Consider the following 141856-nt stretch of genomic DNA (forward strand, 5'->3'; position numbering starts at 1 on the left):
TATTATAGGTCCACTGATTGTAACAAATGTTCCACTGTGGTATAGTATGTTGATAATGGAGAAGGTTGTGCATGAGTGAGGGCATAATATATGTGGGAACTCTGTACTTTCTGCAATTTTTCCTTTGAACTTAAAACTGCTCTAAAAAGGGAAGTATATGCATATTTTGTTTTGTTTTTGAGTTGGAGTCTCACTATATTGCATAGGTTGAACTTGAACTCATGGTCTCAAGTATAGCCTCCTGAGTTGCTGGGATTACATGCATATACCACTGTGTCTCTTACTGAAGTTTGTGTGTGTGTGTGTGTGTGTGTGTGTGTGTGTGTGTGTGTGTGCAATTACAGGTATGCACCACAGTGCTCAGAATATTATGTTTTAAAATAGAAACAAAAAGCTAATGATGTATTTAGAAAAGAATGGAAACAAAGTAGAGATAAAAATCTGATATTAATAGCCAGACCTGGCAATGTATGCCTGTAATACCAGCAACTCAGAAGTGGAGATAGAAGAACTGTAAGTTTGCTTTCAGCCTTGGCAATTTAGGGATACCTTGTCTCAAAACAAAACAAAACAAAAAAGGCTGAAAGAGAGTGTATGTAGTTTAGTGGTAAAGTGTCCCTGGGTTCAAACCTTAGTACACACACACACACAAAAGATATTAGTGAAGTTGTCAAAAATTTTATTTTTAGTATTGGGGATTGAACCCTGGGGCACTTTACCACCGAGTTACATCCTCAGCCCTTTTTATTTTTTATTTTTGAAACAGGGTCTCCCAGTTGTCGTGACTAGACTCAAACTTGCAACTCTCTTGCCTCAGCCTCCTGAGTTGCTAAGATTACCAGATATGCCACCACACCTGGCTTGAAGGTTTCAATTTTTCAATTCTGTGCACACTATTGGAAAGACAAGAACATGCCAGCAACTTGGAAGAACATTCTTGAGAAATGCTGGAGCTGGGTGTGATGGCACACACTTGTAATTCTAGTGACTCAGTAGGTTTATAAGTGTGAGGCCAATTTCAGCAAGTTGAGTTCAATCCTCAGTATTAAAAAAAAAATGGAGGAAGGGAAAAAGGAAGTAAAAAAAACAAACAGTAAAGAATCACTGGGCTGGAGGTATAGCACAGGTAGAATACTCTGGTTCAATCCCAGCATCAAACATACAAAAATGCTCTTTGGCCATTTCTTTCCTTCTTTTACTTTTTTTTTTTTATTTGAGATACTGGGGATTGAACCAGGGCTTCATGCATGCTAGGCCAGTGCTCTACCACTGAGCCACATCCACAGCCCCTGGCCAATGTTTTTTTTTTTTTTTTTTTTCAGAAGTAAGCAGGTTCTGGGGATTTAATTCAGGGGCATTTTACCACTAAGCTACATCCCCTAGACCTTTTTTATTCTTTATTTTGAGAAAGGGTCTCACTAAGTTGCTTAGAGCCTTGCTATGTGGCTGAGGCTGGATTTGAACTTGTGATCCTCCTGAGTCACTGGGACTATAGGCATGCACCTCTGCACCCAGCCCTGGTCAATGTTCTTGCAGGCACAGAGAACAATATTTGTGTGGAAAAACATTATATGCACCAGATTTTTTTTAATGGCCTGAAAGAGTTTTAATTGGCATAAGATTTAAAAATTTAAATATTAAGAAATAGGGCTGGGGTTGTGACTCAGTGGTAGAGTGCTCACCTAGCATGCACAAGGCATTGGGTTTGATCCTCAGCAACATATATATGTAAAATAAAGATAATATGTCCCCCTAAAACTAAAAAATAAATATATATATATAAAAGAAATAATTGTGTTGTAGTTTAACGGGCAGCATTTTTTTTTCCAGGAGTACATAGAATAATGGTGTGTTATAATTGAAGGCATCTTAGATACAGTAAAATTCAGTGTCAAGCACATTCTCTGTACAGGCCAAGTTCAGATACAGCACTTGTCTTGACATACTATAGTTTGGGGAGACAGACAATAAACTAGAAATGAGAGACTATGCTAAATTATATGAAGGAAGTAAATAGGGTGTTAAGATAAAGGGTGACTGGGGTATGGCTACTCTACTTAGTGATCAGAAAATCAGAACTACACTTGGACTTGAGCGAGAAGGGCCCCTACCTAATTGTTTAGTTCAAACTTTGACTTGATACACATCTCTGGGGGATTTTGTTGAAATGCAGATGATGCTGATTCAGTATATTTTTGTGGAACCAGACAGCCTGCATTGCTAACGCGTTCCCAGATGATGCTGATGCTGCTGTTCCAAGGACCACACTGTGGGTAGTAAGGATGTAGAAGGCTCTGCATATCAAAAATACTAAAACACAAAGACTCCCCCTCCAGTCCTGTTTTTGGCCCTGGGACAAAGGTTTTGAAAGTTCAGAAACCAAATGAATCCATAAAATTGTGGGAAAGAAATACATGCATTGAAGTAGACCTGAAGCTTAGTCTGCAGGTATGTATAGAGGTTGGTGGGTCCCTAGAGCCAGCTTCTGCCCACTTTGCCCCTGCATTTCTGGGTTACCCTGGACTTCTACTGGTACAGAAAAGAGTGTGGCTCCTTCAGCCTCTGGATTGTGAGGACGATTCCACATAAGCAGTGTGAAAATAGTTTGATGTATATCTACTTCTGATATGTGGGCCTCTATTTGTGCTGCTTTCCTGGGCTTTATAAACATTTTCAATGGACTTGCAGGATATAATAATAACTAACATGATAATGGTTGACCAGTAAGCCAGGCAGAGTCTGTCCTAATTATCTTACATGTATTAACTCCCATAATCTCATAAGAAACCTATGAGAGAAATTGGAGTTATTATCATTGTTCTCATTTTGTCGATAAAGAAATTGGGAAGGTCTGGAGTCTGAGCCAGGCAGCTTGGCTCCAGGGTTGATACCCTTCACCACAATGCTGTCACCTCCACTCAGGGAAGGGAACTTAGCAGGAAAGAACTCGCCATGCGGAACCAAAAGTGACTGAACTTTGAAAACATTAGAATCTTGTGATTCTAATCAAAAGAAGGAAGAAGGATCCAAGATGAAATCAGAGAGACAGGGCTGGGGATGTGGCTCAAGCGGTAGCGTGCTCGCCTGGCATGCGTGCGGCCCTGGTTCGATCCTTAGCACCACATACCAACAAAGATGTTGTGTCCGCCGAGAACTAAAAAATAAATATTAAAAATTCTCTCTCTCTCTCTCTCCTCTCTCTCACTTTAAAAAAAAAAAAAGAAATCAGAGAGACAGGCAGGGGCTGATTCCAATATACAGCCTTGTGAGAAGGCTAGAAGTCTTTGGAGGGTTTTAAATAGTTTTAAATAGTGTCAACCTGCCCTACCAGAATGTGGTAAATGCTTGGGCTGCTTTGGCCTTGAGAATCATACACACACCATCCACATCTGCAAAGTCTTTGGTGGGCAGAAAGCCTAAGTTGTGTTCGCAGAGCTGGCCTGTCGGGAGCCAGATGTCTTCATCTTGGACAAGCCAACCAATAACTTGGACATAGAGTCTTTTGGTGCTCTGAGGGAGGCCATCAATGAGTACAAGGGTGCTGCGATTGTCATCAGCCATGATACCTGACTCATCACACAAACCAACTGCCAACTGTGGGTGGTGGAGGAGCAAATTGTTAGCCAAATTGATGGGGGACTTTGAGGACTCTAAGTGAGAGGTATTGGAGGCCCTGGGTAAAGTCATGGTCAACTGACCCCCAGAATGAGCTTTCCCTCCTGGAAGTCTCCTGAGAGGCTTACATGGCCTACAAGTACCCTATTGTCTCCTGTCCTTGGAAGTCTCCACCAACCACTGACTCAGCAACCGCTTGGGCACATAAAGGTGGAGCTGTAACCCTGATATGCTTTGATGGCTTCCTTTGAAAGACTTGTGTGTTCCACTTTTGTTCAGACAACTCAGCTGGCTTACTCTCAACAGCCCTCTATACAAACAGAGGTGGCCATCATTATTGTGGGGCTCCATCCAGCCAAGCTTAGGTGGCCTCTTGTCTTGAGACTCATTACTCAGAAGCCTGCCTCTGGTCTACCTGATGAAAGCTTCAGGTCTAGCTGCCCCCCACCCCCGGTTTTGAGTGGTGCTTTTCTTTTTAATGCTGACTTACTGATACAAATATCCATTTGGACCTCAGACCTGGAGGCAAGTGTCTGAGGTCTGTGCTGTTATCCAGCCTTAGATTTGGTGTCTGTGGTCATTTGTTTGGTTAGAGACTTGAGGGCAGAAAAGGATAGCTGCAGAACTTGAATTTCCTTTCATAAGGGGAAGAAATAAAGGAAAAAAGTTGTTGCTGCCTAAAATGAATAAATAACTAGAGCTGTGAAATGATTTTATTTATTCACTCACTTATTTATTTATTGAAGCTGGGGGTTGTACCCAGGGCCTGTGTAAGCTAGGCATCCACTCTACCACTGAGTTACACTCTAGGCCTTATTTATTTATTTTTGGTACCAGAGATTGAGCCCAGGGGCACTCAATCACTGAACTGCATCCCCAGCCCTTTTTTTTTATATTTTATTTAGAGATAGGGTCTTGCTAAGTTGCTTAGGGCCTCACTAAGTTGCTGAGTCTGGCTTTTAATTTGTGATCCTCCTGCCTTAGCCTCCCCAGCTGCTGGGATTATAAGCATATGCCACTACACTTGGTCCTTTTTTTTTTTTTAAGACTATTTTGGTGGTATCTGGAGAACAGATTGTGAAAAGGAAGACCAGGTGTGATAGGAGGCTATTACATTGGTCTGGGGTTGTAGCTCAGTGATGGAGTGCTTGCCTAGCATGTGTGAGGCACTGGGTTTGATCTGCAGCACCACATAAAAGTATTATGTCCATCTACAACTAAAAAAAAAAAAAAACTATTACAGCTGTGTAGGTGAGAAGGATGTAGCTGTGGGCCAGGGAGATGCATAGGGAGAGCATGGATCACTGATGGGTTGAAGCTGGAGGTGGGAAGAGAAAAGGATGTCAAAGATGTCTCTAAACTTGGGACTTGAATAACCAAATGGATAGTGTTTTTGTTTCCTGAAGTTGGGGGAGTTAAAATCATGAAAGCGAAGGAAATGAAGGTAGACTCAAGAATCAAAGTGATACTATTCAGGGGATCTAAGGATTCCCATCTAGAATGTTTTGTAATGTGATTTGGCTGGGGATGGGAACTGAATGTTCTCTGAGCATGGCAAGACCTGGGTCACCAGTTCCTGAGACCTAACGTCCACTTGAGGATCAGATGGAGTCTTTAGAAGAGAGATAATTTACATTACAATGTTCAAAATGGTAAAGCGTTCAAATTCAGATTTTCAGTGGAAACCTCACATACAGCCCCTCAGTGTTTCTTTCTTCTTCCCTCTCACAACTGAGACTTTCAGAGACCAGGGAATCAGAGTTCACCATCCACTCTCTCCCTTCACTATTATTTCTAGTGAGCAGACTCTGAGATACCAGGAAAAAAAACACAACACCACATATTTGACTGTAATATTTGCAAGACCAAAGAGGGTGTCGGGAATAGATTCTAAAGGAAGGATGGCATTTTGAGAAAAGTCCTCAACTCAGCAGGGATTAGGATCAGTGGACAGAGGTGGAGCATTAGGGATCTGCTAGCTATGACTCATCTGCAAGTGGATCTTCATCTTAGCGGATCCCCATCTTGGGTGCAGTTCCAGGAACATGGTCACTAAAGTAGAACTCCATGCAGTGTCTTCTCCTTACTGGCAAGAGAAATCGTGGAAATGATGCAGTCAATTCTGCTTAAATCCTTAGACATAGTATATATTCATTTCAGGGAAGGCAATATTTACTTACAGGCATTGCAACATCTTCATTAGGAACCACTGAGCAACAAGGAAGAGCTGCTAGCAGATGGCAGCACAGATGGGAACACATTATGCTCTGTCCCCTCCCCCACTTTAGATTCCTCCCTAGCGGGTCATTGGGGGTATGCCCTGTGAGAAGACCACATAGGTCCCCCTTGTCTTTGGAAAGTTATTTTGGAAAGTGTTAATTTGAGAGGGCTGCTGTTACAAAGTACCATGGCCTGAGTGACGTAACAGAAATTTATTTTCTCACAGTTCTGGAGGCTGGAAGTCTGGGATCAAGGAGTCAGCAGGGTTGGCTTCCTTTGAGGCTCCCCGCCTTGATTTGTAGGTGGCTGATTTATTTGTCCCTTCACATGGTCTTCCCTCTGTATATATTTGTGTCCAGATGTCTTCTTTTAATAAGGATGACAGCCATATTGGATTAGGGTCAATAAAGTAGAAGATAAAAACATCAAGGAAAAATAAAAAGCAGAAAGCATAAAATAAGATGATAAATTATACCAAGGATATGGGCCAAATACTTTAAGTTCCTATACGAAAAAGTAAAAATTTTAAATTGATTGACATATGATATATTATTTGTACTAAGAAATAACTTGACCCAAAATAACTTTTGTTTGCTTAGGGATTTTTTTGTTTGAAAATTGAAGGTATTTTTGTCATAATTGTAAACAGAATAATCATGTTAAAACATATTCTTGAGTATTCTATTTGAATATCTTTTACATCCTTAAAATTTGAAGGTTAATCCAAAACTGGCATGTTTTAGAATATTCAAGAAAAGAAATAACTACTTTTAATATCAATGCTTTAAATTTCATTAAGATTTTGGTAGGAATAATAGTATATACTAAAAGCACTGACAATACTTTGAAATTTTCTTTCTGTAAAGTATAAAATGCTCAGTATCTAAATCCAAGTGTGGGGTATCAGTGTTAATTTTGGATGTTTTGTGTTTTATATTTATATTACAATGTTTAAATGCAAATATAACATCCAATATTGGTCATGCTTTAACAAAAGAAAATCCTAAATTACTAAAAAAAATTAAATGTTTTTAAATTGAGCTAATCAGCAAAATTCTATTGCAATGTTGTCTCATGGGAAGGGGAATTAGGTGATCAGAGAAGAGAGAAGAGGGAAGATTACTTTTCACTTTTGTACCTTTTGAATTTTATTATTATATATTGCTTATTCAAAATAATAAATGCATGATAATATTAAACCATATCTTTTTAAAATTTACATTTAGTTTTAGTTGTAGATGGACCCAATACCTTTATTTTATACATTTATTTATTTATATGTGGTGCCGAAGATAGAACCCAGTGCCTCACGTATGCTAGGCAAATGCTTTACCACTGAGCTACATCCCCAGCCCTAAACCATATCTTATAGATAGTGTTTTGTTAAGTAGACATTTTATACTGATATGGGATATATTTATTATCTGAGTGATTATATAATGATCATAAACCTTCATAAACTAAATCATATTGTATCAAACTATTTAAAGCCAAAATAAAAATAGACTGGGAAACTGTTAGAAATATAATGGTAGCAGGAAACTAACCTACGTCACCAGTCTTTGGCATGCAAAGTAAGAAAAATATACTATGGTACAAAGGTTTAGAGAATCCAAATGATAATAAAGTTGATTAGTTAACCACACATTCAACAAATATTTATTGAATACCTATGATGGACGTCAGGCCCTTTGCTTGATATCAGTAATACATCAGCAGTAAATACATTAGCAGTGAACATAAAGTTTGCATCCTCTCAGAGTTTTCACTCAAGCAATATTTATTGACTTTTTTATCTCATAAATGGAGAACATATCTTTTTCAATGCCAATAAAACATTTATAAATATTGGTCAAACATTAGGCTCTGATGGAAGTACAAAAGTCCCCAAACCCAAACTTGTACTAGCTGCATTCTCCAACCACAAAGTTAGAAGGAAGGGATTAATTAATTAATTTAGCTACTGGGAATTGAACCCAGGGCTTCAGCTATTCTAGGCAAGTAGTCTACCACTGAGTTATCCCCAGTTTCTGTATGTGTGTGTGTGTGTGTGTGTGTATGTGTGTGTGGGATGGGTTATAGATGGACATAATGCTTAATTTTGTTTTATTTTTATGTGGTACTAAGGATCAAACTCAGTGCCTCACATGTGCTGAGCAAGTGCTCTGCCACTCAGCTACAGTCCCAGTCCCATCCCCAGCTCCTTTTAAAAAAAAAAAGTATATCTATCTATATCTATATCTATATCTATTTATCTATATCTCCCTAAGATTTGGATCCAGTGATAGGATAAGTGACCACTTTAAACACAAGAAAGCAGGAGGTAGACAGGCAGACAGGCAGGGCATGGGTAGGGGAATGAACACACTCAGAGAGAAGAGCTTAGGGGACAGACACACTGGCAGAAGCCAGCAAGAGGACCCACTGGCCAGGTGGGAGGAAAACCAAGGGCATGTGAGGTCTTGGAAGATTTCAAGGAAGGACATAATTCTGTCAAGTGGTCCTAAGTACTGACCACTGGATTTGGCAAGATTGTTAACAAGGGGTTTTTCATTGAAGTGGTCAAGATGTAAATGGACTTAGCAAGGCCCTAAGCAACTTAGTGAGACCCTGTCTCAAAATTTAAAAAAAAAAAAATTAATGGACTCGGGATGTGACTCAGTGGTTAAGTGCCACTGGGTTCAATCCCCGGTACCAAAACAAAACAAAACAAAAAGATGTGAATGAAGAAGAAAGCATTATCTAACATTTGAAGATTGCATTCAACAGAGACTGAAAAAGAAAATCTACAGAGAAAAAACAGGAACATGCAGGCAAAAGACACAATAGAAAGCACTGGTGGAAATAGGAGGAAGTTCTGGTTGCTTCTCTTTTCTGTGTGCATTAAAAATTAAGTTCACCCGCTGAGGATGGGGACGTGTGGTCATTTGTGGAGAGATAGGGTATTCAGTCATTATTTCAGAGGGTAGAAGAGAGAACTGAGAAGGGAAACCAAGTACAATTGTTGGGCAGTGATGACAGCCTACCTATGATTTGTGATTATAAACTCGAAGTGAAATCAGTCACCACAGTTATTTCTCTCCAGTCATGTAGTTTAGAAAAAGTCTCATCATTGGTGGAATTTGGTTTAACCAAACTTGCAATTTTGCAAGCAAGTGACATGGGAATTAAGAATGTATGTAGAATCAGGTGCGGTGGCACTCACCTGTAATCCCAGCAGCTCAGAGGCTATGGCAGAAAGATTGTGAGTTTAAAGCCAGCCTCAACAGCTTAGCGAGCCCCTAAGTAATTCAGTGAGTCCCTGTCTCTAAGTAAAACACACACAAAAAAGGACTGGGGATGTAGCTCAGTGGTTGAACACCCCTGGGTTCAGTCCCAGAACCAAAACAGGAAAAAATAAAGAAAGAAAGAAGAAAAATGTATGCAGAGCCTGGTGCAGCAGTACATGCCTGTAACCACAGTGCCTTGGGAGGCTGAGGCAGGAGGATCACATGTTTGAGGTCAATCTCAGCAACTTAGTGAGATCTTATCTCAAAATAAAGTAAAAAGGGCTGGGAATGTAGCTCAATGGTAATTCTTGGTTAGCATGCATGAGACCATGGGTTCAATATCCAGCAGCAATTTTTTTTCAAAACAAAGAGTGTATGAAAAGGAATGATTGTAGCAATGGACAGCTGGATCTAAACTTGGTGAAGTGAGATGCAAAGACGTGAAGAAAGTGATAGATAGTGAAAACATGCCATGATTAATGGACTTTGAAGGACTGAGGGATTGCTGGTGTGAGGGTACCAGAGAAGGGGCTAGAAAGATGGATACTGGTAGAATACTTGTAATGGGGAGACTGGAAATGCTGCAGTTACTGATAATGACAGGGTCAGGGGTTTGACCATGGGAGGTGTGGCTGAGGTGGCAGGGAGGAAAAGTTGGTAATAGAATGCAAAGGGAAAGGAACCGCAAATTTAAAGTATCAGATTACCTAGGTGGATTTGAAACCCCATCAACGAGGACATGATTAATGGTGGAAAAGTTATGGTAAGCTAATTATCTTTGGAGAAGTTGATAGATGTGGGCAGATGACCACAACAGGGGAGGATCATGAACGGTATAGTCTTGTTTCCATGTGCTTCAAAGATGCTTTGGTTTTGGAAGGAGTAGAAAGGTTTTAGAGGCAAGAAGAAGAGGAAGCAAGAAAGATACCTGCCTCACCTCCAAGTATGTGGAGCATGACAGAAAAACAAAAGAGCTACTACTACTTTGGAGTGTTGAAGGGAGTAGCGTCTCTGAGGGAGCGTCAAGTGTCTATGAGAGCAAGACGGCAAAGGGAAAACGGGGATGATGACTTGGGGAATTTTGTTGATTTAGCTTAAGTTCCAGGTAGGGTCCAATGAAAGGATTTAAGGGTGGGGAGAAGGTAGGAAATTGTACTGAAGAGAGGACGAAGAGTTGTTTGGAGATCAATCTAGGTGATGGTAGATGCCCTGGCAAGTGTGGACTTCTGTACCTATAGTTAATAGGGATGTAAAGAAAGGTGTGTTCTTTGCCAAATGTGGGAAATTAGTTCTAGTTGTAGGCTCTGTCTTAGAATTGGTCTCTTAGTTTGCAATAAAAACAAATACAACAAAATATCATATGAGGGCTGGGGTTGTAGCTTAGTGGTAGAGCACTTGCCTAGTATGTGTGAAGCACATGGGTTCGATTCTCAGCACCACATACAAATAAAGGTATTGTGTGTCCATCTACAACTAAAAAAAAAAATGTATAAAAACAACATCATATGACACTTATTGATTGAATACCTACTATCTTGAGGGCTCTTCTAAGCATTTACATTTATTAATTTTGAAATTAATAAATGTTAATTCATTTATTAACTCTATGGAGTAGGTACTGTTGCTAGCCCTATTTTATGGTGAAGAGGTAAACACAGAGGAGCTGGTAATTTGCCCAAGGTCATTGTGATAATCAGCTTTCTGTCGCTATCACAAAACACCAAGATAATTAACTTAGAAAAAGAAAAGTTTTATATTGGTTCAGAGTTTGGATGTTTCAGACCAAGCTCAGGCAGATCCATTGTTTTTCAGGCTGAGGACAAGGTGACACATTATGGCAGGAGCATGTAGGGAGCAAAACTGCTCACCTCGTGGCCAGAAAACAAAAGAAAATGAGAAGGGGACTGGGGTCCCACAAACCCCTTCCTGGGTATGTTCTCATTGATCTCTAGACCTCTTACTAGCCCCCGCTTTCTCAGGATTCCACCACCTTGCAATAGCACCACCTGGAGACCAAGCCTTCAATACCCTGGATTTGGGGAGATATTCAAGATCCAAACTGTAGCAAATTGTGTCATTCTCCATGAAGTGGTATGACAAAGAGGTTAAAGGTCATATCTGGAGCCATATTGCCTAAGTTTGTTCCCAGGCTACCCTATTTGACTTGATTTCAAGTTACCAAACCTCCTTGTGCCTCAATTTCCTCATCTCTAAAATGAAGACAATACCATCTTATGTAGCTTTTCTGTGAAGATTAAATTGATGTATGAAAGTGCTTAGCACAGCCAGGTGTAGTGGCACATGCCTGTAATCCCAGTAACTAAAGAGGCTTAGGATCCCAAGTTTGAGGCCAGCCTCCGCAATTTAAAGAGTCCTTGTTTTAAAATAAAAAGGGCTGGCATGTGGCTCAGTGGTCAAGCATCCCTGGGGGAGGAGAGAATGCTTAGAACATAGTGTGGCACAGACTAGAATATTTGCTATTTGTATTTTCCAGGCTAGGCCAGCAGAGTTCAGATCTCAGAAGAGTTTCTCTAGGAAGTCTACTTCTGATCTCTCCATACCTGCCCAGCTAGTAACTATGGGAACCTGGGATCAAACAAGTTTTGCTTAAATTCATAATCCGTGGCATACCTGTCAGCCACTGATTGAGCAATGAGACCAAAACTGACAAGGAAACAGAGGAATTCAACAACGCCCTCAAACAACAGGATGCAATCAGTACTGAAAGATCACCCCACCCAATAAGAGAAGAATACACATTCTTTTCACGTACTCATGGAACATGTACAAAGATAGACCATCTATCGTGGGCCATAAACTCAACATTAACCAGTTTTAAAAAATGGAAATCATACAGAGAATGTTCTCTGATCAAAATGGACTCAAACTACAAATCAACATAATATCAGGAAAAACCTCCAAACATTTAGAAACTAAACAAAGTGCTCCCCCACCCCAGCATGTGGGTACCATCTGGGGCTATTCATGATAACCATCTATATAGCTTGCTGTTTCTTGTCTCACCAGTGCTTCCAGTGAGAAGGCCAAAGTTTCCAAACTTGTCAGTTGTCTGTGTGCCTGAGCCACTCTTTTGGATTCCTTAGACTTGTCAGTGCCTGTCGAAACCACACTGTGTTCTCCAAGAAGGAGAAGGGCCTTCCTGGCTTTACAGGAGTTTTTTAAAATACCTCCTCCGGCCTCTGCCCATGGTTCTTCCCTTGTAGGGCTCAGATCTAACTGAACCCAAGAGGCTGACCCCATCTCCGTCCCACACTTTTAACCTATAAACTTCCTTCTTTCATCCTTGACCAGAAACTCCATGTAAAGCATCTCAGGCAAATCAACTCCTCACCCATCAGGCAGGCCACACCATATATGGTCCCAGTTAAGTTGCAAACTGGGCCACTTTCTACTTCCTTTTTCACTTAATATTGAGACAAATTAGGAACTGTCTGAATCTCCAAAAGTAGGGCTGGTAGCGAGTATACAACTATCCAAGAGAATAGACTGCCTAATGACATTAAAAAAAATGTTCATAACGTATTGTTATGTCATAAAAGCAAGTTGGCAGCCAGTTGTGGTGGCATACTCTTTTAATTCCAGTGACTCAGGAGGCTAAGACAGGAGGATGTTAAGTTTGAGACCAGCCTCTACAATTTAGTGAGGCCACAATTTAGCAAAACACTGTCCCTCAAAATAAAAAGTTAAAAGGGCTGGGTTTTTTGTTGAGAGGTAAAGCATGCCTGGGTTCAATAATCCCCAGGACAAAAAAAAATAGCAATTTAGCATTATGTATATCATTATTAAAATTTTGTAGAAATTTCTGCATTCTGATTAAGAGTCTGTAAATTCACCAAGATGACAACAGTGATTATCTTTGGGTGTTAGAATCAAGTGTCATTTAAATGTTCTTTAGGGATGGTTAATGGGCACAGGAGTACACTGGATAAGAGGAATAATTTCTAATGTTCTGTAGCATACATAGTACAGTAACTGTAACTGACAACAACTGTATATTTTAAAATATCTGAGCTGGTTGCGGTGGCTCATGACTGTAATCCCAGCAACTCAGGAGGCTGAGGCAGAAGGATGGCAAGTTCAAAATCAGACTCAATAACTCAGCAAGGCCCTAAGCAACATATGAGACCCTGTCTCCAAATAAAAAATAAAAAGGGATAAGAATATGGCTGAGTGGTTAAGCATCCCTCAGTTCAATTCCTGGCACAAAAAAAGGTGTGTGGGGGGGTGGGTATGTAGCTCAGTGGTAGAACACCCCTGGGTTCAATCCCCAGTACCTCAGAACAAAACAAATCAGACTTCCAGAATCTTACCAAGATGTCCTACAAGCATTTCAGACTTTAAAAGTTCCACCCAAATTCATTATGTTTCTCTCTAAAATCCTTCCAATTACTCCAACTCTGTACCTCTTGTGTCCCTACTGTGAACAGATGGCACATTCTTCTATCCAGTTCCCCTAGCTAGGAACCAGTGAGCCATCCTTTATTACTTCCCCCTTCTCCCTGCCCTTTCCTTCTCTCTAATGTCTATCCATTGATCATGACCTGTTGTTTCTATCTCCTCATTAGCTTTAGGGTCTCTCTTCTTTTCTCCAACATCAAAGCACCATCATCTCTTGCCTGTGAAGGGCCTGTTAGTAGATATTTTAGACTTTTTGAGCCATAGGATTTCTGTTCCAATTAGCACCATTTGTATCCTGAAAGTGGCTACAGACAAAATGTAAAGGCACCGTTGCAGTTGTTTTAATATACCTTTGTTAACACTACAACTTGAATTTCATATAATTTTCACATCATGAAATATTATTCTTTTGATCTCTTCTCAAAGTCATACAAAAACATAGCTGGATGAGGTGGCACACCGCCAATAATCCCAGCACCTTGGGAGTCTGAGGCAGGAAAATTTTGCATTCAAAGCCAGCACTCAGGGAGGCCTTAGGGAGGCCCTAAGCAACTCAGTGAGACCTTGTCTCTAAAATCAGAAAAGGGTTGAGGATGTGGAACAATGGTTAAGTGCCCCTGGGTTTAATCTCCAGTACCAAAAAAAAAAAAAAAAAAGTCATACAAAAACAGAAGGTTGGCTGATTTTGGCTAGAGGCCACGATTTACTAACACAGATTATAATCTTCTTGGAAACAGGGATCATTATCTGTCTTTTTTCCCCATTAAATATCTAAGGTTCAACACAAAGCTTTCTGTACACTCAATCAATATTTGGTAAATTTGGGGTGCAATGGTGCATGCATTCTAAATCATAATCCCAGTGATTTAGGAGGCTGAGGCAGAAGAATCACAAGTTTGAGGTCAGTTTGGACAATTTAGTGAGACTCTTGTCTTAATGGCTAGTGATGTAGCTCAATTCCTGAGTTCCATCCCCAGTAGGGGAGTGTGGGTGTGTGTGTGTGTGAGGGGAATAAAGTTGGTAAATGAATTATTAAAGGAGTAATTTGTACATAAACATTTTTATTACAAAAGGACTTTGTGTTAATAGATTAAAAAAACAAACATATCCACACAAAATGAATACGCAAATCTTTAGCAATCCTACCACTCAGAGATAGCCATCTTTTTATACTTTTGTGCAGTATATGGTAAAAATTTAGAAAAAGTTTTATTTATTTTTTTCATGAATACAGAGTCTCACTAAATTGCTGAGGCTGGGCTTGAATTTGCAATCTTCCTGCCTCAGTCTCCTGGGTACTTGGAATTACAGGTGTATACCACCACGCCTGTCTGGCTAGGAAAAGATTGTTTTCTGGCCAAGGGAGTGGTGAAAAGTTGTTTCCCTTCAATCCACTAGGGAGCTAGGCTTCCCCTTTCTGTCTGTAGGGGCTGAAGCTGAAGAAGAAAGATAAGGAGGAAGGATAGAAATGGTGCATGCATCCTAAATCATAATCCCAGTGATTATGGGGGGAAAGTAATTAGACAAGCAATTAAGGATCTCCTACCACATGCCAAGCCAGACCCTGAGGGATAAATGTAGTACTCATGCTTTCTTTGTTTACAATTGAAAAGGTAGTCAAGGAATTATAAGAGTGAGAACGATGAAATACCAGGGGGGAAATTCACGGTGCTGTGAGAGTTTGAGGTAGGGGGTTTGTCTAATCTCAAGTGTGGGTTAGGCAATGCCTCCTTTCCTAAGGAAAGAAGACTGTCTAGTAATTAGTTGGACAAGACAATGGGAAGTTCCACAATGAGAGAGTGTGGCATCTTTATTTAGAGGTGTTTGGCTGGAGGGCAGAGAGGAGCAAGAAGTAGCATGAGATCAGGTTGGCAAGGACCACATCAAAAGAAGCTTGTCATCTAGATCTAACTACCATTTTGTGGAAACTAAAGAAGATTAATGAACAAATTAAAAAACACCTGGAGGAGAAAGTAATCAGCTCCAGAATGAAGAACAATTTATGGGACAAATGATCTGGGTTCCCAGTGGCATGAAAATGGGAAAGAAAGAAAAAGGAGGGGGATCTGTTACAGAATAAGAGGTTCTGCTGGCTCCGTGGTGCATGTTCTATAATCCCAGGGACTAGAGGGGCTGAAGCAAGAGGATTCTAAATTCAAGATCAGACTCAGCAATTTAACAAGCCTCTCAGCAACTTAGGGAGACCCATGTCAAAATAATAAATAAATAAATAAATAAATAAATAAATAAATAAAAAAGGACTGGGGATATGGATGTGACTCAGAAGTAAAGTGCTTCTCGTTTCAATCCCCAGTACTAAAAAACAAAATAAAACAAACAAAAACCAAAACAACAGCAACCAAAACAAACAACAACAACCTTAAAAACAAAAGGAAGAAGACCTAAGAAACATAACTACCAGAAGTCACGTGTGACTCTCATTTATTTCCTTATTGGAACAAACCAACTATGAAAGGCACCTTTGAGATAACTGAAGAAATTTTAATATGAACTGGGAATTATAAGATACTAGGGAATTACTGTACATGGTGGTTACATTTTTTAAAAAGCCATTATTAGTTATAGATGCAAATAAATGAGACGACTAGTGTCTGGTATATGCTTTAAAATATTCTAGAAAAAAAAGCTGGAGGTAGGAATAATAAAATGGGGAAAATGTTGATAATTCTTAAAGCTAGGTAATGGTTATAAAGATGTTTATTATTATCAGACTCTGGGCTTTGTGTATATAAGGAAACTTAGAGAATACTTCATAGGAAGAGAGCATCTTATATGCAATATTAAAGAACTTCACTTTTTAACTTTCTATTTTGAAATGATTTTAGGTAAATAGATGGATCGAAAAGAGAATGTTTCCATAAGCCCTTCACCACCTTCCTCTAATGTTACATCTTACACAACTATGGCATGTTAATCGAGACTAAGAAATCAGAATTGAGACAACACTATTAGCTGAACTACAGACTTTATTCAGATTTCTATGATTTTTCCACCAAGGTCCTTTTCTTCTGCTTCAGGATCCAATCAAATGTCACATCTTCTTAGTCTCTTCTAATCTAGGTAACAGTGTTTTGGCCTTCCTTGCCTTTCATGGCTTTAACATTTTTGAAGAACGGTGTCAAGTATTTTGTAGACTGTTTACAATTTGGATTTGTTGGATTGTGCCATGATGAGCCTAAAATTGTGGATTTGAGGAAGAATACTGCAGAGGTGTGGTGGCTTTCACATCACATCATGTCAGGAGGCACATAGTGTCAACAGGACTTATTAAAAATTTTTTCTTTCTTTTTTTATATTTATTTCTTACATACATGACAACAGTAGAGTGCATTACATTCATAATTATCCATTCACAGCACAATTTTTGTAACTCTGTAAAAAAATCTTAGTCGCTTGGTTAAGGTGGTGTCTGCCAGGTTTGTTATCTTTTGTTTTCTATATTCAGTAGCTTGAAAATCATTACTGCCTATAGTCAAGGAACTCCTTAGCTACAGAGTATTAAACTCAGGAGCACTCAACCACTGAGCCACATCCCCAGCCTTTTTTTGTATTTTATTTAGAGACAGGGTTTCACTGAGTTGCTTAGGGCCTTGGTAAATTGCTGAGGCTGTTTTTGAACTTGTGATCCTCGTGCCTCAGCCTCCCTGTCTGGGATTACAGGCAAGCACTACCATGCTGGGCCTCCATCTTGATTTTAAGAAAGAGGGAAGTCACTAAAGGGACTTAGGAGAGGACTAAATTCAAATGTGTTTTATTTTTGTGGTGCTGGGAATTGAACCCAGGGCCTCACACATGCTTGGCAAGTGCTCTATCATTATCATTTTTTTACACCTCCGGGCCCTCAAATATGTGTGTGTGTGTGTGTTTCCTTTTTTTTTTTTTTTTGGTACCAGGGCTTGAACCCAGGGACACTTAACCATTGAGCCCTTTTTATTTTGAGACAGAGTGCGGCTAAATTGCTTAGGGCCTCACTAAATTGCTGAGGTTGAACTAAATTGCTGGCTTTGAACTTGCGATTCACCTGCTTCTGCCTCCCAGGCAGAGGGGATTATAAGCATGCACCAGCCTCAAATGAGTTTTTCTTTATATATATTTAGTTGTAGATGGACACAATACTTTAATTTCATTTATTTATGTTTATATGATGCTGAGGACTGAACCCAGCGCTTTACATGTGCTAGGCAAAAGCTTTACCACTAAGCCACAACCACAGCCCCTCAATTTTTAATCTTTTTTTGTAGTTGTAAACAGACAGAATGCCTTTGTTTATTTTTATGTGGTGCTGAAGATCAAACCCAGTGTCTCACACATGCTAGGCAAGCGCTCTGCCACTGAGCTACAGCCCCAACCCTCAAATGTGTTTTAAAAGGATACTTTGGCAGTAATGTGGAAATGAGATATAATGAAGCTTGCAGTGGAACTGGTCGTAAGTAGATGGATTTGAGTGATTTTAGGAGATCAACCCAGCAAAAATTGATATTATTAGATGTACAGGAAATGAGGGATGAGAGAAGGTGGAGCTGGGTGGCTAGGGTCTTTCACTGAATCCAAACCAAAGGGTCTGTGTGTTCCTAACATGTTGTCTGCTTCCCTATCCACCAAAGAGAACCCAATTTCTGCTTCTTGGTCTTTCCTTGCTTTGAGGCAGATCTCTGAGGGTTATCCCGGCTGGAAAACGATTTACCTACATAAAAACTGGGAGAGGTTTGGGATTGTCAAGGAAGATCAGCATTCCCAAAGCTGAGTGTGAGATCAGACAAGTGAAAAGGTTTTGGATAAAATCAGTCATTCCCAAATCCTTCTCTCCTTTCCTAGTTTAATGGCCCAATTAAAAACATGTAATCAAAGGGTCTGTGACTCAGTGATTTCAAACAAGTAATTTTATTTACCTTTTCAGGTTCGACCAACCAATCCTCCCCTTTGTATTTTTGTTTTCTTCTAGGATGTGTGTTTGGGAAGCGGGGGGAGTTGACTGCTACCATCTTTGCACTCATCTCCGCCGGCGGACTCCGCGTCCAGCCTTCTTTTCTCCTCGACGCCTACGGGCGGGGGCAGGAGGAGCTACGGGAGTTGGGGCTGGGGGCGCGGGGCCGGGCGCCGAGCGAGCCCCGCCGCCTTGGGGTGGCTTGTAGATCAGGTGGAAGATGAAGGCGTTGCAGTACCTGCGGGAGGCGCGTGGGCGCGGTCAGGGGCGGGGCCTGGGCTCTTAGGGGCGGGACTTATGGGCCCCGCATTCGAGGAGCGGGGCTAAATAGGGCTCAGCTCGCTAAAGGGCGAATAGGGCCTTTTGCATCGTAGGAAAAGGAGTTGGGGGAGAGTTCGTGAACTGGATCCAAAGGGGTGTATTGGATATTATCTGGAACAGCGGGGATGGGGTGGTGGTGACTAGTGGGGACAGAAAAGGGGGGCTATAGGGCTGAGGCGAGTAAGGTCCCAGGAGAACGGAGACCTTTTAGATGCAGAGAGTAAGAGAGGTTATGGGTCCAGAGGGAAAGTGGGCCCTTACCAAGGCATGCAGTTATCGGCTGCTCTGAGACGAAAGGGGGAGCGGAAGGGGTTGGGCTGTGGAGGACTGGTGCCCCCTCCCGTGGCCACTGCCATGGTCTGGTCGTCCATCACACAGCCATACTCGCTGCTCTCAGTGAAGAAAGCAGGCACTCGGAGAGACTGAGGTGGGGGGCAGAGCCTTAGAGACTCCCTAAGAGGCTCCTCCCTCCAGATACATCCCAAGCCCCCAGGATGACAGTTGAAAACTGAGACCCTATGACACACCAGGATGCAACAGAGGCAGGAGGCAGTCACAGAGCTCAGAGGGTCCAGGACCCGTGGGTGCTCTCCACGTTTGGGGAGCAGTTGATGTGGGAGAGGAGAGTACAGAGGCTTTCAGAAAAGAAAGGAGGGGTTTGGGAAGAAAGTGAGATACCCCACCTGTAATCTGGGCAGAGAGCTCAGCCACGTGTCCTTGAGACCAAAGCCGGAATTAAATCCTGCCCAGGAAGAGCAGAGAGATGCTGGCTTCTGTGGTCTCCTTCTCTCTTCCCTTCCCCTTACTTCTCTCCCTTAGTCCCAGGATCTTACCAATAACAAGGTCAGGCTTGGGCCCCTGAAGCAGATGATAGGGTCTGGCTGACACCTTGATCTGCAGGTCCCTGCGACCCCCTTTCTCTTTAGTCCCAGAGTTGAGCCGTGCTGATACTCCAGAATTAGGACGGAGAGACACCTCAGGGCCATCCTGTGGAGCCAAGGATTGGGGGAAAAGCCACCAGAATTCAGGTGGATGCACCAGTTAAGACAGAAGAATGGGGAGAGGAAGACAAACATCAGGAGGCCAATAGAAGGATCAGGGCCTCCTTCAAGCCCTCACCCTTTGCAGGGTAAAATGTTGCTGGTCATTCTCGGGTGGCAAGGCATCACCCACAAACTGCAGCTCCAGGGCCACATGGGGAAGTAAGACCAAAAGCTCCTGAAGAACAAAGATAAGACAGGTCTAGCTCCCATCCTGTGTCCACCCCACAGCCAATGCCAGTCTCCAGGCCAGGAAAGACTTACCCAAAACACCATTACAAGGTCAAACTCTTTCCCTGCCTCTACCACATGGATCTTCAGCGACTGCTTGTTCTGTATATTGAGCTCAGGGACTAAGGAGAAGCCAGTTTTTAAGGAAATGGTCTTTCTCACTGACCCCTCCTGCCCCTACATCCCCCCATCCTACCCTGTTCTCCTTACAGGACTGGGGCACTAGGTGGGTGATGACGTAGTACACGGTCAGCGGGTAGGTGAGAAGCACAGCCATGGGGGAGTCGAGGCTGAGGCCCCGCCATGTGTAGTAATCCTGCCACGAGCCTGGGGGAGAGTGGATTACTGGAGGACCCAGCTCCAAGCTTGAAACCCCAACCTTTCTGGTCTGATAGCTCCCTTTTTCTCAGACACCCAGGCCTTTAGCCTTCCCTGTCCCCACCTCTGGCTTCTTCAGGGCCCTTCCTGCTCACCAAAGAGGGCCTTGGGTGGATCTGAGGGCACTGGAGGCATCAGGGCAGGACCATCCCCCTGGAGAAGCTGGTAGGGATCTCCTGAGAGGATGAAAAGAAGAGGGAACCTTCACCTGACCCACCTTCTATTGCTTCCAGAAGAGCCGCGTCCTCTGAGAGAGGGCCTAGAACTGTACTAGGAGGGATGAGGGCCTTTTAAGGGTCAAGGCTACTGGATGGGATAGGCAGGGTGACCCCTTTGAAGGCTTCAGAGAGGGTTGAAATGGCACTTTTGGTGTTGGTAGGGGTTTGGTGTGTATATGAAGGAATTATCTGGAACCTGGTCAACTTTTTCTTCCCAATCCTTCCCTCTAGGCTGAGGACAGTCCCCACACACCACTGAGAAGAAGGCCAAGGGATGGTGTGCTGCCCCGGGGGTGCCTGGGGGTGCCAGGTCCTGGAATCAGCATGCTGAGGTGAGTCCAGTAGCCGCGAGTGAGTCCCCGGGAGGCCAGGAAGGCTTCCTTGTTAAAGGTTTCGCTGGTCACCTCTGGAGAAGGAGAGGAAGTATTGAGGGCCTGGTGTTGAGGCCCCAAGACTTGAGTTCTGCTCAACTTCCCCCAAGGAATCTGGGTCTGAGTCTGTTTCTAGTCAGGAGGGAACTATCATTTCTGAGAGTCTACAGTATACCAGGCACAGAGCCTACACCATCCTTGTAATAATTCTGTGGGATTTTACATTTGTTAGGATTCCTCTTTTACAGCTTCCAAGAAGTAACATGATATGTTTAAGGTTGCACTGACAGTTGGTGGTGGAGCTGAGAAGCAAGCATTGGAAACCTACCCGAAAGTCCCCTGAGCTCTCACTGGGACCCAGGCACCTGGTTTTCCATTTCAGAGATCCTTTCTCTAGCCCCAAATACCCAGTACCCAAACTTTATTCCAGGGATCTAGATTTCAGCCAAAGGCACTTAGTTTTCTGTTCCAGAACCTTGTTTCCAGGTACTCAGGCCCTATCTCAAAGACCTGGTCCCAGTGTTCACCCAGCCCACTCTGAACTCCTTATGGTACCTGCAGTGTAGGTGAAAGGCAGAGTTGCCAGTTCCCCTGCTCGCTCCATGAAAGCTGCAAGTCTTGGGCACCAAAATCGGTGGCTCACATCATCTGGACATCGCCGCCAATCAGCCCGGAGACAAGTCTCTCCACAGTACAATACAGCACTGCACTGGGGACTGGGGGACATGGGGTGGTAGGCACCTAGTGTTAATCTCTCTATATCCTGTCTGCTGGCCGTCTGCCCCGCAGCTGCCCATGTGTCATTTGGCCTTTTTGTCTTATACCCTCTAACTTACCTGTAATTCCTGTTTGTTTTTTTTCCATCTCTGTCTTTGTATTTCCCTGACCCTCCCCATCTGTCAGCTGTCTCCAACTGACCTGACTTGCTTTTTTTTTTTTTCTTCCTGTTAAGAGTCTTTTTTTCAGACTCCATCTTTGTGGGCTACTCACCAGGGTGACAGCTTCACTTCAAAGCTATGCCTGTGACAAACATGGCAGGTTCGAGCCCGAAGGGAGGCAAAGGTGAAGCCTGGCCTAGGACCCCATGTCCGCATTGGAGTCTTTGCTAACTTCACACCCAGCCTTGGGACCAGGGTCTCCAGTTCTCTGAAGTGGAAATGGCATCAGGATGGGGTAAGGGGCCTCCAGTGTCCAGGCCCTAGACCTCCTCATCCTCTAATACCAGATTTCTGTACCTATGCAGCTGAGCATCTCCCACTGTAAGCTGTCGCGGCTTTCGGGGGTCCCCAGAGCCCATGGGGCAGGCCATGCTGTGACAGAGAAGAGCATAGGCCCGAGGAGCTAGGTTCTCAGTTCCTGAACCCCGGCCTGCATTCCCTTGGACTCCATCCACTAGCAGATCAATGCCCAAGATGGTGCCATGCTCATCCGTTACCAGTAAGAGGCAGGAAAGGTGCAGGGGGCCAGTCTCTGGGGAAAGAGAGAAAATTTGGGAGAGACAATAGGGAACAAAGATGTACAGGGACAGGAGTATCAAACTCAAATGCTGTGGGGGTTAGGCAAGTAAGTTCAGTGAGTAAAGGAGCCTAGGTAGAGAGGCCCTGCCTCATTTAAGGCAACTGTTACTACACAGTACCAGAATTTGCCACATGCAGAAATGTAGGCACACTGTCAGAATTTTAGATTTTTCTTAAGGAAGTATAAATCTAGACTTCTGGGGATTTGGGGTTTTCTTCTTTTTTGGTACTGGGGATCAAACATAGGGTGCTTTACTACTGAGATACATATTCAGCCCTTTTTATTTTTTATTTTGAGTCAGGACCTCATTAAGATGCTGACACCCTCAAACTTGCAGTCTTCCTGCCTCAGCCTCCCAAGTTGCTGGAATTATGGGCATGCACCCTGATGCCCAGATCATACTTTTAGATTTTCATCACTTTCAATGTTTAAATGTTGATTTGAAAAATAAAGAAAACACTGTGGTTGATGAAAACACTTTTTTTCAGGCCAGATGATCCAAAGGCCACCAGTTTGTGACCCCTAGCTGAGTCTGAGTGAGAGGGGATGGCCTCATAAGGGGAGGATGGCTGGGCAGGACATAGGGCAGGCTGGCCCTGGGTTCTTACCACTCCTGCGTTCCTTTCTCTTCTCAGGTCCCATTTCATCCTCCACCTTGTAATTTCGGCAGCCATCCTCACCACATGCCTCCTGTTCAGCCTCCTCTGGCTCCCCTGGAGGCTTGGCTTCCTGAGGGGATTCCCTACTGGTAGTGGCCGGTTCCCCATCCTCCTGTGGTTCCACCTTCTCTGTGCCTGCAACCTCCTCCTCTCCATTCTCTCGTTCTTCATCTTCTTCCCCCTCCTCTTCCCCTTCCTCCCCATCCTCTAGGCTGACAAAGCTGACATAGGGGCTCAGGTCTTGAAGGTGGAGTGGAGGCTCATCTCCCAGGAGCCGGGCAGCCCCCAGGCCTGGTCCAGGGCCTGGCTCTGCCCCTTGCCCCAGGCTGATGCCCACACTACGGTTGGGCAAGACATGGAGCACCCAAAGGGCGGGGTCCTGGGGCAGCCTTCTGATTTGAGCCTCCAGCTGTCGCCAGCGGCCCTCAAGGCTGGCCCCTACAGCCCCCCGTTCTGCCACAAACTTGCGGAACCAGCCAAAGAGGAGAGCAGCGAAATCAAGGAACTCATCGCGGTATCCAGACACAAACTCCATGTCTTCAGGGGCACAGGGCCTGGGCCCAGACTGAGCATAGGAAGTAATAGGGTAGTGTTGAGAAAGTTTGGGGCAGGGTCACTAAATGGGCGAGAATGGGGTTTTGAAGGTCACTTAGGGTGGATCTATGGATGAATATTAGGAGCTGAGAGTAGGGTTTCTGGGAATGAGGATGGGAGATTGGGGTGAGAATGGTGGAGGAGGGCCTGGATTGGAAAGTGAGCTATTAGCGTTGAAGATGAGTACTCAGGGATGAGATGGTATTCTGAGCTCAAAATTTGAGTACTCAAATTCTCTAAAGTAAGGTTTTAATTAGAGATAGAGATGAGGTAGGGTTAATCCTAAAGGGAAGGGCTTGTGAGGAAGGAAGACCCACTGATCTATGGGGTATGGGAAGAGGGAATAGGAGCTGAGGCATCCCTTGGACTTTGGCGTGAGCCCCAGTAGACCTAGCCCTACCCGGTCGCCCTACTCCTCCGGTACCTGCAGCCGCCACTACTTTTCGAAGGTAAATACCTCGGGTGCGGGGCGGTCGTGACGTCAGGGCTGCCCGAGCCCACGGCCAGTCCCTCGGGTGGCCACGCCCCCCCGAACTGGGTGTCTTGGCGGGTGGCTGCCCTAGCCAGTGCGTGCGCTGCTGAGCCCGAGTCCTATGACCGCTTCACCTCTGCGCACCGCAGAGTGGATCCCGCCGCGACGGAGCGGAGGAGCCAGGGAAGTGAAAGCATGCTGGAGCAGGTGGGAGTCTAGCCGTTCATCCATTTCACAGGTCCGCGGACTGGCCTGTGGCGGCCAGAGGGGCTGGCATCCCCGAACCGAACTCGATCATCCCGTATAGTAACTGCCCGCCTACCCAGACTCGTCTCACCCCGAAGTCTGAGTTTTCTTTCGGTTTCGTCGGACATTCCTGACCGCCCCCTCAGTCCACTCTGGGTTAGGCACGGGGCTAAGGAGCTCCGCTTTGGGGATTTCCCTGTCGCGGGTGGCAGACGCGGCACGGGCTCGGAAATACTGACCAAAGGTCGGTTCGGGACGGCGCGAGCGCTGGGCGGAAGGCCGCCTCCGCCTCGCGCCCTCTCCCCAGCCGAGACTTGGCACCTACGGCCCCCGCAATCTTCTCCAGAACCTGAGGTGGGCGGAGGAAGGAAGTGAAAGCCGTCGAGAAATTAGCTGGACGTCACACTCTCCGATCCCGAGTCAGGGAGAGGCGGCCCTATGAGCTAAACTCCCCTCGATCCCGGAGATGAGACCGAGCTCGGGACCCCTGCTCCCCGAGTTCCTATTTCTGCTAGTGCTGCTGATTCTGCCAGGTTAGTCTGGAGCGGGTTCGTAGTCCGGAGCCTGGAGTCCCGGGAAGAGAATGCGCTAGGGAAGGGGACACTAGGGCCGCGGTGTTGAGTGCAGAACTGGGGCGCTGCAGGGCTTCCAAGGCAATTGGGACAAGGGGAAGTTGCTTGGGTTTGGGTATGGAGGCTGGAGACAACGGGTTCCTGGTGGGATTATGGACGTTTTGGAGGGGTGCGGTGTGTGATGTGTGGGTTGAGGCCCAGGGGGAGAGGCTGCATGGGACAATGAGTTGGAGACCAAGTAGATTAAGTACCAGCGGTGGGAGATTCTTGGCCTGAGAACAGGTAGGATCGCCTCTATCCCATTCAGGAGATGGCAACGAAGGCAGCGTCACTGGAAGCTGTCCCTGTGATGAAAGAATTTCTAATAACCCACTATCCTGGCAAATCATGGATCATTACCGAAAATACCTGAGAGCCTATCGTGACTGTCCACCCTACATCAGGTAATCTTCCTCACCCAGCTGGCAGCGCCTAACTGTCCGTCCCTGCCAGTTGTCTCCAGGAATCCTCTCTGGTCAAACGCAAACCCCCTCGGAGTGAATCCTGCCCCATCTCCGAGTTCTGTTCCTTCTAACTCTCTGCACCATCTTTTTTCTGTTTCACTTCACTGGGGATTTCCAGTCTCCGCAGAAACAACTTTCTTTGGGTGACGTTAAGTCTTTGGAATGAGGAAAGGTGGGGAAGGTGCTGCTGCTGAGACCAGGTTCTGTTTCTTGCAGGTTTGAGCTAATTAGAAAGAGCGTATGTGGGAGCATCAAAAACCCATCGGTTCGTGAATTAATGAGCTGCTTTGATAGAGGAGGTGAGAGCTTTGCCTTTCCTCCTCAACTTTGGGCACCGCAGCTTTCCATCTTATAAATTCCTTCGCCTCCGCCCTTAAGCCGAGACACTACATCCTTGAAGCTTCTGATTCTGGCCAAAGTACTTTCGCTTAAGTCCATTCCTACCAAACATCATTTATCAGCTCCTTCATGATTTTTTTTTTTTGCCAATTCTACCTCATGTGATATTTTGTACTTAATTTTTTTCTTGAAATCACTATCATATAAAACGTTTTCATAATCACTGTTGTATTTTCCTTGAAATCACTTGAAGGCATTATTTTCATTTTCTAATATTTAATTATGAAAATTTAGACATATATAAAAGTTTAAAGAATTGTACAATGAACAATGATATGTCCATCACCTAGACTGCAATATTTTTATTTATATATACCTATATCTCACATATAAAGCAAATATTTACAATATATGATATTCACAATATTGAGATTACATCATTTTACTGTATTAGCTTATTGCATATCCTTCTCTATCATTAACCCATCTTATTTTTTTAAAAAAATTGTTCTACATTTTTATTGGTGCATTATAGTTGTACATAATGGTGGGGGATTTGTTGTTACATATTCATACATGTACACAATATAATAATATAATTTGGCCAGTTTCACTGCCCAGTGTTTCCCCTTGCCCTTCCCTTCTCCATCCCCCTGGTCCCTTTTTTCTGTTGTACTGATTTTCCTTTGATTTTCATGAGACACCCCCCCCTTTCATTCCCTTTTTCCTCTTCCACGTGTGACAGAAAACCTGGCCCTTGACCTTTTTAGTTTGTTTTGCTTAACTTAATGTTCTCACATCTTCCATCCATTTTCCTGCAATTTCATTTTTCTTTAGATCCATCATATTTTTTGATGCCTGCCTGCCTTTCTCTCTCTATTTCTTTCTTGAACCCAGGGGCACTTCCTCATTTTTCTTTAGATCCATCTTATTTTTTGATGGATTTTTTCTCTCTCACTCTCTCTTTTTCTGGAACTGGGGATTGAACCCAGGGCACTACCACAGAGCTACATCCCCAGTCCTTTTTATTTTTTTTATTTTGGGACAGGGTCTCCCTAAGTTGCTGAGGGTCTTGCTAAATTGCTGAGTTTGACTTGAACTTGTGATCCTGCCTCAATCTCCCGAGTAACTGGGAGTATGTATAGGTGTGTCTCACAGCGGCTGACTTTGTGATGCATTTCAACCTAAGTTGTAGGTATGGTTACATTTCATCGCAAAATGTTTAAGCATGTATATTATTAAATAGAGTTCAAAATTTCACTGCTCTTTTTTGGGGGTATATTTTGCATATAATGAAGTGAATAAATCATAAGTGTACACAAGTTGGTTTTGCAAAAAAAAAAGTTATTTAACAATTTGTCCTAAAAAATCTGTGAAGTCACTATATATTTTTATTTCATATATATATATATATTTGGTACCACAGATTGAACCTAGGGGTTCCTCATCCACTGAGCCACATCCCCAGCCCTTTTTAAAATATTTTATTTAGAGACAGGGTCTCAATGAGTTGCTAAATGCCTCCTAAATTGCTGAGGCTGGCTTTGAAATCATGATCCTCCTGCCTAAGCCTCCTGAATTGCTGGGATTATAGGTGTGCACCACTGCACCTGACTGAAGTCACATATTTGATGTGCTGATTGTATTTTGCTCTTGAAATAAATACACAACTATTAAAATACAAAATGTTCTTTGATGTCCTACCTAAAATTGTGAAGTATAATCCTTCAGGCTACATAGACCTGTTATTTCTTTAATCCTCCCAGCTACCTTGGCCCTTGGTACTACAATTATACTCATTTGACAGATGAAAGAAGTTAGTCCCAGAGAGTTTAGAGATGAGGGGCAAGGTCAAACAGCTATTTTGTGGCACAGCTCAGGGTACAATCCAAGCCTCCTGATACTCCAGTTCAGAATATTCACTTGTCTCAGTAGTTCTATCTTGGGGTTTGCTAACTTCCTTGTCCCCTGCCTTTCCCAGCTGTTGCTGTCTCCCTCCCTCTCTTGGCCTTCAGTTGTGCCCTTGATGTTGTCCTTGACCTACTATCCTTCCCTTTGTTGAGGCTTGGGACACCATACCCCAAACCATGGCCCCTTAGCAATTGAGAAACTGCCAAAGCAAGCTCACTTTGACCTTCCACCATCTTTCTGTGTTCCCTAAAGGAATTCTATGACCTACCTCATCTGAAAATAAGTCATAATATTCTCCTTCCATAGGGGTCCTGCCCTATACTGGGAGGCCAAGAAGAATTGGAATAGGCAAGCTTTGCTGGTCTCCTCCAACCCCATTTATCACACTAGATCATACCCTTTTTGTACATACTTCTACATAACTGTCCATTCTTCATTCAATCTAAGGACAAAAATATTTTTTCCTGAATCTGGGTCTTCTTTCTGAAGGCTCCCATGCTCTGTAAAACTGATTAAATACATTTGTTATGCTTTTCTCTTGTTAATATCTAATTTCTTTGGGGGATACATTGGGGTTAAACTCAGGAGTGCTCTCTCATTGAGATACATCCCCAGTTCTTTTAATTTTTTATGTTGAGACATGGTCTCCCTAAGTTACTGAGGGTTGCTAAATTGCTGATGCTGGTCTCAAATTTGTAATCATCCTTCCTCAGCCTCTTGTGTTGCTGGGATGGCAGGTGTATGCCATCACACCCAGCTTTAATCTTTTTTTTTTTTTTTGGTTTTTATAGGGTGTCAGCCATGATTTGGGGGATGAATGAGGAAATTTACCACTTTTTCTTTCCTGTACCTCTGTCTGCTTTTCACCTATTCCCTGATATCCCTGCTTCTCACTTCTTTCCTCTTCAGAGTGTGGCTATGAACGTGGGAAGAGTCGGGTCAACCAGGGGCACTTACTTTTTCCCAGCACTCCAATTCCTGAGCCCACAGAGTTGGCACCTCCAGATACGAGCACTCCTGCCCAGATGCACCTGCCACCTACTCAGCAGTCTACCCAGCAATTCAAGCTTCCATCAGGAGTGCTGCCTTTGGACAAAGAGCTCACTCACCTAAAGGAAACCACCACTTTCACTGTGGGTTATAACCTGGGAATTGGGTTTAAGGATGGAGAGAAACAGAGGCAAAAGGAAGAAATGGAAGGCACTGCAATTAACAAATCAGTCATGGTGGCAGTGCTGTCCCTCCTGGCCATTGTCTTCATTCTCATTGGAGTCCTCCTTTATGTGTTGTGCAAAAGGAGGAGGGAACAGTCTCTGCAGTGCTCTCCAGGTAAACTGGGCTTGTGAACCCCTCCCCCAGGGACCCAGGATTCCTTCCTGGCAGGACTCTTGCCCCTGGTAGTTCTCAGGTAGCTGGAAACCTGACCCTGGCACACAAATGTTAACATTTCCTGTGCTACAGAACAAGGAAGATTCAGCCAGAGAATATGGAGTAGAGAGGGAGGGAAGTCACCATGGGCCCAGGGACCAGTACTTGGACTTTAAAGTCAGGCAGTGCTTGGAGCAACATCAAGGAGATGGCAGCTGGACTAGGCTAGTGGGAAATGAACTTGTGGAAAAGGGTGAGGACCATTCAATAAATTCACAAATCCTCTATTGAGTACTTACTATATACCAGGCCCTAGATGTCTTAGAGTCTGACTCCCCAGTTCAAATTATTATCCACTTCTCCAACTCCCTTTGATCTCAGAGCTCATCTCTATTTCTTTATCCTTTTCAGGTTTGCATTATACACCTGTGGCAACAGTCTTCAATGCCTAAGCCAAGAATGAAGCTTGTGTGGTCTGGGGTTGTAGCTCAGTGGTAGAGTACCTCCCTAGACTGTGTGAGGCTCTGGGTTTGATCCTGAGCACATAAAAATAAATAAAATGAAAGTATGTGTCCACCTACAACTTGTGAGCCTAAAGTTGGTTTGTTTTTATATTTTATGTAATTAATACAACTTCTGACACATGTAAGGTACTATATTCAGTATTTAATGACTAACCAATCAATGAACTTTCTTAGCTTCCTATCCTCATACTGGGGACTGAACCCAGGGCTTCAAACATGCTAGGCAAGTGCTCTACCACTGAGCTACATCCCCAGCATCTTTTTATTTTTGAGTCAGGGACTCTGTAAATTGGCTGGCCTCGAACTTGGATCCTCCTGCCTCAGCCTCTGAGCAACTCAGACTAGAAGTATGTTGTTCCCTGCCCCCCTGTTTTGGGGGGGATTGAACCTAGGGGTGCTTAACCAATGAGCCACATTCCCCACCCTTTTAAACTTTACATACAGACAGGGTCTCACCAAGTTGCTTAGGGCCTTGCTAAGTTGCTGAAACTGGCTTTGAACTTGTGATCCTCCTGTCTCAGCCTTCTAAACTGCTGGGATTACAGGTGTACGCCACTGTATCAGGCAAACTTTGTCCTCCTTAAAAAAAAATCAATATTATAAAATCTGGGTGCTGAGGATGTACCTCAGTGGTAGAGTGCTTGCTTAGCATGTGTGAGACCCTGGTTTAAATCCCTATCTGTCAAAAAAAATCTAAAAGAAAATAAAATCTGCCTTTTATCCTACATAATGATAGCTTAGACCAAATCTATATGTGCTTCTTAACTATTAAAAATTATTTTTAGCATATTATAATGATGTGCCACATCAATGTTTATAGTAGCTCAATTCACAGTAGCTAAGCTCTGGAAACAACCTAGGTACCCTTCAACAGATAAATGGACAAAAAATAAAAGTATTGTGATACACACACACACACACACACACACACACACACACACAACGAATATTATTCAGCAATAAAGACTGAAATGTTTGCTGGCAAATGGATGAATCTAGAAATGATCATGCTAAATGAAATAAGCCAATTCTGAAAAACCAAAAGCTGAATGTTGTCTCTTATATATGGATGGTAATACACAATAAGGGGCATGGGGAGAGAAGAATAGAAATACTTTGGATTAGACAAAGACAGTAGAATGAATCAGATATTACTTCCCTATGTTTTATATGAATACACGACCAGTGTAACTCCATATCATGTACAACTGAAAGAATGCATGCATGTCAAAATAAATTCTATTGTCATATATAACTAAAAAGAATAAATTTAAAAAGAAATATAAAAAATAAATAAATAAAAATTATTTTTAGGATCTATAATCCCAGTGACTTGGGAAGGTGAGACAGGAGGATCTTAAGTTTGATGGCAGTCTGGGCAACTAAGCAAGACCCCGTCTCTAAATAAAGGACTGGGGAGATAGCTCAGTGGTAGAATATTCCTGGGTCAATCCCTAGCATTGAATTTTTTTTTTTTTTTTTTTTTTTTTAGAATTGTTGACTCTTTTCTCTATAGACATTTGCTTTAGGCCCTTGCCCCTTACCGTGACACCTGTCTTCAGTTTTGCTGCTGATGGTTCCTCCTAGTCACAAGTATCCTGCACACTATACCAGTGGTTCCTCTCCAACCCCACACCAAAGGTCTGGGCTCTCCCACTTTCCATCCTCAGTGGCTTTGTGCTGATGCAGTTCAGGCCAGGTTTACTTCTTCAATCCCTCATATCACTCAATATACCCCAATTAAGAATCTGATTTCCTTTAAAAAATTGTTATTGCTTTTATTAATAAAATCCTTAGTTCTTGTATAGTATCTTCCAATGAGGAAGAACATATCTTCATTAGGCTGTTTTTGGGAGCCTGGGGCAGGGGCATGATGGACATGAGGAAGTGGATTGGGCAACTGAATGTCCATCTCCTGAACTTGCTAAATCCAAAGCAGGAACACCCTGCTGGAGGAGTTCAGGCCACAGCTGTGGGTAAGATGGGGTTTTAGTTTCTCCATTTCCACCTTCTGGTCCTTGTCTTAAGTCTTCTTTGACCAGCAGGGCATGTATGTTTCAGTTCCTGCTTCCCATCCTGGATGCTTCTAAGTTTTGACCCAAAGTGCAGGTCATAGTCTCCCTCCACACTCTGGATCCACTCCTTGGCTTAGTTCTCCAGCATCTGCTCACAGGTTCGGGCCACATCACTGAGCTTGAGACGGGCATAGTCTACTCGCTTCAGAGCCATTTGACAGTCTTTCCTTGAAGAGTAGCTGGAGCCCTCATGGGGCTGCCCAGTGGCCACCTACACGACAGATAAGACTGATCAGTGTAGCCCTACCTCCCTTACCTAACCCCCAACCAAGCATCAGGTTTCTTGTCTCTCATTTCTTTCCTGAGTTTGGTCTGCTAAGCAGCCTGGTAGGTGGGTGACAAATCACTTAACTTCTGTTAAGTTCATCGGTGAAACGGTGGTGAAAATAACTACTTTTTAGAGTCGTCGTATTAAAGGATAATAATGAATGCCTGGCACACATAAACCGTAGGAAATGGTGATAGCTGTCATAAGGAACCCCCTTATTCTTTTCTCTTAGAGGAGGAAGCAAGTCCTGGAAAGACGGTGTCAACTCGCCAGTTTGGGAGGCCTGATTTTGCCCAGCTAATGCTCTACTAGAGGATCCCTACGGCTAAGGCTAAGGCGGACAAGAGGAAGGTGCACAACGCTTCGCAGACATACTTACCTGGGTGAGGTAGCGGATCTGAGCCGACAGCTCCGCCTCTACGTGCTGCACCGAAGCGGTGAAGGCTGCCGCCTGCCGGTCTAGAAGCCGCTCATTGGTTTTTTCCTTGGACAGTTCCAGGATCACCGTCCCTGTCGGGGCGGGGAGAGGGCGGGGCTCACTGGAATGAGTGCGGCTAATCGGAGACTGGCACTATAGCCCCGCCCTAAGGACCCACCCTATTTACCGCGCAGGCGCTTAGGATCCCACCCCACCACGCGCCGAGGCTCCGGTCGGCGCATGTGTGCGCAGGTCCGGTTCGCTTTCGGCTCTCTGCCTTTCGCTCGTCGCGTTCCGAACCTGCATTCTGGAGGATGGCGCCGATTTCCCGTTCGATGTCTTCCAGGGCGCGTAATCGCTCGTTCGCCAGGCTGTAGGTAGCCATCGTGCCTCTGGGAAACCTCCACGGGATTCCGTCCTTCTGCTTAGTGCAACGCTTAGGGCTCGGAAGTGGCTGTCGGCTTGCGCCTGCGTAGAGGAAACTCTCTAGCGAACACTACAATTCCCAGGATTCCCAGCGCGCACTCGGTCCACCTGGGAACTAGTGTCACTCCCAGGGCGTCCAGCGTCTGGTCGCGTCTGCGCCTTCCCCGCGGACCACCTGTGTAAGGGGTAATGTTGAAATAGGTCCTGATCTGAGAACATTCAGACCTGTCCACCTTCATGCCACTGTTTTGTGGAGCATACTTAATTGTAAAATAAGAATTTATTAACCGTCTCCTGGGTGCTAGGTGATTGGATTTCTAGGGTATTCCTTCAGACTGGATGGCCATGGGCCCTTTGTCTGCCAACCACGCCCGAGGAAAACTTGACTTGGTGAGTGTTACATTATTCTCCCCAGGGCTTTTCTCTGACTGTGAGTCCAGCCGCAGTACAGACTATTGAAGTATTTATTCTCTGTTGCTGTCACCTTCCAGCTTTTTTCTTTTTGCTTTTCTGGTTACCTATGTTGTAGGATCAGGGGAGTTAAAGAAGAATGAGGCAGACTCTCATGTGACACTTGGATAGATGTTTTGTTAGAGATATGCCCAGGGTGTATCACAAAGAATCCAAGAGGAAATGCTGCTTGAACTGAATCCCGAAGGGCTAACTAGATGAGAAGTGGGAGTGGAAAAGGGAAACACCATAGGCAAGAGCATGTGAAAAGGCCTAGCACATTTGGAATCCGGCAAGGGGTTTATTTTGAGTGCAGTGTGATGGTGGTTAGGTGTGACATTGGGGAGACAGGATCCGGGAACCAGGTCAGGAAAAGACTTGTAAGCTAAGTAATGTGGACTTTATTCACATTTGGGGACCTTTGAAGGATTTTAGTAAATGTTTTATGACCAGATTTACCTTTTTTTTTTGAAAGATCACTTTCTACAGCTTGCAGAAGATCATCAAGAATGAAACTAAAGTGGTAATTACCAGTAATTTCAGAGACTCTGGAGGCTGAGGCAAGAGGATTGCAAGTTTGAGGCTAGCCTGGGTAACTTAGACTCTTATCTCAAAAAAAATTTTTTTAAAAAAGGCTGGAGATGTAGTTCAATGGTAGATCACCCTTGGGTTCTATCTCCTGTACAGGGGAAGGGGAGGGATCCAGTGACTGCATTTTTTTCCCATGACTCAGCACACTTAATTTTTTTCTCATAAAATAGTTGGGTGTGGATAATTCAGTGCTCCACAAATCATACAGAACCAAGGCTTTCAGTGTACCTTGGCCATCTTTAGGGTCTTATCCTCAAAAGTGTGGTCTGCAGTCCAGCCTCATTGGCATAACCTAGAAACTTATTAGAAATACAGAATCTCAATCCCCAACCCAGACCTACTGAATCAACTTTGTGGGTTTTTTTTTTGTGTGTGTGTGTGTGTATGTGTGCGCGCGCGCACGCACGTGCGTTTGGTGCCAGGGATTGAACCCAGGGCACCTAACCACTGAGCCACATCCTCAGCCCTTTTTTATATTTTATTTAGATACAAGGTCTTGCTGAGTTGCATAAGGGCCTTGCTGAGTTGCTGAGGGCAGCTTTGAACTTATGATCCTCCTGCCTCAGCCTCCTGAGCTGCTGGTATTGTAGGCCTGTTTCACTGCACCTAGCCAGTGTTTGTTTTATGATCCCCTGGTGATTTGTACAAGTAGAAAATTTGAGAAATACACTCCAGAGCATGTGTTGTTTGCATTGTCAAAATAGTTGTTTCCATTCCTGGGTTGCAGCTGGCAGAAGCTGGGAGAGAAAATGCAGAGGAGGCTCACCTGTCTCAGAGAACTAACCCATATCATTGCTACTCACATCCATTGAAGAAAACTTAGTCAGATGGTCTCTGAGGTTCAGGGAAATCAGTTCTTACCTAGGTGGCCAGCTATTGTTCCATTGATATGAAATAATAGATTTTTAGAGAATAGATTCACAAAGTCAAATTCTCAATTACACAGGCAGAATAAAGGCATTTTGATATGCACAAGCTCTCAAAATTTTTCTCCTATATACATCCTTTCTCAGGAAATTATTATTTTTTTAAAATTATTTTTAGTTGTAGTTGGACACAACGCCTTTATTTTTATAGGGTGCTGAGGATTGAACCCAGGGCCCTGCACTTGCTATGTGAGTGCTCTACCACTGAGCCACAACACCAGTCCCTCTCAGGAAGTTATTAGAGTTAAACCAGAAGAGGAAGATCTAGGATCCAGGAAGTAAGCCTTAATTCTTGAGAGGTAGCTGGGAACCCCTGGGCTCAGGAAGGCAGCTATGCTCACCACTATACCACTAACACAAGGGCTACAGCCCAGGCAATTCCAGGACAGCAGGTGGAAAGAACAGCTAATTCATCAGAAGGATCCTGGAGAGATTGCTTCAAGGAGATGAAAGAGATGAATTTTGGAATTGTTCAAAATGTATACTTTTTTTGGAAGTGTATACTGCTTAATTAGTGATAAATTCTGATAATAAGCAAATTTAAAAATGTCAGTTATTTAGGGGAAATAGTTGCATAAGAACAGAAAGGTAATCATAATACACCACATGACTCAACCATAAATAACCTTTGCATAGCCATAATTAAATACAGAATATTGGTCTGATCCAAACAGGATATAATTCCCTTGAGAGAATTGGAGTTGGGGCAAGATGAAAGTTGTTCCCTGGTGATTGGGTTCAGTCTTTATCTTCTATGGTGGAAAGCCATAAATGCTTAAAAAAAAAGAATCAAGAAGTCAAAAGTGTTTGGAGATGTGGAGAGAAATGTCAACAGAAACATCTAAAGATAGTGAAAGTAGTTGTCTCTGAGGACAACTCGGAGACAAGCTGGGCATGGTAGTGCATACCTGTAATCCCAGGGACTAGGTAGGCTGAGGTAGGAGAATTACAAGTTCAAAGCTGCCCTCAGCAACTTAGTGAGTCCCCAAGCAAGACCCTGTCTCTAAAATATTAAAAAAGGACTGGGGATGTGGCTCAGTGGTTAAGCACCCCTGGATTCAATCCCAGGTACAAAAAAAAATATATAAGTTTAAAAAAAATGAGAGAGAAAATAGAGATGTACTTTACTGTGAAAAAGAGCTAAGCGTGGAGGAGTTTTTTTTTCCCTCCCTCCTTTCTCTTTCTCCTTTCTTCTTCCCTTCAATGGAAAGAATTGTGTGGGTTTATTTACTGTGAAGGAAGAGCTAGTAAAAGGGGTTGAAGAGAAGGGTTGGTTCAATGAATTAAGGTCTCTGAGGAGGAGGGAAGTGAGAGCTGTGAGCACAGGTGGAATGATTAGCTTTGAACCAAAAAAGCATCTGTTAAGATGGTGGTGTAGGAGAGTTGGTGTAGATGTCAGTGTTTGTAGAGTGGGAAGTTGAAGTCATTCATCCTCACTGCCTAATGTCTGTGAAAAGCAGAAATCCTTATAAGGAAGGTAGAGAATAGTTGGATGGGAGCAGGAGAGGGAGGTGACAAGGGACAAGGAGAAGGGACAAAGGGAATCAGGTATCAAGATCTAAGCTTAGATTAGAGACCATAAATTTATAGTGGCCCTAAATTTGTACCTGGGGCCTAGCATAGTGTTGGCACCTAGGAGGTATTCAAAAATATTTGTTGAATGATAAGTGTGGTTGTATGATTTCTCTCTAGTTAGTGCCTATCAGCTCCCTGTTAGTGCAAAGAGGCAGGAGATAGTGGGACAGATTCAAGGGTGGGGTTTGAAAGCAGAATTGTGAAAGGAGAAGAAATTGAGTATGCTGATAAGATAGTGGTTGATCTAATGATCTTGAATGTAGGCTGGAAAGAAAGAAGAGGAAGTGTTGAGTTGTGAGAAAGCAGAAGGAACCATGAGCTTTCATAATAAAAAACTAAAAGAGCCAATAAATTTGTCAAAGTAAGTATATTCTACTGTCATGAATAATTAAAAAAAAATTAAAAAGCCATTAAAAAGTGGTTATAGCTGACTGTCTTAAAAATTTGTGTATTAAAAATACTAGAAGCAGGGCTGGGGATATAGTTCATTTGGTAGAGTGCTTGCCTTGCATGCACAAAGCCCTTGGTTCAATCCCCAGCACCACCAAAAACAACAATAAAATACTAGAATCAGTGGCACACATTTGTAATCTCAGTGACTTGGAAGGCTGAGGCAAGAGAATGGCAAATTCAAAACCAGCCTCAGCTGCTTAGCAAGGCCTTAAGCAATTTAGTGAGAACCTGCCTCAAAATACACAGAAAAAGGGCTGAGGATGTGGCTCAGTGGTTAAGTACCCCTGGGTTCAATTTCTGGAATGAATGAATGAATGAATAAAACTAGAAGCAAAATGTTTGGAATTAGATAATGGTGAAGAATGCACAATATAGTGAATGTATTAAATATCATTGAATTCTGTATTTTAAGATAAAAAACTAGATACAAATGCAAAAGATAAAAAAAAACTGGGGAAAATATTTGCAAAGTATACTACAAATAGCTGATTTGTTCATGAAGAACTTTTGTCATTAAGAAAAAAAATCAGTGCAGTAAGTTGGGTTCATCCTCACTCATAATCAAAGAAATGTAAGTGAAAACTCCAGTAATATTATATTTTACTTGCTAGATTGACAGTAATAAAAAAAAAATGCTCACCCTCTGTGACCTGGCAATTCTACTTTTAAGAATTTGTCCTATAGGCACTCTTAGCATAGGCAAAATAACATATCTATAAGCTGGCTGTAGTGATGCACACGTGTAATCCCTGCTACTCAGACACCTGAGACCGGATGATCATAAGTTTGAGGCCAGCCTCGGGAACTTAGAAACTTGAGACCTTGTCTCAAAATAAAATAAAGGACTGGGGATGTAACTCAGTGGGAAGTGCTTGCCTACCATGACTGAGGCCATGAGTTCAATCCCCAGTACCACAAGCAAAGCAAAAACCACAAATCAACAAGGGCAATTATTTTAATACTGTTTGAGTTAGCAAAATAATGGTCATTCATCATGTCCACTAATAGGTAACTGGTAAAAATAAATGATATCTAAACAATGAGGAAATCATTCTTTAAAAGAATGAGGTGGATCTATATGTATTGTGGAAGGAATGCTATTTTAGATACACTATTAAGTAAAAAGGTATAGAAGAGTTCATAATATGCTAGTCTTTGTGTGTTATATAAGCTAAAGAATACATAAACCCACATGTGTGACTGAATATGAAGTATATCTTTGGAAGGATAATCAAGGACTAGCAATAGTGGTTGTCTCTAGGAAAAAGAAATGGAAGGATGGGAAATGGGCAGGAGGGAGCCTTCTTTTCATTGTTTACTGTTAAATAATGTTTGACTTTTAAAAACCATACTGCCTGTATTACTTCCTAAAAAGCATTAAAAACATAAAAAGCTTTAAAAAAACCTCATGTTCTCAAAGTGTGTTAACTATACATCTGGATTCAAGGATTCTTCTTGAGGGCTCCTGGCTCTGAATCCAAGGTGGTAGAGCCAGATTCTGGGTTGTTATTGTGCCTCCAAAGAGTTCTTATTCACTCGAAGCTTTTGGAGATCCTTGGACTTGGAGGTCAAGGAGCAGGGTCATGGCAGTCAGAGGGAAGCTTGATCCTATGGTGGGGTAAGCAAGGTCATTGACATTTTGGTAGCACTTAAAGCCTGTGAATAAATAATGATTTAACTCTACACGTATAAGCTTTGACATAGACTAAGAGCCCATAGACTTGTCCCTATGTTGCTGAAAGCTCCATCCTTGTCCCCATTGCCAATGAGGACACCGTTTTTTTTTGTTTTGTTTTGTTTTTTATGAGAGAGTGAGAGAGAATTTTTTTTTTTTTAATATCTATTTTTAGTTTTCGGCGGACACAACATCTTTGTTTGTATGTGGTGCTGAGAATCAAACCCGGGCCGCACGCATGCCAGGTGAGTGCTCTACCACTTGAGCCTCATCCCCAGCCCCAGAGGACACGGTTTTGAGAAAAAGGAAAAAGATGGTTTATTGCTCTGTTACACCCATTGACTTTGACTGGTTGTTCCAGTCTAGAGTCTCTTTCAAGTCCCCAAAAGGTGCTTTGTTCCTTTCAGTCTTCACTTGGGGTTGCCATCTCTGTGTGGTCTCCTTATCTTTGCTTAAAAGTCACTTCCTCCAGGGAAATCATCCCCAAACCCCAGCTATATCAGACTCCTTGTCATGTGTTTCACAGTTCCTGTACTTATCCTTGGGACACAGATACTGTAAAGATGGGGAATGACTTAATATTTGTTTTGGCTACTGCTATGTCCCTATATCATGCCTGGCACATACAGATAATTAAATCAAGATGAGTTTATGAGCTGGGCGTGTGGCGCACGCCTGTAATCCCAGTAGTTCAGGAGGCTGAGGCAGGAAGATCATGGGTTCAAAGCCAGCCTGAGCAATTTAGCAAGGCCCTGAGCAATTTAGCAAGGCCCTAAACAATTTAGTGAGACCCTCAAGGGAACCCCTGGGTTAAATTTCCAGTACTCCCCCTCCAAAACTAAAGAGTTTATGGAATGAATGAAGGAGCTATAGGAGATAAAGGTCAATTACAGGGCTAGGGATGTGGCTCAAAGGCGCACTCGCCTGGCATGCGTGCAGCCCAGGTTCCATCCTCAGCACCACATACAAAGATGTTGTGTCCCCCGAAATCTAAAAAATAAAAAAAAAAAATTCTCTCTCTTAAAAAAAAAAAGTCAATTACAGGTGTGGCAGTGGGTGATGGAGGTGAGAAATGTTCTGGAGTGTTGCTTATTTCCTCAGCCTAGCCTGGAACTTAGGCCAAGCCTCAGGGAATCTCTGATGCATATCCCAGGCATCACAGGAGCAGCACTAGGATGTATCTTTAGGCCCACAGCTGCATGACTCTCTTGGCTGATCAAAGTTTCAGCTTCTGTGTTAGAAAGACGTCACTCATGTGGCTTCTGTCTGGTGAAGTGTGCAGATGTGGTCCCACTGAGCCCCAGGAGTGGACTACTTGAGTAACCATAAGGAGAAGTGGGAATGAAACCAGCTGGGTCACAACAGGTCACAATGCTGTCCTATGTCATCAGGCATAACAGGGAAGAGCCCACCCTGCTCAGCTCCTGGGAGGGAGCATCCTGTCTGTGGGGAAGTTAATTATTATTTCCCCTGTAAATGACAGTTTACTTTGTGGCCTTATTAAACTTGAGTGTGGAGTGACCAAATCAAGTTTCGGTGTTTACTTTGGAACACAGGAACACACAATCATTCAATAAACATTTATTGATAGCCTGATGTCAGGTGCCCTGAGGGTACAGAAAGGAATTGTGGATACGCACACTACGCACTGAACACTACAGGGAAAACACACACACACTCATGCCTATTAAAAGGTTTATTTTCTTGTTTATGCTCAGAAACAAAGAAACAGCTTTGCCTCTGCAGGGTCTTATCTTGGAGGAATGGGAGGCAGAGAGTGACTGGAGGGGGCAGGTGTGTTGGTGTGAAATTGAATATGGGAGTTCTTCCCCTTTCCCTACTCTCACTCCTTGTTGTCCCCCTCCAAAAAATTCATGTATGATCACAGCTTGCTACCCACTGGGCAACTGGGGAAGCAGAGCTGTAGTCAAAATATTAATGCCCACTTTAAACAAGTGATGGGTCCAGTGCGTATCTGGGGTAAAGGGGGAGTGAGAAAAGGGGTTGGTTGAGGAAACTGCTGGATGGAGGGGAAAGAAAAGAAGCAGGGACACCCCCCGCCTCCATAGCGGGGATCTTGGTCTTGTCCCTACCTCGCCCAGCACCATCCACTCCCTTCTTCCAGCCCCCCTTCCTAGCAGAATTGGTCATCATAATCGTCGTCCTTCATCCCCTTCAGCCGAAGTCGGGCAAAGTCCTCAAACACAATGTCGTCATCTGTGGCATAGCTTGATGGTAGAAAGGAGAGGGATGAGGTAAAGGCCTGTGACCCTTCTTTCTGTTTCCCCCTCTGCTCCCTCCCTCCTCCCAGGGGCAGAGGTGTTTAAACAACAATGGAACCAGAAGGGATGGAAAAGGACAGAAACAGGGAATCTTACAAGACTGAGTCATCCAATATTCAACCACCCTCTTACCCCCCAAGGAAAACAAATAACCCAGGAGGTATAAGGGTAGATTTGGATATTATGGGAATCTGCAAAGAAGGTCAAAGTAGGAAGATATAGCTCTGGGTTTCTTACTTGGTATCAAATTCAATGAGGTTAGTATCCACAGGGACATCTGTTTCCGGAACAGCTGAGGGAAGAAGAGAGAGTGGGTGGGTGGGCAGGTGCTAGAAGGATCAAAGTTTCTCCACTGGCCTTGCTGGGGGTGCAGGGTGGGCAGAGTGCTCACCTGACTGAGGTCTGGGCAGGGTGATGTGGTCATGGGGCTTGGGGTGCATAAGAACAAAAGGCAGCTCCACAGAGACATCCCTGGGAGAAAGAGGATGTATGAAGAGGACAACAATGATGTGGAACCAGAGAGAACCACTGTGACCCCTACCGGGTTCTGCCATACTCACCCGCCTCGAGATACTACCAGCTTCACCTTGACCCTGTAGGACACCAGGATTCCCAGCACCTCCTTGTTGGCACCCTCCTTCACTCTGCAATTGTGGGGAGATATTGGATCAGGTGGCCCATTCATTGCCTTGTCACCTCACACAACCCCGTGGCTTCCATCAGTATTCTGAGTTGGACTACAAAGTCACACTATACCCCAGGACTCCAGCAGCACTGGCAAAGGACACCGCAGCATTCCCCTGCTCAGAACCCTCCTGGGGCCTCATCCCTGGCAACAAAAGCTCAGTCTTTCTAACCCGAGAACCTTGCAGATCCTGTTCTTCACCTACTCCTCTCCTTTTGGTTCTTTCTCACTATGCTGGCCTCCAGGCTTGCTGTGTGCAATGTGCACTATGTGCCCAGTTGGGGTTTGATCCAGCCCTTTGTAAAGCTCTGGACCAATGGAACTGCTCCTGCCCAAGGGCATAGGGCACTTAACAATTCCTTAGATACACTGGGCCTGTCCTATCTCTGAGTCTTAGGGCTTACAGCTTTCTCTGCCTGGAGCACACTTGGTCTGTATATTCATAACACCTCCTTCCTCAAAATGCACCTCTGGCTACCCTATTTAAAATCAATGCAGACCTGCCCCTCTCTAGATTTCCAGTCTGTGCTTGCTTTTTTCTCCTTAACTCTTGTCCCTTAACATGCCATGTATATTTTACCCTTTATCTGATCATCTGTTCTCTCCTAGGGGGGAAAAATTGTTTTTGGTCTCCTGTTCACTGATACCTTCCTGGTATGTAGAACAGAGCCTGACACACAACCAGCCCTGTCTCCTGCCCCATAGGCACTCAGCCCCGCCTCACATGGTGCTGGAAGCCAGGTTGGTGTCCTCATGCTTGAGCTTCCCATCCAGGGCAAGACCACGCTTCTCTCGGTTGTCACTGAGCAGTGGGGTTATGGAGTACACCTTACAGAACGTGGAACTGGGAGATATCTGGTCACTTGGGGTAGAAACAAAGGGACAAGAATCTTGGAGAGGCTAGGCTGGATAATGGGGCAGCCTACCTCCTTTTGTCCCTTTAGGCACAGGTTACATAGGGTAGGTTTTGGCTCAGTCTGTTCAAGAAAATGAACAGCTCAGAGCCACTTTACTGTGTAGAGAACAACCTTAGGAGTGAGATGGTTCAGGAAATAAATTCTGCCCTTCACCTCATATTCCCCTGGCCTACTCCTCTTTAAGATTGGGACCCGCAGGCCTGTTGTGATACTTACTCTTGTTCAAGTTGAGCCACGGGGCACTTGTACTGGGCAGTGCTGAAGAGGCAGATGTCGGCATATTGTCTCACTGTGGGATGGGGGTGGAACAGCTCTGGATGGAGCGTAGACGTGCCATTGCGGCACCATTCCAGACCATGTGGGGTGGGCCCCAAACCCCAGCACACCCCTACCTACTATCCCTAACACAGGGCCCTCCCTGCAGCAAATACTGAGGTCTAGATAACATTCTCTAAATTCATTGTGCCCTGGCAGGTCTCCCACACTGGGATATGACCTGGACTGAAATCTTAACAGAAGTCACTTATGCAGGGACTCCCTCCCCCAAGATACCCTTCCAACCCTGTCTCCTACCAGAGACTCTGATCTTCTTGACGGTCTTGGTGGAGTTGTTGGTGACGTGGACATTGACACTGAGGGGCTCCCCGTGGTAGTATAGCTTTTGAAGGGGGGGGGGCGGGCGTTACATGAATTGCACCTGTTTTTCACTGGTCCCATTCTTGGTGTGCCCCCTCCCCTGAGCCCTAGCCCATAGCAACTCCACACCCAGCAGAGGCAACTGCTTGTGGCTTCATCCCTGCCCCCAGGGTCAGTTTTGCCTTTGCACTTTCATCACTCTCTAGCATCCCACCTCCTTGTCCAAAGAAGCCTCAAGGTGCAGGGACCGATCAGACATGAGGAAGTGGCGTGTGGTTTCAGCTGAAGGCTGTGGGCCTGGTTTCTCTGGGGCAAACTGTACTTTTCGGATCACCAGTCGCACAGAGTTCCTTGGGTTGGGGGGGAGGAAAAGGGATCAATCTCTAGACACCCAAATCTCCCTCCCACCTCCCACAGGGCCTGGAGCTCCAGGAAGTGGGGAAGGAATAGTTAAACCACAGAGGAGATTGCTTCCCTCACCTTTTGTGGCTTTTCTCTTCTAGTGATTTGGCACAGAAGGCGCGAATCTCAAAGTCTACCCCGCAGGCCTTGAGAGGGGGGAGGAAAGGCCACATCTTACCTAAGACTCCTGCGCTCATCTCCACCACTCCCCTTCCTTCCTCCATATTTCTTGTCTTGGGCAGGGACTCTTGCCCCATTGCTGTGAGGAGTGCAGAGATTATCTCCCCCGCTGCCTCCAAGCCTGCAGAGGCTCATTTATGGTAGTATACGGGCAACCCCTGTACCCATGTGCATGCAGGTCAAGAGCAGGAGGCAGTGTCACATGTGCAGTGAACACACACACACACATACACACACACTCACACACACACATACGTCTATGGGGTGGGGGATATCTCCCTATCCACCCCTGCAGTTTCACTCTCTGCTCAGTTATGCTCTGGGTCTTGCTCAACTTTGTTTTGCCCACGTGTCCTCAGAGCCATTCCTTCCATACCTTCCCTGTGTCCTCTGGTCCTGGCTGCAGTGTGACCGAGCAGGGTAGATTCTGGGGTATCTGTAGCAGAGGAAAGGGGAAACTTCAGTGCCTCCAGAAAGGCTCATGTCTTCACCCCAATCTCAATTTAAGAGGCTGGACAAAGGGCACCTGGGGATAAGAAAGAGGCCCCAGGGAGGAGGCCTATACTAAGGTTTCCTGGGGCTCCAGGAAGTGGGGAATGGTTAAACCATAGAAGTTGCTTCCTTAAAGGGTGATGAATCTAGGGCACCTGCTTCACTTGTTTCTTCTAGATCTGCTCAAAATAGATGCCTCACCCCTTTTGCCCCACCATGATCCCAGACCCCTTGCCCAGCAGAGAGTTGAGAGCATTCTCACTGTGAAAAAAAAGGGGTGGGCATGCTGGCCCAGCTTCCTCAGCAGCCGGTCCTGCAGGCGGGTGGGGGGCCGGGGTGGATTGGGCATTGGGGGGAAGGCCTGGTAGGTGGCGATGAATAGGTCTTTGCGGAAGGACAAGCCCAGCACATCCAGGTCTTCGCGGCCATAGCGGAAGGCGCAGGTGAGGGTCACAAACACTGGTAAGGGAGGGCAAGGTGGGGTGGTCAGGAGAACCCCTTTCCCCAACGCCTCCCAGTACCTAAGCAGCCATAGCTTCTTTTTTGGTAGCATAAGAATTCCTTCTGCCTCAGCCCTCCATCTCTCTGTGGCACCTTCCAATGCCAGTCTATCTCATTCTCTCCTCCCCACCTCCCCTCAGGCCCCTTGGATTTGGGGCTGGTACCTTTGCGGTCTTTCAAGTAGTCAGGATCCACAAGCACCACACCGTCTAGGAAAAGGACACAGGTTTATTTCTTGAAGGGACTTCTTCCCCATTCCCAGGCTTAGGAATCTCCTCCCCTTTGGGGGAGTAAGCTGTCCCCTTCTGGACAAACTTACCTACAGGGTCCACTTTGTCCAGGTGATCTACAAAGTCCCGCTTGCCCAAGTACACGGTGAGCTGAGGATGTCAAGGAGTCACAGGGAGGATTGGGGAGGATGGTGACAAGGCATCAAAGCCCTCAAAAGTGGCTGCCCTGCTCCAGGCCCAGGCTGGGCTATCATGGAGTTTCTCCCAGTAGTTTAGGAAGGTGAGGGTGGTGGGTTTCCCAAACTATCAAACCAAACTTCTTAGGCTTTTTAGCTGCTCTTTTATCTCTCTTCTCATCTCTGTTCACCAGTCAGGTGTATGTGTTTGGGAGAGGATAGCCCAATCAGGGGGTCAGAGAACAGTGCTAGTGATTTGGCACAGAAGGCTCACCTCTCAAGGTGCTCTGGGATAAACAGGCCATAGCCTGGGGGGTTGTTAACTTTTCCCAGCCCCAGGCTCAATGGGTTGGCTCCTAAAGGGTTACAAGGAACTGGGCTTGCTTGTGGCTCTTTAGTGTTGCTATAAGGACTTGGGCCTGTCCCCACCCAGCCCTGTGGCTGGCTTAGGCTGAGCAGCCTCTGAAGCAAGGGGCTTCAAGAGGCAAAGGAAGTCAGCTCTTAGCTGTCACAGGAAGTGGGGAGCTAGTGTTGGGGGTTGTCTAGGGGAAGGCTGGGCTTTGGTAGGGCCCAGGAAGGGTCAAAGGATAAGTACTTTGGGTGACTCACCTTGCAGTTAGGGCTCGACTTCTTGAAGACCCTAACAAAACAGAAAGGGAAACCCCACTGCCTCCCTCAGACTCAGCAGGGACCCCCATGCCAGGACTTTATCCCTCCCCAGCCTGAGAAGCAGAGCTCACCCTTAATCCTGGCTGGAGACTTTACCCAGCTTTACCCCTCCCACTTTCTGATAAGTCCCTTACATTTCTCATATGGCAGCCCCCTAAAGGCAAATGCTCCTTCTCTTGTCCTTGGTCCACCCTCACTAGTCCCCTTCCTTCCACAGTGATGGCCATTGGTTGCCCCAGGAACCATCCAGACTCTTCCCAGAGTACCTGCCCCAGAGGGGACCTGAATGGGCAAGCTGCAGCAGTGTCCTGAGTCAGAACTAACCATTTTTCCATTTGCCCTCTAGCTCCAATGACAGTTGGGGTACATGGAAGAGCAATGGGGGACAAAAGACTTTGTCCCTCAAATGGTTTCTACCATAGGAGCTATTTTCTATTAACCACCAACTGTCCCCATCTCTGATCTCAGCAGCTTAAAAAGTCTATTCATCTTTCAAAGCTTAGCTCACATAACACCTCTTTTAGGATGCAGATCCAGCTTAGACCCCAGCCCACTCCTTTTTTGTGAATCCTATCACACCTTGTTCATATTTTATGACAAGTGATAGCACACAAGGGAATTTAGCTGTGTACCATCTTTCTGCCTCCTTATACCGTGAGTTCCAAAGCCTTGTTCATTTAGGCATCCCTAGTTTAGTAACAGCCGTATGACGAAATTCATGATGCTTGCTAACATTTACTGAGTGAATACTCCATGCCTAGCACTGTTCCAAATGTGTTATTTAATGCTCTTAATCCAATAATGAAAGTCCTAATATTTTTATTTTACAGGTGAAGAAATTGGGGTACGGAGAGATCAAGAATTTTGTCTAAGGTCACAGAATGTAAATGGTGAGCCTCCACAAACTGAGGCAACTTGGCTCCAAGTCCCTGCTTTTAATTACCAAACTGTTTCACTATGCTTTGTAACTAGCATCAATAATTTGTCATCAGCAGCAATCCCTAGGAAGGGTCCCCAGATAATAGAAATTGAAATTCTCCACCACAAGTTTCTGTTACAACTTCCTTGTCCCTTTTTCCTGAAGTCAAGCTGTTCAAAGGTCATATGGCAAAGGTATGGAGCGTCCCAGATATCCCCAATCATAAAGGAGTGTAAACATGGACACAGTGGCAGCTAGAATAAGGACCCTACCTTATTTTCCAACTTGCTATGGCATCATTCAGACTCTCCCTGCCCTCAGCTTCTGGTTTTCCTCTTTGTCCCAGTGTTTCCTCCCACTAGGAGCCCTGGCAAAGGGCTGCAACAGCCACAGTCAGTTGGCCAACTGGAATGTGGCTCTGGGTCAATAGTTCTGGAGCAACTACAGGACACTTGCCTTTTGGATCTTATCCCAGCCACCTCTTGCCATGCTAGGGAGCAGAGCATGCACATAGTAAAGCTGGTCAAGGAAGCAGAGTATGGGAATGATCAGGGAGGTGTCTGGAGTCAGGGGGAGGGTAGCTGAAGCAGATGCCCCTTTGCACTTCCTGCTATTCTCTCCATTTCCTATGGCCCAGAATTTGATGAGGGTGGAGGGAATCATGCCAAGTCAGCAGTCCACTTTGGTCCCCCTCCATGAACCACACAACGGAAATCAGGGGCCTCCCTCAAGTCTGTGACTTCCCCTTTCTGTGGGGTGTTTAACTCCTAACCCAGGATGTCAGTCTTCCCTCTGATTATCTCTATCAGACACTGGTCCTCTTGATGCTCAGAAACCTGAATTCTCATATAGGTGAGAGGAGTGGTGGAATTTATATGATGTTTTGCAGAATTAGTGACCAAGCTCCCATTCCTGATCCCCTCTGCTTTGAGGCATACAACCCCAACCTTTTTTTCTTTTGCTCCTACTCCCCTGGGACTAAGGCATACACCCTCTGCCCCCTTGGGGTGTTGGTCACAACAGGAAGTGGATTTTGCTAGAGACCAAAAAAAAAAAAAAAAAACGAGAACTCGGGGTGTCAGTGAAAGGAAGGAGCCTCAATTGCACAGAAAACATCCGGGGAGTGGATGCTGTGCCCAGGGCTGATATTCCCCCATCCCCAGAAGAGGGATTCGGCCTAATCTCATAGAGGGTCTCTAAGCACTCTGCTCCCTCAATATGAAGCTGCTGCTCCTAGCAACACGGGGAAAGGCAGAAGTTTGGAAGCAGAGCCACCGGGCCTTTGGGACAGGTGGGGGCAGCCCGACTGCCTGTGGGGTATTGGACAGGAGGCTTTCCATTGGTTAAGCCTCAGTCTAGGGAGGATCCCCTCCCAGCATCAGTCTCCTAGTACACAACCTCTTGGGGCCGGCCACCTGCTCCTTCTTCCTCCGCCCCTGCATCGCAGCCTGCACAGGAGAATCCATTGGTCGCACGACGACAGGCCTTGCTTTCTACAGGGGCCCAGACATGAGTCGCACACCGCCCCCCCACACACCCCATTATCCTCGAGGACCTAGGCGTGCGGCCCCGGATGGCTGCCCCCTAGGGACCCAGGGGTCCGGCCCGAGATTCTTTCCCCGTTGTTCTTGTCTGGGGACCATACTGGCACTTACGGCGAGCCGCCACCGGCCGTGCCCCGCCGCGTGGCCCCACCTCCCTTACCTGGTCCCGGGTTTCTCCCCCATGGTGCGCGCGCCCGCCGCCCGCCGGGTTCGCGGCTTGCTCGCAGCCTTCTCGCCCGCTGCCAGGTCCCAGCTCCTCCCCGCGCCACTGCGCACGCGCGCCCACGGCTCTTTCTCCTCTTCCCCCTCCCCTCAGGTCCTGGGGAACTAGGGCCAGATGCGTCAGCCGGATCGCGCGCGCCGCAGCGCTGCCTGCCCTCTCCACTCAGACTGGGCCGCCCCTGGGTCCCGCCCCACGCCTCAGCCCTCGGCCTCCCTGGGGGAGCCTTCTTGCGCGCGCTGTTTTACTCTCGCTCTTCCCGCCCATCTCTCCGCCCCTCCTCAATCCCTTAGAAACCGATTGGGCCCCTTTAAACGAAGGCACCAGCCTTCCCTGATACTAAGAGCCCACTGATTGGCTCTTGGCAGCCGGAGCCCTGCAGGGGTGCCCTCCCCTTTGTTTGCTTTCTCAGTGGCTGTGGAGGCGACGCGGGTGGCGGGGGAGGTGGGATGAGCTCAAACACAGTCTGCGAAGGAGGACTGGGTAATGCACACGTGGGTGAGCGGTTCTCAGTTGCGTGATGCTTGCTTTAGTGAGTGCCTCTCACCCCAGAGTTTAAAGCCTTTGGGCCGCCTTCCGGTTTTATTGTGGTGTCTCAGCTCCCTCTGGTGTACATACACGGTTCGTTTTTAAAATTTCTCCGACTTTCCACCTCCTCTACCAACCCTTCCCAGCTAACATCCACCCACTCATTCATCCATCGATACATCCATCCCTATTTTATGCTAGTTTCTATGGGGTACCCTGGCCCTTGTTTTCCTTGTATACTTGAGGACACACACAAACAGGTTTTATGATCCTATGGATGCTATAATAGAGGTATGACTCAGAAGACAACAACTAAAAGCGCTTGGCCAGCATGGGAGTGGAGAGAGTGAAGACTGTCCATAGGAAGGAAATTTGAAAGATGGGCAGATGTGGAGAAAGGGCATTCCAAAGAGGGAAAAAGTCAAGTCACATCCTCTTCTGAAGTCTTCACAGGGTTAGATGACAGGAAAGAGAAAGGGGAAAGACTGGAACACGTTGTTTGGTATAGTAGGTGAAGAAAGTGGACTGAGGTCTTTCCCTGGAAACACTTTATTCATTAATTATTATTATTTTAGCAAGAGGAGTGACATGAAGAGATTTCTGGGCAATCTGGAGGGTGGAAGGAGTTGGACAAGACTGCAGTACATAAACTAGTCAAAAGAAAATGATGATTGGTAGAGTGGAAGAGAGAAGAGGGCCATACTGGAGTCATTTCTTGAGTGAGATTGGACTTGAGGGAGAATAAAGGATGACTTATGGAGATAAAGTATTTCTCCTTTCATCTCTTTTCCTATTATCTCCTCAAATGAACTAAAAAATAAAAAATAAAAGGACAAATTGGTAGAAATGCCTTGCAATAATTTCCCATATCTACAAAGAATTTCTACAGAACCCGAATAGGTTAAGGACATGAAAGGCAATGAAGAAGAAATATAAATGTCTAGTAAACACGAAAAGTTATTCTATGAAAAGTTATTCTATTTCACTAATTAGATTTTTTCAACACCCAGATTGGCCTTTTATTTTTTTCTTTTTTTGTACTGGGGCATGAACCCAGAGGTAGTTTACCACTGAACTACACCTCAGCCCTTTTTATTTTAAGAGGGTCTCACTAAGTCACTTAGTCTGGCCTCAAACTTGGGATCCCCTGTCTCAGTGCCTCTTGAATAGCTGAGAGTTCAGGTGAGCAACATCGCTCCTGGCATTTTTTTCTTTTTTTTGAGACAGAGTCTCTCTATGTTGCCAAAGTTGGTCTCAGACCCTTGAGCTCAGCCAGGCATGGTGGTGCATGCCTGTAATCCCAGCTATTGGTGAGGCTGAGGCAGGAGGATCATAAATTCAAGGCCAGCCTGGGCAACTTAATGAGACTCTCTCAAAAATGAAAAATAATGAAAAAGGGATGTAGCTCGGTGGAAAGTGCTCTGAGTTCAATCCCAGTACTGCCAACAAACAAAACAATAACAACAGCAAAACAAAAACTCCTGGGCTCAACGTATCTCCCGAGAGACAGTATTTCATTGTCATCACTTTTGTTTTTTGTTTTGTGCAGTGCTGGAGATCCAAGGACCTACCAACTGAGCTACATCTTCAGCATCTCGATTGAAAGCCATAGAAGGGCTTTAAGGTGGAAGTGACAAAAGCTTATATACATGGGAGCCTGGTGCAGTGGTGCACACCTATAATCCCATCAGTTCCAGAGGCTGAGGCAGGAGGATCTCGAGTTCAAAGTCAGCCTCAGCAACTTAGCAAGGTGCTAAGCAACTTAGTGAGACTGTCTCAAAATAAAAAAATAAAAAGGACTGGGGATGTGGCTCAGTGGTTAAACTCCCTGAGTTCAATCCCTAGTAGCAAACACAACATCCCCCCCACCCCCCCACACACAAAGAACCACTAAAACCCAAAAAACCAAAATCCTCTGGTTATTGTGTGGAGAGACTAGAAAGCAAAAGGGTGGCAGAAAACAATGAATAAACCTTTGTAAGAGCTTATAAGAAGCCAGGTGAGGGAGGATGGTAAGTTAGATCAGAGTGACACCGGAGATGGAGAAATGAAAAAAATTAGCCCTCTTGGGTTAATGTATTTCGGAAGCAGAATATCAGGATTTGAAGAATTGGATAGAGGTCTAGCAGAAAAAAGGATGACTCTTGTATTTGAATCTAACCATCACTCAATACAGAATGAGGTATTGGGGTGTTCACTTACAATGTATTGGTGAAAAATTGGTGCAGGGGCTGGGGATGTGGCTCTAGCGGTAGCGCGCTCGCCTGGGATGCGTGAGGCTGGGTTCGATCCTCAGCACCACATACCAACAAAGATGTTGTGTCCGCCAAAAACCAATAAATAAATAAATAAATATTAAAAAAAAATCTCTCTCTCTCTCTCTCTCACACACACACACACACACACTCTTTAAAAAAAAGATATTTGTTCACATGACATATTAAAAAAATTGGTGCAAAAATTCATCAATGGAACTATTAGATCATAGCACGTGTATTTCATTCATCCTACACAGCTAAAAAACGCTCACGATATATGAATTTAGAAAGCCAAGTGCACACCCTCTTGTTGTAAAATAAACTATTCATTTATGTATTTGTGCATGAATTAATACTATACACACGTTACTGGGGGAGTGCCTTTGGAAAAGAGAAGGTTTTCTTTATAATTGATGCCCTCCATATAGTTTTAATTTGTTTTTCAAAGGCACGTATATTATATAATTTCCGGACTTGAGGTTAAAAATGTGATTTCAGACAAGCGGTTTCTTAAATAGGTATTACCAAATCCCAGAACGAAGGTGTCTAAAACTGTTTAAAGGAAAATTTTCGGATTTCAGCGCCTTTTGTCCGGACCACGTGTTTACTAAGGACCACAAGCCCGCCTCCGTCCCGCCCCGGGCGGGCCTTATAGGCCATCCCCGAACACCGGAGATGCTACACTCCCGCTGCCTCAGCCCCCGGGGCCCCTCCACCCCGCGCATGCTCCCACTCAGCCTGAGCCCGGGAGTCCACCTCCATTCAGCCAGTACGCAGGATCACAACCCCCTCCGTAAGACCCCTTCTCAAGACGCGTCCGTCGCGGTGTGTTTGCGTCATCGCGCCACGCCACCAGTAGAGCCCGGGGAAGATGGCGGCAGCCGTTCTTAGTGGGCCCTCAGCGGGCTCCCCGGCTGGGGTTCCCGGGGGAACCGGGGGTCTCTCGGCGATGAACTCGGGCCCGCGTCTTCGTCTGCTGCTGCTGGAGAGCGTTTCCGGTTTGCTGCAGCCGCGAACGGGGTCTACCATTGCTCCTGTGCATCCCCCTGTCTGTTCGGTTCCACATTTGCCCGGGCTCATGTGCCTATTGCGGTTGCATGGGACGGTGGGCGGGGCCCAGGTAAGTCTGAGCTCGCGTGCTCGCGGCTCTGTGGGAAGGTTGGCGAGGCACCCGAGGGCCAGGATTACGCTGCACCGAAGCTGCAGTAGGGAGGTTGAGGGGAGAACGGCAGAAAGCGAATCCAGCCATCATTTCAGACGAGATTCACGTTTTTCCCCTTTATCTGCCGTTTCTCTAGGGGAAAAATTAGGCCTCATTTTTCTGTTGCTAGGCTATTGGTAGGCACTCCGGAATGGAGTCAGTTCCAGACCTGGTCACTGAATAATTGAATGATCTCCAGTCCCGTTTTCTTATGGAGATACCTGTTTTGGGGATTGTTTCCACAGAGTTAACGGACATATCTAACGCATAAATATTTACGTGGTGTTACTGAAAGCCGAAGACTGTACTAGGCTCTCCATTTACAGACATGATGGCGATGAGCAATGCGCAATGAAACGCGATGAAAATTGAATCCTAGCAGGGAACCTCTAACCTAATCCGGAGAATTGTCGAGATTTTCCAAGGGAACTGGAATGTAAAATGAGACCTTAAGGATGAGTAGGGGTTGGGTAAGGAAAGAAAATGGGAGAGAGTTTTTAGAGGAAAACTCATGTGGGAAGGCCCTGGGGTAGGAAAAAACTGAAAAGGTTATTGTCCAGAGGCTCAGAGGTGGAGGGAAAGCGTGAGTAGAGAGTCAAGTGTCATATTGAATACTTTATTCCTCACACACCTTACCATAAGCACTCTATCAAATCCTGCTGCTTCCCCATAGATTTTCATTCATCAAATATTTATTGGGTATGGGTTATATGTAACATACTGTTCTTATCTCTAGGTAGATAAATTAGACATGAGTCTTTCCCTAAGAATTTCTAGTTTAGTTAAGAACAGAAATGAAGGTAAGTAAAAGGACCTAGAACTTGAGAAGAGAGATACATTGTTTGATCAACCCATTTAAGCTTAATCACCGACTTGACTTTCCCATGGTACCAAAAATTTAACAATTTCAAAATGGTACTACCCCAGGACAGTGCACAATTTCTAGTTCAGATTAAAGCAAAATCTTCTCCTTGTCTTCTTACTACCTGAACAGTAGTTGGAGTGAACTTTCTTGCTTGTTTTTTCTTTTTTGCTGTACTGGGAATTGAATCCAGGATCTAACACATTAGTAGGCAAGCACTGAGTTATATCCCATGCCATTTCTTTTTGGGTACCCGGGATTGAACTTAGGGACACTTGACCACTGGGCCACATCCTCAGCCTTGTTTTGTATTTTATTTAGAGACAGGATCTCACTGAATTGCTTAGCACCTCACTTTGCTGAGGCTGGCTTTGAACTCTCCATCCTCCTGCCTCAGCCTCCTAAGTTGCTGGGATTACAAGTGTGTGCCTCTGTACCCGGCTTAAATTTTATTTTGAGGCTGGTCTCAGTAAGTTGCCTGCCAGACTGGCCTCAAACCTGCCATTCTGAGTAGGAGGAATTATAGTATGGATCACCATGCCCAGCAATGAGTGAGCTTTCTAAAGTAAGTTCTGTTTCTGTTTGCTGCCTTTAAAAATCCTTCAGTACCTGGGCTGGCTGGCTTTCTTTCTTTCTTTCTTTTTCTTTTTTTTTTTTTAAATTTCATTTCAGGGCCTTTATTCTTCTCTTGAAATCCCTCCGTGAGCTGCCTTGGTTCTTTCCTCAAATCTTTTCAGTTCTTTGCTTGTTCCTAACCACCTATGATTAAGAGATGTTTATTACATTGTTTCTTTCATTAATTAGTATATTCAACCTCTCTTCTCTGCAGGAGCACAGCTAGGCTTAGATTTGTTTTATTTTTGTTTATAACTGAAAGAAAAATCTTATGGAAATATTCAGACATACACAGATAATTTTTCTAATCATTCCACCCTGAGCTGTCTCTATCACCCAAATTTAACAGTGAATATTTTAGCAGTTTCATTCCTTCTCAGCTCTGCCCCCTCCCAAGCAAATCCCAGATATTTCTCCTGTAACTATATGCTCTTTGAAGGACAGTGGTTTTTCTTTTCTGCCTTGTATCCCTAGGGCTTAGTAGTGTTCTGTTCTAGCCAGTAGCTAAATATCAGTAAGATTACAGCATTCTTCTGCTTGAAACTCTACAGTAACTTACCATTGCATGAGGCTGTACATGGTATGTTTACCTCTTGACTCATCTCATAGGACACTCTGCTTGTCTTAATTGTGTTCTAGCCACCGAGGCTTATCTAACTTCTAGGACACACAGAGGCTATTGCTTCTTCTTCTTCTTCTTATTATTATTATTATTATTATTTTTACTCTTTGCTGGGAAATTCCTGGCAAAGTGATCTTTTTTAAACTTAGATCTCAAATGTCACCATTTCAGAGGAATCTTTCCTGACCACTGTTGTCAAGTAGCCCCTTTTATTTCAGTCATTCTCTTTCATTTTATCCTATTTGTTTCTTTCCTAGCATTTACCACTATTTGAAAGAAGTAAATTTATCAACTTATCATTTTCTAAGTTTTCTCTTCCCTTCATACCCAGTTTAAATTTGGTGATCCATTGTGATCAATTCCTTTGCTCTTGTCTTGCATTTACTTGGTAAGTGTTAAATCCAATTCTAACTTATTTTGTTCCTGCATCTTCACAACTCAGTATAACTAGAGAAAACCATGAGTCCTTGCTTTATGATTCCACTTTAATTTCATGGCCATTGTCCTCAGAAGTGGACTTTTAGTGTTGCCCAGCAAACCTGTTACAGTTCCACTTTCCTAGACAACTGTTTTGTACCTTCTTCAAACCTCTCCTAATATTTTTTTGTTTTTTTCCTACTAATTTTCTACATTTTCACTCTTTTTTTTTTTTTAACTAAAAACATTTTATTTTATTTTATTTTATTTTTTTTATTGGTTGTTCACAACATTACAAAGCTCTTGACATATCATATTTCATACATTAGATTGAAGTGGGCTATGAACTCCCAATTTTTACCCCAAATGCACATTGCAGAATCACGTCGGTTACACATCCACACCTTTCATTAAATTTTTAAAAAATTTATAGTCTTACTAAGTTGCCCAGTTTGGCTGCAAATTTGCAATCATCTTGCCTCAGCTTCCTAAGTAGCTGGGATTACAGGTGTGTACCACCACACCTGGCCCAATACTCTTTAAAAAGGTAAAAATCAACTTGATGGTAGTGGCTTCTGTCCTTAATTCCAGGAATTCAGGAGTCTGAGGTAGGAGGATTGCAAGTTTGAGGCCAAACTGGACAACTTGGTGAGACCCTATCTCAAAATCAAAAGGATTAGAGATGTATTTCAATGTGGTAAAGTGCCCTTGGGTTTAGTCTCTAGTACTAAAAAGAAAAACAAAACAGTACAGGATAGTTGTTTTATAAGGTGCCCTTCCATTTGGTTTTTCTGGGTTTTCCTTATGTTGAGATTGTGCATTTCTGCAGCAGGAGTTCTGCAGAAGTTATGGTGTGTCATTCTTGGAGCATCCACATCAGGAGGCATATACTATTGTTTTTCCATGTTGATATATTAATTTTCATCTCTGGGATAAGATGTATTTTCTAGGTTTCTCAACTATAAACTTATGATTTTTCTATTTGTAATTAATAGATATCTTGGGAGATGATTTAAATGTCCTGTGTCTTAACCTTTCATCTGTTTTGCCATCCATTGAAGTTCCTTCCCAGAATAGATTATTACTATAATGATTATTTCATTGGGCTAATCTGTTCAGCCACTTTGTCAAAACACTTTTTTGGGGTGATCTGGTAACTCTTGAAGGTAATCCTAGTGACCATTAAGAGAGTAAGTTCATGGGTCAAATTTGAGTCCTTATGTCACTTGACCCATCTATATCATTCAGTATAGTTCCTTCCTTTGTTTTGGGGGGAGTACCAGGGATTGAACCTGGGTATACTTAGCCACTGAGCCACATCCTTAGCCCTTTTTTATTTTTTATTTTGAGACAGGGTCTTGAAATTGCTGATGCTGGCTTTGAACTTGGGATCCTCTTACCTCTCTCATCCTCCCCAGCTGCTGGGATTATAGGTGTGTGCCACCATGTGTCTGAATCCTTCCTTCTTAAAAGACTTTCTTTATTTGGCTTCTGGGACAGCACTCTCTCAATTCTCCTCCTACCACACTGTTTACTCCTTCCCAGTCTTTTCCAGTAAAGACTAGTTCTTCCTTATTTCTTTGACCTCTATAAAGGTTAAAGTTCCCAGGAACCCAATCCTCACATTGCTTCTTTGCTTTATTTATTCCATTTATTTATTTCTGCTTTATTTATTCCGTTGGTGAATTGATCTAATGTCATGACCAAAAACTCCCAAATTCACATCTTAACCAGGAATTCTTGTAACTCTAGACTTGTCTACCCAGTGCCTGTTTGGCGTTTCCATTTTGATGCTAAATAAATACCACAGATTTAACATACCTGAAACTGAATTCCTGATTCTTTCCTCCAAGACCTACTTCTCCTTAATCATTCCCCTTAGTAAATGGCACCTCTGTCTAATTATCAAGTGATAAACTTTGAGGTTATCTTTGACTTCTCTCAGTGTCTCCCATCCATATCCCATATGCATATTCATATCAAATTCCATTAGCTTTACCTTCAGAATTTAATTGGATTTTAACAGTTTTTTATCCACACTCTTACCAGGTTACAAAGAGATAATACTGGGATCAAACCGGGGCCTCATACATGCTACGCAAGAGCACTACCACTAAGCTACATCCCAGTCATTTTTATTTTTTTTTATTTTGAGACTGTCTCACCAAGTTTTGCAGGTTGGCCTTGTATTTGTGATCTTCCTGCTTTAACTTCTGGAGTAGCTTATAGGTTATAGTATGCACCAGTATAATCTGGTATGTCTGTCTTTGTTTGTTTACTTATTTTAACCATAAGTCAGATAATGTCACTTCTCTGCTTAATTCTCTCCTTTAAAAAAAAAGTTTTTATTGAAATGTGATTCATATACTGTATAGTTTACTCATTTAAAGGGTACAATAGGTTTTTTTGTTTGTGTGTGTGTGTGTGTGTGTGTGTGTGTGTGTGTGTGTGTGTGTGTGCTGGGAATTGAACTCAGGGCCTTGTGCATGCCAGGCAGGCCCTCTTCCAACTGAGCTATATCCCCAGCCCCAATACAATGTTTTTGTTTTTGTTTTTTTGTATTTGCAGAGTTGTGCAACCATCACTGTGTTTTGAACCTTTTCATCACTCTATATAGGAACGTTGTACCCATTGATAGTCCCTATTTCCCATCAACCCTCTCTGACTGCTTCCAGCCATAGGTGACCATTAGTCTACTTCTATAATTTTTTTTTTTTGTGTGTGTGTGTGTGTGGTCACTGGTACTGAGGATTGAACCCAGGGACACTCTCCTGCTGAGCTACATCCCAGCCCTTTTTAATTTTTGGACAGGGCCTTGTGAAATTGATGGATATTTGAATTATTTCTACTTTTTCATTATTAGAATAATACTGTTTTGAACTATATACAAGTTATTGTGAGCACATGTTTTCATTTTATCTAATATTTTAGTTAATTTTGTGCATAAAACAACCTAGGAGTGGAATTTCTGGATCATGTATTCATTCTGCATATAACCCCATTTTTGTTGTTATTGTTGTTGTTCTGGGGATTGAACCCAGGGATACTCTATCACTGTACCACTGAGCTACATTTCCAGCCTTTTTATTTTTTCTTTTGAGACAAGATCTCATTAAGTTGTTGAGGCTAACCTTGGCTTCGTGATCCTCCTATCTCAGCCTCCCAAATATCTAGGATTACTCAGCACCTGGCTTATGCATATTGTTTTGAGGAACTGCCAGATTGTTTTTTCCAAAATGACCATCTTGCATTTTTATCAGTAGCATATGAGGGTGTGTCTTGTTCTCATTTCTCTTTAGATCTCTGCCTACACAGACTTTCAAGAGAGGACTTTTGTGCCCATTTTACTACTTAAGTACTATCTCCCTTCCTACTCAGAGCACTGCTTTCCTTCTTTACTCTGCTTTATTCTTTCTTAAAACATTTAGCACCATGTGACATATATGTACTGGAACATTTTATTGTTATTATTTTTGGTACTGGAGATTGAACCTGGGGTGCTTTACCACTAAGCTACATCCCCAGTTCTTTTTATTTTGAGACAGGGTCTTGCTAAATTGCTGAGGCTGGTCTTAAACCTGGTTCTTCCTGCCTCAGCCTCCTACTTTGTGCTGGCATTATAAGTGTGTGCCACTGCAGCCAGCTTATGTAATATTTTAGTTTTTGTGCATAAAACAAAGTTTGGGTACATTGAACTGTAAAGAAGTGAAGCTGATGCTCTCAGTCACCCATGTGAACAATCTGTGGTTGTTTGGTATCACCATCATTTGTGGCAATGAATTTATATGCTAAGCAATCATTTCTTATACTTATTAATACTTAAGTACTTTACAGTGAAAAATATGATATGACACACCATTAATACAGTAAATAATAAGGAAGCAGCACAAAAACATCATCAAAATCCCTGCATTGAGTGAGGTGTGGCGTCACATGCCTGTAATCCCAGCAGCTCAGGAAGCTGAGGCAGGAGTATCACAAGTTCAAAGCCAGCCTCAGCGAGGCACTGAGCAACTCAGTGAAACCCTGTCTCTAAATAAAATACAAAAAAGGGTTGGGAATGTGGCTCAGTGGTTGAGTGCCCTGGAGTTCAATCCCTGGTACCCACAGGAAAAAAGAAAGCAAGAAAAGCCCTGCATCAGTTATTGAATACCAGTATCTGCAAATAATGGCACCTACATGTGTTTTCATTGAAAGGTTACTGTGTACCTTTTTTTTTTTTTTTTAAGTGAAAACAAACGTGTGAAACAGCTGCAAGACTAGGAAGTGGGTCCTGAAGGAATGAGAATGCATTTTTTTGGATGACTTTTTGAAATGTTTCCTCTAGTCATCTGCCCCATTAACATTTTTTGTTTTAGAAGTCTCTCTTTGATTTTACAAATGGACATGATTTCTTATTGAGTTACGAATGCATATTGCTTTATTCCTTCAGTAAATCCTTCACACATTTTCACCATGTCATCTGTAGGTACATTTTCCCCAATATTAACATCATCTTGGGGCTGGGGATGTGGCTCAAGTGGTAGCATGCTCGCCTGGCATGCGTGTGGCACGGGTTCGATCCTCAGCACCACATACAAACAAAGATGTTGAGTCCGCCGAAAACTAAAAAATAAATATTAAAAAAAAAAGAAAAAAAACCATCATCTTCATCATCACTGTATCATGAACACCTATGTGTGCTGTAAGTAAATACACATGCTTTTTTCTTATTACGGTTACCTATAGGGGTATCTGCTTTTTTTAAATTTTCAACAATATCTTTACATTAGAGAGCAGAGAATAAGCAGCAAAATAAAACACTGAGTATTGCATGTAATCCATGTGGGGCATTGTGAGGAACCTGTCATTGGCTGGTCTGGCCTTCATGCCTCCATTTTACAACCTTTTGTGGGTAGGCTTATGTGGGGGAAATTTGAGCTGTGGGAAAGAGAATCACAGCTGAAGGGGGCTGAGCGGGTCTCTTTTTTTCCCTTGGGGGCACTGCATAAGCTACTGTGTACCTGTTTTAACTGGCCCCATCACATATGGTCAGGTGTGGAATTTTCCACTTGTGTCATGCCAGCACTCAAAATGTTTTGGATTTTTAGATATTTGAGTTAGGAATGCTCAACCTGTTTTTATTTCATTAGTTCTTTATTTTCTGTCTCTAACTAGAAAGTAAACTATCCAGCATCTAAGACAGTGTCACATTTGAATAAACATTTATTGAGCTATATGTTCCTTCACCTGACCCAGTACATGATGTGTGTTCAGAAAGATGCATGATGTGTGTTCAGAGAATGAGTGATGGTGAGCATGGTGGCACATTCCTGTAATCCCAGCAACTCGAAAGGCTGAGGTAGGAGGATTGTAAATTCAAAGCCAGCCTCAGCAATTTAGGGAGACCTTGTCTCAAAAAAAATAAAAATAAAAAGGGCTGGGGATGCAGCTCAGTGGTAATGTACCTCTGGATTTAATACCCAGTATGAAGAAAAACAGAAACAATGAGTATTATATACCACTAGGAAGATACAGGTGCCATGAGGGGGGGTCTGGTCCAGTAGAGAAGTTGTCTGTGGGAGGGCCAATGAGGAAACTTCTTTCATGGGCTTCCACAGTATGAGAGGAAGGGGAGCCTTGGAAGGAAGACTCTGGCTGAGTAGATCTGTGATGTCCTCTTTACAGCTGTATGGAAATCAGGAACAGGAGAGGATTTGCTTGGGTATGAAGGCAGAACGATGGGTAATGAGTTCAGTGTCCCTTCAGCTATGGTTTCTGGATATCTCTATGCTGAGTGCTTTCCAGGGATCCAAGGTGAACCTGACCCATTGTTGAAGACTAATGGAGGGATGAGTTTGGCTCTTCTTGGATAGCTCTGATTTGTTGGGTGTGGTATGGTGGAAGGGATCAGGCAAATTAGAAGTTGAGGAAGAGCTCAGAGGCTGATATGAGTGTTACCCACAAGAGAAGAGGACACAGGTGAAAGGCCTCTAGAGGGATGATCTTTTGGCCTCAAAGGAACTGTAACTTCAGAAAGGATTTTGGAAGTGCTGGGGCAGGAAAAGCTTGGAGAATTCTGCTTGTGTTTAATGTCCTATTACCTAACTTCTTTTTTCTAGAATCTTTCAGCCCTTGGAGCATTGGTGAGTCTCAGTAATGCACGTCTAGGTTCCATCAAAACTCGGTAAGTCTTTTAACACTTTTTTCTCCCTTTTGATATTAAGAATTGAAGCCAGGGGTGCTAAACCACTGAGCCATATCCTCAGCCCTTTTTTATTTTGAGACAGCTTAGGGTATCACTAAATTGCAGAGGCTAGCTTTGAACTCGTCTTCCTGCCTCAGCCTCCTGAGTGGCACATGCCTCGCTCTTTGGCCTTTTTGATATTTTGTTTTGAGACAGGGTCTTGCTAAATTGCTCAGGGCTTTACTAAATTGCTGAGGCTGACCTTGACTTTGAGATCCTCCTGCCTCAGCCTCCCAAGTTGCCGGGTTTATAGGTGTGTGGACCACCACACCTGGCTTACCCCTCCTCCTCTCCAGGGGTATGTTCCCTTAGGGAGTGAACTGTATATACACCTGTCCATCTATTATCACCACCCTGTGGATTCAAAAGATTTCTCCATTTCCAGAAGGGTGGGAAGTTTCTTTCTGATTGTGAACTCTCTTGAGTTGAATCTGTCCTTTCCAGTTCCCAAGTTTCTATTCTTTACCTGGGCCTCCTTTCTTTCCTTGCTGGCCCCACCTTACCTTAGGTCCTCCAAGCATTTCAGGAGGTGGAAAGCACAATGGATCTGGGGTTGAAGTCTTTTAGAGCCCTTGAGAATAAAAGTGCAGTCAATAGCCCCCACCCACTGTGTCACACCCTTCTTGCTTATAAGGTTCGAGGGCCTATGTCTGCTGTCCCTGCTGGTGGGAGAGAGCCCTACAGAGATGTTCCAGCAGCACTGTGTGTCCTGGCTTCGTAGCATTCAGCAGGTGTTGCAGGTAAGGATTCAGCTACCTACTGCCCTCTCCTTTTCCCACCTGATCCTTCTCCTGGGTCTGGTATTTGTGTGTGTGTGTGTGTGTGTGTGTGTGTGTGTGTGCGTGTGTGTGCGTGCGCGCGCGCCTGGGACATTTAGTTCTGAGGACAGAATGATTAGAGAAGCAATTTCCTGAAAATAGGGAGATTAAACTTGAAATAGAAACATCCTTTCAAACTTTTTTTTTGAAATTTTTATCTGCTGGCTTATTTTAATTCATCTGATCTATCACACACTGTAACCTTTGACAGCTTCACTCCTTAGTTAGCTTTTGTAATGAATGTCATCGCTAAATCGCTAATATTCCTTTTTCTGGGTTTGTTTTGGTCTACTCCTTTGTGTCCCCCCCCTTTTTTTTTTAGTACTGGAGATTGAATCCAGAGGGGTTTAACCACTGAGCCACATCCCCAGCCCTTTTTTATATTTTATTTAGAGACAGGGTCTCACTGAGTTTCTTAGTGCCTTGCTGTTGCTGAGGCTGGCTTTGAATCCATGATCCTCCTGCCTTAGCCTCCCGAGATGCTGGGACTACAGGTGTGCACCACTGCTCCTGGCTTCCTTTGTTCCTCTTTTAATTTCTCTTCTCTCCTTTTTCATGCTTTGATGATGTCTATACTTAGTTTTACAGCAAACTGTGTGCTAAGCTCTGGGCAGACAGTGGTAAGGTATACTTGGACTCTTCTTTCAAGGTGCCTAGAGTCTAATACAGAGGTTGGGAAATTTTCTCAATGAAGTAAGTGTTTGCAGATAGTAAATGTTTTAGGCTGGTGAACCACATGTTTCTGTCATCTGTTGTTTGTTTTCCGTCACTTTAAAAATGTGAAAACCATTTTTAGCTTGTGAGCCATGAAGAAGCAGGCACCCACAGACCCTAGTTTGCTATTTTCTGTTCTAATGGAAAACACTTTAACTGAATAATGATACAGTTGAATGTGACATGATAAACTGAGGTAGGTGCTATGGAGGTAGAATCTGATCCCAACTGCAGAGGTAGGGATTGGGGTCAGAGGTTTAGGAAGGGCTTTCTTGAACTGATCAGTAGTAGTTAATTGGGCTGAAAAAATGTTGTAAGAGTGCATAAACCCTGACAGAAGAGAAGTTGCCATTTGAAGAATTGAAAGCATGCTGGTGTGGCTGGAGTTGATGAGACACAAATGGGAAGATAGATTGTGACCAAAATATGTATGGACTTGATAGTCACATTAAGGATTTTTATTTTTATTCTGAGAGCAGTGGAATTCATCCAAAGTTTTAAGTTGATATCTTAGTATACCAAATACTAACAGACAAAATAACAAAATACTGTAGATAGAGATTTATCTGGGTCACAGTTCTGGAAGCTGGGAAGTGCAGGATTGAGAGGTAGCATTTAGTGAGGGCAACATAACATGGTTGGTGACATCACATGGGAGGTTGGATGTGGGGTTGTGGGCATGAGTGTGCATGCCCAGAACTTGCTTTTATAATAAACCCCATCCTGTGATAATGACATTAACCCATTTTACCCTCATAACTTAATCCCACCTAAAGGTCTTACCTTCCTACGTTATTGTGTTCAAAAGTTTCCAGCACATGAATTTTGGAGAACATTAAAACCATAGCAGTGGCAGTGAGGAAATAGTGGTAACGGTGATGGTCAAGTTTTTATTTAAAAATAGCACCCTGGCCTGCTGTGTGGAGAAAGGATTAGAAAGGAGAAAATGAAAACAGGATACCATGTGGAAGACTACTGAAGTAATCTAGAACATTTGCAGTAGCTTGAATGAGGGTGGTGGCAGTAGAATTAACGAGAAATAGATATATAGAGAGAGATACAGAGGCAAAACAGGGAGTCCTGATGATTGATTAGCATTAGGGAGAAGACATGCCCAGAATGACTCATGGACTTGAGAACATTGGAAGACAGCCAGGTTCAGAAGGAATGGGAGAAAACACCATAGATGTGTCCTTGGGCGTTATATAGAATCCTTCTTCGTAAGCATCTCATCTGTCATGACTGGAAGTGTCTCCATATAGCCTTGAAGGGTTCAGAGGGTTGGGGCTTTAGTTGTTTTTTTTTGGTACCAGGGATTGAACCCAGAGGTGCTTAACCCCTGAGTCACATCCCCAGCCCTTTTTTATATTTTATTTTGAGACAGGGTCTTGCTGAGTTGCTTAGGACCTCGATAAGTTGCTGAGGCTGGCTTTGAACTTTCCATTCTTCTGCCTCAACCTCCTGAGCCACTGGGATTATAGGTGTACGCCACCGCATCCAGCTAGTTGGTATGTTTCATAAGGGAAGGAGCATTCAATATTTAGATAGCAGTTAATATTGAGAATGAAATATCAAGATGAGTTTAGTACCAACTGAGTTTCAAGGCGTACCACAGGTAATGGTCAGGTAGAGGAGAATCAACAAAGGAGACCAAGATAACAGTGGAAAGGAGGTAACTAGGGTGGTAGCTTGGATGAAATCCAACAGAAGAGAGAGTAGCAAACAGGATTGTGGGTTGCATGGATTCCCAGGGAAGGACTCTTGAGGGAAGGGGCAAGAGTCATTTCTGTTAATACTCCTGTGAGATGGAACAAGACACGGATCTAAAATTGCTTATCATATTAGTAAGTCCAAAAGTTGTAAGATTGTAGTGAAAGTGTTTTTGCTGGAGCTATAGACACTGAAACCAGGCTAGCTTGGGGTGAAGATAAGTGGGAGAAGGAGAATGGAAGCAGAAGTAGGGAAAATAGGTGAGCCTTTCAAGATTTTAGCTCTAATGATAAGGGAGAGAAATTGGGCAGTTAATGGAATTTGACAAGTGGAACACTAGATGGGATCAAGGAAGAATAATATGTGTGTGTATGTGTAGTTTTGATTCATTTTTGTACTGCGAATTGAACCCTGAACCACTCTACTGCTGAGCTATATCCCCAGTCCTTTCTATTTTCATCTTTGGGTCAGGATCTCATTGAGTTGCTGAGGGCCTTGCTAAATTTCTGAAGCTGGACTTGAACTTGTGATCCTTCTGTCTTAACCTCCGGATTCTGGAATTAAGAGGTGTGTGCCACTGCACCCAGCTTGAGAAGTTTTGAAGTTGGGAGTGCTTGAGCATATGTAAATGTCAGTGGGTAGAATCCATTCGAGGGACAGAAGAAAGAGCTGGTTGATGTGTAAAGTTTTGAAAAGAAGGGATTGGGATAGTATTTTAAAACATAGTGGAGAATTTGTCCTTGGACAGGAGGAGGCAGGCAGGCTTTAGCAGAGGAGAAGGATGATAAGGGTTTCAGATTTGGGAACAGGAAACTAAGGTGGTTCCCATCTTTGGGCTTTAGTTTTCTAAGATGTAAGCAAGGCCATCTTGAGGTGGTAGTGGTGGGAGAAGTTGGGTTTGGAAGTTCAAGGAAAAGGTTTGAGTAGCCGAGGAAATTAGCCAATGCAGTAGGATTGCTGGACAGCGTTGAGAGCCTGTGATTGGTAGGCAGGCCCACCTCGTCTTACTTTCTTAAGAAGTATTCTTATTTATTTTGTTGGCTCATGGTCTCCCCTGGTGTAGAAGGAAATCTGTGTTAAATGCTTTGTCCTTAAATAGTGTTAATTTTCTTTCTAAATCCAAAGGTTGTCTTTTTTTTTGGAAGAGTAGTATGGGAGATTCAAACAACTCTTTGTTACTGAGGACTGAACCCAAAGGAACTTGAGCCACATCCTCAACCCTTTTTTAATTTTGAGACAGGGTCTTGCTAAGTTGCTAAGGCTGGCCTTAAATTTGTGATCCTCCTGCCTCAGCCCTGCAAGTTGCTGGGATTACAGGTGTGTGCCACCAGCCCAGCTCAAACAACTCTTGAAACCTTCAGGTGATTGGATCTTGAGGAGTGGCTTCCTTACCTTTTTCCCTTCCTAACAGATATTCCTGGGATTCCAGAAACTTTTAATATTAAAATATTAAGCACAAGTTCTTTCAGAAGACAAATATGTTCTTTTTGGATCTGTATATTCTCTTTTTCCTTACAGTAGTAGATTTGATGATACTATTGACACTGACTGTGATGTTTCTCAAAAGCCCTATGTTGTTATACCTCCTGTTCCTCCTCTTGGTGACAGTGGAGGTGAGGTTGGCAGCATGGGTGTTGTTGCTTTTAGTCCCAGGACCCTCCACCCACCATGGAGTTGGCTGTGGCTGTCCTGAGGGACCTACTCCGATATGCAGCCCAACTTCCTACACTGTTTCGGGACATCTCCATCAACCACCTTCCTGGACTTCTCACTTCCCTGCTGGGCCTTAGACCAGAGGTGAGACACTTCCCCACTGCTTTACCCCTAGGAGTCTTTGCCCTTATTTACACTGTTTGGATTAAAGAATGTGGTGAGAAGTAATTAAGGAATAGGATGAAGAAGTGGGATGGGGGAGGAGCAAGAAAAAAGTGAGTGTGTAGAGAAAGGACCTTCTAGGGTAGTAGAGTGCAGTGGGTTGGGGGATGTACATGGGGCCATTGGGCTCTTGATCTCTTCCTTCTTCCTGACTTTCTGTTTTTCCTACAGTGTGAGCAGTCAGCATTAGAAGGAATGAAGGCTTGTATGACCTATTTCCCTCGGGCTTGTGGTTCTCTCAAAGTGAGTATTCATGGAATCTCTTCTCCCCACCAATATAAACCTTGATAGCACTCTTAACCTCAGATCCCATTTCTGAGCTTTCTAAGCACCTGTCTCAACAACTATAATGATATTACCTTGGAGCACTTGTTTAATCTTCACAGATCAAGAAATTAGAATTAAGCAACTGGCCTAAGATCAGTAGGGCTCAGTACCTTTATTTGTCTGATGTTAAGACCTAGGCTGTACCCATGGACTCCTTCCCACAACTAACCACCAACCACCCATTTACTCCCTTTCCTCCTTCCTTTCTTTCCTCCTCCTTCCCTTTCTTCTTCCCTCCTTCCTCCTCACCCGCCTTCCTTCCTTCCTTCCTTCCTTCCTTCCTTCCTTCCTTCCTTCCTTCCTTCCTTCCTTCCTTCCTTCTTCCTTCTTCCTTTCCAAACCAGGAATTGAACCCATGGTCACTCTACCACTGAGATACATCCTCAGCCCTTTTTATTTCTATTTTCAGACAGGGTCTCCCTAAATTGCCCAGGCCTTTTGAACATGCAGTCCTCCTGCCTCATCTCCCAAGCAGCTGGAATTAGATACATGTGCCATTGTGTCTTGCCTTGTTTCTCTTTCTGCCTTGCATTCTCTGAATCTATAAAATGCCTTGCCCATTTTTCTACATCCTATCTTTGTTCCTGTAGGAGGCCTTCTTGATGTATTGCTTTCCTAGGACAACTCTTCAAAAGTTTCTTTTTGTATTCCTGCCTAAATTCCCTTTGTCACCCCATTCCACACCACTTTTCATGATCCATACAAAATGACTATACATGGCACAGATGAGGGAAGAGGCCAGGGGAAGAATTAATTTTGTTTTCAGAGCTTAGTGTATGTTGTTCCAGGATCTCCTAGCTTTGATGATCTGGGTTGAGAAATCTGCTGAGACCTGAATTGGTTTCCCCCTGTATGTAATCTGAAACTTTTCTCTTGTGGCTTTTAAAATTCTATCCTTATTCTGTACGCTTGGCATTTACATTATAATGTGCCATGGTGTAGATCTGTTATAGTTTTGTACATTTAGTGTCCTGTGAGCCTCTTATATTTGATTATCCAATTCATTCTTCATATTTGGGAATTTTTCTGATATTATTTCATTGAAAAGATTGTGCATTCCTTTGGTTTGTATATGTATGCCTTCCTCTATCCTGATAATTCTTAGATTTGTTCTTTTCATGTTATCCCATAATTCTTGAATATTCTGCTCATGGATTCTTACCATCTTCATTGTGTGGTCAACTTTATTTTCAAGATTATATATTTTGTCTTCATTGTCTGAGGTTCTGTCTTCCAAGTGGTCTAGTCTTTAATGATGTTTTCTATTAAAGTTTTTATTTGGTTTATTGTTTCCTTCATTTTAAGGATTTCTTTTCTTTCTTTCTTTCTTTTTTAAGAGTCTGTCTCTTTCTTGAAGTAATCTTTTGCTACCTATATTTGCCCTCTTATCTCTTTGTTGGAATGATCAATTGTTGCCTATAATCGGTCTCATCTTATTTTGTGGTTTGCAGATCATTTTAATTATGTACATTCTGAATTCCTTCTCTTGACATTTCATTTACTGTGTTGTCAATGGATTCTATTATTGTAGCATCTTGGTTTGTTGGGGGCAGGTTCTTCCCTTGTTTTGTTGTTCATGTGTCTTCCTCTCTGGCAGTGCAGATCTGAGGTATTATAATTTTTATTCTGTAATCTTGTAGTGTCCCTGCAGGTTACCAATACCTCATCTCTGGTTTAACTAGGCCTGCAGGTACCTTGGTTATAGTCTTCCTTGTCCTGGCTGTTGTCTCTAGATGGAAGTGAACTGGGAGGGCCATGCATTGGTAGATGGGGGGCTGCAGTGCAGTCAGTCTTCTCTTCCACATATATGTGGTCAGTGTCCTCCTCCATGCATTGGTTGCCAGGGCCATCTCCTCTGCCTCCTCTGTGCGTCGGGCTGGGGTCCAGTTTTGAGTTTTAAGGAGCTGCTACAGATATGAATAGTTTACAAATTCTGTTAAAGCAGTAACAGTTTACAAATTCTGTTAAAACAGCAACAGTTAAGGGTCATTTGTAATTGGCACATCTGTGTAATTGGGTGTGAGCTATACCTAAAAACCAGTAGGTGTTGCCTTGTAGGTCAAATGTTTTTTCTTATTATATATAAACTGATAGATTTAATGATAATTGGCCTCATGCTGGGAACAAACTAGCGTGACTTTCTCTCTTTTTCCAATTTCACAGATAGAAGATTTGTTCATACTTAGGTCTTAGCAACCTCAGTGTACTTTTTTTTTGTGTGTATGTAAATGGAGTACCTTTTTACTTAAAGGAGGAACTTTATGGCTTCTCTTTGGCATGTCTGAATTGCCAGTAACACTCCTCTCACTCTATGGGGCCATGATAAAGTAAAATAAGGGTTATTTGAACACAAGAATTATGATGCTGAAATAGTCTGATAACTGAGATGGCTATTAAAGTATCAAGAGCACCAGCATATGTGAGAATTCACATTCACATAACTTGTATTACAATATGTTGTTAAAATTGTTCTGTTTTATTATTAGTTGTTATTCTCTTACTGTGCCCAATTTATAACTCACACTTTACAATGGGTATGTATGTATAGTAAAACAAAAACATAGTATATAGGTTTTCAGCTATCTGGTTTTAGGCATCTGTTTGGGTTCTTGCAATGTGCTCCCTATGGTTAAGAGGGAGACCTCTGTAACTGGTTATTTGCAGTATCTGAAAAGTCCTAGAACATGTGCTATTTCTTAGTGAGCATGAGGATGGGTCATGTCCTTGTTGATTCTTTGTTTTCATATGAATGCTCTTAACCCCAGCTAATAGAAACTTTGAGTGGACAGGACAGGATTTTGGTAAAGAAACAAAGTATTTGGAGTAACTCATGGATTTTACCAACAATTACTAAAGATTTATTTACTGACATTTTACTAACTGCCTGTCTTGCAAGATGTTTTGTTCGTTCTCAGATTATACAGGTTAGCATTTTATTCCTAACCAAAATTTGTGAGATTATACTACAAATGTCTGTTTTGATTCAGCTTTCTTTGGTATTTACATTTAATTGCATCCCCATGTAAAAGCAGAATGGAAATTGAGTGTTACCAGAAGAGTGGAAATTTGAATAGTCACAGAGATTAGAATGCTAAGTGGTTCCTCTATGGTTGCCTCTTAAGTTTTCAGTGTGAGTAGTTGGGAGGTTGATGTGTAAAATTCAAAGCCTTTTTTAGACAGTATAGTTTTTAGAGTTATGTCCTGTGTTTTGTGTACTCTTTCCAAACAAACAACAAAGCATTCATATGTGGTTGCAGGGTATGCCTACCTTTGTGTATTTATTTATTTATTTGCTACTGTGGATTCAACTCAGGGACTCTCAACCACTGAGCCACATCTCCAGCCCTATTTTGTATTTTATTTAGAGACAGAGTCTCACTGAGTTGCTTAGTGACTCACTTTTGCTGAAGCTGGCTTTGAATATTTGATCCTCCTGCTATAGCCTCCTGAGTTACTGGGATTACAGGTGTGTGCCACTGTACCTGGCCTGCCTTTATTTCTCTAAAAATAGTGTCATCTGGAAAACATCCTTCCCTCTGTTGAGGATTTTGGCTTTGCCTATTGCTTTATCTATTCAGATAAGAATCTGTTTTATGAACAGGCATTAGGGGCAGTCTATATTTGTAAAATCTTGCAGACCAGTACTTAGGAAACTGATAGTTGCCATTTTGAAATATTTATCAATTTTTTGTCTTGCCTCCCAGATGCTCCCAGGGCAGTTGCAATCTTCCATCTCAGGGGTAATACCTCCCAAATGAAGAATCTCAAACATTCTGAGTTCCTGAAGTCATTCTCTGCTGAGGCTTTACCTCACTTCTTCCTCCTTGCTAAGTTGATTAGTAGTTACTTGGAATGAGGGGGGAGACAAACCCTACCCTTGTGATACACCTAGGACTGTGTGTGTGTGTGTGTGTGTGTGTGTTACATGTATATTGTTTCTTTTTCTTTTTTTTTTTTTTTTTTTGTGTGTGTGTGTGTGTGTGGTATTAGGGATTGAACTCAGGGACACTTGACTACTGAGCCACAACCCCAGCCCTGTTGTGTATGTTTTAGAGACAGGGTCTCACTGAGTTGCTTAAGGTCTCAATAAGTTGCTAAGGCTGGCTTTAACCTCGCAATCCTCCTGCCTCAGCCTCTTGCACTGTTGAGATTAGATGTATATGCCACTACGCCTGGCTTCATGCATGTTTTAAGTGAAATGTTCAGGTGAGCTTGGAACGACTTTGGCTTGCTTTATGGGTTAGCCAGGGCAGATCTTGTGGTTGGTGCCATGTCACTGCACTGTTGTTTTTTTTTTGTTACAGACACACAAGCAGACTTCTGTTGGCCTCAGTCCAGCCATTTGAGCCAGAGTCTCAAAAAAAAAAGCATGAGTAGTAAGTTGGCCCAAAAGGCCAAGTGCCCTTAATAGTTGAGGCTTTGGTATTTCTTAATTTCTTGAAGACCTGTCTTCTTGGAGAAGCAAGTGAGTCAGGAGACCTTGGGTACCACATAAGACATACAAATGCTCTCCGAATCCTAAGGGAAATGGTCCTGGATCCTCCCCTACCTGGGATTAGCTGTAACAGTGCTTGTCTCGTGGTTAGTGAGAATCTTGAAGTGTAATATGGGAAACTATATGTGGCTCCTGCCACAGATAGATAGGGTACCCTTGGGAACTTGGTTTCTGAACCACACACTGGCAGAGGCTTCTATTCCTAGTATCCTCCCTAGTGCTGGACCTTGTGCCTGGTGCTACGGCTTATTTGTCTTCTGGAAGTGCACCTTTGTACATAGGGTGCCAGAGAGTCCAGGATAAAGTTAGTACTTCCCAATCCAGAATTCAAGACTTCAGTCTGCTTCTCTCTTGGCATTTTGTGATTTTGTAGCTTTCCTTAGCATTTTTCTCTCTCTGGCCTCATGATCTGGATTGTAGCCTTTTTTTCTAAACCAAGCTCAGTTCTATTCTCTAGCCTCAGCATCATTCCCTCCTGATCTTCTTTCTGTCCAGCTTTGGCTATTGTGTCTACCTGATTAACTCTTACATCTCTCTGAAAGTAGAAATGTTATCTTCTTCCTGTTTATATTTCAGTTGTTGTATTCTTCTTCTTCTTCTTTTTTTTTTTTTTTTTTTTTTTTTTTTTTTGCCATGAACCCTTCTGAGAGTAATGTTTGATTGTTTGGTACTGGGGATTGAACGAAGCACATTACCACTGAGCTACATCCTCAACTTCTTACTTTTTTATTTTGAGACAAGGTTTTATTAAGTTGCTTAGGGCCTTAGTTGCTGAGGCTGGCCTCAAACTTAACAATGCTTCTACTTCAGCCTCCAGGGTCTCTGAGATTATTAGCATGTGTACACTGCACCCAGCAGTGTAATGTTTTTATTGGAGTAATATTTTTGAATTCGTAAAATAAAATGCATAGAATTTTAAGGAAAGCTAGTCTCAAAATAGTTTTTAAAATAGAGTAGTATGTTCTAGTTTATTAATACATTAAATAGCAAGGTCTTGTTTTAATCTAAGTTGTCTTAAGATGAGAGTTTTCCTTCAGTGATTAGGAGAAACCTAGAGAGAACAAAGATTTTATTACTTAGAGGGCCTACCAGGGACCTTATAGGATACATGGCATACCTGGAGGCTACTTACACAAGAGGTTAGGGAACATGAGGAAACAGACCATGCGTACACATACACACACTCTCACTTCTGACTCTAGGGCATTATTCAGACAGATTTCCCTTGAAAGTTTTAATTGATGTGTTTAAAGGAATCAAGCATGGGTTCCAGGAGGTGACAGTGAAGTAGTCACTCTGGCATATCTTCCCAGCCCATTCATGGTGTGAAGGTCAGCGGGGCCTTGAGTCCAGTAGGCTGGAACTGGGGGCTGGCTACCAAGAGAACAAGACACATACCAGGATCACTTGCATTGAGCAATTGGGAGAAAGTGGAGAATTGGACACTGGCCCTGCTTCTGGTATAAGAAAATTCAGTTTGTATTCAAAATGGATACTAGTTTGTATTCAAAATGGATACTAAGGCAACACAAAATTAAAAGAATTCATTATAAATCTAGAAGCAAGTCTTCTGACTACTATAATTTTAAATTTTTCATGCATGTGGATGATATTTCAAGATATGTTACCATTATAATATGAAATAAAAATAAGTATGTTCTGAACAGAGCAGGGAGGAAGAGCAGGAAGAAAAGATTAACATTAAACAGAGACATGAGATGGGTGGGAAAGGGAGAGAAAAGGGAAATTGCATGGAAATGAAGGGAGACCCTCATTGCTATACAAAATTACATATAAGAGGTGGTGAGGGGAATGGGAAAATAAACAAGGAGAGAAATGAATTACAGTAGATGGGGTAGAGAGAGAAGATGTGAGGGAAGGGGAGGGGGGATAGTAGGGGATAGGAAAGGTGGCAGAATACAACAATTACTAATAGGGCATTATGTAAAATTGTGGATGTGTAACCGACGTGATTCTGCAATCTGCATTTGGGGTAAAATTGGGAGTTCATAACCCACTACAATCTAATGTATGAAATATGATATGTCAAGAGCTTTGTAATGTTGTAAACAATCAATAAAAAAAAAGTATGTTCTGTTGGTGACAGTCAAAGGTACTGCTAATACTGCCATTTGTCTACATTTCCAATTGAAGGGAACACTACATTTCACTTATAGTTAGTGGAAATAATGATATAATTTTTTCACCTTCTATGTTCAAGGCCTCTGATTTTATATCCAAATAAATTGTGGCCCTCAGATTACACACTCCTGTGCCAGAGTTTTCTCATAGCAAGGAGAGATGATGTTTGCTGACTGTCATGTTACTGCTCAGATTTGCTGCCTTTGTTCTGCTCCACTGGCCTGTCCCTCATAACCTCTAGAGAGTGCCTTGATTCCTAGCTTTGGACTCTGGTTTCTGTGTCTGAGTTGGTAGAGGGTTAGAATGTAGAGATTGTTTCTTAGGACTATGTCCTTGGTTGAAGGAGATGATTGAATTTTGTAAAAACTGGCAGGACGGAGTCCAGTTGTCTGTAGTGCAGGACCCAGGTTCTTTTCTCCCCAGACAGGAGGCTAAGGAGCATATGTGACATGCAGGGTGTTTTCCTGCTATGAAAGAATGTATGGTACCAGGCTTCACTGCCCTGTGTAGGCAGTGTGCTTTCTGCGTCTGTAGGAAAGAGTGGGTGGAGAGTCTGCCACTGGGAATGGATGGGTGTGCATCTCTGGCTCATGGAGCTGCCTCGCAACCTCTTTCTTCTTTTCCCTTCTAGGGCAAATTGGCCTCATTTTTCTTGTCTCGAGTGGATGCCTTGAGCCCTCAGCTCCAGCAGGTAAAGGAAGTGGGGAGAGAGGTACAGAACTAGGGATCTGAGCCTCTTATGGTTTATTATTAGCTTTTCTTTTATAGCTTTTGTGTTGTTTCCACTTCTCCGTGGTTAACATCACTAGTCTCGACTTTACTTTCCTATGCCCATCTGGACCCGAAAGCCTGACTGTCCCTTGAGCTTCCTTTGATTTCCAGCTCTTGGGTTTTAGAGGGGTGGGGGCTCCACAGCTGAGCTAGTTCCATCTGACCAGCTTTCTGCCCTTCCTCTTGCAGCTGGCCTGTGAGTGTTATTCCAGGCTGCCTTCCTTAGGGGCTGGCTTTTCCCAGGGCCTGAAGCACACTGAGAGCTGGGAGCAGGAGTTGCACAGCCTGCTGGCCTCACTGCACAGCCTGTTGGGGGCCCTCTATGAAGGCGCAGAAACGGGTAGGGACCAGGGTTAATGGTCAATAAGGACTGGGGAGCTTGACAGGAGGGAACAGGAGGGAGGTCCAGAGAGGCGGGGCAGTTGGTTGCTAGGCAAAATGGATGAACATAGCTGGTCATGTACCACCGATGAAAAAGGAAGGAATGGAAAGAAGATAGTATATGAGGTGATCGTTTGCTGCTCAGCTCCTGTTCAGAATGAAGGCCCTGGAGTGGAGACGCTGCTTTCCCCTTCAGAAGATGGTGATGCCCATGTCCTCCTGCGCCTTCGGCAGAGGTTTTCAGGACTGGCCCGCTGTCTGGGGCTTATGCTCAGGTGTGTGGGTATTAGAAGGAGCAGGGTCTTGGAATGGGAGAGTTAACTTCAACGTGAAGAAGGGAGACTGAGGTGGGTGTGGAGCCATGTTGGGGAGCCTGCTCTGAGGGTCTCCCTGTTCTTATTTTCTTTAGCTCTGAGTTTGGGGCTCCTGTTTCCGTGCCTGTGCAGGAAGTCCTGGATCTCATCTGCCGGACTCTCAGTGTCAGTGGCAAGAATATTGTGAGTGGACTTTGTCCTTTATACATAGCCCTTGTTCAGGACTTTGGGCAACTAGGAAAGCACTGTGACTTGAAGCTCCCCAAACAGACTCATCTCTGAAGCTGTCCCAGATGGCTCCTTATTTCTGTCCAAATACCATAACTCACTGTGCTTCCCTGACACAAGTGCCAGTGTCAAAGTAGATTTTCTCACATAGCCAGTGCCTCCTTACTGGAAGGTGACTTTGGGGATCAGCTGAGTCGTTACTGAGAAGCTCAGCCATCCTCTCGTTATCCTCCATTTCAGAGTCTTATTAGAGGATTGGAGTTTGTTTTTGTGTGAGCTGTGGCCAAGGAGTAGGTTCCTAATTATTTGTACATAATGTATAAAGTCACACTCTTCTGCTCTTTCTCTGGCTCTTGCTTTCTTTTTCCAGTCCTTACGTTTGCTGATTTTTTTTTCTCTAGAGCTTGCTTGGAGATGGTCCCCTGAGGTTGCTATTACTGCCGTCTATCCACCTTGAAGCCTTGGACCTGCTCTCTGCACTCATTCTTGCGTGAGTGGGATTTAGCTGGGTGTGGAGAAGGATCTCGAGCCTGCTGGAAATGAGCGTCACCATTCCATCTCTGCCCTCAGGTGTGGAGGCCGGCTCTTACGCTTTGGGGCTCTGATCAGTCGCCTGCTCCCCCAGGTCCTCAATGCCTGGAGCATTGGTAGGGATACTCTCTCTCCTGGCCAGGAGAGGCCTTACAGGTGATCATCCAGGAGGGATAAAGGGGAGAGGGTGAGAAGGCATGCAGGTGGTCCTGGGGCTCTGGCACAGCCAATTTCCATTTATAACCTACCCTCTTTGCTCATACTATAGCACTATTCGGACCAAAGTATATGCTATCTTAGAGCTGTGGGTGCAGGTTTGTGGGGCCTCAGCAGGGGTGCTTCAGGGAGGAGCCTCTGGAGAGGCCCTGCTCACTCATCTACTCAGTGATATCTCCCCACCATCTGATGCCCTTAAGGTGAGTGAGAACTTATCTCCTGTGCCCTTTGTCCAAATGTGCCTCTTCACTACACTGTCTCCTACCTCTGTCCTGCCTTTCTGTTTGCCTCTGTATAACCTGATTAGTGTTTTCCTCTACCATCAGCTACGCAGCCCTCGGGGGAGCCCTGATGGGGGTTTGCAAACTGGGAAGCCTAGTGCCCCCAAGAAGATAAAGCTGGATGTAGGGGAGGCTATGGCCCCACCCAGCCACCGGAAAGGAGAGAACAATGCCAACAGTGATGTCTGTGCAGCTGCGCTGAGAGGTTGGTGACACCTGGACCTGTGTGGCTCTGGGAAGACTTGGAGCCATAGCCCGCAGAAGGAGCAGAAGCAGCCATGCAGCTATGAGGGCTGCAGGTGGCGTCTTGGGTCCTGCTATTAGACTGGGGTTCTGATAGTTCATCTTGCCCTTCCAGAGTCTCATTTCTCTCCTTTCATTTACATAACAGACACTTTGTACCCATGTATTAGATACAATTCTAGCTCTTGGGGGAAATCCCTGCCTTTGGAACTCACATTCCCCTATAAGGCAGGATGCCTGGTGGAGCTTCCTTGCCTCCAGTGCAACCACTAATCTATCAATAGAAGTTAGTAATTGGATGCTATGCAGTTAATGGGTGACTTTCTTTTGGCTCCCATGTATTTCACTCTCCCCCACCCCATGTGAAGCAGGGAGTCAACTGTCCAAGTACCTAAGGGCACATTTATAATAGTGTATCTCCATTATCTCATTTAAGTATTATCAATAGCCTTATATCCTAGAGGGGCTTTTATGGTCCCCATTTTATACATGAGAAAGCAGACCAAGGGAAGGAAATAAATGCCTTGCCCAGGGTGCTCAGTGGCAGCCGGATGCTATTGTTGGGCTGTATGCTTCAGAAGCCTTCAGTCTTTATCTTGTCAGTAGCCTGCCTACAGGTCACATACTATTCTTTTTGCCAGGCCTCAGCCGGACCATCCTCATGTGTGGGCCTCTCATCAAGGAGGAGACTCACAGGGTTAGTGGAACATGTTCTCCATGGAGCCTGGGGGTGGGGGCTGTTGCTCTTTGCATGTGTATGGGGGATGCCCCTAAGGTGGGTCCATTGAAACCTGGGAGGAGGCCCTGAAGACGGTCTGGGCATTCTTGGCCAAGTTTCTAGGTGTGCTCTGTGTCCTTTTCAGAGACTGCATGATCTGATTCTGCCTCTGGTCATGGGTGTCCAGCAGGGTGAGGTCCTGGGCAGCTCCCCATATACCAGCTCCTGTTGCCGCCGTGAGCTCTACCGCCTGCTGCTGGCGCTATTGCTGGCGCCTTCTCCTCGCTGCCCACCTCCTCTTGCCTGTGCCCTGCAAGCTTTCTCCCTTGGTCAGCGAGAGGACAGTCTTGAGGTAACTGCTCACTGGGCCCGAGACCCTCTTTGATTATTGGATTCTCTTGTTATGCTGGCCCATGAGACCATGTATTCTTGAGGGTCACAGTGGCCTTTTCTTCCTTCCTTAGGTCTCCTCTTTCTGTTCGGAAGCACTGGTGACCTGTGCTGCTCTAACTCACCCCCGAGTTCCTCCTCTACAAGCCATGGGCCCCACCTGCCCCACACCTGCCCCTGTGCCCCCTCCTGAGGCCCCGTCTCCATTCAGAGCTCCGCCTTTCCAGCCCCCAGGCCCTATGCCTTCTGTAGGTCCCATGCCTTCTGCAGGTCCCATGCCCTCAGCAGGCCCATTGACCTCTTCAGGCTCTATGCCCTCAGTAGGCCCAATGCCTTCCGCAGGCCCCATGCCCTCAGCAGGCCCCATACCCTCTGCAGGCCCTGTGCCCTCAGCACGCCCTGGACCTCCAGCCACAGCCAACCACTTAGGCCTTTCTGTCCCAGGCCTGGTATCTGTACCCCCTCGGCTCCTTCCTGGCCCTGAGAACCATCGTGCAGGCTCCAGTGAGGACCCTGTCCTTGCTCCTAGTGGGACTCCTCCACCCACCATCCCACCAGATGAAACTTTTGGGGGGAGAGTACCCAGACCAGCCTTTGTCCACTATGATAAGGAGGAGGCATCTGATGTTGAGATCTCCTTAGAAAGCGACTCTGATGACAGCGTGGTGATTGTGCCTGAGGGGCTTCCGCCCCTGCCACCCCCACCACCCTCGGGCACCACTCCTCCCCCTGTTGCCCCTACTGGGCCCCCAACAGCATCCCCTCCTGTGCCAGCCAAGGAGGAGCCTGAAGAGCTTCCTGCAGCCCCAGGGCCTCTCCCTCCGCCCCCACCCCCACCTGTACCTGGTCCTGTGACACTCCCGCCACCGCAGCTGGTCCCTGAGGGGACTCCTGGAGGGGGAGGACCCCCAGCTCTGGAAGAAGATTTGACAGTTATTAATATCAATAGCAGTGATGAAGAGGAGGAGGAAGAGGAAGAGGAGGAAGAAGAAGAAGAGGAGGAGGAGGAGGAAGAATTTGAGGAAGAAGAAGAGGAGGAAGAAGAGTATTTTGAAGAGGAAGAAGAGGAGGAAGAAGAGTTTGAAGAAGAATTTGAGGAGGAAGAAGGTGAATTAGAGGAAGAAGAGGAGGAAGAGGAAGAGGAGGAGGAAGAAGAGTTGGAAGAGGTTGAAGAGTTGGAGTTTGGCTCAGCAGGAGGGGAGGTAGAAGAAGGTGGACCTCCACCCCCAACCCTGCCCCCAGCTCTCCCTCCTCCAGAGTCTCCCAAAGAGCACCCTGAGCCAGAACCAGAGCCTGGGCTGCTGCTGGAAGTGGAGGAACCAGGATCAGAAGAGCAGCATGGGACTGAGACAGCCCCTACCCTAGCCCCCGAGGTGCTCCCTTCTCAGGGTGAGGAAGAGAGGGAAGGGAGAAGCCCAGAGGCAGGGCCACCTCCTCAGGAGCTTGTTGAAGAAGAACCCTCTGCTCCTCCAACCCTGCTGGAAGAGGGGACTGAGGGTGGGGGTGACAATGTGCCACCCCCACCAGAGACAGCTGCAGAAGAAGAGATGGAGACAGAGACGGAGGCTGCAGTTCTCCAGGAAAAGGTGAGAGCCAGGTGGAGAAACACTCTGGCTAGAAAGGTGGGGCTGGTGGGGAAATGGGGTGCAGCTGCTTTTATTAGGGAAGAAGTTTGCCACTTTTCTATGTATACCTATGTATCTGTTTCAAATCTTATGTCTTTGTTCCTAAAAGGAGCAGGATGACACAGCTGCCATGTTGGCTGACTTCATCGATTGCCCCCCTGATGATGAGAAGCCACCACCTACCACGGAACCTGACACCTAGCTCTCTTCCACATCCCAACACTTTGTTTCCAATAAAGTTATATCCTTAGATATTGATGTGGCTTCTGACTCTTGCCACAATATATCCCCGGCCAGGAGCCCGGAGTTCTCAAGGTATCCAGAGTCTCTAAGTGTTCCTGCAGCTGTCATGTTGTCTTTATTGTATAGAGGAGGAAACACTGATTTATAGAAGAAATGGAGGTCTTGTCACTCAGCAAATTGAAGAGTCAGAATTTTTGCTCTCTGCTTTCATATAATACTAAGTATATGCAAGGATGCGTGTATGGCTAAGACTGCAAGGAATTAAAAGATGCAGCCCTGCTTTTGAGTTTATGTTTAGAGGTGGGAAATAATGTAAGAATTTAAGGGAGTAAGCAGCCTGCTGAGTGAACCTGTGCCTGTGCGCATGCAGTCTCTTGCTCTGAAAGCAAACGGATTTTTTGTGGTAGTGCGGGGACACTGGGGATTGAGCTCAGGGGAGCTTAACCACCGAGCCACATCCCTAGCCCTTTTTTTTTTTTTTTTTTTACTTTGAGATACAGTTTTTGACGCTGGCCTTGAACTTAGATCCTCCTGCCTCAGACCACAGAGGCTGGATTACAGGTGTGCACCACCGCATCTGGCTCAGACTGAAGTTGATTGAAAGTTTTGTCATTAAATTCTGTGCATTGTGAACTTTGGGTACCCCATATTAAAGGGGCATTGTCAGTGGGGCTGGGGAGTGAACTTTGTCCTGGGGCCAGTCCTTTGACAATCTCTCTGTTCTCCTAACACCTCATGGGCAGGAATTTTATAAGCATATCCAGGGGCTGCTCACTCTTGATACCTGGGTATTCTCCAATTAGTGTGTGGTGCATTTAAGCAGTTAATATTTATTCTAGGTCTTGTTTAGGAACCATGAGCCTGAAGCTGTTTGTGAGGTACCAAGAGTTATGGGCTTGAGATGGGGCCCCATGATGTCTTCATTCAGTCTATTGATGTATGAACACAAGTAAAGACTTTAGGAATACAGAAAAGAGTCATTTCTTCTTTCTGTGTATGCCTTGAAAGCATTTGAACTAGTATGGTTTAAAAAAAATTTTCCCCAAACTTGTTTTGAAAAATTCCAAATCCCCAGAATAGTTGTAATAATATAATACATAGGACTCACCAGTTGTTAATATTTAGCCCATGTAACCGTCTATATGTAGACAGAAATCTGGAGGTACACATTCCTCTCTGTGAGACCATGTGAAAGTTAGTTGCAGACATCATGTACCTTTTCCCTCCAATTCTTCAACATTCTAAAGATTAAGAACACTATCATGATACAATCATCAAATTTAACAAAAGTAACTAATTCAATAATACAGATAATCCCTTGTGACGATGATAGTTGACTTTAGGGTTTTTTTTTTTTTTGGCTTTACATTGATGTAGGCTATTATTTGTTTTAAACTGACTGGCTTAAGATAATAAGGATTGCATTCCTTTTTTTTCACTCTCAGTATAGTATTCAACAAATTACATGAGATATTTAGTACTTTATTATAAAATATTTTGTCAGATGATTTTGCCTAACTCGGGGCAAATTAAGTGTTCTGAGCTCATTTAAGGTAGGCTAGGCTACACATGGTCAGTAGGTTGGGTGTGTTAAATGCAATATTCAAAAACATTTCAAATTTATGATAGGTTATTGGAATGTCAACGTAAGAGGAGGAACATCTGTATTATATATGTTGTGATAAATCTCCCTTATTGTCCCTAAAATGTCTTAGAGCTGCTCCCCCACTTCCTTCTGAATCAAGTTCAAGAGTTTTCACTACGTGGAGAAGGCTGTTTTAAAGTCCAAGGCTCACTGCAAGGACGGAGGTACAGAAGTATAAGACCTCTGGCAATAGTGAGTTTTCAGAAAAGAACCAAACCTGATGTCTGGAAATTGTAGATAGGTGAAGTTGATATTGATCTTGGGAAGAGGCTAGCACAGATATTTCTCAATTTGAACTGTATTCTAAATAGTCACCCAGATTTTCTCCTTAAAGTAGCCAGTACAATCAGTATTCACATGTTCTTCCAGAGATATTATATATATTTGTGGATATATTTATGTACACACACACAAATATACATTCTATTTTTTTTACACAAATGATAATATCCACAATTTAGTAGAGCACTTAATTTCACTGTTGTGGGGAGTTATTCAGGAAATATTTATTTAGTACCATTATGCCCTAGGTACATATATTAATATATGTATATTTGAAATAGATAAGATACACAAGAGTTTGCAAATATGGTACAGAGGGGAGGACTATTGAGGTACCCTTTACCCAGTCCCCTCCCTCCCTCATGGTTAACATGATTTTAGTACAATGTCAAAACCAGCCATTTTATGTTGATACACTGATAGGTGCTATTTTCCAAGCTGATGATAAAGCTTGGAAATGGACAAAAATCTCTGTCCAGTCTTTATGGGATTTGTTTTCTAAATGTGACCAGGTGTGGTGGCATTCATCTGTAATCCTAGCAGCTCAGGATGCTGAAGCAGGGACAATCACAATTTCAAAATCAGCCTCAGCAATTTATCAAGGCCCCAAGCAACTCAGTAATACCTTGTCTCTAAATAAAAATACCGAAAAAGGGGCTAGGGATGTGTCCCCTGTTAGATTGTGACAAATACCTTAGGAAAATAAGGAAAGGGGGCTTAGATTTGTGAGGGTATGTGTGTTTTCCAACACGTCTTCCCCCGCTTCTGGGGATTGAATCCAATAGTGCTTTTAGCACTAAGTCCTTTTTTAAAATATTTATTTTGAGATAGTGTTGCTAAGTTGACAAGGCTGGCTCAGATTATAGGTGTGCACCATACCCTGGGTTGCTGAAGAGTTTTAAGCAGAAAATTGACAATGTGATTTGTATGTTAGTAGGATTCATTGGACATTCTTGGGGAACAGATGAAAGGGAATAAGGGTGGTAGCAGAGACCCCAGTCAGGAGCTCATTCAACCAAGGTGGTAAAAAAATGGTAGGATTCTAGATAATCTTTGAAGGTTGTATGGACAAACTTATTCCATTTCAGTTCATAGGGAGTTCCCCATTTCTCTTTTGGACAGATGCCTAGAATTTAATTATATAATAATTTAAGAAACCAGTCCCTGGCTTGTAGATATTTAGGTTGATTATCTTTTACTGCCACAAAACAGACATGTACATGTATGTGCATGATATGTGTACGTGTCATTTTTCATTTGAGTATGTGTTAGATAAATTCCTAGAAGCAGAATTGCTGAGTCCTTCCTTGGATTTGTACCAATTTTTGCTTCCATCAAGAATATGTTTCCCCAGATTTTTGCCAAATTGTATTGAATCATGTGATCCTTTGCCAGACGTTCAATGGCAAATCAACATGTTTTGAGCTTTTTTAAAAAACATGTTTAAGATATTCTAAATTTCCTTTTCTGTGAGATGTCCACATCCTTTGCCTAATAAGTTTTCTGTTTTTTCTTGCATCATAACTCTGTGGATTAGGAAATTTAGCTCTTTGTAATAAGGTTGCTTTTTTGCAGTTTGTCTTTTAATGGTTTATACTGTTTTCCATGCTGAATTTTTTTAGCTTATTTTTATTTTATTTTATTGAATTTATGTGTTTTAGGGCTATTGGGTTTGGCTTGATTTTCTTTTCCTATTTTTTTTTTTTCCTGGCAGTACCTCAAACATGCTAGATGCTCTACTACTAAGCAACACCCCTATCTCTTCAGGTAATATTTTTTAGAAGCCTAGAGTGAGATTGGGAAAGTCTCACATTTTTTTCCTCTAAGATTTTTATGATGCCATGCCTTTGTAGTACTAATTTTTATGGTTTTAAGTTTTAGGAGTTTTTGTGCAAAAATTGAACCCAGGGATTCTTTACCACTGAGCTATATGACCAATCCCTTTTTTCATTTTTTAGTTTGTTCTTTTTAAATATACACAATAATAGAGTGTATTTTGACATATTATGCATACATGGAGTATAACTTCCCATTCTTGTGGTTGTACATGATGTGGAGTTTACACTGATCATGTATTCAGATATGAACATAGGAAAGTCAAATCTGGTTCATTCTGTGATCTTTCCTATTCCCATCCCCCCACTCTTTTCTTCATTCCCTTTTCTTTAGTACAATGAACTTCTATTTTTCCCTTTCCTTGCCACTCCTCCCCGCCTTATTGTGTGTTAGTATCTACATATCAGAACATTCGGCCCTTAGTTTTTTTCAAGATTGGCTTATTTCAATTAGCATGATAGTCTCTACTTTCATCCATTTGCTGGCAAATGCCATAATTTCATTTTTTATGCCTGAGTAGTATTCCATTGTGTGTATATACCACATTTTCTTTTATCCATCATCTATTGAAGGGCACCTAGTTTCCTTTTTTTTTATGTTAAGGCAGGTTCTTGCTAAGTTGCCCAGGCTGGCCTTTAACTGTAATCTTCCTGCCTCAGTGTCCTGAGTCACTGGGATTATAGGTGTGCATCAGTGTACCCTGCTCTCAGTTTTTATTTTTTATTTATTTATTTATTTTTTTAAAGAGAGAGTGAGAGAGGAGGGAGAGAGAGAGAGAATTTTTAATATTCATCTCTTAGTTCTCTGCGGACACAACATTTTTGTTGGTATGTGGTGCTGAGGATCGAACCCAGGCCGCACGCATGCCAGACGAGCGCGCTACCGCCTGAGCCACATTCCCAGCCCTCAGTTTTTAATTTTAAAGTTTTCTTCCATTTGGAATTTATTCTAGTGTAAAGAATGAGGTACAGACTCAACATTGCACTGGGTGCACGCCTATACTCCTCCCAGTGATTTGGGAGGCTGAGACAGGAGGATCGCAAGTTCAAAGCCAGTCTTGGCAATTTAGTGAGGCCCTAAGCAATTTAGCAAGACCCTGTCTCAAAAAAAAAAAAAAAAAAGGTGGGGGGCCCTGGGGAATATAACTCAGATGGTAGAATGCTTGCCTCACATGCACAAGGCCCTGGGTTCCATCCCCAGCACCACAAATAAAAGCAGGGGTACTGGGGATGTGGCTCAGTGATAGAGCACCCCTGGATTCAGTCCCTGATACCAAAAAGCCCCCAAACAATAACAACAACAAAACCAAATCCAACATTGCTATTTTAACCAAACCTCATTTTGTAAAAATGTCATCTTTTCCAAGATATGAAATGCCTTTATTATAGTTTCTACATGTATTTGGGCGTTTTTTCCCCCCGTGTGTTCTATTCCATTGGTCTGCCTGTGCACATATAATTATTGGAGATCTATGATGTGTACCCATATCTGGTAGGAAGAGTATGTTCTTAAGGTGTATTTTGCTTGATCTAGGGAAAAAGATAAATGATAAGGACTGGAATGGGTCCATAATTCAGAACAGGAGTTGTCCGGCTAGTCCTGGATTTCTGGATTATTTGTTGAGGAAGTAAGGTCAGCATATTGACTTCAGCAAGCTTTCCACCAGATTTTCAGATGTGCTTGTGGCCAGGGTAGTGAAAGGTTAGTTAAATTATTCACATATTTAATACCCTAATTTGTTGACCCTAATTATTAGGGATAACAAATCAGGGTTATTAAGAGGGTTTTGGGGAGTATTCTCCAGACTTTGGTCAAAAATCCTTGTAAGTGGCTCAATTGTGAAGCTATTTATTAAATATTTATGAGACAAAGTTGGAAGGCTCATATCTGGAATTATCTGAAAGGGATTTTTGAAAAGTTCAGTGACAGGGTGTTACCTGGCATGGGTGATGCCCTTGATTCAATCCTCAGCGCTACTGGGGTAGAAAAGACAAAGCTGTAGGGTGGAATTTCACAAGATCAGACTATTTTGTCTTTGGGCCCCTCAATTAAGTGAGCAGGAGGAGGATGTGGTTCAGAAGAAATAGGGAGATTCAGAAGTGTACCTCCAAGCATAGCCACCTGAGTACAAGAGAAGGCTGAGGCAGGTGGTGTAGTGAAGAAGGTGCTGGATGATTTGTGAGGATCTGGTGGTGGAGGGCATCGGAAGCTGTGCTTCAGAGTTTAAACTTTCTTCTAAGTTCCAGGGATTCCCTCCCTTGAGGAGGTAAGTGTCTTATTCTATTTTCAGTCAGCTCTGACAGCCTGTGAAGAGAGTTGGACCCCAAGAGATCAGAGACTAAGTGGGCAGGGGCTCAGTGGGAGGGTGGTGGGAGCTGACTGTAGGCAGGAGCCCTGGATGGAGAAGTGAGGTTGAGCTGTCCTGATATGTCAGAGTGCCCTTTGGCCCGCATCCTGGGCTTGACTGCCACATAAGCCATGAGAGTATCAGTTTGGGGGATCCTTGCCAAAGCCTGGCTTGGTCAAGCAGTCTCACTGTTCCTACTCTTCCTTGGAGGAGCTGGCTGCTTAGCCAGGCTTTGTGTTTTCTTGTCACTCTCAGTATGATGAGTCAGTGTCCTTATTGCTTACACTCTGATAGAGATGGGACTTTGGGGGAGTAGGTAGATGAAAACCATAGGTAATCCCCCAAATGGAAGGGACTGTAGCCAAGATTAGTTTGGGGAATAAACAGGAGAACAATTTAAACAAGCATTTATGTCCTTATGGTACACAAGCAGGTATGAGGCATCGAGGAAGCAGTATATTATATAAGATATCTCTAAAGAAATGCACAGTCTGGGAAATAACATTTTGAGGGAACAGTACTTCTGGGGTGATAAGCAGCTGTATGTGAGGTTGAAAGTTCAAGAGAGGGCCCACGGCTGGAGATTTGGGAGGCGAAAAGCCACCCAGGGAGTTGTTTGGAGTGCAAAGTGATGTTGTCTGTGGAACCCAGATAACAGCACATTTAGGGTTAAAAGGGCCCCTTTGAGGAGAGGAAAGGGAACTGGGAGAGGGCAGTGTCCCAGAAAATAAGAGCTTCAAGTGGGAGGGAGTCAATATCTGTGCTGTTGAGGAGTGTCCAACATTTGGTGGCATCATCTCACAGCCTGAACATCACAGAGAACCGGCTGGGGCTGTAGGGCACCAACGGGACTGCACACCCTCCTCCCTCATTCCTTGCAAGCCAAGAACACTTTGAACTATCTTTCAGAGCACAGAGCCTGTGGAGCCCACAAGGTGCCATTTCTGTGGCCTGTGACTATGTGGTTACATTAATTTTCAGCCCTTGTGCCTGGTGTTCTTTCTCAGTTTCTGCCTTGTGGAAATCAGTCTTAAAACCCTGAAGGAGTGGCTTCCCCACCACCTGTCCAGTGGATTTCCCTAAAGAGTAACGCATCTAGCATCCTGTGGATGCTAGGTGTTGAGTGTTGGGTAATTTTTTTTTTTAAGAGAGAGGGAGAATTTTTAATATTTATTTTCGGCGGACACAACATCTTTGTTTGTATGTGGTGCTGAGGATGGAACCCGGGCCGTACGCATGCCAGGCGAGCGCGCTACCACTTGAGCCACATCCCCAGCCCTATTGTTGGGTATTCTTTACCTAACAAAATGCTTGGTATCAAGAGGCTGTTGGTGGCTGGAAGGTAAATGAATGTCCCTTTGTGTGATCCAGATTTGAGGAGGAAATGCCCTTTCCAGTCCTTGGTGATTGTGCTTGGCCTTCCTCTTCTCAGGCTGGTTTTATTTCCAGACACTTTAACTCCATTTGACTCCAGATTCCACCACCTTTCTGACCACAAGTCCTTCAGGCCTAACCTATCTTGTGTTTCTCTGGCTCTCATGTTGTAGAGTAGTGTGTAAGCAACACTTTTAGGTCTCTAACACTAAGAATCTGAACTCGTTCTTTCATTGTTTCAGTCCATCAACCAGCCTGGTGGTTACTTGCTTTCATTTGTTGTACTTCAGCTCTCATCTCTGATGAGGCATCCAGGGAGCCATTCACTGATTTACAAATTCATTTCCTAATACATATAGTGCTGTAGGCCACACATCATGCTATATGCTAGAGATAACAAATGGAAACAGTCACCATCTCCAAGGATCTCATAGTCCCCTGTGTAGGAGGAAGGCAAATGGATAAATACAATGAAATGAAATCCTTGAATAATTATTTTAGTGTATAATGGGAGCCCCAACAGAGAGCTGCTGGCTGGGGACAGTAGGAAGAGCTAAGGGTGTTAGAAGGTTATTGGAGAGCAATGCCAGTCATCTGAGCATACTGGGGTCAGGCACTCTAGCCAGAAGAGGATTAGGGAGCTCCATCAATCCTAAATGGCTGGAGCCAAAAAGGAGGACATTCACATTATATAACAAAGTATTTAGCTTTTAAGAAGTTTTAGGGCTGGGGTTGTGGCTCAGTGGTAGAATGCTTGCCTAGCATGTGTGAGGCACTAGGTTCAATTCTCAGCACCACATAAATAAAATAAATAAAGGTCCATCAACAACTAAAAAATGTTCAAAAAATTTTAAAAACTTCCCTTTTTCCCTAACTTCAAATCCTAGAAAGCTAACAGAATAACAGTACAACAGATATCCATATACCATTAACTTAGGTCAATTAAATATTCATTCCACCATACTTTTTTCTTTATATCTGTATTTTCTCATTTGAGCGTAAGTTGTATTATTATGATTCTTTACCCTCAAATACTTTTACACTCTAATACACTATACTTCTACAGTACTTCCTAAAATTATGGATATCATCTAATACAATCACCATAAAATCAAGATTTTTCTTTCCTTTTTATGGTATGGGGATTGAACCCAGGAGTACTTATCACTGGGCTGCATTCCCAGTTCTTTTTAACTGAGATAGGGTCTTGCTAAGTTGCCCAGGCTGCCCTGGAACTTGGATTTCTGCTGCCTCAGCCTCCAGAGTTCCAGGTGTGTGCCACTTTGCCAGGTACAACTCAAGAATTTTAACAATTGAGAGAAAATTATTACTTAACATGCTGTCCACATTTGAATTTCCCCAATTGTCCTATTAATATCCTTTATGGCTGGTTGTTAATTTTGGCTTTTTAATGTCACCAAATCATAGGTACCCTTGCCCCATCTGACAAGACTTCCCTGACCCCCATTTGAATCTTTACAGCATGAGCCATCTCTGCTAAGTCCTGCTTAGCATTAGATTCCCAAGTTAGTGTTTACTTTCTTTTCTCTCCAGTTAAAAGTAAATACAACCCCAACTAACATATTTGTTACTTTTAAAAAAGATTCCCATTAAATGAGAATGCCATATATGTCCAGCCAAGATAAGACCTAGGTTGTGGCTGGACTGCTAGACTTGTTAGCTCTGTCCAAGCATCTCTTTCTTGTCATCTGGCCACATAGTCATCAAGGTTGGAGCCTTTGCTGGAATACAACAACAATGATGGCAGTGCAATTCCAATTTAGCTGCTAACATTCCTTCAGTTTCTGCAGAACACCAAGGGCTGGCAGTCAATAAGACATTAGAATTTATGGGTCAGGCTGAATAGGTCATAAAGATTGCTATTGTAACAACATGAAAGCCAGTCATTTTTGTGGAATGAATGAAGCAAACATAAAGAAATGGGTAGAGAAGCTAGGGATTGACAACAGGCAGCAGGAAAGTTGTAGCCATGACATCATCAATTGACACTGCAGATGAGCATAGGAGAAAATATTTAAACTATGATACAACAGAGAATTTAAGGGGAAACTAGATATTATGGCTTATCTTTTGCTGTGATATTTCTACAGTAATTTTTACACACATTTTAGTGATTTATATTTAATCAAAGTAAGATTTCATTCATTCATTCTTAGAGACATACCTCTAGCCCCACTCTGGATCATTGCTCTCTAGACCTGTGATAAAAGTGTTATTTGGGGATGTCCGTTTGCCTTTACTGTTTTTTGGATCCCAAGCCTTTCTCTTATTTATTTCCATGGAGCACATCCTCCAGTAGCTTCTTTAGAAAGGGTGTGTAGCAGGTAAAATGACTTTATCTTCACAATTTGTTAACAATTTAGCCAGGTATAGTGGTCAGGAATTATTTCTCCTCAAAATAACTGTAGACATTTTCCCATTTCTTACAGTTTTCAGTGTTATCATTGAGAAGTTTGATGCAATTTTGACTTACTTTGTCTATGGCCTATTTCCTCCTCTCCTTCTTTCTTTCTCGTCCCTCCCTGCATTTTTAGGTTTTATTTCTTGACCAAGAAATTTCACTATAGTATGCTTCGTTCCAGGTCTGACTGTGTTCATTTTATTGACAGCTTGTGGGCTGAATCAATCTGGCACTAATATTCCTTCCCTAAGTTCTAGAAAAATTTCTTGTTCAGGTGTTTTCCTCACATTTTTTGTTTTTCCTCTTCTGTCATTCAGGAAGTGCTATTATTTAGATGTTGAATTTTGGATGTATTCCCTAATTGCCCTTACTGATGTTTTATATTTCTTTATCTTTTTCTGTGAGATTTTATATACTTTTCCTACCAGGCTTCTTTTGAAATTTTAGATTCTACTACCAATTTTTTATTTACCAAAACTCTTCCTTCTTCTCTGGCTTTTTCTCTCTTTTTTCCCAATAAATAGGTTCCTATTCTTATTTCATGACTGCAATATCCCCCTCTCTTACCTTTCTTTTTATGTTAATGATAACTTTTCAGAAAAATTTGTTTGGCTCCTTCTTCTCTCTCTTTTCTCTAAGTTTCCTTTCTGTTGGTTCCTATATTTCTACACTTTTCTCAAATATCTGGTGATATTTTTCTTTTAGATTTTAAGTCAGGCTCTATGAGATGCCCATTGGAAACTGGTATGTTAATGGGACTTTTCTACTAGAGGGCCTTGTTGCCGGTGATGGGGGCCTGGTCATTTTGCGGGAGGATCCCAGAAGCCAGTATTTACAGGTAATTTTTCTTGGTTATGCTCATTTTCCCAAACAGGAGTAATCTTAACTTTCACAGGGAATAAGCCTGGCTGCTGGCACAGGAAGCTTGGTTGGGCTGGGTGCTGGAAATTTCCTTGTTCAGTATGTTTTGAGCATAGAATCACATCCTGAGAACCAGGATGAGATATTCAGGGAGCCTGGTGTCCCCAGAAAGTAAAACTTTAAAATTTTTCCCTGTCTTGGGTGTAGATTGTTGCCAACTGTGCAGATTAAGGAAAGATTTCTGGAGACATAATTGCTATTTTAAGGATTTTTAGCTAATTTCCCAGTATATAGTCTTACTCTGCACCTGCGCCTTCCAAGAACTGGGTATGTTTCATTTCTAAGCCTTTCAGGACGTTTTGTCAGGAATTGGCTTACATTTTCAAATTAATTTTTTTGTATTGAGGATTGAACCCAGGGGTTATTTACCACTGAGTTATATCCCCAGACCTTTTTATTTTATTTTTATCTTGAGATAGGGTCTTGCTAATTGCTGAGGGTCTCCCCAAATCACCTAGACTGGCTTCAAATTTGTGATCCTCTTGCCTCAGCATCTTGTGGCACTGAGATTACAGGTATGAACCATTACACCCAGCTGATGTGCTTTTTAAAGGGGATTTATGACCCTAGGTCTACCTCCTCCATGGTTCTAATGTTCATCTTTTTCTAGGATGTTAAAGTAGTTATCACTTCACTGCTTCTAGGTGATAAATTTGTTGAAGCTCTCATCTATATATGTTACCTCTCCTACTACCTTTGTTCTTGAGGGTTTATATGTTTAAAAAAGTTCCTTACAGGCCAGGTACACAGTTGTAATCCTAGTTACTTGAAGGCTGAGGTAAGAGGATCCCAAGTTTGAGGCCATCCTGGAATGCAGCTCAGTGTTAAAGCACTTACCTAGCATGTCCAAATCCTTTGGTTCGATCCCTTAGAACTCACCTGCCTCAATTCTTTTTTTGTAACAATATTGGGACTTTAGGGTGGAGTGCAAAAATGCATTAAATCATCCATTTTTATCAGAAATATCTGCACTAATTCTTTGGACTGAGAAGTAGTGCCCTGATCGTGGTTACAAAGGCCAGCTTTCTTAGGTGTAATGTGGAGTAGATGGATGTATTTATTGTTTTGGGAATAAAAAATGGCAGCTGCTAAACTTTTTTGTCTTTGTGCTCTATGTTTGAGGCAGGATATAGGGACTCCTACACAATCCTGTCCCTTGCTCCATCCTGGAGCCCTGCTCTTTGCCACGGAGAGTTACAAAGGATCTCACACCATCTCTGTTTGCATAGGTGTTTCAGGTAATGGCACTGTTAGAAATCCTGATGAATTTTGACCTGACTCACACTTATTCTTCAGGTTCCTGTTTCTGCTAACATACTCTTTCTTTTCTATTTTTGGTACTGGGAATGAACCCAGAGGTGCTTTGCAACTGAACTACATCCCAGTCCTTTTTACTTTTTATCTGAGAGTCTCGTTAAGTTACTTAGGGCCTGGTTAAGTTACTGAGACTGGCCTTGAATTTGGGATCTTTCTGTCCTCACAAGTCTCTGGGATTATTAGCATGGGCCACCACGCCCGGCAAACACACTTCAGTTAGAATATTTACAAGTTCTGCTTCTCTTTAATTTTGCCTTTTGGAATCTATGGCCCAGGTTACCTTATATTGAAACTGAGGTATTTCCAAAATTCCATGATCACACATTCATGATTTAATAAATGGATTTGGATGGTCCAACTTTCTTATTTCATCTTTCACTTTTAAATCTACACCCGAAATTAAATCTGAGCTGAACTGAAAAACATCTAATTCCTTGTAAGTTGTTTTCGTGATTAAGTATCATTTTTCAAATGACCTCACATTATTTGGAATTTCACTAGAAATTTTCTCTTTTTTCAGATTCTGAAATTTAAAAAAACAACAACAGTATCTCCTTCCAAGTCACTGATCCAAATCTCTTAGCAACTTTATTTTCCAATGATATTACAGCCAAATTTAAGATTATATTATTACTTCTAAATGACCCAAGTCTTAATAACATCACATTTGTAGTTTGAGCCAATATTATCAATAATTCAGTAAGTCTTATTTTCAATGACTTGGATTACATTCTGACTAGGAGTGAACACACACATATATCTATCTATACATATGAATTTCATAAAGCATTAGATAAAATCAGACAGAAATCTAATAAATTGAATTATGTTGAACCATTCTGTTTCAAGGGAAAATCCAGAAGATGAAGATAGAATAAAATAAATTTGCCCCATTTGCTGCATTCTTTACTTTGTGGTATTTTCATTAATCTCTGTAAACTTAATGGATTGATTTATCTAATCTATTCATTGCTTCTTTGGATTTAAAATTATTCATGGATTTTATTTGAAGTATTTTCTTTTATAATCATTTCCTAGACATTTCTCATAGAAAGACTTGGGACTTAATGAGATTCTGATATTCATTTTCCTCAGTCCCGCCCAGATGATGGACAGAATATTTATCCCAACACTGAAGCCATCATCTTTGCAACCAATGATGTCTTTGCTTTTACAATATAGTTCTTTGGAAAATATAATGTGATTATTGATTGAAAAAGAATGTAGGGCTTTGAGAAACCAGGGTTAGTAGTGAGCATCAGAAGTTTTTCATAATTAGCTGAACCTTCAAGCTTATTGAAGAGCTGCAGGATTCTGAAGAATAATCAAATGACAAATTGTCACTTCTTTCCTTCCAAAAAGTACTCTCTGAATCCACTGGACACATTTCTGCCCAAGTCAGACTATGAAGGATAGACTTCTGTGGCATTTTGATCTTTCTTACCTTTTTTGAATTCTGAATGAGGAATTTTTATTTTTATTTATTTGGCACTGGGGATTTTATCCAAGGGTGCTTTACTACTGAGCTGCATCCCTAGCCCTTTTTATTTTTAAAATTTTTATTTATTTTTTAATTTTGAACTGGGAATTGAATCCCCAACCCTTTTTTCTTTTTTCTTTTGATCCCCAACCCTTTTTTCTTTTGATATAGTTGATATAAGTTTTTTGATATAAGTTGCTTAGGACTTCCCTAAATTATTGACGCTAGACTTGAACTTGTGATCCATCCTGCCTCAACCTCCAAAGTGTGTGCTACCACACCCAGCGCTCTCTCTCTCTCTCTCTCTCTCTCTCTCTCTCTCTCTCTCTCTTTGAGGGTGGCTAAGCAATAATCACATAGCCCTAAAAGAAGTCTTCATGTCAGTAAGTAGATTTTTGCCCATTGATTTTTTGTTTTTTAAGATGGGATCTTGCTATGTTACCAAGTCTGACCTCCACTTGTAGTCTTAAATGATTCTCCTGCCTGTAATCCCAATGGCTAAAGAGGCTGAGGCAGGAGGACTCAAGTTCAAAGCCAGTCTCAGCAAAAGCAAGGTGCTGGTCTCTAAATAAAATATAAAATAGGGCTGGGGATGTGGCTCACTTGACTTATGTGTTTTTTTTTTCCCTCCAAACTTATTCTCCTTGATCTTCTTTTCCCTATCCTCCTTCCTGATCTTTTTTGATGGTTCTGGGGATTGAGCCTAGGGCCTTGTACATGCAAGGTAAGCACTCTACCAACTGAGCTATATCCCCAGCCCCTTCTGATCTTCTTTTCCCTAAACTTTTCCCTGATCTTCTCCTCTCTGATCTCCTTCCTGATCTCTTCTCGCTAATCTCATTTTCTCTGAATCACCTCTTTAAACCTGCCCTGTTCTTGCTGATGGTCAGAATCACAGCCTTTGGGACAGAGGCCCCCATGTTTCTCCTTTGCTAGCAAAACAATAAACTGTCTTTTTCCTTTTTCTCAAAACTGTGTCCTCTTATTAGATTTTTATCAGGGACAAGGACTGAGCTTTCTGCAACACCCTGGTATAAAAAATAAAATGATAAGAAACAAAAACTGCAAACTAAGATCTTTCACGAACATAGAGGGGAATATCTCTAATGCTATTTTATTAAATTGAAATCACCAGTATATAAAGTATATAAAAATCATATCTAAGTGGAGTGTGTCCTACCCAGTGAATGAACAGTTCACCAAACTCAGGCCTGTGAGTCAGATTGAGAAAATTAGAAATTATGGAAATAAAGACTCAATTATGAATGGAAACAGGACATGGTGGGCAAGCAGCTCTGAGGGAGTCTGGCTTAACAGAGAAGGAGGGTCTGCAGGTTTATTTACGTAGATATGAACACCAAAGGGTTTTGGTGTAGAAAGGCTTCTTGAGGTAAAAGGATGAAGTTGAGCAAAATAGCTTGGCTGAGGCTTATCAGTTTACACCCATTGCTTCTATTTTTGGGCAGCTGAGATTTGAATCCAAGGTTTTTGAACTAATAAATTCCATGAAAAAAACAGAATTCTCCCTATCAACAGGAGTCACAAATTGCATGCAAATGGGTTCTTCTGTGGCATTCACTGTAGGATTCCCAGAAGTGGCCACTGTCCAGAGTTACATGGTTCAAAGCAATGATTTATTTATTGCTTAAGATAGTGGAATGCATGCCAGGCGAGCGCGCTACTCCTTGAGCCACATCCCCAGCCCAATCACAGAAGTCTTTGTTTCTGCAATCTGTCTTTTCCCTTGAAATGATGCACTCTTTTATTCACTTGGCCAGAGTTGTGGAACCCCTCATTCTCATTGTCCTGTTTTTTTTTAAATATCTATGTGCTCTTTTTTAAATATTTATTTTTTAGTTGTAGTTGGACACAATACCTTTATTTTATTTATTTTTATGTAGTGCTAAGGATTGAACCCAGGATCTCGAGTGCTCTACTGCTGAGCCACAACCCCAGTCCACATTATCCTATTTTGTTATTAGTATTAAAAACATATCTAACCAGGCACAGTGGCACAGGTCTGTTATCCCAGTAATCCAGGTTGAGGCAGGAGGATCGCAAGTTCAAGACCTGCCTCAGCAACTTAGTGAGGCTCTAAGCAACTTAGTGAGACCCTGTCTCAAAATAAAAAATAAAAAGGACTGAGGATGTGGCTCAGCGGTAGAGCACCCTTGAGTTCATCCCCAGTACCAGAAACAACAACAACAACAACAATAAAACATATGCATGCATTGCTAATGTATTCTCATGACTAATGGGGCATCTATCTAATAGATTCTTCTCCTGGGAGAGATGGATTGCATTTACCCATAAGTTTCTCTTTAGGAAATTTGACTACCTGTCAACTCAGGACCCCCTTCTCCTTGGTCATGAAGTATAGGCACCAGCGTTCGTTAACTGTTTGAACCTCCTTCCCATCTGGTTATCATGTGTAACCACATGTGCTGATCAGTCTTTCCTCTTTTGGGAACAGTTCCAATTTTTTTCCAGATCTATTTGGCTCACATACAATTATCTGTTTTTATATTTTTCTATTTACTAATGGAAATAAACATACATCTCTTAATTACAATGGATGAACTTTGAAGAAACACACCATTCTTTTTTTTTTCCATTAAAACCTGTAAAATGTCAAAAGTCCTAATTATTCATTCTTTTGCATTATGTTATTTTTTGGTAACAGTTTTTAACACCTTTTTTCTTTTGAATATTATGAATTCAAGCCTTTTATAAACTATAGCAGATGCTCTTTGGCACCTACCTCCCAATCATTAATCCAAACTTCTCGATTATTGGAGGATCCCCAAATATGTTTGGGTGTCCATAATTGCTCAGTTAAGTCAGGGCTAAGTTCTAACTATGTCAAGAGAATCACAGTGGTTCCATCTCCTTTGCGCATTTAATGGTTTCAGGCTTGACACTCAGTTTTGGGAAAAGAGATAAGGGGAATGTGATGTTTTCAGATTCAAAATGGAGTCATTTATGTCAAACCGTAACCAAAGAGAGTCAGGAAAAAGAGACTCTGGAACTGCAACTTTCTTGCTGAGGCCATTTAAAAAAAAATGTCTGTCCAGTAGTAGCCTATTCAGTCTTGGACTGATACTACTTTTTTTAAAATTAATTTTTGTAGCCAAGGATTATTGTTTCAAAAAGCTTATGTAATCATCCTCATTTGCCTTTAAAAACCTTTGTCTCCCACCCTCCTTCTCTTTCTTTCTTTGTGGTAACTGAACACAGGGGCACTCTGCCATTGAGGTATAGCCTTAGCACTTTTTATTTATTTTTTTGAGACAGGGTCTTGCTAAATGCCCAGTCTGGCCTCCAAGTTGTGGTCCTCCTCCCTCAGCCTCCCGAGTCTCTGGGATTACATTCTTTGTCTTTCTATGCCCACCTGGCTATGTCTATGAGTTGCTATAACTTGCATATCCAGGATTCAGGAACACTCCCCTGATGTTCCTAAATCAACACTGTGTTTTGGAGAGCTGTTTTTTGTTGAGGCTCATTTTGAAACAGCTGGATGGTTTCCGAGAAAACTTTCTCAGCTCTTAAAAAGAAAGCACAAAATCCTTCTTTTCCCACTAGATATTGTGTCTATATGGGATTATTGGAATGACAGAAGTTATTACATGGTGCCACCATAACATAATTAAAGAGGTAACCTATTGAGGAACTAACCGATGAAGTATGACAGAATGGAAAGATCAGGGTAAACCCAAAAGAAAACCCCCTAAAATACCTTGGGTTGCTTGGTGATATTGTTGAACCAGTGACCCAAACAACCCTACAGCCAACCTAACTTATGAACTTATTTCCTAATTTTTCCCAATTGTTTGAATCATTTTGAATTTTTATGTTAGTTGCAATCAAAAGTATTCTGACTCACGTATCTATTTTTAAAAAATATTTATTTTTTAGTTGTAGTTGGACACAATACATTTATTTATTTATTTTTATGTGGTGCTAAGGATCGAACCCAGGGCCTTGAACATGCTAGGTGAGTACTCTCCCACTGAGCTACAAACCCAGCCCCTGTACCTTTTTTTTTTTTAATTTATTTTTATGTGGTGCCGAGGATTGAACCCAGGGCCTCACACATGCTAGGCTAGTGCTGTATCGCTGAGCCACAACCCCAGCCCCACATATCTATTTTAATGAACCCTATTTATTGTTTTGTTTTTGGTACTCAAAATATAACAATGTGCCTAGTGGGAGCCCTTATAATTGAACATTAGGACCTCTTAATACTGTCTGTGACTTTTTTGAGAGAACCCTTACCTTTTAACCACAGCAGTATGTTCTGGGCTTATTCTATGTTGTTTAGACCTGCCAAAAGACATGGGATCAGCTATCCTCCAAGGGTCTACGTTTCTTTTAGTGGAGAATAATATTGTAGAACAAAATCAGGGCTTTAAGAAGCTGATGTAGGTGGGCTGGGGTGGTGGATCAGTGGTAGAGCATTTGCCTAGCATGTGTGAGGCACTGGGTTCGATTCTCAGCACCATATATAAATAAATGAATAAAATAAAGGTCCATCAATGTCTAAAAATATTTTTAAAAAAGAGAAGCTGATGTAGGTTAAAAAAAAATGACCATCATGTCTTTTTGGACCCTGTTAGTAGTGATAGAGTTGGAAAGGTTAATTTTCCTTATATAAATAGTTGCTACAAGTAAATAGGAAAAAGACCAAAACCCAATAGAAAAATGAAATAGCCAGTTCACAAAAAAGGAAACATAAAAAGCTCCTATAATATGAAAAGATGCTCAACTGTAGCCATCATAAAAATGCAAATTAAATTAAAATGGGGGTGCAATTTTTACCTATCAATAGAAGTGGTTATTATCATACCATTGACATAGGCATTCTCATATCTTGACTACTGGTGGAAGTGTAAATTTGTGCAACTTTCTATGGCAGGAAATTTATCAATTTCTGCCAAAATCACACTTGCTTTTGGCTTATAAATTCTATTTCTAGGATTTTGTATTACAGATATGGTTACACAAAAGAAATGATGTATGCACCAGATTTATTCCTTTCAACAACAACAAAAGTTACAAAAGATTGTTGATAACTTAAAGTCTACCAATAAGGGACTGGCAGAGTATATACAGCAAAACTGTAGCTACCTTCACAAATAACAAGGAAGTTTTTAATGTTTTAATGCTAATATGAAATGATTTTCTGATTTACGTTGCACTATGGAAAAAACAAGGTGCAGAACAGTGTATAAAATGTGCTACCATATGCAGGAAAAGAACAAAAATTATAGGCATACATTTGCTTGGGAATGTGCACAGAAGACACTAGCAACAGTGTGAACAGGGTGGATTGGAACTAGGAGAGAGGAAGAACCTAGTGAATATCACTTTGTACATTCTGAATTTTGAATCATGCGAATGTACTTTTGCCAAAAAGTAAATGAATCAGAAAATATGCGTTACCAACATATTTCCATCAACTTCTTTAATGTTACTAGGTGTGCAGTATTCCATGGCATGGTGGCACCAGTTTATTTTAATATTTGTGTGTTATTTACATTGCCTAATAATTATTTGATTACCTTATGTCCCCAAAAGGAAGAATTTATTTATAGTTGATTTTTTCAGCTCAGTGTGTTTCAGAAAATGCTCATTGACATCCTCAAGCCCAGACAGTGTGCTAATGCCAGGGGAGACAAAATTGAATTGTGTGGAGAATGTGGTTCCTGCCTAAGAGGAGTTCACACTAGTGGGAGATATAGACATATAAATTACCACTATGCATTATGAAGTGTGCAATAATAGGAATATGTACAAGAGGGAAAGTCATAGAGGGAAAGTTGATTTGCTCTGGCTCAGTGAGAGGGGTAGAATTGCCAGGGAAGACTTTGCTGAAAAACTGGAGTTTAATCAGAGTTTGGAGGGATACACAGAATGTTCTAGGAGTAGGTCCTTGGAGAGAAGAGAATGGGGCATTCTGGGGAACACATGGCTTCAGTCCAATGTGGAGGTCCAGGCAATGAGGAAGGAATGCTGTGGGATGAGGAGAAGGAGGGCAGATGGGGATAACATAGGTGTTGAATATCAAGAAGGTTCATATTTGCAGATAACAAGGAAGGCAGTCGTTTTTAAGCTCCAAAGTAATGAGCACAAAGAAAGCAAAGTGTACAAAAATTGATCAAATCCTTCAAATGCTGCGGAAGACCATGTCTCCTCGCCCACTACCTCTCCACTGCAACCTTAAGCGCGTCCTATGCCTGGGAGAAGCAATTTGCAAGGAGTTCGTGTTTGTTTAGGTGGAGGAGGACTTCCCAGTCGTCCGGATTTGCCCCAAAGTCCGCCCTAGGCTCACTCTTCTCACTGGGTTTTCCCGGATTAGGTGTTGATTCCTTCTTGTAGGCTTTCTGCTCAAATCCTCTTCTGCTTCCTCCTCCCATCAACATAATAGTTTGTACGCCCTGCCCCCAATAGGGCCCCGCCTTTTGGGGACTGGGGCTGAGCTCTAGACTGATAGAACTGGGGGCCCCTGATCATATTTTGGCGAGGTCGGCTGGAGACAAGCCACTGACGACCCGACTTCCGAGAGGGCGGGGTCTCGGGCTCTATTATTTAATGCTTCCACCCTTCTTCATCCTCAGAACCCGTTAAGCGGCTTTGAGCAAGATGGGTGTCTATCGCGTCCGCGTGTCCACTGGTTCCTCTCTCTACGCGGGCTCCGCTAACCACGTGCAGCTGTGGTTGGTCGGCCAGCACGGGGAGGCAGCGCTCGGCGTGCTGCTAAGGCCAGCCAGAGACCAGGTGCGCTGCAGGGAGTCGGGTGGGTGGGCTGCGCTCTTGGCCTGAGATGCGTCAAATCCCGGTGACGAGGCGCGTCCCAGCCCGCCTCCTCTTTATCAGAGCTGAGCCTGTGAGCCTACGGCTCCAGGGGGTCTGCCGCGTGCAGCGCCCTAGAGGGTTTCTTAGAGGGCTTCAATAACTGTCCTCGCTCCTGGCTTCCTTGGAATTGACTTGGCTCCCCCGCACCCCTCATTCCACAGTTCTATTGTCACCAAACACTGCGGTCACCGGAGCAGCCGTCTGTCCTGTTTTCCTGTTTTTAAAAGCTGCTCTCTCAATTTTTCTCTACTGGTGCTAGATCTCTGATCTTGGGGACTTGGGATGGGGGAAGGGTGGGAGAAAGGAGGCAAGACCTGTGAACTCACAATTTCCCACATTTACTCGGTGTTCTTGCCCTTTCTGTTACTTTTTTTCACCTGCTGACTCCCAAATTCCCATCATCCATCCATCTGTCTCCCAGCCTTTCAGATCCGGACGCTGGCCCCAAGGATGTTTCAGTGGAATGTGTAGAAAGGAGATGTCCCTCTTTCCCACTATTAACCCTCCCCTGTCTTTTGTCTCTTGGGCATCTCCCCCATCACTGTTCTGATAACCGCCTCACCCCGATCACCAGTATCCCCTTGACCTTGTGTTACCTTCACCTTCTTAGCTGGCTTCCCCGCCTCTGTTTCTAACCCTTCTGAAGCCAGTCAATTTCTGCCCCCAGTATATTCCCGACCTTAAAACAAAATTCTCCTGCTGAAAACATTTAATGGCTCCCGCTTGTTTTCAGGACCAAATCCAAAACATTGGCTTAACTTTTAAGACTCACCATCGGATCTTGCGCGTCTGGCGCTCTGTGCTCCAGTTCCACGGAGCTGGTGCCTTTCTCCGCCTGCTGTCTCCGTGGACTCTAGCTGGAACGCCTTTTCCTCTCACTCCTAGCTGCCTAAGCCCTCTCCACCTCCAGGCTTCCGCTTGGATAGAATGTCTTCTGGGAAGCCTGCCTCCAGGAGGGGCCGGGTGCCTGGCCGCCCTCAGCCTTGGCTGGGATCTCACCGCTGTAACTGCTGGATCGAGCTCCTCTGCCAGTGTAACAGTGTGCTCTCCAGCCTGCAGCTCAGGGTTCCCAGTGCCTGATCCTTGCCAGAGCTTGACCCAATCAATGAAATAGGGAGGAAATTAGTAAGGAAAGAGAGCACCTTTCCATCTCCCATCCTTTACCTTCTCACTGTGGGTTGAGTTATTTGGCATCTCAGAATAGGGTCTTGGGGGCCCCTGCTCAATGTGGACTCCCTTTATCTCGCTCCCCTTTCCCTGAAGTCCGGGGAAAGCAGTCCAGGGAAAGCAAGACCCAGCCCAAGTACACCATCCTGTGGGTCCCACTGATTCTGAACCTCTCAGCATGGATGCTGAATTGTTGCCTACAGGAACAGGAGTTCAAGGTGGAAGTCTCAGAGTACTTGGGGTCCCTGCTGTTTGTGAAAGTGCGCAAAAGGCACCTCATTAAGGATGACAACTGGTTCTGCAACTGGATCTCTGTGCAGGGCCCTGGAGGTGGAGGGCCTGAGTACAGGTTCCCTTGTTACCGTTGGGTGCAGGGCAACCACATCTTGAGCCTTGCTGAGGGCACTGGTAAGCACCAGGGACAAGTGTGTGAGAAGGCACAAGAGAGGCTGGAGGTCTGTGTGTGTGTGTGTGTGTGTGTGTGTGCGCGCGTGCGCGCTTGTGCACACAGATGTGGAAGCTAGAACCTGGAGGGCAGGAGTTGTTTGGGAATTGTCAAAACAGAAGGTTACTGGCACAGGTGTCAAGGAGACAGGAGAGGGACATGAAGCTGTAGGGGCCAGCTAGAAGGACCAAGAAGATAGGGATAGGGTCAGGCCGTCAGTGAAGTCATACCATGCCCTCCTTTACTTTCAGGCTGCACAGTTGTTGAAGACTCTCAAGGACTTTTCAAGAAGCACAGGGAAGAGGAACTGGAAGAGAGAAGGAAGTTGTACAAGTTAGTCAGTCCCCTGTAGGGCATGATGTAACATGTGGGGCATGTTGCATTAGAAAAGAGGAAACCTAACTTGCTGGCTGCTAACCGATTCTTGGTCCTGGGGCCGTACATGGCTACGATGGTGCCTGGCAATCAGTCAGAAGGCATTACCGTGGGTTGTGACAAAAAATCGGACTGCCTCTAGGATAGGCTCAGAACCCTTCTGCCCTGGTGGACAGCTCGTGTCACCCATTATCATATACCCTGTAGGATGGGTATACACATGAACTCTCCCCACCCTGCTGACCTTTATCCTGATTGGCTCCTGTATATTATATTAGCTGTGTGTGTTTTCTCAATAAACCAGCTCCTGCTTCGACTGGTCTCCCTGATGCATCTATCTGATCGTCCTCCGTCGAGCGACCCTCTCCTTTCTTGGCTCGTCCAGTCGGGGCGAGCTCTCCCCATCTCTCCCGGTTGGGAGGGAATGAGGGCTAAAAACCCCAACAGTCGCCTATCCCCTGACTCATGATGAGTATTTATTCTCTGGAATACCAATGCCTGATTTTATTTCTGCCCCCGCAGGTGGGGTAACTGGAAGGCTGGCTTAGTTCTGAATGTGGCTGGGACTAGTTTATCTGACCTCCCTGAAGATGAGCGATTTCTGGAAAACAAGAGAGTTGACTTTGAAGGTTCACTGGCCGTAGGGTGAGACCAAGGGGGTCCTGGTGAGAATCTTGATCTAGTGGAGGCCAATAGGCCTATGTACTGCACTGGACTGACCAGTCCAAGATAGGTGCCTGTGGCTGTAGTGTTTGCGTCTACAAATAAGTGTCTAACTGTTTGCCCTATTCTTCCCTGAAGGCTGGCTGACCTGGCTGTCAAAAGATCTGTGAATATTCTGAGTAACTGGAATGATGTGGATGACTATAACCGGATTTTTTGGTGTGGCTACAGCAAGCTGGCTGGTTAGTCCCACCTACCCCAGTACTTCTCCCTGGACCTTTTATCACCTAGATCCCACCCAGTCTGGGTTAATGAAAGAACCAGGGTTGGGAGACCAGAGGTTTAGATCCCCTGATAAGCTGGGGTCAAATGAGGATGGTTTGGTGGGGGTCAGGAGGACCAGGAGCTCAGGTCTCATAGCATGCTCTACTGCCATTCCCCAGAGCGAGTGCGGCAGTCCTGGAAGGAGGATGCCTTCTTTGGGTATCAGTTTCTCAATGGTGCCAACCCCATGCTGCTGAGGCGCTCCACTCAGCTTCCTGAACGCCTAGTGTTTCCTCCAGGGATGGAGGAACTGCAGGCTCAGTTGCAGAAGGAGCTCAAGGTATGAACCCTAAGGAGGTCGAACAGTGAAATGAGAGTGGTGTTAGCATCAACTGTGCTGCAGTAGGGTTCACCATGGGCCTGGCTTATGGCTGATTGGCAAGAAGGACTCTTACAGAAATCCTGAGCAATCCTGAGAAGTATAGCTCCATGGCTTTTCTTCCCACATGAGAGTGGTGCAATTGTGAAGGGTGGGGTGTATGAGGTGGGATGGTTGATAGACTGAGTCAAAATGAGGAAATGGGACTGAGCCTTGGTGCTATGGATTCAAGGAGTGTGTAGAACAATTAGGGCCAGAGGATTGTTAACTGGGACAATTGACAGAGAAAATTCATAGGATTACAAGGTCAGGCAGACTTAGACTTGAATCCTGGCTCTTCTATTTGTAAGCTGTGTGAACTCAGACAAAACACCCAACTTCTCTGATTATCTATTTCATTTTCTGTAAAACTGGGAATGATTCAAGTAGAATGTATACGAATTTCATGAGATAATATGCACATAATCCACTACTGGTACAAAATAGGTGATGAAGACAAGTCAGTTTCCTTCTCTTTCTTCTCCATTTGGGGAATCAGGGTGGGAAGAAGACACCTTATGCTGAGAGAAGCCCTTGCCCTCTCCCCCTCCCAGGAAGGCACCTTGTTTGAAGCTGATTTTTACCTACTTGATGGGATCAAGGCCAATGTCATCTGTAATCACCAACAGCACCTGGCTGCCCCTCTGGTCATGCTGAAGCTGCAGCCTGATGGGCAACTCTTACCCATGGTCATTCAGGTGAGAGGGCTTGGGATTTCTGCTCCTTGTTGGTTGGCCGTCTCAAATCAGCCCCTCATTTAAGTTCACTGAGGACCCACTCTCTGAGATCCTGGAGGAGTCATTAAAGGAAGAAATGGGTGAAGTCTTTGATTTTAAAGGTTTTGCAGCCTCTTTGGAAATATAGACAATACTAAAGTCAGAGACAGTCTGAAAGGAATCTCTGCAAGAGGGCCAGGACTTAGACAAATGGGAGGAGAGGAAGGACCTTTCCCCAGGGGCAAGATGTGTTGGGCAGAGAGGCCGAGGTAGAGAAGTCAGGAGATTCTCTGTGATTGGAGTGGGCGAATAATATGAGGTGAGAGGATAAAACCTAAGCTAAGCTAAGGAGTAGGGATAAGGGAAGCTGGGGATGGCTGTTGTGAAAGATGTTGTGGGCACACTAGAAGGGAAGTTGTGTTTAGTGCCAGGTTTGGGGTCTCATGCTATAGCTCTGGGAGGTGAAGGACTCCCCTGGGGATAGAGACGGAGAGGAAAGATGGATAGGAGTGCAGAGGGAGACTCAACTGGATTCCAAAAGAGAGGAAAAGGGGGTGTCAGTCCATATCAGTAAAGAAGAAAAAAAAATGCCTGGGTAGGGTTTTGACTTGTCAATTTTGAGGCAATGGGGAAACATTCAAATTGTCTAGCAGGCAGCTGAGAACTGGAGACTCAGTCCTCTGTGCGGGGGTGATGTAGGAAGATCAGAGAGAGGCTGAGGTTTCTGAACAAGAATGTGGGATGAAGGGTTTGATTCCTGTCCACATTGTGGGAACTGAAAGGGGAAGTGGAGGTGGGAGAAGGCTCAGTTTCTGCTGAAGGCTGAGCTCATTGAGGCTTGTCCAACATCAATGCACTGCTCTGAATGGATAAGAGAAGGGTGGTGGCGGGAGAAATGGTAGCTGGAGTGGGAAGATGGAGAAAGACAGGCAAATGTGGAGGAGGAAGGGACAGGTAACATTCAAGAGAGGGGAGATGGTTGGGCACTGACACTCAGCCCCTCTTCCAACTTTTCCTTGTCTTTGCTCCAGCTCCAACTGCCAAAGATCGGATCTATTCCGCCACCCCTTTTCCTGCCCACGGATCCTCCAGTGGTCTGGCTCTTGGCCAAATGCTGGGTCCGTAGCTCTGAATTTCAGCTTCATGAGCTGCAGTCTCATCTTCTGAGAGGACATTTGATGGCTGAGGTCTTTGCTGTGGCCACCATGAGGTGCCTTCCATCAGTACATCCTGTCTTCAAGGTAATACCTTATTCCCAACTCAACTCTCTTGCCTGCTTCTCTTTCCACCTCACTGCACATTCTCACCTCTGACATCTCAGTGCTTTGTGAGAACCAGCAATGGAAAATAAGAGAGCTAGGGAGTGGGAGAGGGCCTGTCCTGGATTTTCAATTGCTTTTGTCACCTCCCCAAGGGGGTGAACATGTTTCTTGGGGAGAGGAGTAAAAAATATTACTGTTTTTTTTAATCTATAAAGCACAGATATTCATACGTGCAGGCTAATGACTAAAGATTCCATCCATAGGGGACCATGCAAATAACATAAAAGACTTTCACATAAAAGATTTGAAAAGTTCTAAAATAGTAACATAGGCCAGTTAAAGGGGCTCAAGCCAGCAATTAGGGCAACACATTCACTCATTCAAAATGGTTATTGGGTGCAAGAATCATTCTAGATGCCAGTGGTAACATCTGGATCAGACAATGTTCTGATCTTTTGGGATTTTCATCTCTAATGAGGGCAGACTATAAAGATTGTGTTGCAATATAGGGGTTGTGACAAGTACGACAGAGGGAATCAGAACAGGGTGTGTGATGGTGAGTTTAGATTGGATGTCAGGAAAGGTTCCCTCAAGGAGGTGACATAAAGGGTGAGAAAACAAGAAGCCAGCCAATGAAATGGTCAAGGGCCCTCGGTGTTCCAGGCTAGTGGGACAGCCTGTGCAGGGACCGTGACATAGAATGATCTTGACTTGTCTGAAGAACAGAAAGAAGGGGAGTGTGGTGGACAAGGGGAGAGGGAATCAGAAGGTTCTGGAGGCAGGTGTAGGTCTCACCAGACCTTCTCGAAGGGGACTGTTATTCTCAAGGGTGTATGTGACAATCTGTGTGTGTGTGTGTGTGTGTGTGTGTGAAAAATATTATCTTCATGTATAAAGCATAGATATTATAGCACAGAAACAGGTACACAGTCTGTTTGTAGTATTAACATTTCTTGGATGAATGTGAGATTAGGAAAAAATGTCTCAAAAATATTCTTATGGGGGTTTTAATAAAAATTTTTGAAGAATATTCACCTAGACTTATGAAAAGAATATGAGAAGAAAAGGAGAGTGATTTCTTTCAGTTATCAAAAAGCACTAAGCCAGTGGTTTGTGGAAGGAGTTAGGCAGTGCAGATTAGTAGCAAACTCTTGGTGTTGAGGGGCCACTGAGCCCCAGGTCTGTGCTTTTCCTGAAGACCTGTTCTTTCCTCCCCTTTCCACGCTGGTTTCTGCAGGGTCCTGCTACAGATCTCTTTTGACTTTGCCCTTGCCTGCTTTTCTTCTTTTAGCTTATAGTTCCTCACCTTCGATACACCATGGAAATTAACCTTCGGGCCAGGAATGGGCTGGTCTCAGACTGTGGAATTTTTGACCAGGTATGGGGAAAGAAGGGGGGATTCAGATTCTGGGTTCACTCTCCTTGCTGGCTGTAGCTTCAGACAGCTTGACTTGCCTGTCTCTCCTCAATCCTCAGGTGGTGAGCGTAGGTGGGGGAGGCCACCTGGATCTGCTGAGGCGTGCTGGAGGTCTTCTGACCTATAGCTCATTATGTCCCCCTGACGACTTAGCTGACCGGGGGCTCCTGGAAGTCAAGTCTTCCTACTATGCTCAAGATGCACTGCGGCTCTGGGAAATCATCCGTCGGTAAGGCAAGCAGGGAGGCAGAGCAGGTGGGGTGAGGGTGAGGGTGGAGAAGAAGGCTAGGAGAACAGGAGGGCTGTGTCTTGGTTGGGGAGCTGGATGCCCTGAATTGGCCATGTGAACAAGGAGCTGAGAGCTTCAGCTCTTCTTGCCCTGCCCTCTTGTCTGGCAGGTATGTGGAAGGAATTATGGATCTGTACTATAAGACAGATGTGTCTGTGAGAGATGACCCTGAGCTGCAGAACTGGTGTCGAGAGATCACTGAAATTGGGCTGCTAGGGGCCCAGGACCGAGGTAATCAGAGTTCCTGTCCTCAGAACTAAGACAAAAGTTATAAGAGACCTCTCCAGAATCCTCTCATATAGAATCTTCCAGAAGCATTTTCAACCCATATAAAATCCAAACGCCTCCTAGACACAGTGGGAGTAGTGCTAAAAAATGTTTAACAACTGGCTCTCTAGAAAAAAGAGCCCTGCCTGGTAGGATTTGCCCATTTCTGTGACATAAATATCCCCACTGTGGCTACCAGCATGCTGAACACTTGAGAAGTTGACATCTTTGTGAGCCAGCCCCAGCACCTGACTGATTGGGATCCTCCCAGCAGAGGTTTTCCATCCCCTGCCCTGCACTGGCTCTCAGGTCAATTTCCACAGGTCACTGAGAGTTGCTGGCATCCCTCTTTACCACCCTTTTCTCCTCTCTTTGCCTTATCTCTCTCAGTTCTGCTCCTATGCCTGACCCCACAACTTTAACTCTCTCCACTTCTTGTAGGGTTTCCCACCTCTCTCCAGTCTCGGGCCCAGGCTTGCCACTTTGTCACCATGTGCATCTTCACCTGCACTGGGCAGCACTCTTCCATCCACCTGGGCCAGGTACTTAACCTTGACTGTTAACCTGGGCAACCGGGAATTTGTGGCCTTCAGTGGGGAGAGGGAGCTGAATACAGGTGAGCCAAAGGGTTTTCATGCTTAGCAGGCCTTGATTCTAGATTCCTGCTCCTATTTAGTTGGATTGGTTCTCTTGGATCCCTAATGCACCCTGCACCATGCGGCTGCCCCCACCAACTACCAAGGATGCCACTATGGAGACAGTGATGGCCACATTGCCCACTGTTAATCAGGCTACTCTCCAGATGTCCATCATTTGGCAACTTGGCAGACGCCAGCCCGTTATGGTGAGAACCAGATGCCCCGAGGGCCTGGGGAAGGAGGCAAAGGGGGAGGTGTAGTGCCCTGAACGGGGCTTATAGGTTCTAAGCTGTGTTTTCCTCTCCATCCCAGGTGCCTCTGGGCCAGCATGAGGAGGAGTATTTTTCAACTCCTGGGCCCAAGGCTGTGCTGAAGAGGTTCAGGGAGGAGCTGGCTGTCCTGGACAAGGAAATCGAGGTCCGGAATGAAAACCTAAACATACCCTATGAGTACCTGCGACCCAGCCTGGTGGAAAATAGTGTGGCCATATGAGTGTCCCAAGCTTTTGGTTGTTTTAGCTCTCCTCCGCCCAAACCACAGCCACCCTTCCCAAATGTGACCTTTCCCTTGTCTCTGCCCCTTGGAACACATTTCATTTTAGATGCGTCATCTAGGTGCCTCTATTCTTTCCTCTTTTCCTCCCTCCCTCTCTTCTTTGCTTACCATTCAGATCTCCTTTAGGGCCAATAATAGCCACCTTTTACAAACTATTTCAAGAATATGATAGAGTGATAGCACGACACCTTTTATGAATTGAATTTGATTTTGAACCTAAATTTTAATAACAGCAAAACATGTTTTACACTAGTGATAGAAAAGAGCTTACACCCAGCTATTTTAAATAAAGTATTGCCAAAAGAATATAAAGCATCAAAAATGTTTTTTTTCTTTTCTTTTTTTTTTACTGGATAAGATTTAGCATGTGTCCTGAAGCCAGACACATACTATAATGCAAACCATTAACACAGAGATTCTAAAAAAAAAAAAAAAAATGTCGACACTCAGGATTTTCATTTTATGACTCACTTAGGAAATGATAAGTGAAGGTAAGCTGGTCAAATTTAAGAAGATGCCCTGGAGAGGTTTAGTCTCAGGTTTCAGCCTGAGGGATTCATCTCTCTAACCTATTTGCAGTTTATCAGTTGGAAAGTCCAAAATTAACATACTTCACAGGAAGAATACTAAAAATCTATTGATTGTCTTAGTGAGTACAACAAGGATTCAAGGAAATTCAACTCTGTATGTGGGTAAAATTAGGAAAAACAAACTTGGGAGTTTTGTTTCTTCATATAATAATAATCTGTAACCATCCATTTAAAAGCAGAAGCTAATAGTATACACGAACCAAAAACGTTTCCTTTACAATATAAGCAAAGTTGCTTCTTGCCCTGATTCTATTTGATTTTACAGAAGTAATGGATGATAGTTGGTCTGATTTTTTTTGGTACTGAGATTGAACCCAGGGGCATTTTACCACTGAGCTACATATCCAGCCCTTTTTATTTTGTATTCTGAGACAAGGTCTTGTTAAGATGCCAAGGCTGGCTTTGAACTTGAGATCTTCCTGCCTCAGCCTCCTGAGATGATGGGATTACATGCCCAGTTTGGCCTGATTCTTAAGACAGAATTAGAAAAAAATTAGTTGAGAGGTCGGGGGTGGAGAATTTAATGCTAGAGTACAGGAAAATCTGCAAAAGGCAGGAGAGCAGAATATTGGCAAATACAGTTTAGGTCATACTGCAGGTTGTTCTTATATAATATATTCATTGGAACAGAAAGGTGTGACCCGGCAACTGGGCAGAAGGGAACTGCCCTGGAGAGGGCATAGCTGGAACAGTCTTGAGATCGGCCATGCACAGTGGCACACACCTGTTGTCCCAGCTAGTTGGGAGGCTGAGGCAGGAGGATTGAAAGTTCTAGGTCAACCTGGGCAATTTAGACCTGATCACAAAATAAAAAATAAAAAGGATGCCCCTGGGTTCAATGCTCAGTAGCAGCGGCCGTAAGGTCCAGAGAAGACCTGACTTTCTGGGAACCTTCCTCAACCCTAACCAGACCATGCCATGGAGCTCTCCTCCTTCTCTATCTTGCTCCTTTCCATGCCAATCTCTGTCATGGGTGATCAAGTGTGGGACATGAAGGTGTGATGTCTGTGAGAAGCTAGAGAAAAAATATGGGAAGTACTGCAAAGACAATTGATGGGAGGTGGTGATGTTTTACATAGCTACAAGACTAGGTATGGAGAAAGGGGAGAGGATGAATCCAAGGACTTAAGGCTGGTTGGGGCGAGGGGGGGGGAATCATTTTTATCTTAAATTTTTACAATTGCTATATAATACCCATACAAAAAAAAAGTACATGAAATGTAAAGTCCTGCTTGATGTGTCATCACCAAGAGGACAATCATGTAGTCACAGCCTGGAGCAAGAAAGAAAACTTTCCCAGCATCCCAGAAGGACCCACCCACCTACCAGTATTACTTTTGATTGAAAAAAAATGCATTTTTTCCCCAGTACTGGAGATTGAATGCAGGGCATCTCACATGTTAGGTAAGTGCTCTGTCAATAAGCTACACCTCTGGCCCTTTTTCAGAGTTTTATTTTAAGACAAGGTTCTTACAAAGTTGCTGAGGCTGGCCTGGAACTTGAGATCCTCCTGCCTCAGCCTGCAGAGTATCTGGGGTTCCAGGTAACCAATCATTCCAGGTGTGTGACACCATGATTAGCTGTCTCTTGACAATGGTTTGTTTTCTGTTGCTTATCCTTGCACTCCACATTTTTTTTTTAAATTATTTTTTAGTTGTCGTTGGACACCATACCTTTATTGTATTTATTTTATGTGGTGCTGGGGATCAAACCCAGGGCCTTGCACTTATTAGGCGAGCGCTCTACCGCTGAACCACAACCCCAGCCCTCCATAATTTTTAATGGTATAGAAGATACTGTGTCTACAGCAGCATAAACTGAAATAAAGAGCATTCATGTTTAGAAATGGGCTTGCTCTTCCTTCTATGAGGCAATTATGGTGGGGTATTGAGTCAATCTTGTCAGGAGAGAAGCTGGGTTGGGTTTTGTTGTTGGGTTTGTTTGCTTCAGCACAATACCACCTTCAAGTTCCTCTGGTGTTATCTTTGTGCTTAGGGTGGGGCCAGGGCACCAGAGGGTTCCTATGCTATCATCAGCTTCTAGACTTTTCTGTTTTTGAACAGTGCAGGGAGTCTCTCTCTCCATTTTCTCATAGTGGCTCTTGTTTGCCTGGTGGTGGGGTGAGATGAAGGCACGGGACTTTCTCTTTGGCTGTGGTCCAACCTCAGTTTCAGGAAGCCCTCGGTATGCCTGTGTCTGGGGCTCTCTCTGAATCTGCAACTCCTACGTGTGGCAGCCAAAGTTTGGGGTCTTGTATGGGAGAGAGAGTTCCTGGCCCTCTCTCAGGGGACCTCTACTAATGTTGATATGGAACTGTCAGCTGAGGGAGGTTTCCGGTCCTTCTTCCAGGGATCTAGAGTGCTGTTTGTGCTCCTCTTCCATTGGTCTTCTCCCATGCTCTGGGGTGACTGGGTTTGCATTCCCTCCCTCTGGCAGCTTGGGTATTTTGTTCTGAAAGGAAGAAGGTTCCAGGCAGGACCTTCAGAATTTCCTACAGTGGTGGTTGATCCTCCTGCACGTTTACATCAGGGAGGGAGGTTCTCTCTCATCTTTGATCATGTCCCCAGTCTTTCTCCTGAGCACCTGGGGGAAGTCAGCCGAGAAGAGCCCATGGGCATGAATTGTTTCCCTTATGTCTGTAGCTTCCAGGAGTTCTATGCTTTCATACACTCACACTTGGCCTTTAGCAGTAAGTTAAAAAATTTAGCTGTTATCATTTGCTGGTATGGTAGCAGAGCTTCTGATCTGATACAGGAGCTTGCCTTTCAGAACTTGGAAGAGCAACTCTTTTTTTTTTTTTTAGTTGTAGATGGACACAATATCTTTATTTATTTATTTTTATGTGGTGCTGAGGGATCGAACCCAGTGCCTCACACATGCAAGACAGATGCTCTACCACTGAGCTATAGCCCCAGCCCAGAGGGGTTACTCTTTATTCAGACTTCAGGCTACTTGGTTGCCTTTCAACCATGGTTGACTGATGCTTTCAGGAAAAGTTATGATTGTGTTTGTAATGGTTTAAATTTTGGTAGGATGGAGCACTGCATAGCCAGGCTTTCTGTATTCTAGCCAGCAATGAGACCAATAATCTTATATTCTGATAATAATGGCACTTTCATTCTTTTATGTTCTATAAGTATTTTCCTTTGTTAAGAATATTGATTTGGGGGCTGGGATTGTAGCTCAGTGGTAGAGCGCTCTCCTAGCACGTGGAAGGCTCTGGGTTTGATCCTCAGCACCACATTAAAAATAAATAAATAATAAATAAATAAAATAAAGATATTGTGTCCAGTTACAACCCAAAAATAAATATTAAAAAAAGAATATTGATTTGATCCTGTGATGAACTAATGACTTGGTAGGTATTGAAAATACATGTCCTTATATTGTTCATAGCTCGTAAATTGTGCTTAAATCCCTAAATTAATAGAGTTAAAAAAATTTTCAGCACCACAGCTGAGCGTTTTCATCTAAATGAAAATTTCATATGTGAATCTGTGGCCACTATTTGTTTCTTTGGGGAGATATCATGAAAGTTTGGATGGGGAAATTCAGTTTAATCTGCTTCGATATATACAGATTATGCCTTAAAAGTAAATGTTAAGAGCTGGGGATATAGCCCAATTGGTAGAGTGCTTACCTCACATACATAAGGCCCTGAGTTCAATCCTCAGCACCACATACACACACAAAAGTAAGTGCTAAAATTTTTAACTTCAATATTTAATATATGTTAGAAATATATGTATATATATTTACCTATACATACATACTTACATATATGTACACATGTACTTATATATTCAGCAAAAATGATAATCCTTGGGGAAAGAAGTTAAAATAATTTTTATCATCTATTTAAATTAATCTGTTTTTTCTTCTATTATACAGCCCAAGTTATATTCTTTTCCATAAAAAGATATAGCATTAGGTTTAATGAATTAGATTTTAATCAAAATGTTTATTATATAAATGAGTTGTTTTATTTATAACCAGGAAAGTATTAGACTTAAATATTTGGAAATTAACCAAATTTTTGCCTGATGAAAGGGAAATTAAAAGGAAGAAAGTTGATCATCATTAAGTTTCTCCATTTAAAAATATAAATTTGAGTCTACTTCATGTACAATGATAAAATTTAAAAAATGACAGTTTAGCTAGAGACTGCATAATAAAATGAAGAGAAATGAAGGTACATTAAAGCTAATGCATTATGCCTTATGAAAAGAAAGCATTGATGCTATTCAAATACACCTCCTTCAATATTGGGGAATGCATTTTAGAAAAACAATGAAGTATTTATTAATAAATGAAGCTATTAAACCATATATACATGTAGACATAGGATAATGAAATCATCATTTTGACCACTCTAGTAAATTCTATAAAAGAAAGTTGTTTTTTTCTTTCTGGGCATGTGGAGACAATTTATTTGAATACATGATTTGAAGAGATACAAAAATATATGAATTTGAGTTAGTGTTGTTTTTTAATATACAATAACAGTATTTGTTGGCAAAAGAATGGTGTCAACTCTGAAAATATATTTTTATTAAAGAGGACTATTTCAAACTTACCTGACAGTGGAATGAAATCAGACAGCTTTTTCCCCCCTAGTTCCTTTTGAAACAAAGAACCAAATTAAAATAGTATGAAACTCTTGAGGTCCACAGGCTTTATCAAGTTTATTCTTCCTGGTTTTGGGTCAAGCCAATACATTTCTTGAAAAATTTGTATTCTCTTCGTTCTTCATTTCTCTCCCACAATCTTTTGGATTTTCTAAGTATAGGATCATATTATCTGCAAACAGTGCTGATATGACTTCTTCCTTTCCTATTTTTATTCCTTCTAGTTCCTTCTCTTGTCTAGTTGTTCTGCCTAGAATTTCTAGTACTATATTAAACAGGAGTGGTGGGACTGGAATCCTTATCTTGTTCTAGATTTTATTTTATTTTTACTTTTAAAAAATATTTTATTTTTTATTTGTAGTTGGACACAATACCGTTATTTTATTTATTATTATGTGGTGCAGAGGATCGAACCCAGGGTCTCACACATGCTAGGTGAGCTCTCTACCACTGAGCTGCAACCCCAGCCCCTCTTGTTCTAGATTTTAAAGGAAATACTTTGAGTTTTTCCCTATTTACTATGAAGTTGGCTTTGGGTTTGTTGTATATCGCCTTTATGATGTTGAAGTAGCTTCTTTCTATCCCTATTTCTTTTATTTTCAATGTATTTTTCACTGGGCATAAGAATTTTAGTTTGCCAGTTATCTTCTTTCAGCACTTAATAGTTGCCATTCAGTCATCATCTGGTTTCCTAGATACTGTTGAAAACTCAAAGTGTGTCTTACTGTTATTTTTTTCCTTTTAAAGAAACTTCTTCCACCCTCCCTTACTGCTTTTATGGTTTTCTTTGCCCTTCAATTCATTAATGCTTTTCTTTTTCTTTCTTTCTTTCTTTCCTTTTACTTTATTTATTTATTTATTTATTTTTATGTGGTGCTTAGGATCGGACCCGTTGCCTCTCTTGTGCTAGGCAAGTGCTATTCTGCTGAGCCACAACCCCAGCCCCAATGTTTTTCTTTATATTTATCCTGATTGAACTATCAGAGAATTTTGAGTATTTGGATTTATGCTTTTCATTGGCTTAAAAAAAATGGCAGCTGGATGTGGTGAATCATGCCTCCAATACCAGGAACTGGGGAGGCTGAGGCAGGAGAATCAAAAGTTCAAGGCCAGCTTCAGCAACTTAGTGAGGCTCTAAGCAACTTAGTGAGATCCTGTCTCAGAATAACAAATAAAAAGGAAGGGGAATGGGGTTCAGTGATAAAATTCCTCAGAGTTCAATCCCCAGTATATAAAAACAAATTCTCAGCCATTGTCTATACAAAATTGATGTGTTCAAGGGCTAGGGATGTGGCTCAAGCGGTAGCGCGCTCACCTGGCATGCGTGTGGCCCAGGTTCGATCCTCAGCACCACATACAAACGAAGATGTTGTGTCTGCCAATAACTAAAAAATAAATATTAAAAAAATTCTCTCTCTCTCTCTCTCTCTCACACTTTCTCTTTAAAAAAAATTGATGTGTTCAATTTTCATCTCCTCTCGTTGTAATCGGAAATCCAATTAAAAATACAATAGAGTTTTAACTGTATTCTATATGTATGTTATATTTATTCATTAGAATTATATTCTTTCCCTTTTTGTGTTTCCTTTTTGTGAATGTGTTTCATCTTGTATACATGTTATTGGTTTGTCTTCCAATCAAGTAATAATTTTTTTGCTATATTAATATGTAAGTCAACCCACATTTAAATTCCTGATTTCAGTAATTGTAGTTTATAATTAAAATTTTCTTTTAACTTACTTTTATATGTTCAAATCTGCTGCTAAAATCTTCTATTTTTTATTTGTTTTCTCCATATTTTATTGTTTTTTCCAAGTCTGTTACTTTAAGCACACAACCATTGTTATTTTAAATAATTATTTGATAACTCTGATCTCTAGTTCATTTTGAGATCTGTTTTTTTTTCCCTTTGGGATTTTGGTCATATGTCTCTTAGCATTTTTAGTAATTTTTGAACAAATATGGGACATTTTGTGTAATTTGTTTCAGAAAAGCTGGAGTGCTGTTCTCTTCCTCCAGAAGTGTTTCATCTTGTCCTTTGGTAAGCTGTCTAGTGCTGTCACGTGAAAATCCTGTGAAAGTGTCCTATGACATGTCTCTTTGCCATATCCTGTGAAAATAACCTTGAACCTCTAAAAGTCTGTAATTATGATTGGTTATCTTAATAATGTGTTGATTTGGTGTTCACATTTAAATCGTATTTTTGATTTCCAGAAATTATTATTTCTTGTGAATTTCCTTTGTTAGTTCCAGAGGAGATCTTTGGCGCATCCTTTTTGACCTCCATGTATGAAGTAACGAGGAAAAAAAGATAAATCTAAATTTTCTCTTTAAGCAAAGTGTTTGCCTCACTTACTGAATAGATTGGGTTGTGATATGGGTTGTCTGCACTGAGCAGAAAATGGTGCACCGAGAATAGAGACACCACGCTGTTGCAAAATATAGGACAACTAAAGGAAAATAAAAGAAAATATTGGGTAAAGGCAGGAGCCTGTGAGCCTTTGATACCTGCTTATAACCCACTGGGAACAATGCTGATGGAGAGCTGATTTGCTGAGAAAAGTTGTATTGTGTTTTAGCTAGTGCAGGTTATACTGCTTAACAAAGAGAACCCAAAGTATAGCAATTTAAAAAAAAGGGGGGGAACAGAAAATTTCTTTCTTTCTAAATAATGCTTCAGGGAAGGTATTTACGGAGATTTGGATGTTCTGCTGCACAATTCACATTTTTCCTTCCATTTGTTTATACTTATCTAAGAGGAGGTTGTTTTTGAATTTATAGCAGTGGTCATCAGGAATAGGAGGGTATTGCTTATATCCTTCAGAAAACTAAGTCATGATAAAATCTAATACCAATGAAGTCTGGGAAGTGTGGGGTAACTGGGCTGCAATGTGACACGCTATAATTACAGTAATGTCAAAGAAGGAGAAATTGGATTTTGAAGCAGTCTCTGTCACACATTGGAAAAGAAGAAAATTTGTAATTATTACTGTCATTTTTATCTAGTAACTTTTTGCCAAGTGGCATTGAGTGTGTATTCAGGGTCACAGGTAAGTCTCATCTATGAGTTATCAGCAATTGGTTCAGGGGAGGTGCTGACCTTGGAGTGAGTATTTCCAGCTTTCAACATTGAACAGATTAGAATTTTATCAGAGTTGAAACAAGCAGATCTTCCTGTTTTGAGATTGAAGAATCTATAAGAAGGGAAACTGATGAACTCAAATTTCTAGTTCACTTAAAATATTGCTGCTTCTGTTCTGTTGAGGAAGAATCTTCTGGGACTCCTCAGAGGACATTGCATGTAGCAGGATGAGTAGCACAGATGTGATGGAACTAATTTAATATTCTTATGTCCTGAAGTCTCTCCTTCTTTAATATGTCCAGGGTTTTATAACGTCTAAACTTCTTTTGCACCATCCAGAGCTGCTTCTGACTTCATATTGGCCAACCCAGCCAAGTGTGAGATTCCCCCCGAGGTGTGCACATGCCAAAACTCTCTAATGAACAGAGTGACTCTCAGAACATACGTTTTCTGTCAGTCCATACACATAAACAAATTTAACCTAATGTAAAACAATGTTTCTTTCATCTTGATTACCCTCAAAATTCCATTGCCAAAAATAGTTCTCAGATTTTTAATGATAAATAGATTAGCAAATTCTGAAATTCTCTCATCATATAAATTTTGTTTTCCAGAATCTGAGGAGCAGGGCTGAAGAAGAGTTAACTGCTTTTTATTTTTTTCTTGCACAGGGTTAGTCTCCCTCTAGGCACGCAGTAACAGCTTGTCAACACAGCCTCTTCGGGAAGAGGGTGTGAGGGGCTCATCCCTAATGGAATGGTGAGAACATGACTCCTACTCATGGATGTCCACACAACTGTGGAATTTCACTTAATGTGATTAATCAGAAGTTCCTCTGAATTTTCTTTTCAGGCAACATCCCAACTGTCTAAATAAGCCATGATATATAACTGTTTTTAGTGACTGAGAAAGGCAAAATTTTTGAAGCCTGGACTCCAGCTTGTTTTAGGCAGAGGTCAACTCTAAAAGCGCCATAGAATGACAATAATGGCTTCTCACCCTTGGTGGTCTAGACCCATTGTGATGGCTTGGGTGTGAAGTGTCCCCCTAAATCTCCTGTATTAATTCAGGAATGCTTGAAGGTGAAATGATTGGATTATGAGAGCTTTAACCTCCTTAGTTCATCCTAGTTTGAATGGAGTAACAAGATGAAGATCATAACTATAGGCAGATGGAGCAGAGCTGGACAAGGTGGGTCACTGGGAATATGCCCTTGAAGGATTCTTCTTTCCTGGGCCCATTCCTCTGTCCCTCTTTCTGTTTTCTGTTTGCTATGAATGGAGCTGCACTCCTCTGCCTCCCCCTTCTGTTATGTTATTCTGCCTCACCCAGATCCCAGAGCAACAGAGTTGGCTGACCATGGGCTAAATCTCTGAAACTATGAGCCCAAATAAATTTTCCTTCCTCTAAGTTGTTCTCATCAAGTATTTTGGTCACAGAGGTGAAAAGTTGAAGAACACTTCCAGTTTTGTGCAAGCTGCTGTTATTAAGGTCCACTGAATAAGTTTACTGATGAATGTCTTTGCTAATATTTCATTGGTTACCTTATTGTCAAATGTATATATGTTTATTTCTGTGACTTGGGAAATGATCAGTTGATCTTTTGTCTCAGTGCTTACATATCCAAGCAGAATATATACCCCTTATTGGATCTACCATCAGAAAGCGCAGTATGGAACATTTCAGAAGGGAAAACCACTTGCCCAATATTCCCTGAAATCCCATTACAGTGATCGGCATTCAAGTCTGTTCTCATTTATGGTTTTCTTCAATTCACAGAATCAAGTTCAGTTTCTTTCCTTCCTTCCTTTTCCCCCTCCTTTCTTCTTTTCTTTTGCAACACTATTCAGGTGTCTATAATGGATAAGAGAGTCTTTTAAGTGGCTAAAGAAAGTCTCTTGAGTTTTGATACTCGAAACAGTAAATGAGGAGTTTGAAATGATTTCCTTTATTTTTTTATATTTATTTTTAGTTGTACTTGGACATAATACCTTTATTTTATCTATCATCTATCTATCTATTTATATATGTGGTGCTGAGGATCGAACCCAGGGCCTCACACGTGCTAGGCAAGCACTCTACCACTGAACCACAACCCCAGCCCTCCTTCATTTTTGTTTTTAAGTTTATTATGAGAAGAACTAGCATGTGCATCAGAGTCCTGGAATTCCTAATACATATTATGTTGTTTTAGAAAAGAAATCCCTTGTTCAATAGAGTCCCAGCATCCACAATGCTTGCTTCCAGGTGACTGAGTCGTTTTGTCACTAGATACCAAGAACTTCTAGCGTTGCACGCCAGAATTAGATCTCAACTCTAGATATTCTGGATTTCCCCGAGAGTCTGTTATTTACAACAAGCTCTTTGTTATTAATATCTATACAAGTAGCATTCTGTATTTTTAAGCAAAGATACTAACTTGCCAACTTAAGCAAATCTATACATTTTTGGGGGCGGGGGTACCAGGGTTATCCTGGGGTGCTTAACCAATGAGTGGAACCCCCAGCCCTTTGGTTATTTATTTATTTATTTATTTTGTGGTGCAGGGGATTGAACCCAGGGCCTTGTGAATGTGAGGCAACCACTGTACCAACTGAGCTATATTTTCAACCCCTTATTTTTTATTTTGAGACAGAGTCTTACCAAGTTGCTAAGGCTGGCCTTGAACTTGTGATCCTGAAAGAAGAACATAGGAGAGAAAGGATAGGGGAAGTTGGTGTTGTGTGTATATATAGTGTAAAGGAATGAAATCCCTATATTACTTAAGAAGCTATGTAAAATAATTGTGAAAAATCAAGAAATAATAGGACTAAAAGAAAGAAAGAAAGGAAGAAACAAAGAAAGCAAGCAGGGTTATGGTTTGGATAAGTGTCCTGTTCCTTTCCACTCTTCTACTGATCTCCTTTTTCATGAGATTCGCCCCACTTTCTTTTCCCTTTTCCTACCTTCCACAAATGAGAGAAAACATGACCCTTGACCTTCTGAGTTTGGCTTCTTTTGCTTAACATACTGTTTTCAAGTTCCATCATTTTTACTTTTCTTTATGGCCAAATGAGAATCCATTGTGTGTATATACCACATTTTCTTTATCCCTTCATTTTTTGGTGGACACCTAGTTTGGTTTCACAGTTTGGCTATTGTGAATTGTATTATTATAAACATGGGTCTTCATGTGTCACTGTAACATGATGACTGAAATTTTTTTTATACACTACTGAGGAGTAGTATAGCTAGATTATATAGTGGTTCCATGTGTTGTCTTTTGAGAAACCTCCATACTGACTTTGATGAGGTTGTACTAATTTATAATCCCACCAACAGTATAAAAGTGTGTTCCTTTTTTCTCACCCTCTCTGCAGCATTCAGTATTATTTGTATTCTTGATGACTGCCATTTTGACTGGTGTGAAGTGAAATCAAAGTGTGGTTTTGATTTGCATTTCTCTCATTGCTAATGATTTTGAAAATTTTTCATATATTGGTTGCCCATTATTATTTCTTCTTTTGAGAATTTTCTGTTTAATTCATCTTCCCATTCATTAATTGGGTAGTTTGATTTTTTGTTGTTAAGTTTTTGAAGTTTAAAAAAATATATTCTAGATATTAATCCTCTGTCAGAAGAGTAGCTAGCAAAGATTTTCTCCCGTTTTGTAGGCTCTCTCTTCACATTCCAACTTGTTTCCTTTGCAAAAGCTTTTTAATTTGATGCCATCCCACATATTAACTCTTGGCATTATTTCATGAGCTTTGGAGATCCTATTGAGAAAGTTGTTGCCTGCCTTATATGCTGGAGTGCTGACTCTAAAGTTTTCTTCTCGCAGTCACATTGTTTCTGGTCTAATTCCTATGTCTTTAATCCATTTTGAATTTATTTTTGTGCCGACTGAGAGATAAGGCTCTAGTCTTATTCTTCTACGTGTGGATAACCACTTTTCTTTGCACCATTTGTTCAAAAGACTGTCTTTTCTCCAATGTATGTTTTTAGCACCTTTATCAAGGATCAGATGACTATAGATGTGTGGGTTTGTCTCTGTGTCTTCTATTCTGTACCATTGTTCTGTGTGTCTGTTTTTATGCCAGTACCATGCAGCTTTTGTTACTATAGCTCTGTAGTCTAATTTGAAGCCAGATATTGTGATGGCTCCAGTATTACTTTTGGCTTAGGAATGCTTTGACTATTTTAGGTCTTTTATTCTTCCTAACGAATTTTAGGACTATTTTATCTAGTTCTGTGAAGAATGCCATTGGTATTTTGATGGGGATGGCATTTAATCTGCATATTACTTTTGGTAGTATAGCTATTTAAACAATATAAATTCTGCCTGCCCACGAACATGGGAGGTCTTTCCATCTTGTGTCTTCTTCAATTTCTTTCTTCAATAATCTATAGTTTCAATATGTGGATGTTAATTCATGATAAGGTAGGAGGCCCTAGGGAAGAATAGATTAGGTAGAGGGAAGTGATGGGACAAGAGGGGAGGTTATGTGGGATAGGAAAGATAGTAGAATGAAACAGACATTATTCCTGTATATATATATGACTATATGACCAATATGATTCTGCAACATGTACACTCAGAAAAATGAGAAATTATATCCCATCTATGTATGATACATCAAAGTGCATAAGTGCATTCTACTGTCATATATAACTAATTAAAACAAATTAAAAAATATTCTATAATTTCATTATAGAGGCCTTTCATCTCCTTGGTTATGTTTATTCCTAGATATTTAATTTTTTGAGGGTATTATGAATGGGATTTTTTTTTTGATTTCTTTCTCAGCAGATTCTTTGTTGGTATACAGGAAAGCTATGGATTTTTGTGTGTTAATTTTGTAACCTGCTACTTTGCTCAATTTGTTTATTAGCTCTAACGGTTTTTTAGTTTTTTGTTGTTAAGATAATATGTTAAGATAATGTTGTTAAGATAATATGTTTTTTTGTTGTTAAGATAATATGATCCTATCTTTGGACTTTCTAAGATAGGATCATATTATCTTCAAACAGTGCTAATTTGACTTCTTCTTTTCCTATTTTTATCCCCTTTGTTTCATTTCTTGCTTAATTGCTCTGCCTAGAATTTCTAGTAGTATATTAAATAGTAGTGGTGAGAGTGGACATCCTGGTTGAAATTGTCAATTCTTAAAGGGATAACTAGGTTTGGAAAATAAACTATGAGCTTATCCTCCTACTTCAGCCTCCCAATTAGTTAGAATTATAGGCACGTGCCACAGTGACTGGTATGACATCTCTTAAGTGTCATAGAAGTTCTATTTGTGTTACAATTTTAAAGGTAATGCAAGTTATTTAATATTAAAACATGGTTCTTGGTTGCCATGTGCATTTTTTATGAGTATTGTAATAATTCACATGTGCTTCTGAACCGTGAATTGGAACATAAAGAGAAGCAAGAAAGTGGATACTTGACATTATTGGGAGAAGACACTTCACTGTGTAAAGATGTGTCACAACTGTACTTATCTGTGCTATGATAAAAGGGAGGGTTTGATGAGTTAATTTATCTTCTCTCCCTCTAGTGTGTCTGTTGCTCAAGGCCTCCCCAAACATTATCTCAATATCTTGTCTCTGTTGCTGGTGGTTTCACAAGTCACAAATCTTCATGAAATTTGGGTGCAATCAATCATCTCTTGATTCAAGGACCCTAAGTGAGCATGCTCATAAACATGTACTTGGGGACACTGAGCAGTGTTAAACCCAGAACAGATATTTAGAGTTCCTGAAAACTCTGTCCACCTGAAACGCTTTCTCTGCAAATCTTCCCAAATCCTTGCCCTCCTCTGCTTGCAGAGCCAGCTCAAAGCCAAAATGTTCACCTTGGTGCCAGGTGTGGTGGCACATGCCTGCAATCCCAGCAACTTGGAAGGCTGAGGCAGGAGGATTGCAATCTTGAGGCCAGCCCCAGCAACTTAGTATGAGCCTATATCAAAAGAAAAAAAAACAAACAAATTGGGTATGTGGTTCAGAGATAAAGCCCCTACCCCCACCATTGATTCCTTGTACCAAAACAAACAACCCCCCCCCAAAAAAAAACACAAACTAAAACAAAACAACCACCCATCCCCAACCCTGAAAGCCTACGCTGGTCACATTAACTTCTTTCTCCTCCTTATTTAACTCCTCAACCTCCCACCACTACATATTGTTTGGAATAAGGGTAACTTCACTTGAGTGGATGTGTTGCTGGAAAGGCTTGATTGCTAGCAAGAATTTATATATATGAAGTCTAATTTTCAGTTTCCTTTTATTGCAAACCTGGAGAGGAATTCCTCTTGAGAAAATTATTCAGTGAAGAAAGATAACACTTTGATTGCCAGGAAATACTGGCAATGTTCTTTCTTACAACACCCCTTCCCTCTCAAGAGTCTCTGTCTCTCATATATGTACATGCACTCATATCATTGAGATTTCTCTCTGGGCCAGGCATGGTTATGCACACCTGCAATCCCAGCTATTTGGGGGGCTGAAATTGCAGGATCACAATTTAGTGAGAACCTGTCTCAAAATAAAAAATAAAAAAAGACTGGGAATATGGCTCAATGGTAGAGCTCCTCCTGAGTTCCATCCCCAGTATGACAAAAAACAAAACAAAACACAAAATGCAAATCAAAACAAAACAACAACAAAGGACAAAACAGATCTCTATGCTGACACAATAAATAATTGACTCCAGGGGTTTCCAGCAGTTTTGTGGACTAGATGCCCTGGAAAACCCATCCAATGCAAAGCACCCAACATGGCTCTATTAAATAGTTAAAACTTAAATGCACTGTTTATTTAGCAACAAAAAAAGGAGAAATTTAAAATACAAAAATGAAGCCAAAGGAGGATCTGATGAAGTGTGAGAATGCCAAAGCCTGCGATGACTGTGACTTAGAGCTTTAGCTTTAGCAGCCATATGGTGACCAGGACACAGTGCTGGGTCTCCCACTGCGAGGTGTTTAAGACTTCATAGGCAGGCACTATAGCTGGTCTAGTTATCAAGATCCCTGGCATTGCTGACTTACTTAACCGATATTTGATCCACACAGCTCTCATTTCTGACAGGGACTCAGCCCAAACTCTGTTGGCCCTAGGGGGAGTAATGATGGTAGAGGTCAAAGTGTCCTGCATACCATCTTCTTGTGATCATGTTGTCCATGGTATGATCTGGAGCTCAATGAGGTGCCTCTGGCCAGGGTGAGGAGCTTCTGTTACCTATCCAGGCAAGGTGAGAACCTGACCAAACCTGGCCTTAGATAAATTCATTAGTCAACTTTTTTTTTTTCTGTGAGCAAAATACTTGACATAAACAACTTAAAGGAAGAGGGATTTCTTTAGGCTCACAGTTTCAGTGGTTGGCTGGCTCCATTGCTTGGGCCTGAGGTGAGGCAGAATATCATGGCAGAAGGGTGTGGTGGAGGAAAGCTGTTCAGTTTAGAATGAGAGAGGAAGTGGCCAAGGACAAGAAATACGTTTCCCAAACAATCAAGAATGTGAAGAGAAAGCCTGAAGAATGGGAGAAAATCTTTGCCACCTGCATCCCAGATAGAAGATTAATCTCCAGAATATATAAAGAACTCAAAAACTTAGTATCCCCCTCAGCCCCCCCCCAAAAAAACCACAAATAACACAATCAATAAATGGCCAAAGGAACTGAACAGACACTTCACAGAAGAAGAAATACACTCGATCAACAACTATATGAAAAAAATGTTCAACATCACTAGCAATTAGAAAAATGTAAATTAAAACTACACTGCAATTTCATCTCCAGTAAGAATGGCAATTATCAAAAATATAAGTAACAATAAATATTGTTGAGGGTGTGGGGAAAAAGTTTCACTCACACATTGCTGATGGGACTGCAAATTGGTGCAACCACTCTGGGAAGCAGTATGGAAATTACTCAGAAAACTTGGAATGGAACCACCATTTGACCCAGTTACCCCACTCCTCGGTTTATATCCAAAGAACTTAAAATCAGCATACTATAGTGATGCAGCCACATCAATGTTTATAGCAGCTCAACTCACAATAGCTAAGCTATGGAACCAACCTAGATGCTCTTTAACAGATGAATGGATAAAGAAAATATGGTATATGTACACAATGGAAAATTACTCAGCCATAGAGAAGAATGAGGGCTGAGGATATAGCTCAGATGGTAGAGTACTTGCCTCACATGCACAAGGCCCTGGGTTCAATCTCCAGCACCACAAACACACACAGGAAGAGGAGGAGGAGGAGGAGGGGGAGGAGGAAATTATGGCAATTTCCAGTAAACAGATAGAACTGAATACTCTCATGCTAAGTGAAATAAGCCAATCCCCAAAAAACCAAAGGCCAAATGTTCTCTTTGATATGTGGATGCTGACTCACAATAAGAGGGGAGGGGGAGGCAGGAGTGGAGGTTCACTGGATTAGACAGGGGAAAATGGGGGGAAGGGAAGAGGGATGGGAATGTGAAAGATAGTAGAATGAATCAAAATAACTTCCTATGTTTACATATGAATATACAACCTGGTAACTCCATATCATGTACAAACATAAAAATGGGAAGTTACGCTCCATGTGTGTATGATATGTCAAAATACACTCTACTGTCATGTATAACTAAGGAGAACAAACAAACAACTTTATATATATATATATATATATATATATATATATATATATATATTTTTTTTTTTTTTTTTTTTTTCCTAGGCCGTGCTCCTTGAGACCTGTGTTTTCCAATGAGGTCCCACCTCCTATGATTTTCATCCCCTCTCCATAGTTCATTCAGCCATGATGGCATAATCCTTTGATAAGTGCCTTCATGACCCCATCACTTCCCCAAAACTCCAGTTCTGAATGTTGCTGCATTGGGGACCGTGCCTTCGACACATGAGCCTTTGGGGGACATTCCATATCTGAACCGAAACAATGAATACATGTGTCACTCTGGAGGTGGAGGTGGACAAGTGGGTTTTCAGAAAGAGTAATATCACTCACTCTGTTTTTATTATCTGTAGTGGTCTCTGATGAGCATCCTTGAGATAAGTAAGTCTTATTTGATTTATTTTGTAGCTATGTTTGATCCTTCTACAGATTGAATTTACCACGAGCATTTGTCAATATAAACTGGACACATTAATCCCAGCTACTTGGGTAGCTGAGGCAGAAGGGTGGCAAGTTCCAGGCAATTACCCCTCCCCCACACCACCACACACAATGAATATATAGTCACCCAGACTAGTATGAGAATTAGGCTATTAAACAAAGTGTTAAGGATCACTAAGGGAAGAGCAATAATATTCAGATGTTTAATTGGTCTGATAATTCTCCCTAGTGTGAGAGAGCTAATGTCTTCTGAAATGTGACACATCAATAGGATCTTGGAACTCTACCCTTCACAGGTGAATGTCCAGCAAATAAACTCATTTATTTATTTATTTATTTATTTATTTATTTATTTATTATATTTCTTACAGACATGACAATAGTGGAGTGCATTACAATCATAATTATCCATTCACAGCACAATTTTTCGTAACTCTGTATATAAAGTATGCTCACGCCAAATTATGGCATTAGACATGAGCTCTCTTATATATATATATTTTGCATTACAATTCTTTTTTTATTTGAAAATGGTTTATTTTAATGAATAAATATTTTTATATTTGCTTTAATCTTTAATATAGTAAATATCAATAGTATAGCCCATGCAAACAACTTCCTTGAGGGTTTTCAGTAGCTTTTAAAAATATTGAGTCCTAAGACCACAGAACTTGAGAACTACTCCTCTCATGCATAGCCTGTTTCATCGATGCAGAGATGTACCATTTACACGTTTTGCCATTTCTGAAATTGGGACAGCATATCTTACAGTTTAAGGTATGTCCTTTTTTTCAAATGATGTGAAAATTTCCATTGGTAACATTTGACAACATGAAGGAGACACTGGAATGAAAAATACCATTGTTTTAGTCATTCTTCAAACCTCAAATATAATTGTCTGATATTTATTTTAACAAAAAAATCCATTCTTTTTCTCTTTTTCTAATTCAGGAGCAGTATTTCTCCTTAAGGCCTGTTTTTGAAGACCAAAAGCTATGGAAATATCAGTGAGCGGGCTGAGCTGAGGAAGAGGCTGGGCTGTCAATCTTTCAGGTGGTACTTGGATCATGTCTACCCAGAGATGCAGATACCTGGGCCCAATGCCAGGCCCCAGCTACTCATTTTCATCAACAGAGGACCCAAACGGCCCCGCCCTGGGGTCATGCAGCATGGCAGGGTGAGGTGGCTATCTTTGGCAGGTGTTTCACTAGAGGTGTGACGACCCTCTCCAGGTCCTTCCCTGCTGCCTGGAGGGAGGCTCACTTCCCAGGCAGGCCTGTGGCTGCGCCCTGCAGTGCACACAGCTGGCATTTTGAAAGTGATGGGTGGACTCTGCTGCATTACAATTCTTAATACACCTTTATACCACAATTTATCGTATCTCTGTTTGTATATTTGACACAAAATTCACATCTTCTTACATGTATTTTGTATAATGATGAGGGTCTACTTCAGGAAATAGAAAAAGAGGGAGTACTTCCCGCAACTAAACTTAAGTGTCTAAATTGGAAGGAAAAGTGAGAAAGCTCCTGGCACAAGGGCTATTGTTGGCGAGAAGACTTGAGCCAGCAGAGGGCGCTGAGAAACCACACATAAGACCTGATAGGCCTGTGGGCTAGAAAGGCCAGGAAGGAAAGGAAGGATCTGGGAAAACCAGTTTTTAATGAGAATGTTTCTTTATATCCTCAGCAATCACTACATGCTCATTCAAGAGGTCTAACAGGGGTGCACAGCAAGCACTGCTGTCATGCACTTTTAGTGATATGCAAATCAACACTGATCAATTGTCAGGGGGGCAACTGTGGGGTTGCCCGGGCCTGGACACCTATTTCCAAGTCTCACAAAGGCCCTGTATGGGCCATTGATGTTTCCAATCCCAGTTGCACCTTCACAGTGAGTCTGGGGCTCTTCTGTCCCACAGAGTGCTCTATGGGAGAGACTTGAGAAACCTTGCTGTGTCCCAGTCTGTCTTCCTGTTGAGTCCTGACTTTCCTGCCTTTGCTAGCGGGGACCGGATGTTGTTGTTTTTAGGTGGCAGCCTATTGCTGAAAAGAGCTGCTCTTAACAAAACCATGCCCCCTCTAATTTTATTTTAAGTGCTTTCATTAGTGCATTATAATTATACAAAATACCAGAGTTCATTTTGACATAATCATACAAACAAGGAATTTACTCAGTCCCCAATGCTTCCTCCCTCCCTCTCTTCCTTCTTATCCATATTTTACCTTCTCTACTCTACTGATCATTTATTTTTAAATTGGTGTTTTATTGATATAAATAAAAGTAGAGTTCATTTTTGGTATGTTTCTATATATGCATAGTATAATTTTATCAAATTTATTTCACATTTCCTCCCTTGTCCCTCCTTCCTGCCCCTCAATCTCCCTCCTCTACAATATTGATCTCCCCTTTATTTTGGTGAGATCTGTTCCCCATATCCCACTCCCCCACCCCCCATGCTTACTTGGCTCTAGTTTGTGCATGTGAGAGAAAACATTTGGCTCCTGACTTTTTGAGTTTGGCTTATTTCTCTTAGCATGCTGTTATCCAGTTCCATGCATTTATGGGCAAATGCCATTCTTCTTGATGGTTGAGTGTATATACATATACACTCCATTGTGTATATGTATCATGTTTTCTTTATTTATACATCTGTTGATGGGCATCTGGGCTGGTTTCATAAACTTGATTATTGTGAATTAGCTGCTATGAACATGAACATTGATTTGTCTGTATCACTGTAGTATGCTGATTTTATTTCTTTTGGATAAAAATCAAGGAGTGGGATAGCTGGGTCAAATGGTGTATGGTTTGAATGTGAGGTATCCCCCCAAAGCTCACGTGTGAGAGAATGCAAGAAGGTTCAGAGGAAAAATGATTGGTTTGTGAGACTCTTAACCTAATCAGTGAATTAATCCCTGCTGGGATTAACTGAGTGGTAATTGGAGGCAGGTGGGGTGTGGTGGAGGAAGTGGTTAATTGGGGCCATGACTATGAGGTATATACATTGTATTTGGAGAGGGGTCTCTCTCTCTCTCTGCTTCCAGATCATCAGGTGAGCTGTTCCCCTCTGCCACACTCTTCCACCATGATGTTCTCCTTCCCCTCAAGCCCTGAAGAATGGAGCTAGCCTTCTATGGATTGAGACCTCTGAAACCGTGAGTCCTCAAATAAATGCTTCCTCCTCTACAGTTGTGCTGGTCAGGTCATTTAGTCACTGCAGTGAAAAAGCTGACTGAAACATATGGTACTTCCATTCCTATTCTTTCCTCCTCTCATTTTAAACCAGGGCCTTCATCCTAGGCTAATCTCTTTCTTTTAGGCCTTTATTAAAGATTGTGTGAGGTAGCCAACATACTCTGACGCCATTATTTTTTTTCCTACCAAATTTTGTAATGTGAGAGCATCTTCAGGCATAGTTTGTAAAGTTTAATGCAGGAAAAACAGAGTTCTCACTGTCTGCCATCCTTATTTCTCCATTAATGAGGACTAGGTAATGATTGAAGTACCCTAATTACTGGCACAAATTCTGCAGAAAGTAACTTTTAGATTATTCTCTTGCAATAACCTTAAGTGGCTTAAGCAAAACGGAGCTGTGCTTCTGATCTTTCTGCCGAAAACTTTTCTTCCCTCAATCTCCCCATCAAGGCTAATGGCACCTCCATCCTTCCCATAGTTTGGGCTGAAAATCTTGAAGCTTTACTTGTTTCTTCTCTTTTGTCCATTAAACTAAACACTAAAAAATATTGGCTATACAGGTTCAAATGATGTTTTGGAAATAAATACTCTTAGTAATGAAAAATCTTAGGTAAGGAGGCTTGTACAAAATTTAAAAAATGAAAATACAAGAATTATAGAAAAATAAGCAAAGCCAGATTATTATTAATTGGTACCTATAAACTCTAAGGGAAAAGAAATACCTGGTTCTTTGTGAATTTTTGCTGAATGAAGCATAATTTGGCTTGCAAACATTTAGAGGAAAACAAATCAGTGTGGCAACCAATCAGGCCTACTTTCATAGCATCTTCCAATGTCATTCCTGGCCTACAAAGGACAGCTGCTCTTGAGCTTGTTAAAGGTGCTGGTGCCTCTCAAATATTCCACATCATGAAGGAGGAGTATCTTCTAGGCTTCCCCAGGAAACAGAGTCCGCTGAGGGCTTCTCTAATTTAACATAATAAATTAATTCCAACATGCCCATTTCTCTGAACTTATTCTCTTCCTTAGTTCTCTTCCCAGAGATCTTCCATTTCAATTAGTGGAGACCACTGTTTTTCTAAATTCCAAGAAGAAATTCTGGCAATGTTTGCTATTACCCTGCCATATTATTTATTTTCTTCAGTACTGGGAATTGAACCCAGAACCTCATCCATGCTAGGTAAGCACTCTAACACTGAACTATACCCCTAACCCTTTTTATTTTGCTAAGTTTCCCAGGCTTGCTTTGTCTTGCAATCCTTATGCCTTAGCCTTCTGAATAGCTGGTATGACAGGCCTGTACCACTGTACCCTCATGACCCACACTATATACTCATGAAGTATATTTTCTTCATTCTTTAATATATACTTCCCATAGCTTGCTGTTCTTTTGGTGAATAGGTAAGTTTCCTCATTGCAGCATACTAAGAATAAACCCTAAAGATGTCTGAAAACAAAGGGGACAGGTAGAGGCCATTGCATGCCTCCAGATAACGGGAGGCTCTGCCCTCTAGCTAGCTGAAAGGGGCTACTTAAGCTAGCCAGAGGGTTATAGGAATCATGAGGTTGAAACTTTTCAAGTACATTCACTCAAATCTTCCCATCCCAGTCTCAGGGTCTCGCTGAGGCAGGAGAATCACGAATTCAAAGTCAGCCTCAGCAAAAGTGAGGTGCTAAGCAACTCAGTGAGACCCTGTCTCTAAATAAAATACAAAACAGGGATGGGGATGTGGCTCAGTGGTCAAGTGCCCCTGAGTTTAATCCCTGACCAAAAATAAAAAAAAAAGAAGTATGCTAAAAATCCACTTGCGCTCGCGCGCGCGCACATACACACACACATACACACAAACACACAGAGTTATCCTTGAAAAATATTTTTTCCAGTATCAATTATTGAGTATTTTCCCACATATACAAATGAGAAAAATGTACTCTCAGCAATGTCATTCTGTGACTTTGTAAACAAACAGAAAACGGACATGTCTTTGATGAAGCATATTCTACTTCCAGACATTTATCATAATAACCAGACAAAATCTAAGACATACAGGTATTTGATGATTATTAGAGCCTTGTGAATAATAGTGAATATGTAGAAATAGCGTAAACATTTAACATAACTGATCTGGTTAAAAAGATTATGAAAGTCCAATTCATAGAGCCAGAAACTAATGGCTGCCAGAAGCTGGGGGGAGGGGAGGGGAGTGATTGCTGTGGGAGGAGAGTTTCTTTTGGGAATAATGAAAAATTTCAAAAATGAGACTCTGGATGGTAATTGAAAAATTATATGTTAAGATCTTTGAATCATAGCCTTATATTAGTAAATTTTATGTTATTAGTTATGTTTGTATAGGACTGTTTTAGCATTACATAATCAAATAAGTCAACGGAACACTCTGGAACTATCATAAATGATGATGTTAATTTTTTCACTTGTGTGTATGGAAAGGTGTTCACAATAACTGTTATGTTAAAACTCTAGATTACTCTTACACACACACACATACACAAGAAAACATGCAGCTTGCCCTTGTGTGTTGCTGATGATACCTGCCCTGCGTGTCACTGTGAAGATGAAAGCAAGACACACAAGGTGCTCATCAACCATGCTGCACCTGATGTGCTTTGCAAATAACCAATCTGTTACATATCTCTGCCTTCAAAGACAAGCTCTCCATTTCCTCCAGGAGACTCCAGGTTAGTGGGCAGGTGGCCAAGGACCCAGGATGCCTCACCCACAGTGCATTCTCTGCCTTTGGAGTGATCTTGAGGGGTTACATAACCTCTCTGAGCTGCCTCCTTGCACCCATAATGCTTTCTTATAGGTTTGAGAACCACAAGCAACGGGGTGTGTGACTGCACTATGGAAACTGTAGAGTGTTAGGATGATCAGAGAGATCATTATATTGCCTTTGAATACAAGGGTTCAGATTATAAGGAGATGTTTTGAAGTATGTGAGTATGTTTGTGAAAGACTGGAGACAAGGAAAGATAAAAAGCGGGAGAGAGGGGACACCTGAGACCTGCAGCCTTACCTGAGGCACTGCGCTGCTCTCAGACTCCCCTGGCTCTGCTGCCTCCACCTTCCTCCTCCATCCAGTGAAGGTCGCAGTCAGGACATAGGAAACCTGAAGCAGGGCTGGGGGACTCAGGGCTTCCTGGGTAAAGGTGAAAAGCAGGGACACTGGCACCTGGACCTTTGGTCCCCATACAGGAGGAGACAGAAGACAGACTGTGGGTGCCCCCACAGGGTCGGGGACTTGAGAGCTGAGGCTTGAGCCCCAGTTCAGGAAGGAAGGGGCTGAGTCAGGACTGTGCCAGGGCTCTTTATCAGTTTTGGGGAGGCCTCCGGGAAGCAATCCCAAGACAGCTTCTTCAGATGAACATCATTGCCCCAATGTTAATTTCTATGAGCCAGAGCCTTGGGAAACGAACCTTGCTTACAAGGAGTTCACCAGATTCTCTCTCCTCCTCGCCCTCTGTCTCCTTCCCTTTCCCCTTTTCTGGTGGTAGGATGAGAACCACAGAGCCCTCAGCCCACCCTCTCTCTGCCCTAACCACTGTCTCAGAGCTGAGAGGATTCTAGGTTCAAACCATCCACCCCATACCCCCTCCATAGAGGAGCTGGCCTCAGCATTCCTGTCCAGACAACGCCTGCCACCTCTCCTTTCTGCCTCCTCTTTGATGAGATCTCAAGCAAAGAGCCTCCAGTCTCATATGCAGTTATAGCTGTCAAACAATGTCTCAGCTGGGAATCCTTCATGCTGCAAGGGAAGACGAATGTTCTAGGTCTACTAGTAGATGGGCCATGATTATTGTTAAACATCTGGGCTTCTCCCACTTTTCAGTGCTAGCAGTAACAAACCCTCTGCTGGCCACATTATGAGATGGGCAGATTGTCATTGGCGCCACCACCCAGACATCCCACAGAGTTGTTTGCATACAGTAGTCACTCCTCATCCATGGGGGATATGTTGCAAGACCTCCAGTGAGTGCCTGAAACTGCAGCTAGATCCAAACCCTGTGTATGCTATGCTTTTTCCTCTGTATGCATACTTATGAAAAGTCTAATTTATAAGTCAAGCACAGAAAGAGAGTAACAATATCTAGCAATAGAACAATTATAATAATATTGTATGAAAGTCATAAAAATTAAAAATAGGAAAGTTATTTAAAACTTATGAATTGTTTATTTCTGGAACTTTCCATTTAATATTTTTGGACCCTAGTTGACTATGGCTAACAAACCAAAGAAGGCAAAACCATGGATAAGTGGACACTGTGGCTCTTGGCCTCCCTCCTGCTCCTGAGGTTCTTGGATTTGGTGTTCACCACAAGCACCCCCCTTCTGGGGGTAGCCCTGAGTCCAAACCCCTCTCACCAAAACAACCCCAGTCCTACTCATGCCTGAGAGTCTGTCTTCCCACCCTCCTCCCCCCTCCTGATTTATTTGTGTATTGTTTGTTGACGAGAGACATTGGCCTAAGCACTGGAGATACCGCCATGAAGAAGGTGGACACAGTGCCTCCCCTGAGAGCTTGCAGACCAGGATGAGAGGGGCCTTCTAAAAGCAAACAGATGAGGAAATAAAATACCTGCAAACTGATGAGGGCCCCAAGGAAACAGCAATCTGAGAGAGAGGGCAGTGGGGGAGAGGAGCTGGCAAGTTCTTATGTTGGTGAGTCAGAAAGACTGAGAGGGGCTGGGGGGCGGCTCAGTGGTAGAACTTTTACTGCTTAGCATGCCAGAAGCCCTGGGTTCAATCCCCAGCACCAAACAAACAAGCAAAAAGGTCTCTGAGAAGGAGACATTTAATCCGGGAGAAGATCCTTCTAGGGAGGGGGATAACATTTGTGAAGTTGCTCAAGTGGGAAATGAACCCTGTGTGTGGAGGACTGGTGGGAAGGCAGCCCTGGGTTTTGTAAGCAAAGCTGTGAGTGATGCAAAAGGTAAGTGGGTAAGGAGGGACAAATTAAGCCAGGGGAGTCACTCTGTTTTTATTCTGATTACCATGAGAAGTCACTGAAGTATTTTAAACGAGGAAGTGCACTGTGTAATCAGAGATCAGACAAATCCTGAAAATTTTGGTAGGAAACTATCAGGAGCAATGGATGTTAATTTTCATCTGCTCTGTAGTAATTCTGGTGGGTAGTCTTCAGCTCTTCTTTGCATTCTGTGTTCTTTGCCTTATTTTATCTTTTCTTACTTTATTATTATTATTGTTATTATTTTTCCTTCAATAAGAGCAAATAAAATGATAGAATATTTCTATTAGGCTACCTAGTGGGTATACAAGTTTGTGTGATCCTATTTGTTTTTTTATTTATATATGACAGCAGAATGCATTACAATTCTTATTACTCATATAGAGCACAATCTTTCATCTTTCTGATTGTATACACAGTACATTCACACCAGTTCATGTCTTCATACCTGTACTTTGGATAATAATGATCATCACATTCAACCATTGTTAATAACCCCAAGCCCCCTCCCTTCCCCTCTAACCCCTCTGCCCTATCTAGAGTTCGACTATTCCTCCCACGCTACCCCCTCCCTATCCCAATATGAATCAGCTTCCTTATATCAAAGAAAACATTTGGCATTTGGTTTTTTGGGGATTGTCTAACTTCACTTAGCATTATCTTCTCTAACTCCATCCATTTACCTCCAAATGTCATGATTTTATTCTCTTTTATTGCTGAGTAATTTTCTATTGTGTATATATGCCACATTTTTTTAATCCATTCATCTATTGAAGGACATCTAAGTTGATTCCACAGTTTAGCTATTGTGAATTATGCCACTATAAACATTGATGTGGCTGTGTCCCTATAGTATGCTGTTTTTGAGTCCTTTGGGTATAGACTGAGGAGAGGGATACCTGGGTCAAATTGTGATTCCATTCCCAATTTTCCAAGAAATCTCCATACTGTTTTCCATATTGGCTGCACCAATTTGCAGTCCCACCAGCAATGTAAGAGTGTACCTTTTTTCCCACATCCTAGCCAGCACTTAATTATTTTTTGTATGCATAATAACTGCGATTTTTTTTGTCAGTGGTTTTGATTTGCATTTCTCTAATTGCTAGTGATGATGAACATTTTTCATGTATTTGTTGATTGATTTTATATCATCTTCTGAGAAATGTCTGTTCAGGTCCTTGGCCCATTTATTGATTGGGTTATTTGTTTTTTTGGTGCTTAGCTTTTTGAGTTCTTTATATACCCTAGAGATTAGTGCTCTATCTGATGTGTGAGGGATAAAGATTTGCTCCCAAGATGTAGGCTCTCTATTCACCTCACAGATTGTTTCTTTTGCTGAAAAGAAGCTTTTTAGTTTGAATCCATCCCATTTATTGATTCTTTATTTTAATTCTTATGCCACAGGTATCTTTTTGTAAAATTGATATACATGCACTTGTATATTATTAGAAAAACCTGAAAGTGAATGTATCAAACCACCAAGATCAGATATTAATTTTCTTATTTAAAAAATAAGACATTAAAATTTTACTATATGTATGAATGGACCCAGGCAGTGGGCATCGGTACTATAAACATCACAGAAAGAGAACTGATCAAATATTATTTGCCTCATGATAGAAGAAAACACATCCTCTCCTTCATCTTGCAGATGGGATGGAATTGGAGGCTGAGCAAGCCTCTGGTCAGAGGTCTGAAGAAGCAGCCACAACCCAGGAACCCTCAACTTTAGCCATTGTCTTCCTCCAGGACAAATCACCTCCACAGTGAAGAGGAGTTGCTGAGAATAGACCCTAAATAGAGTAGTACAGGAAGAAAAAGATAAACAAAGGCATGATCCAGGTGTAATTGTGGAAGAGAAATAGAGCCAGGAGAGCTCAGAAAATGTGTCTGCATATTTGAACACTTCATCAAAACAAAATAGGGAAGTCTTAGATGGCAAAGTTAGGAAATATATTGCTAACATCTTCCTTCTGAATTCAGGAAAAAGAGCTGATAAAGCCGAGTTATAGAAAAAGATTGAGTTCTAGAAAGAATGTAAAAACAATGGGCACTTGTCAACTTTAGAGAAAAATATTATTCATATAAGCTTATTAGCAATTTAGAACACCTATCAGACTCACTCTATCAGCAGTATAAAGAATAAAAAAGTAAGTATTAGTAAATTTATGAGAACTTTGCTTCTAATTATAAATATTTGCAGTTAATCAAATATCTACCAATAAGTGATTGAATAAATATTGTACATGCATACAATGAATGCTGTATCATTGTAAAGAAATAGAATCTTAAGATGGGGATGTGAAAATTTTTTCCATGAAGTTTCAAATAAAAAAATACAAGTTTGTGTGATCTTATTTATGAAGTTGATATACATGCACTTGTACATTATTAGAAAAACCTGCAAGTGTACCACCAAGATTGGGTATTATCTAGTATTTAAAAAACTAAGATATTAAAAATTTTACTATGTGTATAATTTGACTCTATCATTTATACTCCCAGGGATAGATAACCTATTAAATCATCCAAAATGGAATTAGCTTTATAAGTGAAGATGTCCATTACAGAATTATTTGTAATTTTTTAAAATGAAGAGGCCAAATGCTCACCAATGGAACAATGCTTCAGCCTCCTGGTGATACCAAAACAGGTGAGATTTAATGTAGCATGTTTGGGCATAAGAAATTTCTTATGAGATGTTGACAAAAAGCAAAACTTTCTTCAGGGACAGAAAAATATTTAAAGTAAATATACCAATATGTTTCATGCAGTTATCTCTGTTGTTGAGATCAGACATGATTTTTATGTCTATTTCCCAATGAACCAAGATCTGAGGCTTCTCCTGGGCAAGACCCTTTAATTCCTTCCAATGTCCCCAGGGCTCAGCTCAGGACTTGGGACCCCCGAGACATTAGTATATCTATTGAGAGATTCCTTGGTTAAGATTCCAGCAAGGGTTCACTCCTCTATGCTGCTCAGTTCAGAAGTTAATCACAAAAAAACTACAACAGTCCAAGAAATTTTGCTCAATAAATATATTTGGGTTCTGTAGATTTTTGTATGGTGTCTGAGAAGAGGCTCTAAAGCCGCTCAGAGCAGCATGTCATTGAACAGAGCTGACATGCTCTCCTCCCTAAACATACTTTCCAGCCACCAGGACTCTGTCTAAAGGCTAGACAGAGAAACAAAAGAGCCAACATAAATTACAAAATAACAAATACATTTGACAAATGCTTTTGAGGAACATGACATATGCTTCTGTGGTCAGAAAGGTAAATAGTATATATTTATAAATAGTTCTCATCCTCACCAAGCACTGAAGCATTTGCTTTCTATCCACAGACTTTTACTGACACCCAACAGGGTTTATCCCTGCCCTGTGTGCTGCAAGCACAGAGCTTTAATCAGATATGGTGGAAACTTGGTTTCCAGGTCTACTGGGATATAAACTTGAGCAAAGGGGAAATAACAAGATGTCTTGGGACCGGACTCCATGGAATCATCCAGGGAAAGAAGAAATGAGGCTGAGACATTGCATTAGGAACATCCCATCACCATCACTCATCCGTGCTCCTATCTGTTTCCTCCCTAATGAGCCTCCAGGGAGGTTCTGCTTCCTCCAGGTTCCTTGACTCAGAAGCTGAATTAATCCCTAGGGAAAGTCTATGCAACCCAGTAAAACCCACTTGGTGAATAAAAGTTTGGATTATTTTAAATGTCTCTTGAACAACCTGGTTCTGCAGTCCCTCAACAGCAAGGCACTATTATTCTCTCTCTATACTTTTTCCACAGACGTGGGTCTCCATGAGGAGAGTAAATACATGGGTGGGGAGATGAGTGGTTGCTGCTGTTTTGCTTTTTGTTTTCTTAGGTACAAAGTAAAATAAATTCTGTATCTCAGCTCATGGCACATTATCTATTCTTACACCTCTGGTTTTATTATCTTTATTTGCCCAAATCTCCGTTTTCTTCCTCTCTCAAATATGGCGGCCATTCCCTTTCTCTCTCATATATGGCAGCCATTTCAATATATGCATGTATCCTTGAAGAAAACGTTATCATTGAGCATTTTTGTGTTTTATTTACATAAATAGTATTGTGCTGTACATCTAATTAAGTTTCTTACTTTTCGCATGAATGCTAATTTTTATTATCCATTTTTCTTGCTGTGTGATCCTTCTCCTTGTTTCTTATCTCTTTCCAATCTACCCTTTTTTTTAAAGAGAGAGTGAGAGAGGAGAGAGAGAGAGAGAGAGAGAGAGAGAGAGAGAATTTTTAATATTTATTTTTTAGTTCTCGGCGGACACAACATCTTTGTTGGTATGTGGTGCTGAGGATCGAACCCGGGCCGCACGCATGCCAGGAGAGCGCGCTACAGCTTGAGCCACATCCCCAGCCCTCCAATCTACTCTTTACACACAGAGTAATTTTCTTAAAGTTTAAATTGAACTTCTCACTTCACTGCTTAAATCGTGACTTCACACTTAACATCACACTTAGGCAAAAAATGAAAACAGCTTACAAGACTTCACCTGGTCTTGCTCCTACACATATCTACAATCTCAACCATTATCTTCTCTTTTCTTTGTTCCCAGTACTTCAGCCATATTGCCTTTATTTCAATCCTCTGGATTCACCAAGTCTTGGGGCTTTTGTTTATCCCCTTGCCAGGAAGCTCCTCCCTCAACACTAAATGGCTTTTTGTTTCTCAGCCTTTGAGCTTCAGCTTAAATATGTATATTGGTGCAACCATTTTGCAACCACTTCAGCAATAATAGTCATCTTGGGTCAGGGTTCCCTAGAAGCAGAGAAACTCATGGGAATGGAGAAAGCGGGCATTGAAGAGCCCTTTCAGAACAATATGGAAACAAGGAGGATACAGGTTCAGTACATCAACTTCACCCTGGTCTTGAGTGGGCTTCTGGAACACGAATTGCTCCCATAGAGTCAGTCCCACCCCGAGTAAAGAAGCCAGCCTTGGCCACCTGTGTCAGTCAGTTCTTGGCCACTGGATGCCTGCCTCCTACCTCCCAGAAAGCTGGGGAGTCCTCTCTGACCAAAAGGAGAAATTATGAGCTGCATTAGCAGCCAACAATCACAGCAGCTGGGGATGTGGGGAGATGGGTGAACCAGCTCTTGCCCATGTCCTGAACACATGGTGGAAATGGGGTTCCTCTTGGCGGAATGGGATGGCTGAGAAATAAAAGCTTAGAAAAAAAGAATGGAGGAAAAAAACCACAGAACCACAGAAATATAGTTTCAAAAATAGGGGCAGGACAGGCATGCTGATCAGATGGATAGAACTTCTAGACTATGGCCAAAATGGAGCCTGTGCCTGCTTTATTTATATTGGGACACATCAAAGGCTTTCCATAGAATGTTCTTCACCAAAAAATGGTTGAAGTTGGGCTGTTCAGTTCCCAACAGGTTATGCCTATTTCTGGAGCTACGATGAGGGCTCTTCCTAGCAGAGCAGAGATAAAGGTCATGTTCATTGGGCAATCTATCGCCATGGGAGAGCCACACCTAAACCTCCAAGGCCAAACCTAAGACCTCCCTGGCCTCCATGCCAAGAGAAGATATTCAAGTGATTCATGGATGGCTTCCTGCAACCAGCCAGTGAAAGGCACCAACAGCATCCACTAGTAAGGGGTGAGGTGCAAATGGTCTTCCTCCCAACCGTCCATTCTTAGCTATGTACCCTGGAAAGTCTTCATTCAAGTGCCTGAAGAAAAATGCGTAAGAAAAGTCATTTCAGCTTTGTTGAAAATGGTAGAAAACTAGAAATTACTGATGAAGATTTTCTTCTTCTCTAATACATTTATTTAGTGCCATGAATTTTCCTCTCATCACCATTTTAGTTATGTTCTACAAATTTTGATATATTGTATTTTCCTTTTAATTCAGTTCCATACAGTTTTATTACACGTGTAACTTCTTTGTGGATTATTTAGGAGTGTGATATTTGGCTTTTAAGTGCTTGGAAATTTTCCCCTTATCTTTGTGCTATTGGTTTCTAGCTGGATTTTATTGTGTTTAGAGAACACCTTGTGTATGATTTCAATTATGTTTAGTCTGTTGAGGCTTGATTTATAGCCCAGGATATGGTCTATCTTGGTGTGTGTTCCATGAGCTCTTGAAGTTAATACTTGTTCTATTATTATCAAAGGGAGTGGTTGATAAATGTCAAATAGATCCTGTTGCTCACTGCTGTCTAGTTGTTCAATCAACTGTTGAAAGGGGAATCTTGAATTCTCAAACTCTAATTGTGGATTTGTCTATATATCCCTCCAGTTCTCTCAGTTTTTTTCTCCCACATATTTTGCTTCTCAGTTGAATGAATACACATTTCAGATTGGTATATCTTTGTAATGGATTGACCTTTTTATTATTATGATATATCCCTCTCTGTCTCTGGTAATTTCCTTTGCTCTAAAAAATCTACCCTATAAGAAATTGATATAACAACTTCTTTTTCTTCTCATTAACATTTGCATGTATTTTTCAATCTTATTACAACTGCTAAAATGTTACATTTTAATATTTGAAGAGAGCTTCTCATGGACAGCATGAAGTTGGATGATGTTCATTTCAAACCCACTCTGTCAATCTTTGTCTTTTAATTTGTGTATTTAGACCATTTATATTTAACATAGTTGTTAGAATGTTCAGACTTAACATTTGCCAATTTATTTTTTGTTTGAATTTGTTTTCTCTATTTTTCTTTTCTTATTTCTTCTTCCTGTCTTCTTGTGAGTTACTCAAATGTTTGATTTATCTATAGTGTTTTTTTATTGGTTGTTCACAACATTACAAAGCTCTTGACATATCATATTTCATACATTAGATTGAAGTGCATTATGAACTCCCAATTTTACCCCAAATGCAGATTGCAGAATCATGTCGGTTACACATCCACTATCTATAGTGTTTTTGAGTGTACTTTTTATATAGCTTGTTAAGTGGTTTCTCTGGGCATTTATACTATACAAAACTTACCACATTCTAATGTTTATATTTTAGCAATTCAAACAAAATCTACAAATATTACTTTAATTTAAGGAATCCATTAAAATAGAAACTGTAATTACCCTCTGACCATTTTGTCCTCCTCATGAAGTAGAACTACAGGAAAAGATAGGTGTTACTTTTCTAATCAGTGTAATTGATATTGATTTTCATGAAGATTTGTGGTTGCTACTACATAGTTAGGACAGGAAGTGACATGTCTTAAACTTAGAGCATTCACTTGGATATCTCTTAGTATTTCCATGAAGAGTAATAAATGTTAATAAGAAAGTTTAGTCATTATAACACAAAAAGAGCAGGATAGCTAAGAACTCAGGCCTGTATGGATGAAGACCAAAGACATTATAGCAGATCTGCCAAAGTGACAGCCCAGGTAAGGGAAATTTAGAATGGGTAGTGGAGATGATGACCTTAAATTACATCCTTGGGACAACCTACAGTATTGGGGATTGTATTTTGTTTCACTACATTTCTACTCAAATCTTTCCAACTCATAACTGTTCATCGCCTTGAAGGGAATTATTAATTATGGGATGTATTACCACACTATTTGGAAAGAACTGAGGTTGAATTCACTTTAATAACAACAATAACAAATAGAGGCCCCATATTGTAGGGTAAAATGTGGATAAAATGGGGAACTACAGATGGATCGGGTGTCGCCCACCAACACATCATTTTGGGGTAACTGAATATTCACTTTCAAAATAATAGATTTGAATCCCTGCCTCAGATTATATACAAAATTAATTAAAAATGGATCAAAAGCCAGGGTATAAGAACTAAAACTGTGAAAGTAATAGGAGAAAATAGAGGCATAGATTTTCATGACCTTAAATAAGGCAATGGTTTCTTAGCTATGACACCAAAAGCACAGACCACAAAATAAAAAGAAGATAAGTTGCATATCATCAATTCTAAAACATTTGTGCTTCAAAGGACACTATCAAGAAAGGGGGAAAAGCAACTTATAGATTGTGGGAGAAAATTTTTGCCAATCATTTATCTGATGGAGGATTTTAATCTAGACTATACAAATAGCAATTATAATTCAGTAACAAAAGGGCAATTAACAATGATATATTTA

General features: G+C 42.5%; 6 protein-coding genes and 1 long non-coding RNA gene across 9 annotated transcripts; 4 read left to right on the forward strand and 3 right to left on the reverse strand.

Moving 5' to 3' along the window:
* Positions 1-18409: 18409 nt before the first annotated feature.
* On the reverse strand, positions 18410-24219 carry Zmynd15 (zinc finger MYND-type containing 15). Of its 2 annotated transcripts, XM_078042740.1 has the most exons (13): positions 23154-24219; positions 22263-22497; positions 22018-22173; positions 21583-21743; positions 20910-21062; positions 20534-20614; positions 20271-20387; positions 20094-20182; positions 19909-20007; positions 19623-19776; positions 19473-19531; positions 19051-19211; positions 18410-18706 (listed from the first exon to the last, which is right to left on the reverse strand). In XM_078042740.1, the coding sequence occupies exons 1-13, from the start codon at positions 23737-23739 to the stop codon at positions 18535-18537; spliced, it is 2223 nt and encodes a 740-aa protein (XP_077898866.1). In that variant the 5' UTR covers positions 23740-24219; the 3' UTR covers positions 18410-18534. The 2 variants fall into 2 exon arrangements, with proteins under 2 accessions (XP_077898866.1, XP_077898867.1); XM_078042741.1 differs by lacking the exon at positions 19051-19211.
* Positions 24220-24909: 690 nt separating this feature from the next.
* On the forward strand, positions 24910-29792 carry Cxcl16 (C-X-C motif chemokine ligand 16). The gene is made up of 5 exons (XM_005337372.5): positions 24910-25049; positions 25396-25531; positions 25808-25890; positions 28751-29170; positions 29621-29792. The coding sequence occupies exons 1-5, from the start codon at positions 24983-24985 to the stop codon at positions 29659-29661; spliced, it is 747 nt and encodes a 248-aa protein (XP_005337429.2). The 5' UTR covers positions 24910-24982; the 3' UTR covers positions 29662-29792.
* A 1693-nt stretch (positions 29793-31485) lies between these two features.
* On the reverse strand, positions 31486-32974 carry Med11 (mediator complex subunit 11). The gene is made up of 3 exons (XM_005337373.5): positions 32795-32974; positions 32456-32586; positions 31486-32019 (listed from the first exon to the last, which is right to left on the reverse strand). The coding sequence occupies exons 1-3, from the start codon at positions 32877-32879 to the stop codon at positions 31882-31884; spliced, it is 354 nt and encodes a 117-aa protein (XP_005337430.1). The 5' UTR covers positions 32880-32974; the 3' UTR covers positions 31486-31881.
* A 47-nt stretch (positions 32975-33021) lies between these two features.
* LOC144376159 (uncharacterized) lies at positions 33022-46807 on the forward strand. The gene is made up of 3 exons (XR_013436295.1): positions 33022-33310; positions 38766-38835; positions 46591-46807. It is a non-coding gene; the product is annotated as an uncharacterized LOC144376159 (long non-coding RNA).
* Positions 40272-48679, reverse strand: Arrb2 (arrestin beta 2). The gene is made up of 15 exons (XM_005337375.4): positions 48384-48679; positions 45701-45731; positions 45005-45065; positions 44850-44894; positions 44447-44643; positions 44069-44128; positions 43591-43658; positions 43325-43460; positions 43048-43132; positions 42691-42763; positions 42282-42419; positions 41433-41516; positions 41264-41343; positions 41110-41164; positions 40272-40818 (listed from the first exon to the last, which is right to left on the reverse strand). Exons 1-15 carry the CDS (start codon positions 48404-48406, stop codon positions 40725-40727), a joined length of 1230 nt encoding a protein of 409 aa, XP_005337432.1. The 5' UTR covers positions 48407-48679; the 3' UTR covers positions 40272-40724.
* A 3194-nt stretch (positions 48680-51873) lies between these two features.
* On the forward strand, positions 51874-79203 carry Pelp1 (proline, glutamate and leucine rich protein 1). The gene is made up of 17 exons (XM_005337378.5): positions 51874-52349; positions 61048-61112; positions 61807-61912; positions 66062-66211; positions 66461-66532; positions 73885-73944; positions 74214-74364; positions 74551-74680; positions 74815-74902; positions 75349-75437; positions 75518-75634; positions 75747-75894; positions 76021-76180; positions 76860-76915; positions 77082-77288; positions 77401-78912; positions 79061-79203. The coding sequence occupies exons 1-17, from the start codon at positions 52101-52103 to the stop codon at positions 79151-79153; spliced, it is 3453 nt and encodes a 1150-aa protein (XP_005337435.2). The 5' UTR covers positions 51874-52100; the 3' UTR covers positions 79154-79203.
* Positions 79170-108470, forward strand: Alox15 (arachidonate 15-lipoxygenase). 2 transcript variants are annotated; one of them, XM_005337382.5, is made up of 14 exons: positions 79358-99595; positions 101044-101248; positions 101537-101618; positions 102183-102305; positions 102462-102565; positions 102767-102927; positions 103560-103703; positions 104753-104962; positions 106275-106361; positions 106460-106629; positions 106799-106920; positions 107398-107498; positions 107633-107800; positions 107907-108470. In XM_005337382.5, exons 1-14 carry the CDS (start codon positions 99461-99463, stop codon positions 108084-108086), a joined length of 1992 nt encoding a protein of 663 aa, XP_005337439.2. In that variant the 5' UTR covers positions 79358-99460; the 3' UTR covers positions 108087-108470. The 2 variants fall into 2 exon arrangements, with proteins under 2 accessions (XP_040125405.2, XP_005337439.2); XM_040269471.2 differs by lacking the exons at positions 79358-99595; positions 101044-101248 and adding an exon at positions 79170-79266 and having other exon boundaries at positions 107907-108469.
* The last annotated feature ends 33386 nt before the right edge of the window (positions 108471-141856 follow it).

This window comes from Ictidomys tridecemlineatus, chromosome 3 (genome assembly GCF_052094955.1).
Source record: "Ictidomys tridecemlineatus isolate mIctTri1 chromosome 3, mIctTri1.hap1, whole genome shotgun sequence".
Lineage (NCBI taxonomy): Eukaryota > Metazoa > Chordata > Mammalia > Rodentia > Sciuridae > Ictidomys > Ictidomys tridecemlineatus.

Excerpts from the sequence above, each read along its gene's own strand:
- Zmynd15 (XM_078042740.1), bottom strand. The coding sequence starts at position 23,739 with ATGGAGTTTGTGTCTGGATACCGCGATGAGTTCCTTGATTTCGCTGCT. Across the intron at positions 20,388-20,533 it reads TCCACCCAAGGCCCTCTTTG|GCTCGTGGCAGGATTACTAC; the intron begins GTGAGCAGGAAG and ends ACTCTCCCCCAG. Across the intron at positions 18,707-19,050 it reads GCCGATAACTGCATGCCTTG|GTACTGCAACGCCTTCATCT; the intron begins GTAAGGGCCCAC and ends CGCCTCCCGCAG.
- Cxcl16 (XM_005337372.5), top strand. The coding sequence starts at position 24,983 with ATGAGACCGAGCTCGGGACCCCTGCTCCCCGAGTTCCTATTTCTGCTA. Across the intron at positions 25,891-28,750 it reads GAGCTGCTTTGATAGAGGAG|AGTGTGGCTATGAACGTGGG; the intron begins GTGAGAGCTTTG and ends TTTCCTCTTCAG. Across the intron at positions 29,171-29,620 it reads GTCTCTGCAGTGCTCTCCAG|GTTTGCATTATACACCTGTG; the intron begins GTAAACTGGGCT and ends TATCCTTTTCAG.
- Med11 (XM_005337373.5), bottom strand. The coding sequence starts at position 32,879 with ATGGCTACCTACAGCCTGGCGAACGAGCGATTACGCGCCCTGGAAGAC. Across the intron at positions 32,587-32,794 it reads CGCCATCCTCCAGAATGCAG|GGACGGTGATCCTGGAACTG; the intron begins GTTCGGAACGCG and ends CCGCCCCGACAG. Across the intron at positions 32,020-32,455 it reads AGATCCGCTACCTCACCCAG|GTGGCCACTGGGCAGCCCCA; the intron begins GTAAGTATGTCT and ends TCTGTCGTGTAG.
- Arrb2 (XM_005337375.4), bottom strand. The coding sequence starts at position 48,406 with ATGGGGGAGAAACCCGGGACCAG. Across the intron at positions 45,732-48,383 it reads GGGGAGAAACCCGGGACCAG|GGTCTTCAAGAAGTCGAGCC; the intron begins GTAAGGGAGGTG and ends CTGTTTTGTTAG. Across the intron at positions 44,644-44,849 it reads CTACTTGAAAGACCGCAAAG|TGTTTGTGACCCTCACCTGC; the intron begins GTACCAGCCCCA and ends CTCCCTTACCAG.
- Pelp1 (XM_005337378.5), top strand. The coding sequence starts at position 52,101 with ATGGCGGCAGCCGTTCTTAGTGGGCCCTCAGCGGGCTCCCCGGCTGGG. Across the intron at positions 66,533-73,884 it reads GGGCTTGTGGTTCTCTCAAA|GGCAAATTGGCCTCATTTTT; the intron begins GTGAGTATTCAT and ends TTTCCCTTCTAG. Across the intron at positions 77,289-77,400 it reads AGCGAGAGGACAGTCTTGAG|GTCTCCTCTTTCTGTTCGGA; the intron begins GTAACTGCTCAC and ends TTCCTTCCTTAG.
- Alox15 (XM_005337382.5), top strand. The coding sequence starts at position 99,461 with ATGGGTGTCTATCGCGTCCGCGTGTCCACTGGTTCCTCTCTCTACGCG. Across the intron at positions 103,704-104,752 it reads TCTTACCCATGGTCATTCAG|CTCCAACTGCCAAAGATCGG; the intron begins GTGAGAGGGCTT and ends TCTTTGCTCCAG. Across the intron at positions 107,499-107,632 it reads CTTCCATCCACCTGGGCCAG|TTGGATTGGTTCTCTTGGAT; the intron begins GTACTTAACCTT and ends GCTCCTATTTAG.